This window comes from Benincasa hispida, chromosome 7 (genome assembly GCF_027475165.1).
Source record: "Benincasa hispida cultivar pf3 chromosome 7, pf3_genome.v1.1, whole genome shotgun sequence".
NCBI classification, from domain to species: domain Eukaryota; kingdom Viridiplantae; phylum Streptophyta; class Magnoliopsida; order Cucurbitales; family Cucurbitaceae; genus Benincasa; species Benincasa hispida.
Genome location: NC_143484.1, coordinates 9,170,281 through 9,314,459, shown reverse-complemented (window position 1 = coordinate 9,314,459; position 144,179 = coordinate 9,170,281). Strand labels below are relative to the sequence as shown.

Sequence of the window (144,179 nt, the reverse complement as noted above, 5' to 3'; positions counted from 1 at the left end):
TTGATGTCGAATGATTGAATAGTTTTTTACTACATTTTCTAAATCCAATTTGGAATTGAATATCATCCCCTTAAGCAGTGAATCAAACCCCATATTACTGTCTTCCCCCGTTGTCGAATCGGGTTCAATATTCATCTCGTTCAGGTCTACCTCAGTAAATGTTTCGGGAACTTCATGAACGCCATAAAATTGACCAAGTAGTTGATCTAGATCGATATCATCATCGTCTATTTCAACTTCTTCGTCGATTGTGGCAATAGTTGGATCACAGTACTCATCCTCCACATCATGATTTTCCAACTCAATAGTAGTTTCAACTTCTTTTGGAGGGTATGGAGCGTTTCTCATCATGAACCATATATCAGCCTCATTTCGTAATGAGATGGGGATATAGAAAGTAGATCCCGCTACATAACTACCATATCTAAATATTACCTCTACCCCATCATCTCTATTTATGGATAATGCATCACATAATCCATCGATTAATGTGTTGAAGTCAACTTGACGATGCATGTTTATACGAAGAGATGGTTGCCTATTATATTCTATCTCTTTTAGCATCCCATGTAAAAAAAATCTGTCATTTTACATGGGATGCTAAAAGATATGGAAAATGTGATTTCTATTATTTTCTATTACGTATGGTGCTAAAAAATAAGAGAAAAATAAATTATTAATGATTTCAAATGTAAAATTTTTCTTTTTCAAAGCTAATCATTTCAATATAAATAAAAATAATATCTTATTTATCTAGTTTTAAAAGTGTCTTTTTGTTTAATTATCTTACCTTTGTCTAAAATTTTTCTTTTGTAAATTACCTTTTTGTCTAATTATCTTTGACTATTAACTTTAAATTTTTATTTAAATGTCTATTTTTAGATTTCATTTTCTTTCTTTAATTCGTTTTAGTTTTTTTTTTTTCTTTTCTCCACAAAATAAAGGAATATCACTATTTTTTCCATCAGAAACATATTCTTAATTTTACATTTAAAACTACTAATAAATTTTAAAATTTTGGCAAAATGAAAAAATATTTAAATATAAATTTTATATTTAAAAAGATTTATTTTTTTCTATTAGGAACATAAATACCTATTTTTAGATTTCGTTAAATTTTCTTTGAGCATGAATTAAAGATATTTTTTTTATTTTTAAAAATTTGATGTGAATTAAAGATTACTAAAAGTATGGAGAAAAATTTTCAATATAAACAAAAACAATACCCTATTAATGAATTCAAATGTAAAATTTTTCTTTAAATATGCTAATCATTTTAATATAAACAAAAATAATACCCTATTATGTTATTAAAAAATCTAGAATCATTTGGAATTCTAATAAAATATTTTTAATACTTAACCCGAACATATATAACACAATGTTAATCACATGTAATTCTCTCTTATGATAATCTATGAAATTAAACCAATATAAAAAAAAATTATGAGAATCAATACAAAAGCAATTAACTCACTATAAAAAAATATATCAACTTATTAAAGAAAAATATTACACCTTACAAAAAAAAAAAACTTTGAATAATGGTTTGTATAACTTTTCTTCAATATAATATCCACGGTAAACAAAATAAACATTAAAAAAATTAGTAAAGATTATAAAAAAACTTAATTTTTTGTTAAATAATAAAAATATATGAACTTACCAAATAAAATACTACACTGAAACAAATTAATAATATGAAGGTGGAAATGAAGGCAGAAAATGATCGGTATTTAAAAATAAAGGAAGAATGTGGAAGAAATGAATGGAATTTTCGGGTGTTTGTTGTCTGTAAAGGAAGATGAAATTTTCTTTTGGGTGAAGATGAAATGAAAATTCGGTAATAAAAGGGAAGATGAATTCGGTCTGGGTGAAGATGAAAAAATGAAGGGGAAGACAATTGTTTTAAGGCAGAATGAGGTGGAAGAAGATGTAATTGGGGTCTAACAGACGTATTCTAACTCGCGTCAAGTGTGAATTTTTTAATGCACGAAAAAAAGCATTCGAATGGGGATAAAAAATCGTCCCATTTCTCCCGAATAACTTCAAATCACCCCTTCTTCTCTAATTAAATTTAAAAAGCACCCAAAAATCTAATTAACCCGATAATTTTTCTAACTCGCGTTGCTGTTTTTCGACGTTGATTTGCCCATGATGGCTCTGTAATTCTTTTCACGGTTTTTTCCTAAAAAAAAGTACTACTCATTGCTTGTAATTTTTTTTTTTTCCTAAAAGATAAAGAAAAAAAGCGGTAAAATGGTAGAAAGAATTTATAACCCAAAGGAGAAGCGCGCGAAGGTAGTGAAGGGATCATTTCTTGTTGTTCCGCGGCGAATACCGCCATGACTGCTGCAACAGCAAGCATCAATTCAAACCTCACCCCTCCATCGTCTTCTTCGTATCCCGATGATTTGTTTTCTCAATTCGCCTTTCGAGGTAGTTCTCGTTCCAGATGCCCCTCCAAATCATCTCAACAAAACCCTACGTCCCAGGATTTTACCCAAAACACGACGATTCTCATACCCCAACACTCTCCAATTGCAACTCGTGAGGATCTCCAAGCTTCAGAACCCAAGAATCATCAGAACAAATCCTTATCCCGCGAGATTCCGATTTGCCCTTTTCAGGAGATTCCGATATCATCCCCATCTTCTGATGTGTACGAGCCTCCTATATTAACACTAGAGGATCTTCAGAATGCAAAACCAGCCCTTCAACCGCCAAAAAAGCCTCCACTAGCTCGTAGGATCTTAAATTTTTACCGAGAGTTCGGATTTGATCAAAAAATAGCGCAACCAACTTCGCATTCTGTCCTAAATTCAGAACCAGTTCAAGAAGGGGCCCGTATGGCTTCGCGTTATTTCCAAAACTCAAAATCAACCCAACAAGGAGAACGATTTGTCTCACGATACTTTCAGAAATCGGTGAAGAAACGAGTAGCACATAATGAGGATGAGGATGAGGATGTCAATCTCACAGAGCAGCCAAGTAAAAGATCAAGCAAAAGGAGGAGGAAAGACGTAGACCCCAGCTCCGATAACTCAAAAACAAATCAACATTCAATGGGAAAAGCTTCACGCTCTATTCAGAAGTCAGGAACAGATAAACGAGTGCGGATTGTTTCGCGCTATTTCCAAAATTCAGAAAAGAATATTGAAGTGGATCGAGAGGCTACGAAGCAGATAAATCAGCGTGCCAAATCTGGGAAAAGGGTCCGTAAACCAGTCAATGAAAGGAAACAAAGGGATAAAACAAGTTCTTCGAAACCTCGGACAACTCTTACTGCTGCAGAGTTGTCTTTGGAAGCTTATAGAAGGAAATCGTCAGACGATACATGGAAGCCTCCTCCCTCTGGAATTCGCCTTCTCCAACAGGATCATGCGTACGACCCTTGGCGGGTTCTAGTCATATGTATGCTCCTTAACCGGACATCTGGGCAACAGGTATTTATCAATCCGCTATCCATTTACTTGATCTTGTATGCAATTTCTAATTTCACATTGTATTATATTTCATAATAGCACATGAACTCAATTTGCTTTCATTACAGTTTTGCTACTCCACGACATAAATGAAGTTCAACTATATCTTTGAACCAAATAAACAGGGAAAAACGGATAAGCATCATCTCATTTTAACCTGCTCCGCAACATACTTATGGAGTAAAGCCGACTCTCTCATATACTCATTTCCCTTTCCAAATCACAACATACCGTCAGCTACCTAACTAACTCACATTTCCTGGGTCCAGCGATAATACACGCGCAACACCAAGTAGTAGACCCACCCCTCACTTTGGGAACTGGGTGTCTATCAGTTTATAAAGATTTTTTTTTTCTTTTGCAGAATTTGGAGGGACAGAAACCAAGGATTAATTGAAGAGGATAATAGGCTGAAACTAAATTAGGTCAAACCGCAATTATGTGTGCTACTTCTAGTGAATCTTTGTTATCATTCTTCAAGTGTGATTAACTGAACTGTGATTAACTGAACTCTTATTCTCCTGCTTTCTTGTAAACTCTTAAAGGGAATTCTTTATATTAGTGTTGACTGTTCAAATATCAATGAAAACTTTGTCTTGTGTTTAAAAGGAAATCTGAAAAATTTTGGTCCTACTTCTATGTGAGTAGAAGGTAAAAGTTTTTTATATATATAAATGATACATATGTAAAAATCTGTAATATCATCGTTGATGCACATCTTTGTTCCCTAAAGAGTGAGGTTCCTATACCTGGTATTTGGTCCATGGTTGTGCAAGTCTGTTGGATCTATCATTTTGTTGGTCCTACATGTATTTATGAATGGTGGGGGAACTAAACTCAAATGATATTATTACAACCAAAACTTGGAGCAATGTGATTGCTACATTAACTTTTTGCCATTGCTGGTTTCTTTGCCAACTTGTTAACTCATAATTGATAATTTCATCTCTTTGTTTCCTGATTATGCACCCTTGGTCCTATAGGTTTTGCTTCTTCTTTTTTTTTTTTTTTCCTGAAAACTTCCAATTTGACTCTAAGTGTGATCTGTCATTTTGAAAATTGCAGGCAAAAGAAGTGATACCTAAACTCTTTAAGTTGTGTCCCAATCCAAAGGCTACTTTGGACGTATCACAAGAGCAGATAGAAGATATCATTCGACCTCTTGGTTTACAAAGAAAAAGATCACGAACAATGCAACTTTTATCTGAGATGTATTTAAAAGAAACTTGGAGCCATGTCACCCAGCTTCCTGGTGTTGGCAAGTAATTTAGCTTATCCTTGTACACTTTCTTGTTGATTATTCTATTTCAGTTTTCAGTGCTTATTTTAGTCATGTCCCAAAACTCAAATGAGGAACTTGTCCATCATTAAAGGCTTATGATGGTGGTGAATCACAAACGTCTTCTCACTGACCATGTTTCGCTACTTGTAAATATCTATGCTTATGCTCAATATGTCATGGAAGGGGGAGAGTGTAGTGGTCTCAGATGGCATTAAGTGTTGTTTCCTTTCCTTTTTGTCTCGCAAAATGACTTTTTTTCCACATCTTGACAGACTAACATAGACATTCTTCAAAAACCAAACTAGCCATTTGCACCATCATAATTTTAGCTTTGCTTCTTTGGGAAACATTTTAGTCAACCTTATATTGTTGGAATTAACCACACAAGCATATTGTGGAAGAACTTGCTGTTAAGCCACCCTTTGTAAGAGTGTATAAAGGGCAAGGAAAAAGCGGGAACTCGGCCCCAGAAATAGCCTTAGGAAATTAGTTTGGGCCTAGGGGAGGACACATGCTAATTTAAATTTATGAAATATACAAGTGAATGGTGGGTTAGATTTTGTGTGTGGGTGGGAGGGAAGTTAGCACTCTTTATCAGACTAGCCTAGTGAATGTATCCTGTACTTGTTATCAGTATAAATATTACATTGAAATTGTTTTGTTTCATTCGTTCCAATTTGGCATTCTGAGTATGTTACTATCAAGGAGGAGGAGAATGGTGCAGTAATGGAGAAGGAATTGAGGGAAAGATAGGAATGGTATTAGGATATGATTGGGAATATGATTAGGATTGTAAGGGTAGATTAATAGTTGACAAGAGAATTGGTTATGCTAGTTCGTTATAGATAGTAGGGTGTATAAGAGAGGGTTCAAGTTCTCTAAATTACTTTGTTTATCTTGAAAATTCATCTTTTAGATTTCAATATAGTTTGGTTTTGTTTTGCATTCTGTCAAATTGGTATCAAAACCGTTGGATTCTGATCATGAAGTTAGATGAAAAATATTTTTGAAGAGATTGTGATATTTTTACGTGAAGAAATTAAGGGGGTTCAAAGATCAATTGATGGAGCCAATGTATTCGATGTTTCAATCTATCCAAGATGCTATGCGAGATGCAATTGCACAAACATTCATGGAAATTTGAGAGGACATTGCAGAGGTAAAGGAGGAAAAAGTAGAGACTAAACAAATTGTGGAGGAAGAACATTATGAAAGTCCACGCAGGAACAAAGGAAGAAAAGGAACAAACAAGATGATTGAGTCTAAGAATACGAACTCCTGTCAGATCGTCGGAGGCTATGGAGATGGAGAATCGTGAAACATCGAGGTTGTAAAATGAAGCTAATGCAGAAAACGATAATGAATGAGATCAAACAAAGGAGATGAGACACCAACCTAAACTTTATTGAAGTTTGAAAGCTGTATGTCACAATAAAGGTCGAATGTCTGAAGAGAGATTGACCATTGATGATTTTGAGGGGAAAGGTGAAGTTGTGGAGAGAGTGACACTTCAACTGCCACAAAGTTTGATAGAAATGGCAGACCATCATAACAAAATGGAGAAAATTAAAGAAGAAAAGATTGATAGAAGTCATGGCCAAAGGGGAAGCTTGTTATGGTCGGATAAAATGAGTTATGGTGGAGACATTGATATAAGTTTCAAGAAGAGGCATGCCAAGGGATCAGAATGGGACAGGCATGAATAAATCGTTGACGTAAGTTGTGTAGATTTAAAGTTTGTCGTTTGTTGTGGCATCCATTCTGAGAAGAAAGAAGGTTCATGAATTGATAGGGTTCACTTGCTTGGGCTGAATTCAAAAAAGATTGGTAAGGCACCTTTTATGTCAAAGACAAAAGAAGGGGCTGGTGTTTGGAGTTGGGATACATGTGGAAGATCCTTGGTCAAATCGTTATTCAAACACTTGGCTGCATCCAAAGTCATGGATAAAGAAGTTTATAAAGGACTGTGAAAGTCAAATAGCCCCATGAGAATCAATGTACTCTCTGGGGCTATGATCTTTGAAACTTTAAATTGTTCCTCTATCCTCCAAAGGAAGCTTCCATCTCACTATCTATCTCCTTTTATTTGTCCACTTTGTATGACTGCAAGTGAAGGCCTTGTGCACTTGTTTTTTTTATTGTTATTTTTCGTCGGCGGTTGAAAGAAATGCTTTCAATTTTTATCTTCATCGGGCCTTTGGAGTCTTTCAAAGAAAATTTTACTCAAGTTCTTGTTGGACCTTCAGTGAAGCCTAAGTCTCAATTGCTATGGTCTAATGCTATCAAAGCTTTACTCGCTGAAATTTGGTTTGAGAGAAATCAAAGAGTTTTTCATGATAAATCCCTCCACTGGCTTGATTGTTTTGAAGTTGCAAGGATCAATGCTTTTTCTTGGTGTTCTCTTTCTAAGTTATTTTTCTGTTCAAGGTATATGTTTGAATTGGGGTGCTTTAATTTCTCTGATTAGTTATTGTTCTAGTGCAAGTTAATCTTGAGATTGTACTGTTAATGCTTTCTGTTTGATCTTTTTGTTTCCTTGTATTTTGAGTGTTGGACTCTTTTTCATTATATTAATGAAAAGTTGTATTTCCTTTCAAAAAAGACAAAATAAGGGGTGGTTATACAAAATTGAGCTTTGGGCCAGGTTTGTCTGTTTTACCCAAGAAGAAACTCTAACCACAATAGTACTTGTCCAAAGCCATCTATAACTCTTTGCCAACTGTTGTCCTCTGTGTTTTCATCCTGATCGATGCAGCTTGCCATCGTCTGTCGTATCCTCCACCCCATCGTCAATTGGTAGGACAGTTGGCTTATTGTCGTCCACCACCATCCATTGCTGCCCATCAACACACTACCTTAGCTAGGTTTTATATTTGCAGGGCTAAGTTTCAATAGGATGCCAACCAACCAATTTTGAATATTCTCTTTGTATAGTGACACCTCGAACGAAGACAAGGTGTGTTTTAGGGGCGGGTAATGTGTTAGGTATCTTCTCCTTCTTGCATTCAGAAATGTTCACCAAGTTCCTACAGTCAACAAGTGAACGAAATAGTAAAATATAAAGGAAACTTGAAAGCAGGACAACTCCCGATTCATTTGAGATGTTTCTAGGGACTCCTACAATTTTGATAATCAGCTCCCCTTCACAAAAACCCTACATAAACCCCTTCCCAACCCCATACAACTCTTAACAAATTCATACATTCCACTAACCCGTTGTCGGGGATGAATTCCCCTTTTCTGCTCTTCCTAATAAGTATGCAGAATAGGAGGTCTCACAAGAAAGATACCTTGGATCCTCCCTCTCTTGAAATTTCTCTCAAGCCCTAAATTACTCACCAAAATAATATCTACCCTCCATTCACAATCATGATATTTATGACCAAACTTCTTAACTAATTACTAACATGCCCTTAATACATACTAGCATCCCTATTTCTATCCTAATAGCATTCCTATGAGAGTGATCTCAAGAAAGGAAGTTTTATTTCAATATAGTTGGGTTTTATTTTGATTTCTATAAAAGTGGAACACCTCACATAAACTGCAACGTGAATGCTTGTAGTAGTAGACAGTATTTATAATATTGTGGCAAAGATCGTTTTGTTTTGGTTCACGTTGAGGATACTTTGGGCTTAAATTAGTAGCTTGAGGTAGAAAGGAAGTTCTTGAATGTTAAGTTCTTAATTTAGTAGCTCGAGGTAGACATTTAGCTACTTGAATTACTTATATTATTCTTCTTGTATTACTCATTATTCTATAAATATTATGATATTGGTTTGTTTCTTACGTTTTATTATTGAGCTTAGGATGTTATTTGAGACAGGTATGGAGCTGATGCACATGCGATATTCTGCACCGGATATTGGAATGAAGTAGATCCTAAAGATCACATGCTTAATTATTACTGGGAGTTTCTCCACAGCATCAGACACCTGCTCTGATCTTTTGTGACCGTAGATGGTTTCGTTCGTACGGGAGCGGAAGTTGTGAATTTCAGGGAGTACTTCCCCGTCCTACATATATTTTGGAACGTTCTGACAGTAAGAAATTCTTTTGGGCTATCGGTTTTGTAAATGTTGTTTTATTTTGTTGGGTTGGGACTTGGGAGGTTGGTTGGGAACTATTTAAACTTGTATCGATAACATATATACTAGGAAGGGAAGAAATGGAAATTCTCCTCCAATAGCTAGTTAGGTTAAGACTGTAGCTGAAGCTGTGTACTGTTCGTGGGGGAGCAGCAGGGGATTATGTTACGTCTTGGCTAATCACCATGGGTAAGCTTACCCTTGACTAAGTATTTTGTAACATGACTATATGGCTGTAACCTCACTTTTTAATCAACCAGTTTATGCATATGATGCACGTGGTTCGAAGTTCAACTAGTTTCTGCATGTATTCCATGTGGTTTAAATAGTTTTAAAATATGATTTAGTTATGAACGTAATTCATTGTGTTTGAAGATTTTGAACACCTCATGAAACTTTATATTATTGATATGTATATCTTGAAAGTGAACTATTTATAATGATAATTTTCTTTATCATCACTCAGATTTCTGCAGCATTCTTATTTTTCCGAACTGTGCACCTAATTCACATGGGAATCCAAGATTTTTATAGAGTGAACATCTAAATTATCACATTTATTTTGGTATAATGTAATATGTCTGAAGATATCTGGAGATTCTTGGACATCCTAAGATTCTCATACAAAGAGCATCTCTAGAGCTTTGGATGCCTTTTTGAGATATAAGTTTTATAGATTTTTGTGTTTATCACTGCCATGAGTTCTATCATTGATAGAGAGTGATAGTTTTTCTATATTTGATAATATTTTTAGTTGTCATTTAAAACAATTATCCAATAGTCAAAATTATATTAATTAAAAAAAAATTCAAACTAATCAAAACAATTAGTTATATAAGTTCAAACCATATTAAATTAATTATAAATTACTGATGTTAAGGACATTCTTAGAATATTATATTAATCTAAGACATTCCTGAGTATAAATGTTCAAAAGAAACACAGTCATCAAAGCATTTTTAGATATCTTTAAAAATATTTCAAACATGATTATCTAAATATATAGATTTAAGTATATATAAATTTCGGATATTTATATTCTCAAGAAACAAATGGCAAATGTGGATTTTTTCAAAAAGAAGAAGAAGAAGAAGAAGAAAATCTATGGAATGTGAAGAAAGATGTCAGTTGCTTGCATGCTTATGCTCTTCAATATAGTGTTGATATTTTTTAGTTCTCGAGTTTGTTCTTGGATTTTTTATATACATTTTTTTAGTCCTTAAATTTTTTTAAATTAGGTTGTCTACTAGTCTTGGAGCCTTTAAAAATATGTTTAAAAGGTCCTTTAAGTAATTTTAAAAAATACTTACGTTTTAAAAATATTTTAGAGAGAAGATATAATTTTTTAAAAATTGTTTTCTAGTTTAAAATGTGATATAATTATCGTCAAATCGAGCATAGCTTAATTGACATTCGAATATGTTAAAATCACAAGTGATTTGAATCCAAATATTACATGCATCTCAAATTATTTCACGATCTTGTATCTTAAAATATTTTCACGCACGATTTTTTTTTTTATTTAAAAAATAGATCACAAGCATTGAAGAATTGACAATCGATCAGAAGCATTGACGCTCAATTTGACTCAATCTTCTTTATGATTTTCTGATTACATATCTTTGATCATCTTCACAATTTCGAATAATCGATCAATTAGCGGTTGGATCAACGATTTTCATCAATCATTGACAATTGGACAATCGGTCAACGTCCATCATTCAATGTTTGTTTTTTTATCACAAGCATATTTAAATAAGCTCACAACAGGGAGGCGAGGTGAAGCATCTTCTAAGCGATTTCAGGGACAAAAATAGGGAGATGAGGTGAAACATCTTTTTGAGTGAACTTGGTCTATATTTTCCCTGTTTATGTGTTTAATCTCTTTTTTTTTTTCCTGGTTTTTGTTCTGAATTGAGATGTAGGAATATGCAGAGAAAATGACATGAATTGAGATTGATCTAAATCATTGTCTATTAGGTATAGATTTCTAATACCAATATACATTGATAGAGTTCTATCAACGTCTATATTAGTACTAGTTGTCGATACATTTTTTTTCTTGCTTTTTTTTTCAGCAATTTAAAACCATATTTAATCTTGCTATAGTTTTTTTTATTTATGTTGAAAAATGGAATCATAAATAATTATTATGAGAATGACAAGATTACTGGAGTTTTGGTGAATGAAATGATGGATTGTTGGTGAAAATTTATTTTTTTTAATGAAGGAAAAGGGAAGTATGGTGGTTATTGAGGTTTGGAAGGGATGAGGGGTAGGCAAATGTGGATATGGTGGTCATTCCATATGTGTGTGGCATGACGAGGTGTGTGTGGGGAATATTTTTTATTAAAAAAATGTTTTATTTATTTTATTTTTACTTTATCTTTATTTAAAAAAATTAAAAAATCATCATCCGTTTCGTTCGGTTGTCTGAACTTACCGTGGTCATCCGTTTTTGTCCTACTCTTCCGTGCCATTTGTTCCGTGTTGGATTTGGTATCTTAAATCTCATTTATGTTGTAGTTTGTAAATACAAATCATATATTTAATAAAATAAGAGGTATTTCATTAACATTTAGACTACATTAACTCGATCCAATAAACTAAGATCCAAGGTTATTTCACGTAACTTAAAACATATATGTGGTTGACATATGGATCGATCATGTTTAAGTAATAACCTAAATGGTTTGTAGTGGATAGATAAAACTGGGTACCTTATCCTGGTGACACTACAAATACGGTCTGCTTTGTAATTGTTACAGTTGATGTAAAGTGCTACAAATGATCTGATCCTAATCATTCATGTGGAGACATGTGAGTGGAGGTATTCTATATAAAGAGTTTGTATAAGACCGGACCACGAAATGAATAGTCTCTTTATATAACACCGTTACTAGAAGAGACTTACATTTCACTAGGATGACCATATGTGACTTGACCTTAATCCTGAGTGAGTTGTGAACTTTTGTTTATGAGGAAAATCCTTTAATCTGTATGGGTGAGAGTGGCTATGTTAGCTTACTCCTACCATTTTGGGGATTTGTTCGAGTAAGAAGCTAGGAACATAACTACACAAGATGGAATTACTTCCTTCCTAATCTTAGGGAAAGTAGAAAATTACTCACTTAATAGCTGATTTTGGGTCTTGAACAATGATGTCTCAACCTCTCATTGGTCCGAGAGGTGTTAGTTTATAGTTCGACTATAAATTGTTTGTTCATTAGAAGTATCAATGGCATTTAAGGAGTTAGATGTAACTATAGAGGTAAAATAGTAATTAGACCTAGCTGTTAGTTATGAGTGATTTGTGAAGGGTCGACTCATTGTTGATTGATTATATCCATGGACACAGAAATATATCTGCAATGTAAAGAGTACAATTATCGGTCTTTAGTGGAGTGATCGATAGTTAATGAATATTGATTAATTTAATTAAAGAGTTTAATTAATTAATTTCGCGTCATTGGAGCTTCTAATCTATAGGTCCATAAGGTTTTTTTTGTTAGCTTGCTAAAGGATAGTAAAAATGAATTATTTGAATTGTTAAAATCAATTGAGAGAATTTTATATTAATGAGATTAATATATAATGGTTAATTATAGTTGTGATCTATAATCCAAATTATGTAAAATAAAAAAATATTTGAATGAGATTCAAAATTAAATTGAAATGAATTAAATTCATGAATAATTAATTAATTGTAATGTTAGAGAGGTAGATACATATAAATATGTGATGTTTATATGTTAATTAATTAACTATATATTAAATATGATCTAATATATGATTATTTAATTAGTGTGCCAATTAATTAAATAAGAGTAATTTAATTAATTAGCACTAAAGGTAGAAAAGGAAATGCTACCCTTCTCCATATAAATAAATCCTTATAGCTCATTTAGGATAAAGATTTCATTGTACAAAATAAATACCTAGCCTCCACCAAATTCCTCTCTACTCTCTCTTGACAAATTCTCTCTACCTCTTCCTTTTCCATGTGTTAAAGACCACTCATCTAACCCTTAGACTCCTAGAAAACAACAAGGTTATTCTTATAGTGGTGTCCAAGATCGTTGAGGAGGTGTTCGTGAGACAAACAAGAGGAATTTATGAGAAGATCATGATTCAACAAAGGTGAGTTTCGTTTTCCCTTTTCTCCATCTTCTATAGCATGTTGAATATGATGTTTATCCCCCATTGTTTTTGTGTGGACTACTGTGATTTTGTTTCTATTAAATGGAAAAGCAAAATGCTAGACAATCTCAGGCTTCCACTGGAATTCGATTCCCTTCAATTGGTATTAGAGCCAATACTTGCATTTTTATTTTTTCGTATTTTTTAAACAAAAATCAGTGTGGGACGGTGGGTTTTAATCTGCATTTTGAATGTGAGGTTTGCAATATTTGATATTTACATTTTTTGGCACTTAGCTTTACATTTTAATGTGATTAAAATGTAAGAGCCTGTTGTTTTTTGGGCATTTAGATTTTTCTATTGAGTCTATAAGTTCGTGTCGATCGAGGAGCAAGAGTTGCTGAAGAAATTGGGGAAACAACGAAGGTTTTTGGACAAAGTTCGAAGCAAAATGCTAAAGAAAGAAGGTTTCTGGACTGCAACATCATGACTCTTCGACGTGGACAATATCTATAGCATTGCGACACTACTCCCCCAGTGTTGCAACGCTCCGAGCTTCACAGGCGCACGCGAAGAGCCCGGCAGTCGTGAGATCGAGTCCTCTCTCCGGTGTTTGCAGCATATTTCCCTTGTTTTTTTTTTTTTGTAATTTCATTTATTTTTATTAATTAGATTAATATAAATTAGTTACATTAATTTAATTAATTTTTAGGGTGTCAAAATTTGGTCCAATATTTGCTGTTTAATTTATTATGCATTTGATGTATATATAAATTATTGGATGAATTTATATTGCATAATGTATGTCATATAGATTTAAAATCTCATATTAGGACAAAATTTTTCATGCATCATATTTAATATAAGTGTTATATTTTTAATAATTGCATGATTTTATTAGCATGCTCATGCATCATAATATAAGTATTATATTATTTTGATGTATGTTTTAATTAAGCATATTTATGCATCATATAATGTTTTAAATGTTATAATGTATGTGAAATGATGAATATGTATGTTTAATTTTCATGGATGACAAATATAAGCGTTATACTTTTTTTTAATAAAAATGAACTTTGCATTGAGCACGATACTATTTAGATAAATATAATTGTTATATTTGATCAACGTCATTAGATGCAAATTATAGGTTTTAATATGACATTAAAATATAATTGTTATATGTTTAATGGAATAGATTTAAATCTATAATAAATAGTTGCATGCAAACATTGTTGGGGATGATGCCCTAAACTCTCGTTGGGTCCTGTAGTTTGTAAACACAATATTAAACAAACACTTGTGTTGTAATAATATATGAATTTTTCTTCACTATTGTCTATGGAATATTGAATATTTTAACTGCTTTACCACAAACTAATAAACTAAGATCCCTGGTTGTCGTTGTAATATAAGCATGTATATGGTGACATACAGGTGGATCATGCCTTAAGTGATAACCAAAATGATCTATAGTACATGGATATAGGAGGGAAATCTTATCCTGGTAACAATACGGATACGACCCACTTTCTAGAATGGTTACAAATGTTGTGACTTACTACAAATAGTCTGATCCTGATCATTCAAGTGGAGACATGCAAGCGGAAGCGTCCTATAGAAAGGATTTTGTATAAGACCGGACCACGAAATGTTATAATCTCGTTATATAACATCGTTCATGACAGAGACTTCACTTCACTAGGATGACCATAGGTAACATGACCTCAATCCTGAGTGAGTTGGAAACTCCTGCCTTTGAGGGCAGTCCTTTGATTTGAAGGAAATCTAACACAAGGATTTCCATGAGCAGCGGAAGGATCTTTCCAAATTTCAATCGTATATGAACTTAACAATTACAATCACAAACGGAAACAAACGGTTATGCAAAAAATAGAAATTACAGCATGCTTTACTACAGATCAAGGGAAGAATCAACAAACCTTTGTAGGCTCATCTTCAAGTTCCTTGATCAGGAACGCTCAATCACAATAACACAGCAACATATGAACGTTTGTCCAACACGACCGCTCTACTGCACGACCACCGCACACTCGAACTAAGCGATTGCCAAGGTCACGAACACCCCGAACACCGCGAATGGCCTCCACAAAACCTCGACAATGTCGAGTTGAGTATGACACCACCAAGAAGGTTACCTTGGTATTCTCGGTGTGAGAATCCAGAGGGTGGGCTCTGTGTGAACTTGGTTTAAGGTAGAAAACCGGAGGAATCACAATCGTGTAAACAATTGAGCAAGTGGGAGATGGAACAACCTATCGTATAGGTCGATGCCTAATCGTTTAGGAAAATTTATGTGATCGTCTAGCAAAAGCTATGTGGTCATTTAGCTCATCGCTTAGCTGAGTGTTTATCGTGTAAGAATACTCTACGATCGTTTAGCTAACTCCAAGTTGTTTGCTTAGTAAATCTAATTTACTTGACAACTATCCGTGATTATTTTCCGAGATTGGAATTCACAAATCAACATCTTTGCAAATCTTTTCTCTTACAAAAAATAGGAAAACATTTTTCCTTCTATCTCACGGTTACCATGAAACTACCAACAACCTCCTATTCAATTGGTTATTAGAGAAAAAGAGTTAATTATCCAATAATTAATATTATTATAAATATAAATGATAACTAACTTACCATAATATATTTATAACCTATAGTTTTAATATTTCATCTCATAAAACATATAAACCATAGCTCTTTTTATATTCCATGGCACTTAATGTAAATCTCATTTACATTAATCTTCCAATTGATGTATCTCATATACCACACCGATCATATCATATATAATTGAATTACCTCTTGTCAATTTGAACATTTCAAATCAACACCAAGAACTGATACTCAACTTGAATCCATTGAGCTACCAAGGGGACCTTATAACCTGAAGCTCAAAGCTCCAACGGTAAGTGAATAACTGACTAAACTCTTTAGTCACGGGATCAACCATCTGTTAACTGCCAGGCACTCCACTAAAGACCGACAACTGAACTCTCCTTACCACATATATCTTCTGTGTCCATCTTAACCAATCGACAGTGCGACAATCCTTCACAAATCGCTTATAAGTACAGCTCGGCCAATAACCATTATGCCCATATAGTTACATCTAACTTCTTAAGTACCACTGAATCTTCTAATGAACATAAGTCATAGTCCTACTATGACTGAGTCCTCTCTTCTAAAGAGAAACTGTGGCCACTATGTTCAAGCCCCGGAATCAGCCCTTAAGGGAGCAATCTATCTACTTAAGGAGTGAATTCCATTTTGTGTAATTGAGTTCCCAGCGCTCAGATCTGATAAGTCCCCAAAAAGGTAGACATGTTGAGTTGGCAATCTGACCACTCTCACCCATACTAATCAAAGGACTGCTTCAAAGGCAGGAGTTCTCACAACACTCAGGATTGAGGTTGTGTCACCTATGGTCGTTTAGGTGAGATGTAAGTCTCTAGTATCGATGACATTATATATAGAGTCTAGTCATCTTGTGGTCCGATCTTATACAAACTCTTTGTATAGGACACCCCCGCTCACATGTCTCCACATGAATGGTCAGGATCTATCATCTGTAGTAGTTTACAACATTTTCAAACCTCTACAAAGCAGGTCGTATCCGTAGTGTCACCAAGATCAAGTATCCCACCTTAATCCTTATACTACAGACCTATTTAGGTTACCACTTAAGGCATGATCCACTTGTATATCTCATATACATGCTTAAGTTTTCATAAGATAACCATGGAGCTCTGTTTATTGGATATGAGTAAATGCCAAAATGAAATAACAGTTATTTTATTCATAAAACAATGTGAATAATTACAAACAATGAGACTCCAGGAGAATTAGGACACAAATCCCAACATGATTTGAATGGGTGCGAGTGGCCAGATTGCCGACTCAAACCTACCATTTTAGGGATTCGTCTGATTTGGAAGTTGGGAAATCAGCTACATAAGATGGAATTCACACATTTCTCGAAGTAGGGGTAAGTAGATACATTGCTCCCTAAAGGGTTGATTCCGAGGCTTGAATGATGTGGCGCCACACACCTTCTCATGGCCTGAGAGGTGTCCACACATTGTAAGACTATGTTGTATTATTCATTAGAGGGATTAGTGGTACTTAAGAAGTTAGATGTAACTATAGGGACAAAACGGTAAATTGGCTCATCTATACTTACGAGCATCTGTGAAGGGTTATCGTACTGTTGATTGATTATATCCGATGGACACAGAAATATATCTGTGGTGAGAAGAGTGTAACTGTCGGTCTTTAGTGGAATTCCTAGCAGTTAACGGATGGTGGATCTTGTGGCTAAAGAGTTTAGTCCGCTATTCACGTATTGTTGGAGCTTCGAGCCATAAGTCCACAAGGTCCCCTTGGTAGCTCAATGGATTCAAGTTGAGAATTAATTTTTGGGTCAGTTTGAAGTGTTCAAATTGACAAGAAGGAGTTTGATTATACATGATATAATTAAACGGGTCAATTATATATAATATAGTTGACATGATGTTTGAGATACATTAAGTGGAGGAAAAGGATATAAATATGATTTATATCTAGTGGAGGACTATGGTTTATATGTTGCATTTGATGTGATATTAAACTATAAATTATAAATATAATATGATTATATTTATTTTTTAATTAAACAATTATGGGATGATTGTTGGCGGTTTTTTCTCCGTAACTAAATGAGATAGTGGGAGGTTGCATTCAATTTTCGTGACTGAAGGATAAAATGAAAATGGTTTTAATTTTGCAAAGGTATCAGATATTTTGCTCCCCGATTGAGTACATTGCCCATCGCTTAGCAAACCGAGAGCATACGTGATAGCTCAACGTTTACTAAACGATCGTGTACACATGCGCATTTCCTAAACGATCGCATAGAATTACCTAAACTATAGTCTAGCTTTTTCAAAACGATCGCACGCCCGAGCATTTTACTAAACGATCATCTATACGATTAGCCCCAATTTACTACACGATTGTGTACCTTTATCTAAGCGATCAAGCAGTCGTCCATATGATAGACTTCTGGTATCTCTCACTTGCTTGGTCATGGTAAACGATCATTCCTTCTTCCTTCCCTCTACTAAATTCAATAGAGCCCACACCTTCTAGATTCTCACTCTAAGAATACCGAGGTTTCCGAGTGGTTGTGTCCTCCATTGTTGCCTTGTTCGTGAGGAGTCCGTTCGTGGGTAGACAACAGCGGGATTTGGTGGACGATAGGCTTGACGATCTCAGCAACGGCGAGATTGGCCGGATTGATGAGAGCGAGATCTAAAGCAAAGAAGAGTTCTTTAACTGGTATGTATCTCGTTCCTTTGTTGTTTAAAGTTCAAAGTATGCCGTAATTTATTGTTAATTGCATAACTAGTATGTTTGATTGTGAATACAGTATTTCTGCCACAATGAGTTTGGAACGATCTTACTTCCTCTCAGAGGTACTCTTTGATAAGAGTTCCTTTAATTAGTATTAGAGCCAGGTTCTGATATTCCAAATTCAATGATGCAAAACATAACATTTACTTTCTCGATTGGTAAAGCATGTCTGCACTCTATTTTATTGTTAAATAGTTTGTAGATGTGGATTAATGGAGTTTTTTTGGGATGAAGCCTCTGGATATTCTTTTACATTTGAAGTTAATTGTAAGGGCCCCTGTGTTTTTAGGGGTTTAACTTGTTATCGAGTCTGTAAATTCAAAGTGTTTGAGTCTCTGTTGAGTCGTTCGTAATGAGGCTTCAAGGCAAGGAGTTGTTGTTCTTCGAGGATGAAGATGACCAAGCGTTGGTCAAGTCGTGTAAACGATGGGGTAAGCAATCGTTGAGTATTGGATACTCAGAAGCAAGTTGACGCGTGCGCACTAGACGATCATGTAGCTCAACAAGTTTATCGCTTAGTTCCTGATTACATGATCGCGAAGTAAAGTTGTTAATTAAGCGCTTGTTATGTGATCGTCTAGACGATTGTGCTTCACAGCAACGTCTTCATCTAAACGATTGTTTAGACTTGCGCATGTAATGTCTAGTGCGCTAAACGACCGAGTGCCTCATGCTTCATCGCATTGTAAATGGTACTCAATCGTAGCTAAACGATTGTGTATACCTGGCCACGTTTACTAAACGATCGAGGGAGCTTCGCCCGGACGGTTCAAAACCTAGTTCACTTGTGAATCGGTTTGCTCGATGGAAAATGTAATAGATAGAATTTTAATTTCTATTTTTGAGGTGGTTCATCCCGATCCATTAATCTTTTGTGAATGTACATTGGATTTATGTTTATTTATATGTCATATGGTATGCCATATAGAAGAAATCCTACCTTAGGTTATGCATTGGTCATGCATTATCTCTTTATTGTAAGTGTTATGATTTAGAGAAACATGATTTAAATTACATAAGAGCATGCTCATGCATAATTAATATAAGAGTTATATTTATGCATGCATTAAGCATAGACATGCATCATCTTTATATTATAAGTGTTATAGTATGAAGGTGTATGGAAGCATGTTTGTTTGGTTCGTTACATGTATATAAAAGTTATATATAGTAATGAATGAACATTGCATGAAGCATGACACATAGGTTAAATTTATAAGTGTTATAAGTACCTCGTTGTATGGCAATGTGTATGGTTTTAGTTGTTTCTTTTATAAGAGTTATAAAGAAATTAGAACTAAAATCAATAAGAAAGACATGTAAGCGAACTTAGACTTGAATCATGGTTTTAAAAGTGTTTTAAAACTTGGTGGAGATAGACCTAAGATCACGATTCTAATAAGATTAGCAACCTAGGCTTTAATCTTTTAATCAGTTTAATGGGATTAAATTGACTAATAAAAGATTAAAAGTGTAGCAAATCTATCTATAAGGGACCTTTTGTCTAAGGTGGGTTTTGTCTAGACTAGGGTATTTAAGGTGACGGAAATTGAACACCCTTACCTGGGAACCTACCTGGAAAGGTGAATTAGATAGATTGGATGCATGCATGCAAATTTGAGGACAGTCCATTAAAGACTTTAATGTGACTACTTGAACTTGTTTAATTTCAAAGACAGAGTTGTTCTTAATAAAACTGACTTAGATTAAAATCAGTAGCCAGATGGTCTAAGTTAATGAACCTTAAGGTAGAACATTCAGTGGGAGGTACTTGGGGTATCTGATACTTCATTTAAACCTCTTCGCGTTTCTCCCTTTTTTTTTCCACACTGTGAGATCTATCCTCGGCCTCATGGCATCCTGGGAGTGTCCCCCTAAAGGATGGTTTTTAGGTAGGTCAATATCAAGGTGGATGGAGAGAATGTTCATAGTAAGTGGGAGCGGGACGTACGACAGTATATCCGACGGTCTCTCTCGTTAGGTTGGATAATGTTTCTGTGCATCTCCTCGAGGCACCCTGGGAGTGTCCCCCTATAGGATGGCACTGTATAGGATAAGGTCACTTTAGTGTCCTATCCTAATCTACTTTTTCCCTATGATGGGCGCATTAGGGTGGGACTCTAGGGCCAAAAATGAAGGGTTACACTTACGTGAAATTGTTAAGGGTTAACAGTTCTAGACTGAAAAAATGGTGACTGTTAGGTACAGTTACAAAAGTTGTTTTTGCCTAATGATTGAGAGTGTCTCATCCCAGTGAAAGGGCATCTGATCACCCCACCAGTGACATTTGTCCTGCCTCACTGGGGCATCATTGCGAAATAGAAGTCTTTTTCATTTAGGATACTTGGAAACTATTTTGCTAAAACTAAAATTGGTGTTAAAATGTGGTTTTGCATAGACTTATTAAGTTTGTTCTATTTTCAGCAACGAAATTATGGCTACCGCCACATTAGCTCTACTTAGCGCCGATAAGCTGACTGGCGAGAATTACGCTAGTTGGAAACACACAATCACAATAATATTAATCATTGATGATCTCATGTTCGTCCTTACGGAGGAGTGTCCTCCTATTCTACCTTCTAACGCCACTCGAAATGTTCGGAAGGCCTGTGAGCGTTGGACACGGGCGAATGAGAAGGCCCGAGCCTATATCTTGGCCAGTCTTGATGATGTTTTGGCCAAGAAGCATGAGCCCATGGTCTTAGCGCTTGAGATCATGGAGTCCCTACGGGGAATGTTCGGACAACCGTCTGGATAGCTCAAGCATGAGGCTCTAAAATGCATCTTCAACTCCAAAATGGAGGAAGGCACCTCTATTCGAGAACATATGCTTAATATGATGGTCCACTTCAATGTGGCGGAGATGAATGGGTCTCGGATCGATGAGGGCAGCCAGCTTAGCATGATCCTACATTCGTTGCCAGATAGCTTCCTGCACTTTGTTAGCAATGCAATTCTTAACAAAGTAGACTATACCCTTACAACTCTCCTCAACGAGTTGCAGACATTCCAATCCTTACTGAAAAAGTAAGGAGAAGAAGGTAGATGAGGCAAATGTTGCTTCATCTTCTAAGAAGTTCTATCAAGGTTCGACCTCAAGAACAAAGTCTACACCTTCTACTTCTAACACTATTAAGTGGAAGAAGAAAAAGGGTGCTAAGGGGAAAGGGAAGGCACCTGCTAACCCATCGCCTGTCGCCCAGCGGGGAAGGCGAACAATGTCCGGAGACAAAGGAAAGTGTTTCCATTGTAACCAGGATGGGCACTAGAAGAGGAATTATCCTCGCTGGATCAAGGAGAAGAACAAGGCTAAGGCTAAAGCCAAGGCAAAATAAGGTAAATATGATTTACTGGTGTTAGAAACTTGTTTATTGGAGAATGATGATTCTGCCTAGATTATTGATTCTGAGGCCACTAATCATGTTTATTCTTCTTTTCAGGAGATTAGATCCTAGCGGCAGCTGGAGGCTGGTGAGATGACGATGCGAGTAGGCACCGAGCACGTCGTCTTAGTTGTGGCAGTGGGAGGAGTCTAGTCGACTTTACAGAAAAATTTCTCGTTTTAGATAATATTTATGTAGTTCCTGAGTTGAAAAGAAACTTAATTTCTGTAAAGTGCTTGATACAGTGAAAATATACTCTTAATTTTGAATTGAATAAAGTGTTTATTCATAAAGATGGAGTTGAAATCTGTACAACATATCTGGAAAATTACTTGTATGTGCTAAAACTGTTAGAACTGAGTTCCCTCCATAACATAGAGATGTTTAAAACTGTCGTAACTTAAAATAAACGACAAAAGGTTTCTCCAAAAGAAAATGCCCAACTTTGGCACCTTCGATTAGAGCACATTAATCTCAATAGGATTGAAAAGTTGGTGAAGAATGGACTTCTAAGCGAGCTAGAGCAAAATTCTTTGTCGGTGTGTGAATCTTGCCTTGAGGGTAAGATGACTAAAAGATCTTTTCCTGGAAAAGGTTATCGAGCCAAAGAGCCTCTAGAGTTAGTTCATTTTGACCTCTGTGGTCTGATGAATATGCGAGCCAGGGGAGGCTATGAGTATTTCATCACTTTAACTGATGATTACTCTCAGTATGGGTATGTTTATTTGATGCAACAGAAGTCTAAATCCTTTGAAAAGTTCAGAGAGTTCAAGGCTAAAGTTGAAAATGTATTGGATAGACAGATTAAGACACTTCGATCGGATCGAGGTAGAGAGTTTTTGGATTTGGGGTTCCAGGACTATTTGATAGAACATGGAATCGTTTCCCGACTCTCAACGCCAGGTACACCTCAGCAGAATGGTGTAGCAGAGAGGAGAAACAGAACCTTGTTGGACATGGTTCAATTGATGATGAGTTATGCTTCCTTACCGGACTCGTTTTGGGGTTTTGCAGTGGAGAGTGTAGTGCATATACTCAACTGTGTTCCTTCCAAGAGTGTTGCGAGAACACCATTGGAGTTGTGAAACAGGCGTAAAACGAGTTTGCGTCACTTTTGCATATGGGGTTGCCCGACATATGTGCTTGAGATTAATCCAAAGAAATTGGAACCACGGTCGAGGTTGTGCCTCTTTGTAGGCTGCCCCAAAGGTACACGAGGGGGTTACTTTTATGATCCAACGGAAAACATAGTGTTTGTTTCTACGAACGCTACCTTCCTGGAGGAGGATCATACTAGGAAGCACAGTCCACGTAGTAAGATCGGGTTATGTGAGCTTTCCAATGAAACTACTTAAACTTTAACAAGAGTTGTTGAAGGGTCTGCTTCATCAATAAGAGTTGTTGATGATAGTTCATCTGGTAGGTTGGTTCCACCTCAAGAGTTGAGGGAACCTCGATGCAGTAGGAAGGTTGCGAACCCACCTATTCGCTATCTGGATTTCACAGAAATCCAGGCTATGGTAGTCGATGGCGGCGTTGAGTATCCATTGTCTTATCAGAAGGAAATGGAGGATGTTGACCAAGATGAATGGGTCAAAGCCATGGATCTCGAGATGGAGTCCATGTACTTCAATTCAATGTGGGATCTTGTAGATCAGCCTGATGGGATAAGACCTATAGGTTGCAAATGGATCTACAAGAGGAAACGAGGTACCGATGGGAAGGTGCAAACCTTCAAGGCTAGACTCGTGGCAAAGGGTTATACCCAGGTGGAGGGAGTCAACTATGAGAAGACTTTCTCGCCTGTTGCCATGTTGAAGTCTATCCGCATCATCCTATTCATTGCCACTTATTATGATTATGAGATTTGGCAAATGGACGTCAAGACTACCTTTCTCAATGGTAATCTTGAAGAGACAATTTATATAGTGTAGCCTGAGGTATTCATAGCCCAAGGTCAAGAGTAAAAAGTATGCAAACTAAATCAGTCCATTTATGGGTTGAAACAGGCGTCTTGATCTTGGAATATTTGGTTTGATATTACAATCAAATCGTATAGCTTTGACCAAAACGTTGATGAGCCTTGTGTCTACAAGAAAATCATCAACAGTTCAATAGTTTTCCTAGTGTTGTATGTAGACAATATCTTACTCATTGGGAATGATGTAGGACTGCTGACTGCAGTTAAGAACTGGCTAGCGACCCAATTCCAAATGAAAGATTTGGGAGAGGCTCAGTTTGTTCTTAGTATTAAGATCTTTCGGGATCGGAAGAACAAAGTGCTAGCATTGTCTCAGACATCGTACATTGACAAGATGTTGCTCAAGTACTCGATGCAGAACTTCAAAAGAGGCCTACTATCGTTCAGGCATGGAGTTACATTGTCTAAGAAAATGTGTCCTAAGAAGAGCTTAAGAAGATGAGACGAGTCCCATATGCATCTGTCATTGGCAGTTTGAAATATTCGATGCTCTGTACTAGAACAGACATCTGCTATGCTGTGGGAATAATCAGTAGGTATCAGTCTAACCTAGGATATGGTCACTGAACCGCAATAAAAAACATCTTCAAGTATCTTCGGAGAACGAGGGACTATATGATCGTGTATGGAACTAGGGATTTTATCCTTACTAGATACACAGATTTTGATTTTTAGACTGATAAGGATTCTAGGAAATCAACTTTAGGGTCAGTTTTTACACTTAAGGAAGTAGTAGTAGTAGTGTGCCGAAGCACTAAGCAAGGGTGCATCACCGACTCCATGATGAAGGCCGAGTATGTAGCGGCTTGTGAAGCTGCTAAGGAGGTCGTTTGGCTCAGAAAGTTCCTAACAGATCTGGAAGTTGTTCCAGACATGTCTAGGCCCATCACCCTCTATTGTGACAATAGTGGTGCTGTGGCGAACTCCAGAGAGCTCAAGAGTCACAAGCGCAGCAAACATATAGAGCAGAAGTATCATCTCATCCGCGAGATAGTGCATCGAGGGGACATGATAGTCACGAAGATCGCTTCGGAGTACAACGTTGCTGACCCGTTTATGAAGGCTCTCATAGCTACAGTTTTTAGGGTCACCTTCAGAGCATGGGTCTATGAGACCGCCCGCGGCTGGATTAGGGCAAGTGGGAGATTTTTGTATTGGGCCTTAGTGCCCTAGTTGTTTTGTACTAGTTATTTGTATACCTTACTTGCTTTAGGACAAGTGGGAGATTGTTGAGGATGATCCCTTAACTCTCGTTGGGTCCTATAGTTTGTAAATGCAGTATTGAATAAACGTTTGTGTTATAATAATATATGATATTTTTCTTCACTATTGTCTATGGGACATTGGATGTTTTAATTACTTTACCACAAACCAATAAACTAAGATCCCTAGTTGTCGTTGTAACTTAAGCATGTGGATCATGCCTTAAGTGAAGTTTTGGCCAAAAAGCATGAGCCCATGTTCTCTGCCCTAGAGATTATGAAATCACTACACGGGATGTTTGGCCAACCGCCACACATCTCAAGCATGATGCTCTAAAGGCCTGACATTTGATATATAGTAGGGATTATCAGTAGATATCAATCCAATCCAGGATTAGAGCACTGGACAACGGTCAAAACAATCCTCAAGTATATATGGAGAATGAGAGGCTATATGCTTACAGCATACGGTGACTAATTTTCAGTTTGATAAGGATTCTAGGAAATCCACATCAGGATTAGTGTTCACTCTGAATGGAAGGGCTATAGTATGACGTAGCATTAAGCAAGGATGTATTGCAGATTCCACTATGAAGGCAGAACATATAGCTACTTGTGAAGTTGCTAAAGAAGATGTCTAGCTTAGAAGTTTTATCATGGATTTGGAAGTCGTTCCAAACATGACCCTGCCCATCACCCTTTATTATAATAATAGTGGTGCAGTGGCAAACTCCAATGATCCTCGAAATCACAAACGAAGAAAACATATTGAGCATAAGTATTATCTCATTAGAGAGATTGTGCAATAAGGAAATGTGATCGTTACACAGATTGCCTCAGGGCACAATGTTGCTTATCCATTTACAAAGGCTCTCACGACTAAAGTTTTTTAGGGTCACCTAGAGAGCCTTGGTCTACGAGATATGAGTCATCTAATCTATGGCAAGGGGGAGATTTTGTTGGGTATATTGTATGTCCTAGTTTATTGTATTGTATTTGATACTATACATCCCACTCACTATAGGACAAGTGACAGATTGTTGGATTTAGTGTCTTAAATATCATATATCTTGTAGTTTGTAAAAACAAATTATATATTTAATAAAATAAGAGGTATTTTATTAATATTTAGATTGCATTGATTCAATCCAATAAACTAAAATCGAATGTTATTTTATGAAACTTAAAACATATATGTGGTTGATATACAGGTCGATCATGTTTAAGTAATAACCTAAATGGTTTGTAGTAGATGGATAAGGTTGGGTATCTTATCTTAGTAACACTACGAATGCGACCCGTTTTATAATTGTTACAATTGTTGTAAAGTGCTACAAATGATCTGATCTTGATCATTCATATGGAGACATGTGAGCGAGTTTATTCTATACAAAAAGTTTGTATAAGATTAGACCAAGAAATAAATAGTCGCTTTATATAACATCGTTGCTAGAAGAGACTCCCATTTCACGAGGATGACCATAGTGTTGGGTTTTATGCCCCAAAACTCATAGATAGTAAATGTGAATAATTGACTATCGTCAATAAAGAGTTACCAATGTTATTTCTATTGGGATTGGTGTCTTAAATCTCCTGGTAGTCTCGTAGTTTGTAAACATTTTGTAAACATATTGTTATTAATAAAATAAGTGTTATTTTATAAGCAATTACTCAATCTAATAAACTAAGATTCGTGATTATTTTATGTAACTTAAGCATGTATGTGGAGACATACAAGTGGATCATGTCTTAAGTAATAACCTAAATGGTCTGTAGTAGATGGATAAAGGAGGGATACCTTATCTTGGTGACACTACAGATACGGCCCGCTTTATAGACGTTACAAGTGTTGTAAAGTGCTACAAATGGTCTGATCCTGACCATTCATGTGGAGACATACGAGCAGAGCTATCCTATACAAAGAGTTTGTATGAGACCGGACCATGAAATGATTAGTCTCTTTATATAACACCATTGATAATTGAGATTTACATTTCACGAGAATGACCATAAGTGACATGACCTGAATTCTGAGTGAGTTGGGAACTCCTGCTCATAAGGGCAGTCTTTTGATTTGAAAGGGTGAGAGTGGCCAGATTGCCAACTCAACAAGCCTACCATTTTAAAGATTCATCTGATTAAGGAGCTGGGAACTCAGCTACACAAGATGAAATTCACTTCTTCCCTGAAGCAGAGGTAAGTAGATAAATTGCTCCCTTAAGGGCTAATTCCAGGTCTTGAACATAGTGGTCACACCCTTTCTTAAGAATGGAGGACTCAGTAATAGTGGGACTATGACTTATTATTCATTAGAGGAATCAGTGGTACTTAAGGAGTTAGATGTAATTACAGGGGCAGAATGGTAAATTAGCCCAGTTGTACTGACGAGCGATTTGTGAAGGGTCATTGCATTGTTGATTGGTTATATGGACACAGAAATATATATGTAGTGCAAATAGTGCACCTGTCAGCCTTTAGTGGAGTGACCGACAGTTAACGGATGGTGGATATCGTGATTAAAGAGTTTAGTTAGTTATTCACGTACCGTTGGAGCTTCAAGCTATAGGTTCATAAGGTCCCTTTAGTAGCTCAATAGGTTCAAGTTGAGAATCATATTTTAGGTTAGTTTGAAATGTTCAAATTAACAAAGGAAAATTTGATTATATATGATATAATTTAATTAATTCAATTATATGTGATATAATTGATATGATGTATTTGATACATTATTTGATTGGAGGAATTAATATAAATATGATTTATATTAAATGCCATAAAATAAAAAAAGAACTATAGTTTATATGTTGCATATGATGCACTATTAAAACTATATGGTATAAATATAATATGATAAGTTAGTTATTATATTTATTTATAATATATTAATTATGTGATAATTAATATTCTTTTTCTTAATAAATGACTTAAGTGGGAGGTTATTTGCAGCTTATGGTAACTGTGAGATAAAAAGGAAAATGGTTTTCCAAATCATTTGATGATTCATTCATATTGTTTCACAAAAGAAAAATGATCGAGCAAAAGAGTTTTACTAAACGATATTATTACACAGCCTAAACGATCAAGTGTCGAGTATTCTATACAATAGTTACTTGTTGTTACACGATCGAGTAACAAGTCTATATGATAGGCTTCTTCTTCTACACGATCGAGTATCAAATCTAAACGATAGACTTCCATCTTTTGTTGTATACTCAATCGTTCACTTCCTTCATTCCTCTATCTAACGTCATACAGAACCCACAACTCCTAGATTCTCACATCGAGAATACCAAGATAACTTTTGTGGTGGTGTCTTTGTTATGTTCGAGGGTCGAGGATCGAGTTGTACTTAATTGTGATTGAGGTTCATCCAGTTGCTTGTTGAGATCGAGTTCTGATCGTTGCATTCGAGTTTGTGCTGTTGGACGCGTTGCTGAACAATCGAGGGATACTTGAAGAAAGGGTTCTTTAAAGGTATTGTATACTCGATCCCTTGTTTGTTCTTTAAGAAACATGTTGTAATTTACTCGTTATGCATAATCTGTTCTTCTTGACTGTAAATGTTTGTGTTCTTTCTCAATAGACTTTGGAACGATCTGCTTTCGCTCATTGGTTTTCTATTTAGAGTTCCTTCAATAAGATTGTTGGGATTGGTGTTCTAAATCTCATCGTAGTCTCGAAGTTTGTAAACATTCTGTAAACATATTGTTGTTAATAAAATAAATGTTATTTTATAAGCATTTACTCAATCCAATAAACTAAGATCCGTGGTTATTTTATGTAACTTAAACATGTATGTGGAGACATACAAGTGGATCATGCCTTAGGTAATAACCTAAATGGTTTGTAGTAGATGGATAAAGAAGGGATACCTTATCCTGGTGACACTACGATATGGCTCGCTTTGTAGATATTACAAGTGTTGTAAAGTGCTACAAATGGTTTGATCCTGACCATTCATGTGGAGACATGCGAGCGAAGGTATCCTATACAAAGAGTTTGTATGAGATCGGACCATGAAATGATTAGTCTCTTATATAACGTTGTTGATAATTGAGACTTACATTTCACTAGAATGACCATAGGTGACATAACCTGAATCCTGAGTGAGTTGGGAACTCCTGCTCATAAAGACAGCCCTTTGATTTGAAAGGGCAAGAGTGGCCAGATTGCCAACTCAACAAACATACCATTTTGGGGATTTGTCTGATTGGAGATCTGAGATCTGGGAACTCAATTACCCTGAAGTAGAGGTAAGTAGATAAATTGTTCCTTTAAGGGCTGATTTCGGGTCTCGAGCATAGTGGCCACACCCTCTCTTGGGAAGAGAGGACCCAGTCATAGTGGGACTATGACTTATTATTCGTTAGAGGAATCAGTGGTATTTAAGGAGTTAGATGTAACTACAGAGGGAAAATGGTAAATTGGCCTAGCTGTACTTATGAGTAATTTGTGAAGGGTCATCCCACTGTTGATTGGTTATATGGACACAGAAATATATCTGTAGTGCGAAGAGTGCAACTGTTAGTCTTTAGTGGAGTGATCAATAGTTAACGGATGATGGATATCGTGATTAAAGAGTTTAGTTAGTTATTCACGTACCATTGGAGTTTCAAGCTACAGGTCCATAAGCTCTCCTTGATAGTTCAATGGGTTCAAGTTGAGAATAAGATTTTGGGTTAGTTTGAAGTGTTCAAATTAACAAGAGGAAATTTGACTATATATGATATAATTAAATTTGTTCGATTATATGTAACATAATTGTTATGATGTATTTGATACATTATTTGGTTGGAGGAATTAATATAAATATGATTTATATTAAATGCCATAAAATAGAAAAAGAACTATGGTTTATATGTTGCATATGATGCAATATTAAAACTATAGGTTATAAATATAATATAATAACACACACACATATATATTATTAATTTTATTAAAATTCATATTTATGAAATTTTATTTTTAGAAATTAAAAATGAGGAGGGCGTTGTGACTCCCTCAACCCATTCAAACTCTTAATCTCTCATACTCTCACATAACAATAGTGGGTGGAGAGAGAAAGTGTTCTCTCTCTCTCTGCATTTTCTTTCTTTTCTTTGTGTTCTACAAAAGAGTTGAAATAGAAAAAATTCTCTCAATATTCTCCTTCCCTCTTGCCAAAATTGAGTGCAAGCCCACACCTTTACACGATTGTCATCTCTGAGAATAATGAGGAAGACCCCGTGGTGGTTTCCGGTTGCAGTGTTCATGAGAATGCACGATTGTCATCCCTGAGAATAAAAGATACTTTATCACTTTTATTGATGAATGCTCTGACGTCACATTCATATATCTGCTGAAAATTAAAAGTGATGCTTTTGACATGCTCAAATTGTTTGTGATTGAAATAGAAAACCAGTTTAATAGAAAAATTAGAGACTTCGTAGTGATAGAGGAACTGAATACGATTTAGATGCTTTTAACAATTTCTATAAATCGCGTGGAATAATTCATGAAAAGACAACACCTTATTCTTCTGAAATGAATGGCAAAGCTAAAAGGAAAAATAGAACTCTATCTAAATTCATAGTTGTTATTTTACTTAATTCAAGAGCTGCCTCTTATTGATGGGGTGAAATTATCCTTACTATCTATTATATGCTTAATATAATACCAAAATCTAAACACATAACCTCACCCTATGAAGTCATTAAGAATAAGAAACCGAACTTGTCATATTTCAGAACTTGAGGGTGTAGGCCTATGTAAGAATACCATATACTAAAAGAAGGAAGCTTGCGAGTAAAGCCTATGAATGTGTCTTTATAGGGTATGCAGTAAATAGTAAAGCCTATAGGTTCTATGGCCTACTATATCAAGTGATTATAGAATCCAATGATGTTGACTTCTTTGAGGATAGATTTTCTTTCAAATTAAGGAATAGTAGGGGCTCGAGATCTAGTAGTCTACCACCAATTAGAAATCACCAATGAGGAAGCAGAGCCAGAGCCCAGAAGAAGCAAAAGAACTTGTACTATCCAGAAATTTGGGGATGACTTCCAAACCTTCAACGTAGAATAAGATCCTAAATCCTAAAAGATGTCCTACCCTCAATAGATGCCAATTTATGGTAAGAAGCAATAAATGATGAAATGGACTCTCTTGAGTCAAAGAGGACTTAACATTTGGTAGACCTACCCTCTGGTTGCAAAGCCATATAATGCTAATGGATCCTGAGAAAGAAACGTAAACCTGATGGAACAATTGACAAGTACAAAGCCAGAATTATAGCTAAGGGTTTTAGACAAAGAGAAAACATAGACTTCTTTGGCACTTTCTCCCCTGTGACCAGAATCACCTTAATTCGTGTTGTTTTCTTTAGCTGCCCTAAACAAACTTGTAGTTCATCATATGAATGTAAAGACTACATTCTTGAACGGTGAACTTGAGGAAGAGATTTACATGGAACAACTTGAAATCTTCATAGTCCATGGTAAAGAGAACAAGGTTTGCAACTTAAATAAACTTCTTTATGGCTTGAAACGAGCTCCTAAGCAATGGCATGAGAAATTCGATAATTGATGAACCTTGTGTTTACAAGAAAATCGTTAACAAATTTGTCGCTTTTCTGATGTTATATGTTGATGATATTCTACTCATAGGAAATGAAGTAGAATTTTTGGCTGACGTCAAAAGATGGCTTACTACGCAATTCAAAATGAAAGATTTAGGAGAAGCATAATATGTTCTTGGGATCCAAATAGTTCAGAACTGCAAGAACAGAACTTTAACATTATCTCAGACATCTTATATAGACAAGATATTATCTAGATATAAAATGCAAAATTTCTAGAAAGGAATGTTACCTTTCAGACATGGAATTCATCTGTCTAAGGAACAAAGTCCTAAGATACCTCAAGAGGTTGAGGTTATGAAACGAATTCCATATGCATCAGCAGTAGGGTTTAATGTATGTCATGTTGTGTACTCGTCCCGACATATACTATGCAGTTGAAATTGTCAGCAGATTTCAATCCAATCCAACATATGATCATTGGACTACCATTAAAAATATCCTCAAGTATCTTCGGAGAACGAGGGATTATGTGCTCGTGTATGGAACTAAGGATATGATCCTTACAGGATACACTGATTCTAACTTCCAGATCGATATTGATTCAAGGAAATCAACTTCAAGGTCAGTATTCACTCTAAATGGAGGAGTAGTAGTGTGTAAAAGTATCAAGCAAAGTTGTATTACTGACTCCACAATGGAAGTTGAGTATGTAGCTGTAAGTGAAGGAGCAAAAGAAGCAGTATGGCTCAGAAAAGTTCCTGACTGATTTAGAAGTAGTTCCCAATATGCACCTGTTGATCACCCTATATTGTAATAATAGTGGAACAGTTGCAAACTCAAAGGAACCTAGAAGTCATAAACGTGGAAAGCACATCGAGCGAAAATACCATATCATCAGGGAGATTGTACACAGAGGAGACATGATTATCACGCAGATAGCCTCACAAGACAACTTGGTTGATTCTTTTACAAAGGCCCTCTCGGTTAAAGTGTTCGAGGGTCACCTAGTGGGATTAGGACTACAAAATACTTAGAACTAGGACAAGTGGGTGAAATCATGGGTGTATGATGCCCTAGTTTATTGTATCTATTCTTTTGTATTTTTCTCTCATTGTACTCATCATTATATATTTGTACATATTTATCCACTAGAGTTTTAGTCCAAGTGAGAGTTTGTTAGGTTGTTTGTCCTAAAACTCGTAGTTTATAAAGTTAAACATTTTCTATTATCAATAAAGATGTTATTCAACATTTCTTCAATAAAGTTGTTATTGAACTTGTAAATTGCGCTTGTAAAGACTAAATCCAATAAACTAAGATCTATGGCTATTATATGAATACTTGAACTTTATGTAGAGACATAAAGATGGATCAAGTTCGAGTAAATAGCCAAAATGGTCTATAATATACGAATAAGGTTGGGTGTCTTATTCTGTTAACACTATCGGATACGGCTCACTCTATAGTTGTTATAATTTGTTGTAAGGTGTTACAAACGAAGTTATCTTGATTTGTTCATGTATGGACATGAGGAGTGGGGGTGTCTTATGCGATGAGTTTGCGTAAGATCGAACCAAGAAATAAATCACTCTTACTTTATAACGTTGTTTACTGTTTTAGTCTGACTATTTCGCATAGATCGCCTAGGTAACTCGATCTTAATCCTGAGCTAACTATGAACTCCTGTTTATTCGGGATTATCCTTAGATTTGCATAGGTGAGGGTTGGTTCAACAGTGTTGGCTCAATAAGCCTCCCATTTCAGGGGTAAGATCGGGTAATTAGCTGGGGACATAGGGTACAAGATGAAATTAAAGTCTACCCGATTTAGGGATAGGAGAAAAGTTGTTGACAGGCCCGAAACTTATGTCGTTAATAAGCTTCGAGTCTGGTCAAAAGAAAATTTGTAAAATCACCGAACTACTCCTACTACTACTAAAATGTGGCCCGAAACTTACGTCGTTAATAAGCTTCGAGTCTGGTTAAAAGAAAATTTGTAAAATCGTCGAACTACTCCTATTACTACTAAAATGTAGCAACAGTGGTAAGTGTGGGGTCGAACCACATAGAAGTGAAGAATTAATTTCTTTTGGGTTAGATTTGACCGTGGAAAAGTAGTAAAAATAGGGGTTTTAGTTTTTTGTTTTGAAATAGAACATATGCAAGAAAAGGAAATTGCAAGGGATATACAAAACGACAATGGATTCATCTAGTTCTCGGATCAAGTAGCCATTCAATGTAAATTAAATCACTGTTTTGTTTTCTGTCAACATATCATATATTCAAATTATGCATGCATAGCTACCCAATCAATGTGAATTAACTAATCTCTACAAAGGTCGACAATCAATTAATTCGAACCAATCGAGCGTCCTAATTCATTATTAAGACTGGAAAGACCATGCCTCAACTAACCTACATGTTCCTAGATGCAATTAGGTCCCCAGCGACCATAAAGAACTAGAAACACATGCATTAAGATTCAAGATTCAACTATATTGATTAAGTGTCAGGACAACCATGTTAAAATAATCAATTTATTCTTTAAATCTGGATTAAACGTGTGATGCAAAGATTCAAAACCAGCCCATAAACCTAAGCATGCTCATCTACTCAGTGCTACAAGGGTAAATTCAAAGCATGGACGATTACAAGGATGCGTGCGAGCTTAAATTTAACTAGCAAAGACATGCGATCATGATAGGGGCATCAATCCAACACATAAAAGCAAGTCTAAGTTAAACAAGATTCAAGAAAAACATAATTTTGAATTAAAGCACATAATTGAACAGAAAACTCATCAAATACAAAGAATGTTCGATTCAAGAATTAAACGAAAGATTACCTCATCGATTCATAGACAAACCGATGGGATACAATCCAAAACACGTCCATGATCCGAAAATAAAATAAAAACTAACCTAAAGATAATAAAAATTGAAGGAAAAGAAAGAATGATGAAGTTTTACTTCGGCCTCCATCAATTTGGCCTCCTAAATTCAGCATTCACCTCGAGTAAGAAGTCCAACGCATGGCCAATGCTAACTTGCGCATGTGCCTTGTTGCTTGCCCGTCAATTGTCACAGCATCGCAACGTTGGTGCTTCTATCTTTCAGCTTGAAGTTCAAGCATTGAGATGCATTGGAACATTGGCGATGATTCAACTCCAGAGCATCGTAATGCTTGAGGCAGCATTGCAACACTCCCCTGAACTCCAAGCTACTACTTTCAAGCATTGCACGAGCATCAAGCTTAGGCGAATTATGAGCATTGTGACGTTCCGAGAGGGGCATTTTGATTTTGATTCCTTTGAAACCCTAATGCTCAGATTAACTCCAAATTGCTTCAAATGCTCAGATTAACTCCAAATTGCTTCAAATTAACCTCATTCTTCACCAAATGATTAATTCTACCTCTTGGTTGCTCGATACCTACAAAATAGAGAAATAAACACGTAAAACCTAATAACGAGCCAGAATTAAGCTAGGACTAATAACTCTTTTTTAGAGCTAACAGTTGTTCTCTTAAGTGTTGAATCCAAGTCTTGAACAAGGGGCCTCACCCTCTTAGTGACCCGAGAGGGATCCGGTTTAGTGATTGGATCACAAATCAATTATTCATTAAAGGATCAGTGGAACTTAAGGAGCAAGACGTAATTTCAGGGGTAAAACAGCATATCGACCCAGCCGTTATTATGAACAACTTGTGAAGGGTGGACTTACTAGTTATGGTTAAATCAAGTTGACACAAATATTGTAGCGACCCGACTTTCTAGGACTGGAATTGGACCGTTACTACATGCATGCGTAATCTCAAACGACTCTGTACAAATTATGACTAAAACCAAAAGAATTTCATAAAATAAATTACTTTTACAAAAATTTTAATAACTAAAAATCTTTGATCGGGGTCCTCCTAAAATGTAAAATTCAATTAAGAAACATAATTTAAAACTCAAAACGTTTGACTGTTAACGACTATAACATGAGAAATATCAAAAGACATGTGCAAAAGCTTCTGCCTGGTCCCAATGGCATGGTTACAGATTCTTCTTGTCATTCCTCGGTCTGTCCTTGCTCTTACCTGAAAACATATCATGAGAAAGTGTGAGTATAAAAATACTCAGTAAGTGACCCACTACTAAGCCCACTAGGTGACCGTTAGCCTCCCTACCGAGGCACATGTAAGCATCATGTATCATAAACATAAGCGTAAGGGGCGAACCCGAAGGCATACTTTCATAAATAATGGTCCCAGAGGGTCACAATCATAAGCATAGGTGGTAATCCCCTATGGACATCGAAATATAATCATGAGTTCACAAATATGTGATGTATACAGCTCAATAAGAACACTAACAGCCACCAACAATCTAATCATGCAACATTCAACATTCAGATTTCGCACCATCCATAAACATGATATCTTAACCTTAGTAACATGGTCAAAGGTTTCTAGAACACCACCAACAATCCATCCATCAATCAAATCATAGCAGATCATTCCATCAAAATAAAAGCATGCATTTAGTATACTCAAAGCTTAACATCAACTTGAGAATTCGAAGGCGAACCGATAGTAAATCACTTGCCTTGATAATAAACCCAAATATATTCAAGCAAGCTTATCTCCCATTTATTCAATAAGATCTTGAATCAAGTCCTATGGCATAAACCAAATTTTAAAAAAAATTAACAATTAAGATCAAATTTCAAACACCAAATAATCAAATATGTCTAATAACTTTTTTTCTTACCCAAAGTGTGTTGGTCCAAAAATCACCTCAAATCCTCCAGACCAACGTGTTCCAAATTTCACCAAAATTCAACTTCAACACCTAGTGGACATCAACTTTGACAACCTCCAAAACTCTGATCCAGGTTCGAAACAATATAAGTAAACAAATTTTAGTCCAACAACTTTATGGGTGATCAATCCCAAGCCAATAACTCCACAAACTCATGAAACTCACCTTAATCAACCAATAAATACCTTAAGAATGTTGAACAGTTCGTTTCCAACTTCCAATTTCCTTCGAACCTTGAATCAAGACTCAAACATGTAGGGTAGCCATAATCTTAGATCAACACTTAATGGGTCATAAAAAAAACATTACAAAAGCAATCCAAAACTCAAAATTAGAGACTTACCCAACACCCAACTTGAAATAGGCGGCGACTGAGGACAGAGGCAAGTCAGCAGTAATGGCGACAAGCGACAGCGCATGGCGAGCACGACCTGTAGGAGTTGACGGTGCAAATTCATGTGGCTCAGATTGGCGGCGCACGCGGCAATGTGTTGGTGAGGGAGGCTAACAAACTCCAATAACGTAGCAAAGGTTGACGGGTGGTGATTGAGTAGACGTTGACGAGCAGCGGTAAATGGGCTGGTGGCCGAAGCTCTCTGCAAAAGTTGTGGAGGTTGAAATTTGTGGGTGAGGGAGAGAGAATGGCGTGAAAGAGGAAAGAGGAAGGAAGGAAGAAAGATTTTTTTTTCCTTCCCTTCTTGGGCTGCGTGTAATTGAGCCAAGCCAAAACCCACATACCACATAATAAAATCCATTAAATCCTAATTGACTAATCAGAGCCGATTTGTCCCTTTTTTATATATATTATGTGTCTCCCTTCTTTCTTTTTTTTTTTTTTTTTTTTTTTTTTTTGGATATTAATCTCCTCCCAATTTGAAATCAAACTCCTAACTCCTTTCTCATGGTAAATTTTCCACCAAAAAAAATCAAACTTTATCAACTTAGTTTAATTTCATTATGTTCTCAAAAATAAATCCACAAACTTTAAAATTTCAAATCCACAATAATTTATCCAACTTTTCTTAAATTGAATTCGAATTTTGAAATCTTCACAAATATCTCCTAAATTAATTATCTTACCACCTAAATTTCAAATTTTCGAATTATCAAGTAAATCCAATTAATTTCAAATCTCTTATCAACTCTAATTAAATTCAAAATTTTAAATCCACAATTAACTTCAAATTAACCAATCATCTCCTTCTAAATAATCAAACCCGACCCCATTAAATAAATTAACGCCCAAACAATTCAAGATAATTTTTTTTAATAAAAACGAAATTCCTGAAAATTCGGGATATTACAAATATATCTACAGTGAGGAGAGTGCAACTATCGAACTATAGTGGTGTGACTCGATAGTTAACGAATATTGATTAATTCGGTCTAAAGAGCTTTAGTCAATTAATCTCAAATCGTTGGAGCTCATGATGTATAGGTTCATAAGGTCTCTCTACTGGCTCATAAAACATGAACACCTTGAATTAGTAAATTGAGTGAATTTGGAATGATTTCAATCTGAAGTGTTCAAATTGAATTTCAATGTGAAATGTTCAAATTGAGTTTAGGGTACAGTTTAGATTTAAATTAGGGTTTTTATAATTATATTCGATATAATTAATTAACGTTAATTTATCAAAGTTAAACGGAAATAGAGAGTTTATAATATTTAAATATTGATTTAGATATTAATAACATGAATATGATTTATGTTTAAAATTGAGTGTTTGATTAATTTAATATTTGATATTAAATTATTATTAATTAATTAAATTTGTTTATTGAATTAAAAACAAATTAATTTTCAATTTTTTTTTTTTTTTTGAGAAAATGAATATTGTAATTTTGAATTTAATTAATTTTTGAATTAATTAAAATCAAAAGATTAAAACTGGAAATTAAATACTTAGTGGAGAAATCCAATCTCTTATGAAGTAGGAGGTGGATCTTCATAATTCAAACATCTAAGCCACTTAATCTTGTAATTGCATGTGGCGTTGACTCTCCTCTTCATAGTTTGTATGAACAGAGGGATAAAAACTTCTCAATTTTTTTTGCTGAGAGAGGTAAAACTGATTGCTAGAAATTGGTTTTTGTAGAGTTTTTCTTCTTCACCATCAAACCCACTCCATTCCCTTCACAAATTCAGCTCAATTGTGAGTTCCACCACTCAAATTTAAGGTTGGGAATAGTAGAGAAGATCTTTTGGTGGTTCACTAAAGATTTGGAGTTGAGAATTCGTGAGGAGCAGCTTGGAATTGGAAGAATTCTTCAAAGGTATGTGTTATTTGAAACCCTCTTTTGAAAAATTAGATTTTGCATGCTTTTAGAACTCAAATTAAATGTAATTAGAGTGCTTATTGATTCTGATTACTTACGTTGTTTGCTTATTAATCCCATAAAAAAGGACTAGACAGAGAAAAGGTTTTCAAAACCTCAGAAAGGATGTGACTCATGCCTATAGAAAGATGAATCACTTATGAGGAAAATTCAACCTGTAGACTAGAGATCTTAGAAACAGGTTCAATGGATATAATTGTTCACAAGAGATATGAAGTGAATCATGCTAAAAACAACACAGAGTCCCCTTCCTATGACCTAAAATCTCAACATGATATCTTGAAGTGTAAAAAAGGTTAAACTTAGTTCTTAATGAGATCATACTTCATGTCAAGTGGAGTACCTAGCTATAGAAGAACTGTGATAAACTCACCTACGTGAATGTGGAAGTGAGGGTCGCTTCCTATAGAATATTCACTAAACCGAGATACATGTGCTAAGCCTTAAAGTACAGGCTTTCAAACTGCACCCTAATAATGATGTGTGTGAGTTGTTGTTAGAAATAGAGTTCAAAACCAAGAGTTACTCTAGTATATTCTAAATAATCTTCACTTAAGGTTCAAGTCGTAAGACACCTTTGCTTATGCACAGTATTATATAGACTGATATTGCTAGGCGAAAAATATTTTCTTATGTTTTAAATTTTCAAGTGGAGGATTGTTGGTGAAATTTTATTATTCTTTTAATGAAGAAAAAGGAAAGTAGAGAATCCCTCATTGGTTAATTTTACAAGGAAATGTCTCTTTATTTGTTCCCACCTTTCCTTGTGAGTTTGGGCCCCAAGGGGTACCTAAGTTTTAGAAGGGGTGAGGAGGTAGACAAATATGAGTATGGTGGTCATTCCACACACATGGGTCGTTGCCGTTGTCCGTCAGGTCGGTCGGATGTGGTAAGGTGAGGCACCCGTATGTGTGGAATTATTTTTTATTAAAAAATGTTTTTTATTTTTATTTTTATTTTTAAAAAAAAATTAAAAAATCACCATTTTTTCCTTTCAGACGTCCAAAATTATCGTGGTCATATGTTTTTGTCGTAGTCTTCTGTGCCATTTGTTTCGTTCCCGTACTGTGCATACATATGCACATTACCCTTCTGAAGCACATTCTCAAGGCCTATAAATCGTTTTCAGTGCTTTGGAAGGAGAGCAAAAAAAAAAAAAAATCAACTATCTTCTCATTTTTCCTTCTTGTTTTTCGAGCATAATTAGTCTAAAGGGGTGTATGAATTCTGATCGGCTTCCGGTGCAGTTCCGATCGAGACAGGGTTTTATCTGGGTTGTTTTATCCTGGGGACGACGTGACATCTACTACAAACTGCTTGCACTCCAGGCAGAACCGTGAAACGTCTAAAAAAAAGCGAAATCCACGACTTAGCCTTCTTTCACGAGTTTCTGTTTTGCAGGTTTTTTCCCCAATTCGTTCGCTGGTGCAGATTCCTTTGCCTACGTTACTAACAATGTTTGTCGGATCTTCTGTTCCTATTGTTGTTTGCATAGCTGGCTCAACATGGATTAATTTTAATGTTTTTGTTGCTTTGATATTGGGGAAAGTTCAATTGGATATCTTTATTTTCACTGCACAACTATCAATTTTGTTGGCTTTTGGTAAGAATGACATTCAAACTGTGGTCTAAATTAATGAAGACAATTATGTTAGGTTGTTTTTTTGTTTTAAACAAGGATCAAAGTACTAAACTTCTTTTAATTACTCCTATAATTGATTGTTGTTTGGAAGGATCTTCTAATTTCATTACTAGTTGAGGTGATAGAATGTTAGTTTTAGCTCATTCTTCTTCTTCAAATATAATGATTTACGAGTGATAGCAAATGTTAATTTTGATAGTGATTTGAAGAAAAATGATGTGTTTGGAAGTAAAGAAATCCTCTCAAAGTTTTTCTACATTATAATAGTCAAAAGAGAATTTTGAAATTAGAACTTTAAGATCAAATTCAAAGTCAATTGAGTTCTATTGTGTCAGAGCAGATTGTAAATGGTATGTCAGGCATCTTATTACAAGAAGAGTGAATTGTAAATGCTTAGAAAATATTTTTCCAACCATGACTGTTCAATGAATACAATTCAAACTTCTCATAGGCAAACTTCTTCATCCCTAATAGATGATTGAAAGATGAGTTTATATTTAGCTCTTTTGATTAGTTGATTTCTAAAGATATTATGCATAAAGTGCGTATAAAACTTGGTATTAATGTTAGTTATCAGAAAGTTTGAAGCACAAAATAATACATAATAAAGTCGTTAAAGGTGATGTAGCTGAAATCGTATGGCTTGATTCAAAAGTTATTTATGAAGTTGAACCAAAGTTCTTTATGAAGTTGAAAGAAATGAATCTAGGTTGGTTTACTTTATTTGTTCACAAACATTTTATTTTAATAGTGATAGATTGTTATCACTAACTAAAAGTCTATTTATGATAGATTGTTATCACTAGTAGAAGTCTATCAATGATAATAGTCCATCATTAACATACCTCAACAATCTTTGACTAACATGTTTTCACCAATTTCTACAGGTACTTACACTACTTTTGAAATTGATGTAAATGGACATTTCAAATATTGTTTCATGGTTATTGTTGCATCTATTGAGGGTTGGAAGTATTGTAGATTTACCATATTTGTTGATGACACATTCTTGAAGTGCAAATTTGCTGGCACTCTAGTTAGAGCCTCAACTCTAGATGGAAACAATCAAATATTTCCTTTTGCATTTGGAATTGTAGATTCAAAGAATGATCCATCATGAAAATAGTTTTTTAAAAACATAAAAAGTAGTTTTGAGGATTGATAAAATTTAGTAATTGTTTCCAATAAGCATTTAAGCATTCTAAAAAGTGTCTTTCGGAAATATTGAGTATTGTGTTTACATACAATGTCTTTTGATAAGAAGCTTTCATTTAAGGATTGTTTGATCAACAAGATTTATTTTAATCGTGCTAAAGCTTACACTATTAATGACTTTGAGTTAAATATGAGATGGATGAAGTCAATTTATCATAATATACGAGACTATCTTAGTAATGTTGGATGTGAGAGGTAGTTTCGTACACATTCTTGAAGAAGAAGGTATAGAATGATGACTACGAATAGTTCAGAAAGCCTAAATTTAGTTTTATGATTGAAGTAAAGTTGCTTTATTGATGAAAACCATTTTGACTAGTTAGGTTGAGAGTAAATCCAAAAAACAACACCATAAATCAATAAGTTTGTTGGTAAGAGCTCTTTGTTTTTTGTTCTTTTTTTTTTTTTTTCCAACTATAGATTGATCTATCAATGATAGAAACTGATCAATAATAAATTTCTATTGGTGACAGATATTTAAACTAATTCTGTAATTGTCTATCAATGATAGACTTCAACATTATTTTATCGACTTTTAAATTAATACCAATTACTTTTTTTTTTCTTCGTTTTCTCAGGTCGATCCCGTTAGCAACAGTGAATACAAAAGTAATGGATGGAGACAAACAATTCATGAACTTGGGATCTTTTAGTTGTCGAGTATGGGATTTTGATGAAATTTTATATGCACTTGTTCTTTGCATGTTTAGTGTGGATACTTAATCTTACATGTTTGAGTATTATTTTTTAGAGCATTGACACCAACATATAAAGGCTTTGTTCATCCTATCGGAATCCATTTGATTGAAGTATTGTAGAGGATGACATTAATGCATTACCTCCTACCGTTAAACATCATGTGGGAAGGCCTTGAAAGCAAATGATGCTATCTAAAGGTGAAGCTAGGAGTTTCAAAAAATATAGTAATTGTAATTGCATTGATCATACTTGTAGGACATGTAAATTTGCCCAAATTAAACAATGTTGTAATCATGACAATTGAACTTTTCATGTATATTAACAACTGGAGTGATATATGTTGGTATTTACAGTGAAATACAGTGAAAATTTGGTGAATATTTGAACATAAAATAGATTTAATTATGCAAATTAAATTCATCGTTGGAAACTTTCAAATTGAACTAAAACTTCAAATTAAGATGATGTTTCATGCACAAATTTAATATTTATGAAAGTTAAATTTATAGTTTCTTCAATTTGAATGAGTTATGTTTGATTTTTGTCAAGTAACACATCAATTGAGTTAACTTTCACAAATGTTTTAATTTTTGTATCTATTTAATTTTATTTTGTATTTTGGAGAGTTATAAATTGCAAACCTACAAATAGCAACTTGGTTCTTCATTTGTAGCATCCTTTCCAAATTGAAGAGTTCTCTCCTTTCTTTCTTTTGTTCTTAAATTGAGTTGAGGGCATGTATCCAACCAGAACCGAGTAGTTTGAGGTTGCAGTTCTACCAGAGTTAGTCGTTGTATCCTATTGAGACGATCGCTATAGTCTGCTTGCACCTTGTGTAGAGCGTATAATTGTCTTTAAGACAACGTTTATCAGATGTGTACCTCGAATATGTTTCGAGTCTCCAAAGGTTTCGAGGTTCTTTAAAGTCTTCGATTATTTCCTTATCAAAGCCTTGTTACATTAACTGGCTTACGTTTGAGCTTGAATTTTATAAATTGAGTGTATTGTTTCTCGTTTAGGTGTAATCAGTTTGTTAGTATATTCAGTTCATATATATATATATATATATAAGTTATAAACAAATGGAACAACAATATCATCTTCAGTTATAAACAAATGGAACAAAAATATCTTTCAATTCAATAAAATATTTGAATATCTCTGATTTAGATTCTTCATTTATTGGAACTAGTGGAAGCACACAAAATTACATATACATACACAAATTATCAGTGATAAACAAACAAATCCCAAACAAAAAACTATCAAATGTTAAAGTCTACCATTCTATCACTATCTATCTCTATTAATTTGTGTAACGACTTGACTTGTTCCATGTTTGTTATCATAACAATAACAGTTGAAAGTATAGGATTGATGGAGAATACATGTTGATCTATGAATAAGTTGGAATATATTGAAGTTGCATTCAGTAATCGAGGGAGTAAGTTGGATCACCAGTTGTTAAAGAGGAAGAAGAAATATAGAGAAAAATCATGCATTTAAATTGAGGGAAAAAATGGTATTTCACATCTTAAATAGGTAAAAAGAAACTTTTTTTTTTTTTTTTTCGAAAAGAGGTTTAGAGTTATTTTGGACAATTTTCTGTGGGATGAAGCTTCCAACTCTAAAATTGATAGTACAAATTTATGCCAATTGAACTATCAAACAAAAATGCTAATTGAGCTACCAAACCAATTTATGACATTTATGAGAAGCTTCAATTTCCCCCATTTCTTTATTTTGTATATCTAAATTCTATTTTACAACTAAAATTATAATATATATTATATTGTAAATTTGAAGAATACAACGACGCACAACGAGAACATGGATATGGAGAAAATATAATATAATAATAATATATAATAAAATAAATAAATATAAATATATAAATATATAAAATAAATAAATAACAAAAAAATAATAAAATAACAAAGAATGGATTTCTCCATTTTTTCCAATATTTTTGGATTGATCACCAATATTTGTCTTACAAAACCCACAAAATGCCATTATCTAATTTGACAAATATGAGATATTATATTACATGATAATGTCACTATGTAATTTGACAGATAGGAGGTATATTACATGATAATGATAATACGTAATCTTGAGACATATATACGAAATATAGATAATAAACAACAAATACTAAGAATGAGTACGTTAGACCTAATTTAACATATTTATAATATATTAATAACTTTTGAAGTTGAGTTTTGTGAATACGATGTTAGGATTGAAAGTGAGAACGAGCATTTTATTAGAGTAAAAAAGCTGGAGAGAATTAGCATGTCTGAAAAACCGGTCTTCTTCGGTTAGCAAGAGAACAGACGAGAGAAGTGTGTTGGCCGTAGGAGAGCTTATAAGGACTGTGGAGTTCTCTAGTGGGGAAATCGCGAACAAGTCGACCTCCATGGCTGCCAAGACCGCCCCTCTTGGTTTACCCAAGTCCGGTGCAATTTCCAAGGGCTACAATTTTGCTTCTACTTGGGAGCAGGTACGTTCATCTTTTCCACTTTACTCCTCAATTCTTCTCTTTTTCCATTTTGAATCCTAAAATTTGCTTCTATTTGTTCGATCTCGCTTTCGATGTTACTTAATGCGATGAGATCTGTTTGCGCCACTTCTTCCTTCTCTCTTCCTTTGTCGATGCTTACATTTTGTTTCGTTTTCTCTCTTTTCCTCATCTCCTAATCCATTTTATGTTCAGAATGCTCCTTTAACGGAGCAACAGCAAGCGGCTGTTGCCACACTCTGTCATGCCATTGCTGAGCGACCTTTTCCCGTTGATTTGGTGAGATTTCTGTTCTGTTCTGTTCTTGATTCATTTTCAACTTGTTTCTTCTTCGTGTTCTTTAATTCTTCATTTGAAATCAACTGGTGCTGACTGCCACTTTGTACGTTTGTTTTAGAGACGCAATGCTTATATGTTCTCACCTGAGTAACTACAGTTTCGTGTTGAATATTATTTTAGGCACAAGACAGGATAACAGGTAAAGAAAATGCCTTGTCTATTTCGGTTAAGGATACCGCCAGCGAAGATTCTGACGCTATTGAAGCCGTTTTGGTGAACACCAATCAGGTACCCTACACTGTACTCTGCATTCAATGTCTTCAGCCTTTTTCCTTCTTTTTTCTCTTTTGAATTATTTTTATTACAGTATTTGTGATGGTAACTATCATAATCTTCAAGATGCTAACTCTGGCAAACTAACTTTTGGTACATGGGCAGTGCCTTGTCTCCTTCCCCTTCAGAATGTCTAAAATTCTTTCATGAATGTTGGAGACCTCTCTAGGGGGCCGGGTATAGAATCCCCCCTGCCACAAACACCTAATAGGAAAATGCATTCCCATGAGGATTTAACCAATTAAAATACTGTGGTTTTGTTCACACATTTCACTGTTATCAACGCCATGCTTGTTTCTTATTTATTTATTTATCTTTTAAAATGGATAGAGATCTCAGACTTTATATTTAATAGTTTTCAAGGGATATATACTGATAGATTATGACTTAATTTGTTGATGTCCTGCCTTGTTATCTTCTTTGGCATGATCTATTTTCAATTTATGATCGTCTGGTTTTGTTGAAGTCATGTCACTAAAATTTCTGCTCTTCCTAATGAATTTCATGCAGTTCTACAAATGGTTTTCTGATCTTGAATCAGCCATGAAATCTGAGGTTAGTACAAATTTGGTAGCTTCTCTAATTTTTCTTGCGTTGCAAGCTGAAAATATTCTCTTTGAGCATTCTATCCTTATTGTAGACAGAGGAGAAATACCACCACTACTTGAATTCTTTAACAGATCGCATAAGAACATGTGATGTTATACTTCGTCAGGTAACGTGTTATTACTTTTTCCTTAATCAACGTGAAAGAATTATTTGATTTGTATTTTTAATTAATTAACTAATATATGTCCTTTCGGAGACTTCCGCTAAAATTAATTAACTAACATATTTTTCTAAACATTGAGAATAAGAAAAACTCAATTGATCATGGAAAAGTTTAGACATCTAGCATTCTACATATAGGCAAGATTTTGAATTATTCCTTTTGTTTTATCCATTCTTTATCATCACAAAAATTTATGAAAGATTGAAGATTTTGGAGTTTCTTTCTTTTCAAAGGAGGCAAAAGGAAAGCTATCACTACATAGAGCACAATATCCTAACTTTGTTTCTGAATCAGCAACAACCATTCTATGAGGCTGTTTCCCACCGTATCAAGACTTACCAAGATGGCACCGATATCCTCTGGCACACTTCTACATTAGATGAAACAGATCGAGACCATCAAGTTACCTCCTTGACACCCTGTCCAAGGTGTTAATTTTTTTGGAATGAGAGACAAAACTATGAAAAGTTCTGTTTCCTTAAAAAAAGAAAAAATTGAACCGGGTTTAGCTGTTAGAAGAACTTCAAGCAGAGCTTTAAAATCTGCAATTTCAACTTCTTTAAGCAATCTTCAAAATACATTATTCCAAGTAGGGCAATTTGAATCCCAAAAATCAGAACCCACCCCATTTAGTGTTGAAGAAATGCCGAAAAATTGAGGAAAACCAGCCTTTAACGTTGATGGACCGATCCCATGATGGTGCCAAAACAAGGATTATGGATCCACAACCTAAAGAAAAAGAAGCATACAATTCCATTGATTTCCAAGCCCTAGAAATACTGACCCATAGACTGCAAAGACAATAAAGTTGTTTCCCAAGTGTGTGCCAATTAAAATCATCAGAACTACGAATGCGAGAAACCACCCTCTTTCAAGAGAGTCTGGTTCATTAAAAAATATGCTACCCCACTTTGCAAGCAAAGCCAAATTTTTCTTAGATAAGCCACCATTGCCCAAACCCCCATCGAGTTGGGACTTTGATAGATTAAACCTCTTCCAACAATCGAGTTTCTTGGAGATTTTATCTAAGATTGGCTGCCAAAATGAAGTACACCTTGGATGACCACCCAAAGGCAACACAAGATAAATAACCAATTTACAACTAAAGTTGGTTGAGACTGCCAGTAGCTTGGGAGCTTGGAATCATGAATGTTAATACCACAGAAGATTTCTGCCATTTAACTTTGAGCCTCGAGAATCTTTCAAAAGTCTTTGCTGATTTCATAAGAATATCCCACATTGCATCATCATATTTACAGAACAACAAAATGTCATTAGCAAATTAAAGAATAGGAAGGAACATGAACCTTTGCTGAATCAACCATAAAACCCTCAAAAAGCCCTTTGAGATAAACATGTACCTTTGCTGACCCAACCATAAAACCCTCACATGGTTCTGTACCCGCTTTGCTGTTTAATTTACCATACCACACACCAGACTCCAAGTCACCTTTTCATCAATTGTCTTATCTGGAAGGAGCTATCCCTCTCCTTCGGATGGTCCATTGCTCTCCCCAATGAGCTTATGAGCCTCCTCACTTACACTCTCATGGGCCACCCTTCCAATGACAGAAAGAGGATTTTGTGGATGCATATGATTTGAGCTTTCTTGTAGATTTCATGGAAGGAGAGAAACAACAGTCTTTAGAGAAAAAGGAAGCTCTTTGACAATGTTTTTGAACATACAGTCTATCTTCCTATGTTTTGGTGCAAGTGTACATCTTTCTATAGTTCCTATAACCTTACATCTCTTTTGCCCAATTGGAGAAGTCTCTTGAAACTTCTTTGGCTTGAGCTTGTACCCTTCTTTTGTAAATTTCAAACATTAATGAAATTCGTGGGATAATCTGCCCGACAAAAAACTTAACCTTCTTGGTAATTTCCACCTTCCATGAGGAGGCAAATAGGGAATCACTGAAGGGAGGGCAAACATGATATTGAGTGTTAGGTTATTTTAGTCAGATGATTAGTGTGGTCAGATTGGGCTAATGCATCATTATCCCCCTTTTCTTCACTTCCTACTAGGAGGACGCTGAAAGCTAAGGATGAAATGAGTCAAATTAGATATTAGCTGCTAAATTGTTAAAATCTTTTAATTTGTGGAAGAATAATAAAAAACTAATGTATTGATTTATTTGTATTCTATTTGAATTTTGAAGAACCTTTTTTTTTTGGCATGATAACGAATAGGTTCAATGAAATAATGGTAGTTCCAACTTGTTGTGCTTTATTTCTCATTCAGGTAGATGATACGCTGGACTTATTTAACGAACTTCAATTGCAACATCAGGCTGTGGCAACAAAGACTAGAACGCTTCATGATGCATGTGATAGACTGGTGTGAATTTGATTGATCTCTATTGTTTTATGCTGTACTAGTTTTCAATTGCCTAAACATATTTGCCACTATATTTTAGCATCATGTTTCTAGAGTTTAGACCAAAATGTTGATGAAATAGTTGGCTTTTATTTCATTTATATATATATATATATATATATATATTTTAATTAGTTAAACAGGGGTGGAAGAATGCCTTTGTTCTGTCCTATCAAGTATTTTAGATGAAAGGCTTGTCCTCAAAGGAAGATAACACCTTGAGATACAAGCTACCTATTCAAACTTGGACAATAGCATCTGTATCCTTTTTGAACTCAAGAGTAGCCTAATAAAATGCACTTCAAAGACTTGGGATCTAATGTTCATCCAATTAGGATGAACATTCTGAACAAAATAAGTACAACCAAATATTTTTGGCTTAGTAGGAAACAATGACTTTGTTGGAAAGAGAACATGATAAGGAATGTGACCTTGAGGAACAGACGAAGGCATCCAATTAATAAGAAAACAAGTCGTGGAAATTGCTCAAATGCCATGAAACATGCATTTGAAAGGATAAAGCTCTTGCAGTTTGAAGAAGATGCCTATTCTTTTTTTTGTTTAGCAACCCCATTTTGGGATGAAGTTGCTCAAGATATTTGATGAACAATTCCATGTTTACAGAGGTACGCCTAAGTGCTTTTGGAAAGTACTCACCAGCGTTATTAAGTCTTCAGGTAAACACCAAATTGTTCGAATTTCAACATGAAAATTGAGATGAGAAAGCAACTCAGAATGATTTTTCATAAAATATAACCAAGTCATATGAGAGTGATCGTCAACAAAGGTAACAAAATATCGAAATCAAGTTTTTCCACAACTGGACAAGGACCCTAAATATCATAATGAACTAACTGGAAAGGTAATATCATAATGAACTAACTGGAAAGGAGAATTTGCCTATTTATCAACTCTAGGAATGGAGCTAAGACGATGGAATTTGGCAAACTGACATGAGGCAATTCAATGGGGACACATCATGAAACTAGGGATAGAGCTTTCTTAACCGTGAGAGGGATGGATGACCGAGACGATAATGCACATCAAAAAGAGACATCTTGACCTGAATCCATCCTCGGTAGTTCTTCAAAACTTCTTGATGTGAACGTAGATTTCTAGATCAATGTTTACTTTTGAGATGTAACTCTCAAAATTTCCTCCATTTACCATCAGTTTGCATTTTTTTTTATGGGAAATGATATAATAAATTCAAACAAGGCAAAAAAAGAAGACAACTTAAGGGCAAGGGGTTGAGATGGCCCCCTCCCCAAGGAACTAACGAAGGAGAGCCTTCCAATTGTTAAAAATCATAAAAAGACTGTAATTACAAAAGAATTTGGTGTAATTTGTGTACCACCAAGAGACTGTATGTTGAGCAAAAGCCCAAAAAGAATAAAAAGAAACGGACTTATCTTAAAAAATTGTACTATTTATTTCTTTCCAAATGCACCACAAGAGAGACCGTGTGGCACATCTCCAAAGCACTTTCCCTTTTCGGCAAGGCTATCAAGCCCTTCAAGAAGCCAGTCGTCAACTTTGTAAGGGAGATAGCTCTCCATCGCAAAAATACTAAACAAAAGATACCATCCCTTATAGGCATGCAAGAATAAGTGATCCAGCGTCTCCTCATCTTTCAAGCAAAGGCAACAAATCGAAGGAGACAGAGAATTGCTTCTAAGCTTCCCCTGCAACTTGTTTCGAGTGTTTAAGCTCCTCTAAGCCAAGGACCAGATGAAAAATTTGACATTTTTGGGAATTTTCAGCTCGAAACAAGGATCACCTAAGGAGCTGAAATGAAGAGGACTGCTTAGCCATATGTAAGAAAGTTGCTTTTGTAGTAAACTTCCCTGAGGCATCAATCAATCTTCCATTTGAGGCTGTCACTGCTCCCCTGTGACATCCAAGAGTGAAGGACTAGCAAAAGCTCCGCCATTTGACCCAACTCTATCAAAAAAATTCCTTCTAAAGCCGAGATCCGACGATTGACTAGAGATACACCAGCAATCAGCCACCCTGGCCTCCTTTTTAGAAGAAATGGAGTAGATGTTAGGAAATGTTGTTGCAAAGTAGAAGAATCCTCATTTGAATGAATAATAGCTTTATCATCCATAAATGGATTAATTAAAACTTGTGACGGGAGACAACCTTTTAAAACTTCCTTATGTCCTTTCAAGTATAATCGGCCATTAATCTAGTAATCACAAGGATTGAATCAAACTTCATATCAACTACCTCCTCTCTTTGCAAATCCAAAAAGACGAGCTCCTCTGTTTTCTGAATTAACTAGATTCTGTGTCCTCTTGGGAATCCTTTTTGGTGGAATAAAGGCTTTTTGACTAACCACCTTTGCATAGCTTCTCATTTGAGTCCCAATATTCTTCGACTTTGGTAGAGACCTTTGAACTTTTGGTTTCATGGACAAACTCAAAGAACTTGCACAGGTTTCCTTATCAAAATTCACAAGAAAGTCTTTGATCATTTCCTAGAGCACTAGACGACCTTTCTTATTGAAGTTGGTAGGAATACATAGATTCTTTCTTCCACCAATCACAGGCCATACCACGCACTCAATTGACCATCCCATAGCAGATCGAAATGTTGAAAGATGAACAATTCCAAATTCATTTCTCATCTTTTGCTGAAAAAATGCAATGATAGGGGGATGCATCGACTCTACCAGATTTTCCTCAAGCCAACAAAGAGAAGACAATGATAGAAATAGCTTTCGCTTTTGAGATGAGATTTCCAAGAAGAAACCATTCGCATCATTCCAAATACAATAATAAGATTTTTGGATGCAGCAGCTTTTGATTTCCATTCTACCAAGAAGATCCAAGGAAATAAAATGAAGAAGAAGAAGATGAAGGAAGCTAATCGGAGGAGGCAGACAAAGTTGAAACTGATCATAGAAGGTGGCTGGACCATTGGAGCAAAGACCAATGAGGAGAGAGAGATAGTTACCTTTTCCTTCTCAGTTAATTCCACCTTGTCTGATTTTTTGACCTAATACGAACCATATTATAGCCTTAAATGAACCATGATCTCCTTCGAAGTTATTCAGTTGATTCTCTAAAGGAAGGTCCTTTGCGCCCAAGTTTATATATGTCATCTTTCATTATCAACTCCTTGATAATGACAAATATGTCTCCTTATTCCTAACTATATCTCCAATATTTTCTTATGTTCCTTATAAACCGCTTTGGCTTTATTTATTTATTTTTAATTAGGCAAAGGAGTTCAGGTGTGTGGTACTCTTTGCCTTAGTCCTTAAGCCACATACACCACATCAGCCACCCTCCCTCCCCTCTCGAGATGCAGCAAGGTTTAATACCTCTTTGTGGGCTTCTGTCTCTAGGCCTTTTTATAATTATGATATTGATTTGATTTTTTTTGGATTTGGAGTCTCTTACTGTAGTTAGTTCTTGGGCTCCCATGTTATGTTCGGCTTGCCTTTGTTATTCTTTCATTTTTCTCAATGAAATCTTAGCTTCTTAAAAGAAGAAGATAATTGTTGACTTTCCAAATTCCTTAGATCAAGTCAGAATTTGAAAAGCATAAGAAGATAAAGAGACTTCTTTAATTTCTAGTGAGTTGGCGCCACTCTCATTAACTTCTCCAAGTAAGCAGCTTCAGCCCCAAGACCTCTCTCCAAAAGTCGTGCAAGTTCCTGAGATGAAAGCGCCCCAAGGGTTTTATTAGATAATGAATTTCTCTCTCGTGATGTTAACAAATGTTGTAGCCATCTATGTCCTGTGGTATTAAAGGAGTAGATTTGTTATCAGAATTTAATTCAGTGGCAATAACATTAAAAATTCGTTGGAGGAAGTGGAAAGGTTAGATTCCCTTGTTTTAATAACTCAACATAAAATTGAAAGGCCTGTGTACTTACCCTCTTTTCCAAGATTTTATTCTCGTAAAAGTGAGGCCTCTTTAATATCAAAGGTTGCTAATTTTATTCCAGATGTGATTGAAGAATGTTGCGTTCTTGCGCAAGTACCAATATTAATTTCAAAACACCCTGATAAAAGAGGCATGAAATCTTGCTCAGACTATATTGTCAAAAGAACGATTATTTCACTTCCAAATTCAAAATTCTAACTAATCAAAGAAGTTCTATTAATTCCGCGTTTAGAAAGCCAATCGGTTGAGGAAGAGTCTGATGATGAATCTTCGGTAAGTGTTAGTAGTGAAGAATCGGACATCTTGTTAGTAGTGAAGAATCGGACATCTTGGCTCCAAATTCGGCCTTAGAACAGGAAGGCGATTGTTTGGGGAAGAGGTTGCAAATCTCTTTCAAACTCCATTAGTTAAAAAGTCAACCCAACTGCCTTCATGTAAGTTTTCCTTAATTTTTTTTTTTGAAAAATGGTACAATCTCTTCATTAAGATAATGAAATGAGACAAGCTCAATATATAAAAGGAAATGATGAGCAACAAAAACTAGGGATTAGGTGGTGCACCCGGGCATCTCAACTAGGTTGGCACCCCCTTAGCATCTTCATCATCTCCAAATCATCCTAAATATCAAACAAATACATACGACCAAAAGTCCGACAAAACCAATTACAACTCAGCCAAAATAATAACTAATGACAAACAAAACAAGGCCACAATACTTAATCTGCCAGCAGTACACAAAACAACCAAAAATACTTCTAAAAATCGTGATACAGTGTACTCCTATGAAGCTGTAGAAATGAAAGCCCGCCAATTTAAGCTCAGTTCTTGAATTGAGAAGTCTGCAAAATGTTTGGATAGTGTACACTAGGACGAGGCGTTAAGTTGGGCTATCTCAAAGCGCTCAAACCAAGTCAACCACTTGTCATGGAAGACCTGTTGATTCCTTTCAAATCAAAGATCAACCAGCAAAGATTTCACTGCGTTGAACCATAACAATTTAGCCTTCTTCTTCAAAGGAGGGCGCATCAAGATTTGCAAAATGTTAGAGTGAAAATCGTTTCCAAAGACTCATGTCAAATTAAAAATCCAGGACAATTTCAGCCAACATTGTTCCGCATAGCAACAACCAAAAAAATGATGTAGCAGGTCCTCTGTGTCTGCCATACAAAGAGGGCAAATTTGTGGAGAAAGACAGTGATTAGGCAACTTCTTTTACATCAGAGGAGCAGTTCAACTCTCCAAAAATCATTATCCACACGAAGATGTTAACTCGCTGAGGGCTTTTAGTTTTCCACAGTGCTTTCTCCAGCTGTTTGTCTAAAGGGGAGGCTAGAGATAGGTGCTTCACAAGGGATTTAACAGTGAAGACTCCACTGTTTTCAATGGACCAGATTCTCTTGCCCTGATTATTTGTTAATCTCTTTTTGGTAATGAGTTCGAGGAGATTTTGAAAATCAAAATCTCATCAACCTTCAAATTTCTATGGAAGAAGATGGACCATGATGAGGAGGAATGATCCCAAAATTCTGCTATTGAACCTTTTGCGTTGATAGCAATCTTATATAAGTTAGGAAAATGAACATTCAGCAGTATCTTTTCAATCCAAGAATCCAACCGAAAGCCAATTCGGCATCTGTTACCAAGTTTAGAAGCCGCCAAGGCTTCAATTTTCAGCCAAGATCTAGATATGCTAATCCAAGGACTCCTTAGACTTAGGCCAAACTTGCTTGCTGTATTCCATGCACACTTCTTATTACTTGATGCCAAAGGGAGTTACCTTCTTGTATAAAACACCATCCCTTTTTAGTTAACAAGGCTAAGTTTCTAGTTGTAAGGCCTCCAATGCCAATACCTCCAATCCTCTTGTGCCCTTATGACCAAATCCCATTTGACCAAGTGATTCATCTTTATTGTGCCCCTCCCAAAAATAACTTCTCATAACTTTTTCTGGCATTAAGTATGTGCACATATAGTAGGTGGGGAGATTAGAAAAAACGGATTTACAGAAAGTGACTCTTCCACCATGAGATAAGTTATACCTCCTCCATTTATCAAGCTTATTCTGAACTTTATCAATGACTGGCTGCCAAAAGGAGACCTTTTTGGGTAGCCCCCAAGGGGTAAGTTTTCCTTAATGAAGTCTCATCAAATTCCTTCTAAGTTCTCCTCCCTAAATGAAGCCTGTGGATTGAAACTTGAAGGGCCATTCATCACCAATCAATTTAATTTTGTTGGAGGATAGGAAATTATGAAATTATCTCATGGACCATTAGAGGCCTTGCAGATAAATCACAAAAGAAGGTGGTCTAGATCTGGGTGGCTTAAAGTATTGGAATCTGGCTCTTCTTTATAAATGTGGTTGAAGGTTTTTTCAAGTTCCAGATCTTTTATGGAGTCATCCAAATGTTATTCAAAGTTATCGAGTCTGGATTTGTACTAAAACCTTCCTTTAAACTACTGGAAACTTGCTTTTGAAGCAATTATTCAGAATTTGGGAGGTTTTCTTGCTATTTCATCATCAACCTTGAACTGTTTGGATTGCTCTAGTGCTGTCATTCAAGTGAAAAGCAATTTGTGTGGATTTTTACCGGCAGAAATACCTATTATGGATTCAAATCTTGGGGATTTTTTTTTTTTGTTATGGTGATTTTGCATTCATGGATGATACAAATTTGAAAATTCAAACATGAAGCCTCAGTTCAAAAAGACTTTTCAATTTCTGTTGACTTAAACAGAATTAATCAAGTATTAAAGGATGAGGAATTAGATGTACCCCATGAATGCATTTTTTTTTTTTTTTTTGAAAAGGAAACAACCTTTATTAATCAATAAAATTAGTACAAGAGATGAGTACTTTGATAATAAAGGAAAATACAAGGAAATCAATCAAGAAACCAAAGGATCAGCAGGTGCACCTGGACATCTCAACTAGGTTGACACCCCATAGCACCCTCATCATATCCAACAAATAGAGAATGCCAACAATATCTAATATAAAAGTAGTCTAATGAAGCAATACAAGCTGAATGTTGCAACCAAACAAAATATAGAACTAGGCTATAGAAATCTAAATTACATCAAGAAGCTAAAACAAATAAGAGTACTAAAGAAAGCAAAGCTGCTGTCCCTATTTCTGTTGCTTCGATTAATCTTCCAATTGACAAAAAGACTGCCAATTTAAACTTATGTCTTGCAAGGAGTAGGCTTCAAAGCAATTAGAAATGGAGCACCAAAGTGAGGCATTGAGCTTTGCTGCCTCAAAGCGATTAAACCAAGGAGTTTCATTCCCATTGAACACTCTTTGATTTCTTTCAAACCAGATTTCAACCAGCACTGCTTTTACCCCATTAATCCATAGTAAATTGGAGTATTTTTTCAGAATAGGACCTGAAAGTAGCTGTTGAACATTGCATCTAAAGGAAATATCAAAGACCCAAGTAGTGTTGAAGCACTTAAGGAATTTCTTCCAGCAGTTGAAGGCAAAACAGCAGTCAAAAAATAAATGTTGGAGGTCTTCTTTGGCTGATTTACAAAGGACACACCAATTGGGGGAAATAGAAAAGCAAGGCAGCTTTTTTTTGCAGCACCGAGGAACGATTTAGGGTTCCAAACAGCATTATCCAAACTGTTATATTAACTCTTCGAGGGCTGTTAGACTTCCATAGACTCTTGTGAAGGCTGGTTGATAATGAGGTGGTCTCAGCAAGGCGATTATACAGTGATTTTACTGAGAAAGAGCCATGTTTTTCAAGGGACCAAATGCGAATGTCTTCCTTATTGGATAATTTTTGCTCAGCCAATATTGCTAATAGGGCTTGGAACTCTAAAATCTCATCATCTTTTAGGTCTCTTCTGAAGTTTAGAGTCCAAGAAGAGGTGTGATAGTCCCAAAACTGTGATAATGAACCATTTGGAAGCGATGTTAATCTGAAAAGAGTCCAGCCAAGGGTCATGCCAAAATGCAATTCTGGTTCCATTCCCTACTTTAAAGACTGCCAACTTCTCAATATTCAACCAAGATCTTGAAATATTTATCCAAGGGCTTCGAAGACTACAATGAACCTTGCCGGAAGTGTGCCAACCAAAAAGACTGCTACCATGTATACTCAAAATACCTCGACTCCAAAGGGAAGGTTGCTCTTTTAGGAATCTCCAACCCCATTTGGCTAATAAGGCCACGTTTTTAGCTTTTAAACCTCCAATTCCGAGTCCCCCATCAGCTTGATTCTTAGAAACTAGCTCCCATTTTGCTAGATGATTTATCTTTCCCCCTTTAAAACCTTCCCAAAAGAAGTTTCTGATGATTTTTTCAATGGCTGAAATCACTTTTTTAGGCATCAAGAAGGAGGACATATAGTAAGTTGGGAGGTTGGCAAGGACTGAGTTGCATAAGGTAGCTCTTCCCCCTCTTGATAAGTTGTATCTGTCATGTTTTTTGTGAACTTTATCAATGACTGGTTGCCAAAACAATAATTTCTTTGGGTGCCCCCCAAGAGGAAGGCCCAAATATATGAAAGGTAGGTGTGTTAATTGGCAACACATTCTTGAAGCTACTGCCCTTAACTTAGAATCTTCAATATTTATCCCACAAATGGTAGATTTTTCCCAATTAACTTTCTGCCCCGAGCACCACTCAAACAAAGTAATAGCTTTTTTGAGATTGTCTAGCATGTCATCATCATACTTGCAAAAGAGTAAAGTGTCATCAGCAAACTGGAGAATAGAGAGATGAACCTTGTTTTTTCCAACCACAAAGCCTTCAAACAACCCTTTTTCTTGAATTCTGTCAACTAAAACACTAAGCAAGTCACTTACCAAGAGGAAGAGGAAAGGGGATAGGGGGTCCCGCCTAATTCCCCTTGTAGCCTTAATCCTTCTTATTGGCCTTCCATTAATGAAGATGGAGAACATTGGATTAGTGATGCAGCCCAAAATCCAAGTTATCCACTTGGGGTGGAAGTTCCTTTCCTTAAGGGTTTTTTCAAGAAAATCCCAATCCACTCTATCAAAAGCCTTTTCAAGATCAAGCTTTAAAATCCAACCCTTTTTCTTCTTAATTTTGTAGTGTTCTACGACCTCATTAGCTATTAAGACCGGATCAAGGATTTGTCTCCCTTCAATGAAAGCACTTTGAGTTGGACTTACAAGGCTAGGCATTACTTTCTTGAGCCTTTCTGCAAGTACTTTAGTTATAATCTTATAGATTATAGTAGATAGGCTAATGGGTCTGAAATCTTTCACTAACACTACCTCTGATTTCTTCTGAATTAAGCAAATAAAATTTTCTTTGATGCAAGAATTGAGCTTCCCATTTCGGTAGAAATCATCAAAGATACTCTTTATATTGTCCTTTAGTAGCTCCCAAAATTTTAGTATAAATTTAATGGTGAAGCCATCCGGTCCGGGAACTTTGTTTCTTCCCAACATCTTTACTGCTTCTTTAATTTTTGTCAAATTAAATATGGAAATCAGCTCCAAATTCTGATATGAACAGACTCTTGGCCAGCTTAGATTCTGAGGTATATATCTCAATCCTTGACTTTTTGAGTATAGATTGCTGTAAAAATCAATAATTAGGGATTCCACTTCTCTGAAATTCTTTGTAGCTTCCCCTTGGTCATTGATTAACTCCGTTATTAGGTTTTTCCTTTTCTTGGCAGCAAGAAAACGGTGGAAGAAGGCTGTATTTTCATCACCCAATTGTAACCAATTCAGTTTGCTTTTTTGAATAAGGTTTCTTTCCTCTGTTTGGTAGATGGAAACTAAATCTGCTTTTAAGGAGATTCTTAAATCTTCCTCAAGAGAGGGTTCCTCTTGAGTCTCCATAATTAAATCTCTTCTTCGAATTCTTCTAGTAGTGTCTCTTCATTAGCTTTCAGCTGCTTGGTTTTTTCAGCATACCATCTTTTGAGGGCTTGTTTCAACTTTCTTAATCTGATTGAGAAATTAAAACCAGTCCACCCTTGCTGAATTTCTAGACTTAGAGATCGTTCAATAATTCTGCAACACTCCTTATCAAGTAGCCAACTATTACAAAATCTAAATGGGGAGGGGCCCCATTCAATAGCTCTAGCTTCAAACAAGAGAGGAAAGTGATCAAAAATTGGTCTAGTTTGTCTTGAGACTCTCGAGTTTTCGAACAAATCATCCCAACTACTTGTGATGAAGAATTTGTCAATGAGTGATCTTGATACTGTTTCTCCTTCTTGTGACCAAGAGAATCTTCCACTTGACATGGGGATTTCAAGTAGGTTTGTATTTCTAATGAAATTATTAAATTGTCTGATTTCTCTAGTTGCTCTTCCTACTGGAAATCTTTCTTGTCTTCTTCGAATACAGTTAAAATCCCCACCGATACACCAAGCACTATCACATCTTTCTGCGAATGATGTTAATTCAACCTACAAATTTCTTCTTTCACTAGGGTTGTTTGGTCCGTATACATTGGAAATCCAGCATAATTTCTTACAAATGGTACTGCACTTTAATGTTAATGAGAATTCTGCCTTGAAGACCTCCAAAACTACAATTTTGCTTTCATCCCAAAGAGAAAGAATACCCCCTGATCTGCCTTATGTTTCTACAAATGCCCAGCCCAACTCTTTAGAACTCCAAATGATTTTTATGAAAGGGAGATCAAAGCTGTCCTTTTTTGATTTTTGAAGTAGAACAACATCTGGATTTATTTTCCTCAGGAGCTTTTTTATAACTAGTCTTTTAGTTTTATCTCCAAGGCCCTTAATATTCCATGAGATAATCTTCATTTGCTGATTGTGCCAGGACAATGTCACAAATATTTAAGAAAGAATTGAGCTCTTGAGGTAATTCGATGTGGGTTGGAGGGATTAAGGCTTTTGAATCTTGTACCTCCTCATCATGGAAAAGCAAATTCAAGTTTAGTATGGCATCTTCTTGATCTTCTAGGCCTTTGAATTTCAAGTTATGATCCTCAAAGTCTAAGTCTTCACTGCTGACACTAGCTATTGAGGCTTCATCATACTCTTGTGGTAGCTTTTTAGAGTCGGAGACAGAAATGGAAGCCCCTTGCACATAAAGGAAAGATGGATCTAAGTTTTTACCCGACTGAGGAGTGGTTGAAGAAGGAAAAGGGGGAGGAATTACTGACCTTTCTGCCTTATCAATAGGTATTTGTACCCGAGCGCAACAATCTTCCAACAAGTCTGAGTTTACAAGTAAGGACCACGTTTTAACAGTGGAACTTTTCCTTCTTTCAAAGTATTTAGGGAATGGCTTGAGAAGATGAGAGCTTCGGCTAAAGAGGGACACTGAATTTTCTTCTAGAGATTTCAATGAATTATCAAATGCCGGAGGGGTAGACAGGGGATTGAACAGGGGAGGACTCTTCCTCTTCAGCATTTAATGTATGTGTCTCCTCGGTATCCTCGGGCCAGCCTCTGCTTTTTAATCGAATATGATGCTTCAACTTCCTCGTCTCTTCATTTGGGAGTTCATCTACTGCCGAGCAGCAGGGTAATTGGTCTTTCTCCCGAGATGTTGATGGTTTATTCACTGTGGGGCCATGTAAAACTGAAGGAAGGGTTTATCTCTTTCAAAATAATTGGCTGACCTTCCAAGGAATCAGAAACGTCAGTTCTTTGGTTTTTTTTCCGGAAGAGATATTTTATTAGGGCTTATAAAAGAGGTGTTTTTAGTATTAAATAGAGTGGTGACTGTTGGAGTTCTTGAAGGAGTGGCTGTTGGGCTTCTCTTGACTTCCTTCTCTCTTCTTAATGAGATCTCTTCATTCTCTTTCCACATGTTCACACCTAACCGGTTCTGGACTTCGGGTAGAGTGATTTCTGATTGGCCAACCATTTGCTCCGGCAAGCTACCTTCCTCTTTTTCCAGCAAAGATGTCCCCTGTTCTGATTTTTCCGGCGAGCTAACATTGACTTCTTTTGAAAACAGAGGATTTCTTGCAAAATTATTTTGATTTACTGCTGTATCAAGAAAGGACCACTCTTCAATTGAATTTGGATGGCTTAATCCTTCATCAATCTTAACCTGATTTAGTCTAGCTATGTCAACTGGATTGTGGAGTTCATTTCCCTCCAAATTTCTCATATCTTTTCTTGGAGGATCCAAGAACTCTATGTCCCCAAAAGTGTAGAAATAAATTTCCTCTGTTTTCTTCTGTTATTTCTATGGTTGCTGGCAAAAAACCACAGATGTTCTTCTTTACCTTAATCCTTGCTTCAGCCACATTGAGTAGATTTATTGTTTCAATTGCAATGGCTTCTAGCCCTCCAAAGTAAGCACCTATTGCTTCAAATGTTTTCTTGCACCAGTAGTTCAAGGGCAGGTTTTTAATGGATATCCACCCTCCATATCCTTTTATTGATCTTGGTCGGCTGTGTAGAGAATTGTTCCATCTTTCAAATTTCAGGTGTAAATGCCCTATCTTTTGCCATCTTCCCGGTTGTTCTACTAAGGCTTCCAGCTTTCCTTCTTCCAGTTTTAGTAGAGCATACTCTGTTGATAAGGGGTTAATTAAAACATTAGAATTGGACCATACTTTAATTACCTTTGAAACTTCCAGCCATTGATTGGATTCAAACAGCCTTGAGACTATCCATAGGTTACTGAACTCTTCTTTAAGTACTTCTTGATTTTTCTTTGTCCAATACTTTGTCTTGCTCTGTTTTCTGGGAGCCAGAGCTTGTAGAGTGCTCTGTTTTGAGTTTTTTTTTATCAAGCTAGCAAGTTGAGGTAGGGTTGGTGATGATGAAGGATGTGCCTTGGGTTTTAAACCTCTTACTATATCCGCAAAACTCATAGAAGGCTTTGGTTGATCTTTCAAAGAATCACTTTCTTTTTTTAAAATCAGGGATCCTCTCAACATGTTAACAAAAGAAAGCCACCCCGAATTAAAGTTACCTGATAGAACATGAATAAAGAGCCGTCCTCCAGTCGCCGACCAAACCACACATCTTATCAACCACCTTGAAGAAATACGAATTTTTAAGAGCTTCATTACTCCATAAATGTCTTGACCGTTCTTGACAAAAAAGCTGGCATGACAAAAAAGCTGGAAGTTGGGAGTTTCACAAGGGTAGATATGTTATCCACAAACCACAAGAGCTGTGATGTAGATAGAGATAAATACTTCTTGGCTTCTACATTTTCGATGATGAACTTTTTCTTCTTGTAAGTAAGCACAGAAGTGGGTTTCATTTATCTTGCAGCTAAGGACTTCCAAAGAATCTATGGGAGTGGAGTTAAGGGTCTTGGGTAAGGAGGTTGGGAGGGGGTTGAATTTGGCCATGAGGATCGGGTGTGGAGGAAGGCTTGAAGACAGAAGGGGAGTGGTCAGAGGCTGATCGGAAGGATGAGCAGGCCGTGGTTTGAAGGGGATGGGGAGAGAGAGAGGAGAGAGCATTATGTTATTGTTACGCCATGAATGCATTCACTTGGTGTTCTCGTTCCAAGCTGTTTTCTAGTTTTTTGGTGCAAGATTTTTGTTTGATTTGGAGTGCTTTTATCTTCTTCAGTTCTTTGAATAGTTCAATTTTTTTATCTATTAAGATTGTCATTGCTTGTTTTCTTCTAGTTCAAGTTTTGATTTTATGTTTCACTCTAAGTTGAGCATTAGAATCTTTTCATTTTATCTTCTTGTTTTTTTTTTTTTTTTTTTTTTTTTTTAAAAAAAATTAATAAAAAAAAAAACACATTGATAAAGAGGAAAATTAAAGAAGCAGGAGAGAGATTAAAATGCTCTTGATAACGTTACTTTCCTTGTATGGTGCTAGGTGGAGAGTGACATTTGTTTGGTATATGTAGTACTATAATGTGGTTGAATTTGTTAAAAAAACCTATCACGTGTTTGAATAATCAGAAACTTTGGGATCTGAAACTTATGATGAATTTTTCTTTGTTTGTTAAATCTTCTTCATTATAGGTAATGGAAAAGCAAAGACTAATTGAATTTGCCGAAGCACTTCGCACTAAGCTCAACTACTTCGATGAGTTGGAGAATGTAAGGTTTGGCTTTTGACATAAAAATTTCAATATGAATGTTGCACTCTTATTTAGATAATTAACTGCACCTGTCAATTTGTAAGATATCTTCTTTCAGGAAATTGTATCTTTGAGCACTTAATGAAAAGTGTCATATATTTGTTAAAAAATGTAAGGTATCTTACTTACTATTTGAGCACTTAGTGAAACACCTGTTAATTTGTTTACTGTTATTTAGAGAATAACTCCAACCTATCAGAGAGGGCTGGTAATTTCTCCCTTTTCCTTGAAACACGATCTGCCCTCGCATCACAAACTCCCCTTCCCTTTATACACATTCCATTAACGAACTCGTGTACTACTTGTCCCCACCGTACAAGGTAATTCCCATAACTAAGTTGTCGAAGATGTATTTCCTTTCCTGCCCCTCCTTGTATATTAAATGGTAATTGGGGGCCTCACATTACTCCCGAGGTCAGGGAAACCTTGACCTCAAGGTTGTAATTAGCAAAACGACGATGAATTGTCATCCAATTTTATATGTCAACAAATGAAATTGATTGATTTGACTCACTCTCTTATTGATAGACTTGTAATCTTCAAGGATTGGGATAAGTTGTTTCCTAATTCTAGAGTTTCAAGACAGTCTCAGACTATTTCGGATCACTTTCCCTTGTTGTTAGAAGCTGGGCTTTTCAGTGGGTCCTACTCCTTTTAGATTTTGTAACAGGCTGGTTGAAGTTAAAAGATTGTCAGAATTTGATTGAAGCTGCAGTTATTGGGTCACATACTGAAAGTTGTGCTGGTTTTGTAATTTGTTCCAAATTCAGAAAGTTGAAAGAAGCCTTGAATCTTGGTTTGCTGCTTTTGAAGAAAGTAGAAAAAGGAAGAAAAAAGTCTTCTAGTTGAACTTGACTTTTTTGATGCTAAAGCAGAAGTCAATGCTATTTCCTCTCTTGAACTTGATATAAGAGCAGCTGTTAAAGGGGAAATAATTGAATTGTATTTATTGGAAGAAAGAAATTTGTTACAAAAGAGCAAACTCAACTGGCTAAGATTGGGAGATAAAAATACCAGCTTTCTTCACGGATTCCTGGCAGCAAAGAAAAAGAAAAGCTTGATTACAGAGTTGGTTTCCACGAATGGCAGCACGTTCAGGGAGATAGTGCAGGAAATATTGGGTTTTTTCCCCTTCTTTATACCAAAAAGTGATGGCTCTCGTTCTATTCCAGCAAACCTCGTCTGAGGAAAAGTATCAGTGGTACAAAATTCAGCACTTTTAGCTCCATTCTCCTTGGATGAAGGGAGAAGGGCAGCATGCTCACTTGGCAAAAATAAAGCGCCTGGTCTTGATGGTTTTACAGTGGAGTTTTTGAATTTTTGAGACTTGTTTATGATTTTCAGAAGTTATTTGAGGAATTTTATGGTAATGGAAGACTAAATGCTTGCATTAAGGAGAATTTCATTTGCTTGATCCAGAATAAAGAGTTTGCTGTTTTGTTTAAAGATTTTTGACCAATCAGTCTCACTACATCAGTTTATAGAATCATTGCCAAGGTTTTGGCTGAGAGACTTAAAAGATTATGCCATCTATCATTTCTTGTAGGAGACACACACTTGATCCTGCCCTCATTGCTAATGAATGAGGTTGTGGAGGAATATCATTCAAAAAAAGAAAAAAGGTTGGATAATCAAGCTTGATTTGAAAGAGGTTGGAATATCATTCAAAAAAGAAAAAAGGTTGGATGATCAAGCTTGGTTTGAAAGAGGTTGGAATATCATTCAAAAAAGAAAAAAGGTTGGATAATCAAGCTTGAATTAGAAAAGGCATATGATCGGGTTGTTTGGGAGTTCCTTGAAAATGTGCTTGTTCTTAAAGGATTTGATGATAGGTGGATAAAGTGGATTAATGATTGCATTAGAAACCCATAAGAAATTGGATCATTGGAAGCATTTTAGCTTGTCTCGTGGTGGAAGACTCACTTTGAACAAAGCGTTACTCTCAAATCTTCCTACTTATTAAATGTCTTTATTTGCTATGCTAGTAAATGTAAATTTTGAAAATAGAGAAAATTATGAGATCTTTCTTTTGGGAAGGGAATAATGGTAGTAAAGTCAATCATTTGGTTAAGTGGGATGTCGTTTCTAAATCCCAATCAAATGAAGGTCTCGGGTTTGGTGGTTTGAAGAATAAGAATATGCCATTGTTGGCCAAATGGTGCCAAGTTGTAACAAGTATTCATGGCAGTGGTTCTTATAATTGGCATACAAAGGATCTCTATCCTTTGAAGATTCTATTAATTTTCTCGTACACAATCCCCAAAAATTACCAGAGAGCTCTCCTACTGAGGTCTTATATGGAGTGGCTGTGGCTGATCATATTGGAGGAAGTTGCTTACCAAATGGGAAAGGGATCAGGGATCTCTTGAGCTAACTTAGGTTCTATAAGCTGTTAAGAAAAGAATATGGAATACTACACTAGTTGATTTTCACTCCAAGTATCTTCCTCTATACGTTCAACTGCTTTAATGGAAGTAGAAAGCTGCAAAGTTCTAAATTCTTTCGATTGCATTTGGTTCGGGAGCGGGTTTTTTCAGATTGAAGATATAGAAGCTTTAAGACACTGAAGCTAACGAAAATTGGACTAGGGTGGTTCACGGAAGCTACCACAGAATTAACTCGAGGGTCAGAGAATGGTTTTTTTCTAAAAAATGGAAAGGATGAACAAGGAAGGACAAGGATTTCAAAATTCAGAGCTGAATCAGGATGGATGATGAGATGTATTGTATGTTCGGCAACAGATGGGCGGTCTTTCATACATGTCCTTTCAGGGGATTCACAACAGGGTTGGCTTTCCTTTCTTAAAATGACGAGGATTTCAGATGAAACACGATTACATAACATGGCAAATGAGTCATACTTCGTACCAAAATCCACTCAAACAGCATTCGCAAGACAATGAAGAGCTTACCGTCAAGCCAACAAAGTTAAAGTTATGCTGAAATGGTGAAGACAAGACGTCATTTGCACCTCTCTGTTCCAGAGCTGAGCAAACAGAGCATTGGTGGCATTAAGTTGGTGAGAACGATGGACTCCTCTATTTCGATTATTGAAAAACAGAGCTCAAATCAATATTGGGTACGCAAAAATAAGGAAGTATTTAAAGAAGATTTGATAATCTATGGATTATTTCAAGGCTGTTTGTATTTGATGATTGGAGAAAGATAAAAAAAGTCCTGGAGGTTTTTTTCCAAACCAAAATTATCTTCAACCCATTGTTTGCAGAGAATGCATTAATCAAGCTGGACCAAGGAGCAATAGAAGATTTCATTAAGTACCCAAAAAAGTGGTAGGAAATAGGGTCTTTTCACTTAACCTTCGAAAAATGGAATAAGTTTAAACACAGCCGGCCAATGTTGATAAAAGGATTTGGAGGATGGATTAAAATAAAGAACCTCCCTCTGGACTATTGGAGCATAAAGACGTTCAAAGCGATAGGGGATCACTTTGGAGGATTAGAAAACATTGCTACAGAAATGCTCAATTTAACCAATTGTTCTGAAGCTAAAATACAAGTTAAAAGGAACCTTTGTGGTTTTATGCCATCCACAATAGAAATTATTGATTTTAACAAAGTCAACATCTTTTTAAACTTCGGAGATGTTGACGGCCTTGAACCCCCTGCTATTACTAAAGGCTGATTATTAGTTAATAATTTCTCCAATCCGATTGATCTTCAGAGATTAAAACAGGTTATGGCTGACAAAGAAGTAGACGAGTTGCTCAACTATGAGGGTGTGGAGTTTTTAAATTCAATTCAAATAGCTCCAAGTTATTCAAGAAATCCATTTGAAGCACTAAAGAACAAATTTAACCCTCCGACTGCCCCTCTGGCGTCGGAGAAGAAACGTTGAAACCAGACAATTCCAGTTCATAATGTGAACATGTCTAGATATCCCAAAGAGACATTTAAGGAAGGGAGAGAAGAAGAGCGTGGACAACAGTCAAAATTCAAAAGAAGTAACCCACACGTCGCGAATCAGTAGTTGTAAAGAGATGTTGCTAAATGATCAGCCGCAAGACACGCCCCATGGGAATCATCAAACATTAGGGACCTCAAGCAACCTCTTTCTCTCTTCAGAAGGCAAAAACGAATTGTCAAAGGAAAGAAGTCATTCTATTAAAATTCCTACTAGGCACTTCATCAAATCCTCTGCCTCCTCTATCTCCTGAAAGGGTCAGACAACTTGCTGTGAGGAGGAGTAACTCAAGGACTGTGTCAGGTGGCATGGATGTGCCGACATTGTGCCTTCTCGGGAAGAGTAGAGGTTGGTTTATATGCTTGGGTAGCGGCATGGTATCCTCAAGCGACACGGTATCGTCGCAAGTGTCGTCATGCCACGATGATGTTTGTATTGATGATTGTCCCATTGGTCCCGGTAAATGTGAATGACTTGAGAATCGGTTCTCGATAGATGTGTCCATGTGCGAAGTGAAGCTTTATGTCATCCTAAGGTTCAAGATGGCATTGTTGAATATCGGTGGCCGGTGAGCGTTGGAAAGTTAGTTTTGACTCGGTTAGAAGCTAAGACTTATCCTGGTTGGTAAGTTAAGCTAGTTCCAGACCCAAGATGAAGCAGGAAGCTTACAGTGAGTTTAATAAAGGAGGACTGACCCCGTGATAGGACAGGACTCATGTTGGTAAGATCCCAACTCGTTATGAAGAGTTGGATGACCAAATGGTCGAGAACCAAAGTGAAAGAGAGATGGAAAAATGTACGAAGGGGCGACGTACACTGCCTAGATAAGCTAAGTTACAAGCGTCAAGTTGAGAATATTCAGTTAAGACAATGTCATTGGCGAGCAAAAGAGTGCTCTTAGTTATGACTAGTCGAACAGATGTTTGATGCAAGTCGTGAGATAAGGATTACTTAAGCTCGGTTGAGGATGAAAGAACCTTGCCTGACGATTCAACCGAGTAAGATGACTTGAGAAAAAGGATGTATTGGCTGAGAATTAGCCTATAGGCTAGCCATGGTCGAGAAAAGATCATGGCGCCGCACGGTTGAAGAAGTATGACCGTGACATTTGGTACCAGAGCTACCCTTTGTGTTGAGTCGGACCTCGAAGACAACCCAATTGTTATCAGAGTGACTTCACAAGTGCGTCAAGAGTGTTAGTTTGGCAGGGCAGTTGTGTTAGTTCGTATCAGAGACATAAAAGGGTTGAAGCTTGACTCTTTGAATCTTGACGAATGCCAAAAGTAGGTTACTTAGTTGAGAGAAGTCAAACCCGTCAGAAAGTAAGAACCAAGCTCTATTGCCTAGGAGTTTGGCGGCCCGGTGTTCCATCCTAGAAATGATAGAATAAAATAAATAATCAAACAAATCAAATTCAAATTAGGTAAAATTGGCCAATGCCCCAAAAAGCGAAGTTGCACGTTAGTGGCCCATTGATGTGAAGTGGTCCAATACTGAGTGCTAGAAGACAAGGGTAAGAGGAAGAAAGGTGGTAAGATCTTGTGGAACGTTGGATTGGGGGCAACGTTAGAGGAGAGAGAATCTGTCTGTCTGCTTGCCTTGAGTCCACATAAGCTAGGAAGTGCAATAAGGCAGTGACAAAAGCAAAGTTCAAAAGGGAAGTCGTGGAAGTGACATTCACTTGCCTCAGTTCCTTTATAAGCCAGAAGTTGTGTGTTCAAGTATGTTCGTTGTTGTTTACAGTAGAAGCGAAGTTAAAAGGAGATGGGTTGGGTGAGACCTAGACCTTAATCCCCTTCAAGACAAGTCAGATGGTCACTATCGAGGTATAGAAAGGCCTGGGTGACATTTGTACAAGTCAAGAGGAAGTAGAGTTGTGACTGTTGGGTTAGCGTTGGCAGTGTCTACGTTGACTCCTTCGGGAATCTGTAAGCAAAAGATGAGATGATCAAGGCAAGAGTACCAATCAGCAAGATGGCCTCCAGGCCGTCGAAGAGAAAAGAGCAAGGGGGCAAGTCATAGCCAGAGAAGTGCTATAGGGCATAAGAAAAGAAAAGAAAGGAAAGAAATAGAAGATGAGTCAAGTATGGTGCCTTCGGAAGAACCATTGCTGTCTAGAGGGACAGTGTCAGTGGTTGCAAGCAGATAAGTTGAGAATCAAGAGAGATGTCATCGGCAAAAGTGCAAAAGCAAGAAGGAAAAGGAAGAGAAGCATCCTGAGAGTGGACATTGTGGCTAAGAAAGAGCCGTCAAAGGGGGAAGTAACTCGAGAATGTGGGTTGCTTACCCCATAAGGGTGCTCCGAGAGGCATGAGCACATGTGTCCTGTTAGCCAGTCCATGAGAGATAGATGGTGGCTTCGCAAGAGGAAGGTAAAGTAGCCAGAAAAAGCTCATGTGAAGGAGTGTCAATCTGGCGAACCAAGTGAGTAAAGAAGAGAAAGCGTGCATGAGTTTCAATTCAAGCGACCTTGCAGCTTATTTTGCCACAGTAGGTGCCTTGGTAACTAAGATTGGCTCAAGGTGGAGGAGTCATCTTTGAAGAATGGAAGGAGAAGAGTTGTTCTTTTTTTTTTTTCCGAAAAGGAAACAAGTCTCTTTATTCATTAAGAAAATGAAGTGAGACTAATGCTCAAATTACAAGGAAATCAAAAGGATCAGCAGGTGCACCTGGACATCTCAACTAGGTTGACACCCCCTTAGCACCCATCATCACATCCGAACACTAGAAAATCCTCTAAATTAAAGCAATACAAAGGGATACAAATCTAAAAGCGAGAAAGAAAAAGCGAGCTGGAAAATTAAGGAAGAAAAAGAAAAAACACAACCTAAGAGTTGATTGTCACAGCATGAAATTCGTTTGTCAGTTGCTTAAGGAACAGGAAAGTTGAAGCCAGATCTGCTTGAAGTGAGGGCAAGAGTGCCCAAGTGTAGCTCAATGTCTTGATGAGATGTTTCGGGCCAAGTCCTCGAGTGGCTCGCAAGTAGGTCTACAAAGGAGCAGTCTCATAAGCATTGTGCCAAGTTAATGATGTCTGAAGCACGGCAAAAGGGAAGAGCAGAGTCTGTTAGCTTGTCTAAAGAAAGAAGACGTCATTGAGGATGATGACGAGAATAAGTGGGGGAGAATTTTTTGGCCCGATTATAAGGCAGAACGTCATAGAGGACGATGACGAGATTAAGTAGGGCAGGATGTCTCGACCTTACTATAAGGGCGAGCCATCAAGAACGATGACGTGAATAAGTGGGGAGAATGTGTCGACCTAGAAATAGCGTCATTGAGGATGATGACAATGTTAAGTGGGGGAGAGTGTCTCAACCCTACTATGATAATAGTGGGTTGAGACTCCCACGAAGTGAACAAGACAAGAAACAAGCATGATGACATCTAAAAGGGTGTTATCCATTAGGCCAAGGAAAGGGCAAGAGAAGTGAAGTGCCATGATACGACCGAGGAGGATGATGCATCATTAAACACATAAAGAAGAGTGAGCAAACATGTCAGGTTGAACATCAAATAAGTAGACAAGCACCAGTGTCATTGGTGGGGTCAGTGACAAGCTTATGAGGGCTAGATGGGGTCCAGGGCCATAACCTTGGAAGTCAGGGTCTCTTCACAAGTTTGGACGAACAACTCTGGAATTAGATGCACATTGAGGAAATATGCAAGCACATCGAATTTCATGTCAATCTGAGTTCAGACGAAAGCTCTACGCTGGCGAGTGACAGCTTGCCATAATCCATATGCATGGGTGGCAGATTTGGAAATGTTCAGAAAGCACTATAGGGGGGAGGTATGGTGTTGGCTCTCCACTACCCTTGGGCCTTGGTGCCTAAGTGAGCTATGTGTGTCATGGCGTGGGCGAGTGTTGCGAGATGAGTGTCTCGGACAACTTCCTGTGAGGAGGAGTAACTCGAGGACAGGGTCGGGTGGCATGGATGTGCTGACATTGCGCCTTCTCGGGAAGAGTAAAGGTTGGTATATATGCTCGGGTAGCAGCACAGTATCCTCAAAGGACACGGTATGGTCGCAAGTGTCGTCATGCCACGATGATGTTTGTATTGATGATTATCCCATTGGTCCCGATAAATGTGAATGATCCGAGAGTCGGTTCTCGATAGATGTGTTCATGTGCGAAGTGAAGCTTTATGTCATCCTAAGGTTCGGGATGGCATCGTTGAATATCAGTGGTTGTGCTGTGAGCGTTGGAAAGTTAGTCTTGGCTCGGTTAGAAGCAAGACTTATCTCGATTGGTAAGTTAAGCTAGTTTCTAACTCAAGATGAAGTAGGAAGCTTACAGTGAGTTTAATAAAGGAGGACTGGCCTCGTGATAGGTCAGGATTCATGCTGGTAAGATCCCAACTCGTTATGAAGAGTGGGATGACCGAATGGTCGAGAACTAAGGTGAAAGAGAGATGGCGAAGGGTACGAAGTGGCGACAACATTGCTAAGATAAACTAAGTTACAAGCGTCAAGTTGAGAATATTCAGTTAAGACAATGTCACTACCGAACGAAAGAGTGCTCTTAGGTATGACTAGTTGAATGGATGTTCGGTGCAAGTTGTGAGATAAGGATTACTTAACCGGTTGAGGATGAAAGAACCTCGCCTGATGGTCCGACAGAGTAAGATGACTCGAGAAGAAGGATATATTGGTTGAGAATTAGCCTTTAGGCTGGCCATGGTCGAGAAAAGATCATGGCGCCTCACGGTTGAAGAAGTATGACCGTGTCACTACGGAGGTGTCAATCTTTTGGTCTAGATTATTCCTTCTATTGGTCAGTGGCCTCAAGTCCCGAATGCTCAAAATATTGCTATCCCTTCACGGACATCCGATAAAAGTGGAATGCTTAAAATACTGCTCTTGTTCTTGGAAGAGATAAGATCATGGTTTCATGATTTTGACACTCAAAGGAAGAAGGAGACAAGTCTTTTTGGAACAATATTCTAGAGCTCTTGATGGGCCCCTCTTTTGGCAAATTCTTCTCAAATCTTGTGGTCCAATGCAGTGAAAACTCTATTGTCTGTGATATGGTTTGAAAGAAATCAACGGGTTTGATGTAGGTTAAAGAGATCAAAGGAGAATTCTCTCCAAGAATCTAAAGTAGTCTTTATTTTGAATTAAAAGTTGCCAATACAAGAAGACAATCTCTCTATTTATAGAGAATTGGAAAGCAGATTAATCCTAATCCTAATTAATCAAAGAAACTAATCCTAATCCTAATAAACCAAGGAAACTAATCCTAATTCTAATCAATCATGGAAACTAATCCTATCCTAATCAATTAAGGAATTGACCATGATACCCTAATTTACTCTAATCCTACTACACCCATTCTATCCCTAAAAAACAGCTCGTCCTCGAGTTTTAAAAAGAAAATGATAATTACAAAAATTAAAATAAAATAAAAATAAGCATCCTTGACATCAAAATATGTTGAAAAATGTAAAATAAATTCATCTTCCAAGTCGATTGAATGCAAATATTAGCATGGCTTGAGGGAAAAACTGTCTAGTCGAATAACGTTGAAAATGAGTTTTAATTTTGTAAAAAGTTTGGGCTTGGTAGGTTTGGATTTGGGCATGGTTGGATTAAGGAAAAAAGAATGAAGATAGTCAAAGTTTTGGTTAGGTTGTGTGGATTGTGGGACCAAAATGAAGGGAACTGGTTACAGATCAAGTTATGGGGAGTTTGGGCAAAAAGACTAATCACACTAGTGAGATTAGAGGCTCCAGTTTCTTCATTCTCAATTTTTGTCTATGCACGCAACAACACACGTTTCTTTGTTTTTTCTTTCTCGGTAACGTTGGTGAATTCACATGGGAAACTTAAAATCTTTGGTTCAGGTCGAGGAAGTAATGGGTTGAAAATAATCGCACAACTTTTCCCTATGAACGTGTTTTCATCCTTCTTGTTACATGCAATAACACAAAAGGTTTTGTCAATTGATTCTTCCCCCTCCCAGACTCCTGTAACTTTATTTAACAATGGGTTTGATTCACCTTTGTCTTCGATCCTGTCATATTCATCTTTGTTTTCGCTTGAATTTGTTTCATTTGTCTCTTCTTCTTCTTATCCTTCATCGCATGTCTTTTCTTCTTCTTCGTGTGCAATTGGTCTTCTCTTCCCATTTGGCTCGCTTGAATTTCAATTGCGAGCTTCAACTGTGGTTCATTGGATTTTTCTTGTGCAAATTTATAGCTTCGAGTGATTTCTAGCCTTTCTTGAATTTTTCCCAAAAGACCCTAAATTTCATCCATTCCCTTTCGAAAGTCTTCTTGATAGATGTTCTTATTTGAATACTTCTGTTTTCTTAAAAATGTTTCGACCTCCAAATTGGTGTTGGGATGATTTATGGGTGTTCAATGATGGTGGTCATAATAATTTCTTTCACACTTTGAGTCATTTTCCGAATCATCTTTCACACTCTGATCTTGGTCATAATAATTACGTCGATTTCTTGAGAAACTGGTTTGATTGGATTGTCGAGCTCTTTGTTGATAATGTTGCCTTATTCCGTGCCAAACTGCATTAGAATCTTCATTGAAATCGTGAGAATCACTATAATCAAATTTCCAATGTGGATAGTGATAGGTTCTTTGAGAAAATTGAGCACGAGCGAAATTATTTTATTGGAATTCTTCTTCTGAATCACTTGAGTCAAAATTCCAACACTACTTTTGGGAGTAAATTTGATTTTCTTGCCTATAGCAACCGCTATATTTTTTCTTCAGCGTCTTTCTTGATTGGTAATAGTCAATTCTTGCAAAATCTTAAAAAAAATTTTTGGATGTTCTTTCTTTTCTAGAATTTAAAGGGTTCCCCTTATATAGATGTGGACTGTTCAACAACACGAGCATAGCTTTACGAAGCTCCCTCTTGCGATTAGCATCGCCAAGAGTTTCCCAATCTTCCATTGGTGGCAGTCAATGTTGGCATAGACGGCTGCTCTAATACCAAATTTATTTAAGACTATGTCGCAACTGAATGCATTTATTTATCCTAAGGCTGTTTTATTTTCTGTTTATTTGTTTTTATGTACTTTTGAGAATTGGCCTCTTTTCATTATTTAAATGATTTAAAAAATTCTTCCATCCTTTATAGTAGATAATGCATAGTGATTATTTTATTTCTTTTGCAAATTGTTTGCAGATTACTGCCATCTTTTATTCCCCAAACATGAGTGTTGGAAATGAGAACTTTCTCCCCATGCTGAAAAGGCTTGATGATTGCATATTGTAAGTGCTTAATGAGGTATTTGTTACTCAAGTTAATAGTGTATGTGACATTTTAAAGTTTTCTTTTGTTTTCTTCAGATTTTCTGAAAGTAATCCCCAATATGCTGAATCCAGCGTTTATTTGCTCAAATTTCGACAACTCCAGGTATTTTAACGTAGGCCCTATTGATTTGATTTATTTTTCATTTCCCTTCTTCCTGTAATTCACTATGGATGGTAGCTAGAATTGGAGATGAGAGTGAAGGATATAGATTTGTAACAAGTAATCAGCTTTGCTTATTCAAGTTTGATAAATAACAAATGTGAAGAATATTGTTAGTGGGATGCAAGGAAGAACGATTGGAGGTAAAAAAGAAGGTGAACTTGTTTTGCTCATGCGCCATCTTTCAACCCTCACGCCAATTGATATCCTTAGCAAATAAATTATGCTTCCCAAAAAAAAGAGAACTTGATTTTGAGTCTTAGCTTTATTGACACATTTTATATCCGTTTACTTGTAAACAAGTCACATTTGTCCATCTTTTGCCGCTCTTATGACAGCCATGTACATCTTTCTAACCCTATATTTTTATCTTTAAACAGTCTCGGGCACTTGGTATGATTCGGTTTCATGTTGTTTCTGTTCTCAAAAGTGCTTCTTCTCAGGTGAAGAAAAATAACTCTTGTTCACTAATTATCTATAGTGCATATCTGATTGATACCTATACCTGCATGATTAGGCACAATCCTTGTATCAACTCGATGTTTGATCTCTCCATCTCTCTACCTTTTCTTTTTTTTTCTTTTTCTAAGAATTTTTAAGAAAACACAAGAACGAAATATCTTGTTAACTCTTTGTTAGATCTCTTAATTGTACTAGGTTCAGGCAGCTATGCGTAGTAGTAGTGGCAACAATTCTGCTGTTTCTGAGGGTGTAGAAGCATCGTTTATCTATGTGCGATTTGAGGCAGCTGCAGATGAGGTAACGGTTCTGTTTACATTTACAATGAGATATTTTGTCACTATTATTCTAAAACAAGCTGTCAGCTTTCCATATAAGGAGCAGGTGTGCTGTAGTTATGTAGCTCTTGTAGTATAGTTGGAAGACTTCTTGTAGTATACATGACTAAATATTGTAGTTGCGTAGCTCAAACCTGTGCTGGAAGAAATCGAGAGCAGATCAACAAGGAAAGAATATATTGAGATCCTTGCAGAATGCCATAGACTGTACTGTGAGCAACGACTTTCCCTGGTGAGCTCTTTGTTGTTCACCTACATTATAGCCTTCGGATGGATGGTTATGTGGCAATACCTTATTCTCACATTTTGAATATTTTGTAGATAAAAAACATAGTGCATCAACGGATATCTGAGTTTTCCAAGAAGGAGGCTCTCCCATCATTGACTAGATCTGGATGTGGATATCTGATGCAGGTACTATTTTCTTACATTTAAATGGTATTTAGAAAATAAAAGTTAGGATGCCTCTTTTCCAGTAATTTGATTACTTTTTTGAACATTATTTATGAAAAGGAAAAACGTGTAAGGTATCATCATATTTCGTTCTACGAAAAAGAACAAAAGTGCTAGGTATCCGTTTCATCCTATTTAGTTCTATAAAAGTTGAGCTGTAACATCAATGAACAATTCTTTTGTATTTGGAGAGAACAATATGGCTTCTTTGTGGAAGATTTGAGCAGCAAGAAGCATAAGATCTTATTTCCGATGTCAATGGTAAAATGGCTAGAAGATTTGAATAGGCTGCTCAAGAGCCCGGTTAATGCCTTCTTTTGTAAGAAAGATAGACTCGACTATGGAGTAATTCGTCTTTTGAAGTTTCGTTCTCAGGATGGATGGTCTATGGAATGTGTGGTTTGGCCGGAGACGGGAGGAAGAAAGGTTATATACACGTTCCATTAGTAGCTAACAAGAAGGGCTGGTTGGCATTCAAAGGTATCATCACTGACTGTATTGCTTCATCCCCTGCTTCTCCGTCTGTTCGAATTAAAAGCACACGAGAAGTTGAAGTTTATAACGAATCAGGTGCGAAGAATTTTGGCTTTGGTCCTTTGAGATCTTATGTTGATGTGGTTCGTTCTAAGCCATTTTCTCAAAGGAAGCATCTTCTGAAAATGTCCCTGCAGAAATAAGTATTATAGCAATTAATTAGACATTATATATATATATATATATATATATATATATATATAACATATCTTCAACGTATCCGTATCTTAGCTTTTTAGAAATTAACATATCGCCATATCGTATCGTATCCCTATCATATATCCGTATTTGTGTTTGTGCTTCTTAGCCAGCATATAACCGCATAAAATTTGTCTAACCTTAATCTTAGCTTCCGAGTAGTTGATCATGTTCAAAGTATGTAATGCTTTCAAGCCCTCCAAAATAAGCTCTCCTGTTCTTAACGCTATTGCTCCATTAATCAAGAGGCAATTTTTTTATGATCCAACCACCAAAACCTTTTACTATTTCTGGCCTACTATGCTTGAAGCTATCCCATTTTTCGAAAAGAAGATGAAAAGGCCCAAACATCTGCCACTTACCCGGATTCTCAACCATCTCTTCCAGATTTCCTGAAGGTATTCTAAATAAATGCCTTGTCTGCAAACAGAGGATTGATGATTTACCTTGGTTTGAAAATAGTCCTTTAGGAGTTTTGAAATGTCCTTCCAATCATTAAACAAAAACAGCCTTGATATAACCCACAGACTACTAAAATCTTCCTTGAACACAACATTATTTTTATGTACCCAATAGGAGGATATGCATTCCTTTTATCGAAAAAGGAATGCTCTCTTTTACTGATGCAGAAACGGGGCCTGCTGCTCCTTAGAAGTTGGGTGATTACTTTGAAGAAAAGCTTTCTTATCCTTATTCAGATATTCCATCACATTCACCTTAGCGTTTTTTGGAGGCAATGCCGACAATTCAACCAATTCCACCCTTGTCAATTTCCCAGCCGTTTCACCTTCTTACCTGGTTAAAAAACCTCTCAACATACCAGAGAATGACATCCAACCCTGAAGTTGCGGACCCATTGACACAGGAATAAATGATCGACCACCGGAAGCAGGCAAAACGACACATCTCATCACCCACCCTGAGATATCTTTAAATTTTGAGAGTTTTACGACCCCCATGTCATCTTTAGATTTTCGAATAAAGAAGTTATCGACTTTTTTTTTTTTTAAAGGAAACAAGACTTTTTATTAATGAATAAAAAGAAAGTACAAGAGATGTGTGCTTGAAACAAAGCGATATATAAAAAAGGATCTCAACTAGGTTGACACCCCCTTAGCGCCCTCATCATATCCAAACCAAACTAACTCAAATATCAATGTTAAGAGTAACTCTGACAAATCGACCAAAAAGCAAAAGAGGTGTTGAAAACATCCTTCAAAGAACTTAATACAAAGCGAGTGAAAAACAAAAACAAGAATCTAAGCTGCTAGACCACTCTTGGCTGGAAAAGGGACCCTTCACTTTATGTGTCTGTCATTCCGAATGGATGAAAGCTTGCCACTTTAAACATATATCTTGGAGAGAGTATGCTACAAATACTTTAGATAGAGAGCACCATTGTAAAGCGTTACATTTGGCAGCTTCAAATCGAACGAACCAAGGAATTTCTTTGTCTTGGAAAACTCTTTGATTTCTTTCAAACCATAATTCAATGAGCAAGGCTTTTATTGCATTAATCCATAACAGATTTGAAGATTTCTTGAGAAAAGGTCCAATAAGAATCTACTGCACATTGCTTCTATGTCGAATATCCAACAAATATTGAAGCTTTTAAAAAGAGATCTCCAATAGTTTCTGGAATAAATACAGTCGAAGAATATGTGTTGTAGATCTTCCCCTTCTGATTTGCATAAAGCACATTGATTGGGAGAAAGAAAATGGGAGGGTAGTTTTTGTTGCAAGACTGGAGAGCAGTTTAGGGCTCCAAAAAGCATGATCCATATTGTAATGTTCACTCTTCGAGGGCTATTGGACTTCCATATAGCTTTTTTGAAGACAAATGTCAAGAGGTAAGGCCAAAGAAAGATGTTTAATTAATGATTTTATTGTGAAGGAACCACAGGCTTCTAGGGACCATGTACGAGAATCTGGGCTGTTTAAAGGCTCCTTCTTGGACACCAAGGATAGCAGATTTTGGAATTCTGAAATTTCTTTTTCCTTTAAAAGTCTTCTGAAATATAAAGACCATGAAAGAGTTTGAGGATCCCAATGATTCAAGACAGAACCATTTTGGTTGGTGGCAATTCCGAACAAGGAAGGAAATATGTTTTTAAGGGGAGTAGACCATGAAAGAGTTTGAGGATCCCAATGATTCAAGATAGAATCATGTTTTTCTTTGTTCCATCTTTCAAAGAGTAGGTGATAAGGCCCAATTGACTGCCATTTGCCTGTTTCTTCAATCAATTCTTCCAGATCTCCTTGGTCTACTTTGATTAAGGCTTTGTCTGCAAACAGGGGATTGAGAATGACAGTCGTATGAAAGGCTTGTTTCAACATTTTTGCTATCTCCTTCCATTCATTGAATGCAAAAAGTTTCGAGATGATCCATAAATTATTAAAATCTTCTTTGTAAACTTCATGGTTCTTCTGCACCCAAAAAGACTTCTTGATTTGCTTTACTACCAATGGCTGTGGGTCTGAGGTAGGTCGATTGATGATTCCTTTTCCTTTCACTACATCCACGAAACTTGTTCTAAATGAACTTTGTGAGTTTGATACTAGGGAGTCCTTGGTGAGAAAATTGAGATCTGATAGAGGCTTCTTTGGTAACTGACTTGCATTCTCACTTTTCTTTAAAAAGTTTTTAAGCATTCCAAAGAAGGAAAGCCATCCTTTTTGCTCAGGGCCTTCTTGGATATGGATGTAGGAGCGTCCACCAGTAGAAGAAGGCCATACTACAAGTCTTAAAACCCATCTGGAGAGATCCCTGAATTTGGAAATTTTTTTGACTCCATCACATCCTTTGTCTTTTTTAAGAAGGAATAGTTTGCTCGAGGAGTCTAAAGTTCTAAGACTTGTACCACAAACCAACTCAGCTACACCTTTGAGAGAGGAAGAACCCTGCGAGTTTCCAAATCCTTGATGTAGAACCAACCAGATTTGGACCACATACAGAAGAAATAACCATTCACTTTGCAACTTTCGACTTCCATTGAGGGACAGGTTGACTAGTTAACCTCCGGAGACGGAAAATGAAGGCTGAGGAGAGTAACTAATGTCGGAATGTGGCCGTAGAATGGAGGGAAGGGAGGAGAGAGGAGAGGGAAGAGGGAAGAGAGGAGAGAGAAGAGAGAACTTACCTCACACTTTTTCTATATAAAGAAGTTATTGACTTGCTCCTGAAGTAGTTCCGAAATTCGATCCAATTTTGACTGGAGTGCTGATGAATGTTTAGATTTTTATTTGTTGGAGAAGAGAAGATGACTGGAGATGAAGGGGAGGGGAAAGAGAGGAGAGAGGTGAGCAACCTATAATTGACATTGATAGTAAGCACCTTTAATCAGTACTTTGGTGAATCTGTCAAACCATGCTCGCGAAGATTGTTTTAAACCATACAAAGACTTTCTCAACTTACAGACTAGATTGCCATTAGATTTGTCTTCCATTCCAGGAGGATTTTCCAATTAGATGTCTTCCATTCCAGTAGTCATTTTGTTGGATTCTTGAATATGTTTCAATCTTGTAGTGGGTATAGGACTCATCTATTGATTTTCTTGAATCAACCTTTCGTGATCATGTTTCATAACCAAAAGAGGAATTTCGAGTCTTGAACGTTCTTCTTGGGTTGTAAACATCTATTCTTGATGATTTTGGATGATTCTTTAATTCATCTAACTCTCAATTTTTACGTCAATTTCTTGAAAAATGAGTTTGATTGGATCGTTAGGCCCTTTTTCGATATTGTTGCTTTCTTATTCCATTCCAAACTGCCTTAGAAACATTATCGGAATCATTAAAATCACTAGAATCAAATTTCCAATGTAGATGATGATATGTTCTTTGAGAAAATCGGGCATGGGCAAAATTAGTAGGTTGGAATTCTTCTAAATCACTTGAGATAGAATTTCAGCATTGTTTTTGGAAGTAAATTTGATTTTCTTGCGCATTCCATTTGCTGTAATTTTTCTTAGACATCTTCTTTGATCAACAATAGTCCATTCTTGCAAAATCTTGAAAAATCTTTGGTTTCTTCTTTCTTTCTTGGAATTTCAAGGGGTTCCTCCCTAATTAGATGGACCTTGGTTAGTAACAAGCACAACTCACGAAGCTCTCTCTTGTGATCGGCATTACGAAGAGCTTCTTGGTCTTCATTTGGTGGTAGTCAACGTTGGTCCCAGATGGTTGCTCCGATATCATATTGATGTAGCCTAAAGAGATAAAAGGAGAATTCTCTCCAAGAATCCAAAGAAGTCTTTATTAGAATGATAATGTGTTTCATACAAGAAGGGAATGTTGCTATTTATAGAGTTTTATTACAAGTGGTGGTAAAAAGGAAATTAACCTAGAATATTGCTTAATTACCGAATTAACTCCTATTCTTCTTACATTAGATTCCCATAACAAAATTCTCTTGAAAAACGAAAGTTGGACTATACCTTTTCAAATTCCATTAATCTTGAGGGGACTTTTCAAGTGTTGAAAGATCAAGAGGCGTCTAAAAAACTAGAATTTGAAGAGTCAAAATGTCTCACAATACAGATGTTTCCCACCAGCTATTTGAGAGAGTTGGTTCTCTCCACTACAAGACAATATTGATGTACAAAATTACCATACCATCCCGACAGATACACAAAAAGGTATTATAAACAGTAAAAACTTCCTCCACAAGCTTTGAGGCCCTTACACTATTCCCTTGTATGTTTACGGCTGTAATGCCAGGATTACCCCTCCTGCAGTAAGTACGGACTATTGAGGGCCTTACGGTACCTCTCTCTTTTTTTGCCAGATCTACAATAACAGAAGAAATGCATGCATCTCACCCATCTGGGGATTCCTTTTCCTCGATTTTTGGATAGTGCTTCTCTTAAATTGCCAATTGATCCAAAAGTTTAAGCTGATGGGTGAAGGAAAATTTAATTATATCATCTAATAATCCTCACTTGTGGGTTTCAAATATGAAGAAAATCCAACAAGTAGAAATCAATATTAATTGGGAAGGAAATAACAATGTAGGGGTTTGAATACAAAACCTCCTGAACCAACCTGCTCTGATATAATTTTAAATTGCTAATTGACCCAAAAGGTTATGTTGATGGGTGAAGACAAATTTAATTACATAGATGAAAGCTTCCAATGGGCTGAGGGATTCAAAGACAACAATTGAGTGGGAAAATATAACTTTGAATCTGCTTTGGTCCATTGGGAAAAAGGTCAAAATGAGACCTATCTTTTTTTCTAGAAGTCCTTCCCTACTTCTCTGGGAAAAGCCCTGATGAACGTCAATGATATTCAAGCAAGGATCCATTCCAGGACTCATGCATTGGATCCCAACAGAACGTTCAATGTAGTTGATTGTAGTGTTGAAGTTTGTATTGAGTGAAAACTACTGCTACTTTTTTTAGGAGTGAACTGATGTTTGACTGGCTATATTTTTTTTCTTCTCATTTAATCTTGTAACTAATCATTTTGTCTGAAGTTGTGTTTTCAAAATGTAAATTGATGATCTATGGTTTAAATACTGATTTCAAGTGTTTCCTTATTAATGCCAATTGTAGGTGTGTCAGCTTGAGCACCAGCTCTTTCATCATTTTTTTCCGTCTTCCTCAGATAATGTTTCAAGTTTGGCACCTTTAATAGATCCATTGTAAGTAAACTGTCTACTATTTATTTTATTTTTTAATCGTCAAGGGGCTGGTTGGGGCCACAGTTGGTAATAATAGTTTGTGATTATTATAATCTCTGAGGTTACAATAGTTTGTGAAGTTGGGTAGTCCGTGTTTGGAGTGCAAACTATTTTAGTCTTTGGTTTAGATAGTTTTTGCTTGGGTGCATACTATCTTAGTTTGGGTCTAGTTTGGGTTTAGGAGTCTATGTATCGGGCGTAAGTTATTTGTAGATGTTTAGGGTTTATGTGTTTGAGGAGTTGATTTGTTTAACATGAAGTTCTTAAGTATGGGTTTAGGGTTGTTTCCGGGGTTTTTTTGGGTATTGTATTATACAAGTATTAGACTACTAGTACCTTCAATATCATAATTTTGTTTTACTAGTACCTTCAATATCATAATTTTGTAAATGAAAACAGAAAGATTCATTCTACCAATTTTAAAAATTTGTTGAATTTTAAGTTACGTTATTCTCTGTCTATTTGGTCATTTTGGGGATGTGCCAATATTGTTGAACATACACAAAATACTGAGACGAAGGTAAAAATTCATTTAATTTATTAAGTAAGAGAACCCTATATTTGTAGGAGTATAAAAGCTACTAATTCTCTAATTTCCCAATATTGCATGAAAACATATATCTAGGAGTGATAATTGCCAACTATAGGCCATCATCACGGTGACAAAAAATATTGTCAACTTAGATACGTGATTTTAAAAAAATGACGGTAGTTATCATTCTGAAGAAAGGTTGATCAACATATTTTTTGAGGAGATTGCAATACTAAAATAAGTTATTGTATTATATGAATAGAATTAAAATGTATAAATTGTTGTAAATGATAATTTGGGAGATTTCTCATCCTATTCTCTTCACTTTTATGGATGACTTTTTTTTCTTCCATATATACATAGTTTTCTTGTTTTAAACTTTGATGGAATCCATGAAACAAGCCCTATATTAGGGCATGTTTGGATTGACTAAGAAAAAATGTTGTTCAAATAGTCATTTTCATTCCTTTTTGGAAAGGAAATGCAACTTTTTATTGATAAAATGAAAAGAGACTAACACTCGAAATAAAAGGATTCAATTTTTTTTATTTATTTAAACACTTTATAAAAATGATTTAAAATAAAAACACTCGTGGGTTTGGTAACATTTTCTCAAAAAACGTTTTTATATGCAAGTTTGTTTAGTTTGCTATACACTTAAAGTGTTCTCATTAATGTCAAATTACCGTAAGAGAAGACTATTAAACACTATAGACTGGTTGCCGAAGTATCCATCAGAGGTGGTGGTTGTCGAAATTGGGCATGGAAGATGGTCTTTGTTGGAGTGGACCACCAGTGTGATTGCTGGAGTTAGCCTCAGGAGGTGGTCATTGACGGGTGGAGTGCTACTATAGCAAAACGAGGGTTAAGCTAACCCTTACCCCCTTCTTCTTAACACACGCTGCTCTTTTTTTTTTTTGGGGGGGGGGATTGTAAAGGAAGCGGAACTTTTCATTGAAGAAATGAAAATAGGCTAATGTTCAAATTACAAAGACATGATAACAAAATAAAATTAAAAGGATAATTAAGTTAGATTAAAGCAATCTAATTCAGACAAAGATTGTGAATAGAAATAATTTAAAAAATGCCTGGAAGAACAACACCACAAGGAAGCCTTGAGATGACTAGACTTCCAACGAACTAACCATGTGAGAGCCTTATTGTAAAGTTCCTCTAAATCCTTTCAGACAATAATTGTCAAAAGAATTAGTTAAGGCATATATTAACCCATTCCAAATTGAGCTCTGTACTTTGAGCAATAGTCTCTTTTCATTATATCAATGAAAAGTTTGTTTCCATTTTTTTAAAAAAGGCATATATCCTCGACCAAAATGTTAGAGGTTCAAAATTCCACTCACACACATATTTTTTTAAAAATTAATGACTTAGGTCTTGAAGAATTAGGGTAATTGCATCTTTGAGGATTAGTCTCTTTTCATTTTTTTTTCCTCTCCTGGAGATAGAAACATTTCATTGATGAATTTCAATAAAGGGATAAACTCAACACCAATAGGTGTCTACAATAAAAGTCTCCAATTAGAGCATCAATAAGATAAGCTGAAATCCCCTCTCCCCCCTCCCATCCTCCTTCCTCACCGATTTTGACCTTCCTCCCCAGCTGAAACTTCTCCAACCAGTCGGATTTGCCTCCCCTCACCCCACATTTCATCACTTCTCTGGTGCCATTCAGTTATCGGTCAGACTCAGAATTCATGGAGGTGAAGAGTTGCAAAATTGGTGTTCATTTCTTTTGTATGTGGAGAGTAACGGGTTTTTCATAGAAGATATGGAAAAAGGGCAAAAAGTTCTTTTCTCAACATCAATGGCGCAATGGTTAGATAGTAGCCTGAAGAGATTGTTGTATGGTCCATCTTTTGAATTTTTCCTTCTTAAGGAAAGAGTAGATCAGTGTGTCATCCGCCTATCAAAATTCCGAGATAGCACAGGTTGGTTTGTAGAATGTGCGGTCTGGCCCTCAACGGGTGGAAGAAAAAATATCCACATCCCTTTTGGTGATGGTACTTCCGGTTGGCAAGAGTTCAACGATATGGTCAGCGGCTGCCTCAAGGATTCCTCGTCCTATATTCTTCCTTCTAAGACTACCCTCCCCCCTTCAAAAGCTGGCAGGTCACCCTTGAGCATCTCTCATTCAGATAACCCCCCTTTTAAACAGCCACAGAGATCCTCAAGGAACCTGAGATTCCCTGTTTCGTTGTTCAGAAAACAGAGTAGGCATCACCAATGGATTATCAAGCATTCTGATGTGCTCCAACTTGACTTTAACAACTTATGGATTGTCTCACGCCTCTTTGAGTTTGACAATTGGCTCGATATTAGTAAAACACTCAAAGACCACTTCCAATCTAATGTTATTATCAATCCTTTATTTGCAGAACATTTTCTGGTGACAATGGAACGAGCCTCTTTGGATGAGCTGATTGAAAACCTAGGCAAATGGCAGAAGTTCGGCTCCTTCCACCTGAAGTTCGAAAGATGGAACAAATCCATCCATGGTAGACCATCGTACGCCAAAGGGTATGGTGGTTGGATTTCAATTAAGAACTTACCCCTTGACTACTGGTGCAAGCAAACCTTCGAGCATAGCAATGGATACACTAAATTTGATCAATGTCTCAGAGGCCAAAATCAAAGTCGAGGAGAATCTTTGCGGTTTTGTCCCAGCAACAATAAAAGTCTCAGATGAAAGAAGGGGCTCCATCTATTTGAATTTTGGTGATATTTTGTCATCCAACCCTCCAAACAAGGTTAGAGGTGAATTATTTGAGTCCGACTCTACAAATCCCATTGATTTAATTCGCCTGAATGAAGTTATGAGAGATGAGGGCATTTTATGTGATCCATTAAGTCTAAATTTAAATTTCCTCCCCTCCAACCGCAAAATTAAATTCTCCAGAAGTCTAGGAGTTTTTGTTGATGGAAAAGAGACCAGGAAGAGAGGGAGCCTGTTCAAGGCCAAAAAGTCAAGGGGCCGTTCGTCTTCTGAGCCGCCCCCCCGACCCTGCCTCTGCCCTCTGTCGGTTGAGTTTCCCCAGTTACCCTCTTCAGATCCTCTTTTAGCGAAGAAAGAGTTTAATAGTGAAAGGAAGACTAAGGATCATGACTCTTCAACTTCTCAAAAAGGCGCCAAAGTTGGTTTGCAAAAAATAAGAAAAGCCGGTCCGGCTTTTTCTTTTCAGGAAGTCAGTTCGTCTCCAAACAATAATGAGAAGTTTGGTGTCCAAGTTAATCTCACGAAGAAGGGGGAGGCCTCGGTTACTAACCCAATCTCTCACAAACGGCTCCAAAATTTGAAAAGGAACTAGTCATTCAAGTCCTTTACTACAGCAAAAAGAAAGTCATATGGGCTTCGGCCTTTTCCCAGACATTTTATCAGAAATCACACGTCCTTTCAAAATCCTTGGTCAGCCATCTCCAATCCGGATCTTCTTGAAGTAAGTTAAGCTAACCTCCAAGCAAATCCTCAAACCTCGGGCCTAGGTAGGGAGAGTTCTATGCTCTTACCTTTTCTACACTACATCCGAAGTGAAAAATCTTCCCCAGAAGGTCAAGATCCGAGCTGTAACAAGTTTATATCTCCTTCTCCAATCTCATAAGACTCGGAAGATGATTTGTTGTCTAGTGTGAGCAGTGAGGAACTGGACCTTAAAGATGTTGAGGACAACAAGGACCTCGAAGATTGCCAAGTGGGCCTTGATTTCTCCCTGAGTCAGCTTTTCCTTCCTCCAGACGATCCTACACAAGTTAGTGAAAACAACCTCCTCATCCCCCCTCTAAAAATGTCAGATGTTCCCCAGTCCTTACACTCCATCATAAAAGAGTGTGACTTCGTCTTGGCCTGATCAAAGGGGGAAGAATTTAAGAATCCTCTGTGGTCCTGAATGAAGATAGTTACTTGGAACACAAGAGGCTTAGGGGATTCTTCAAAAAGACTACTTCTGAAAAAAGTCAATCCGGATATCGTCCTTGTTTAAGAAACAAAAAAAGACAGTTTTGAGGGCTCCTTTATCAAAAGCCTTTGGAGCTCAAAAGAGGCAGGGTGGGCCTTTGTTGAAGCTAAAGGAAAATCGAATGGATTACTCACAATGTGGGATGAAAGCAAAATTCTAGTTTCCAGCATCTCTAAAAATGAATTCTCTCTTTCAATCAAGTGTCAAACAATAAATAAAAAGCTTTGTTGGATTACAAATGTTTATGGCCCTTGTGATTATCGAGAAAGGAGAAGATTGTGGGCTGAATTATCCTCCCTGGCTGAGAAATTTGATGATCCCTGGTGTATTGGTGGGGATTTCAACAGCATTCGAAGAAGACATGAGAGATACCCAGTAGGAAGAGCAACGAGGGATATGAATAACTTCAACAAGTTCATCAGGTTAAACAATCTGCTGGAAATTCCACTCTCAAATGGTCAATTCACATGGTCTAGGGAAGGAGATGTAGTTTCCAAATCTCTCTTAGACCGTTTTCTTGTATCAAGTACATGGGAAGATGTTTTTGATAATTCAAGGGTTGCAAGACAAGCTAGAACCATGTCAGATCACTTTCCTCTTATCTTAGAAGCAGGAGCATTTGAGTGGGGGCCCTCACCGTTTCGCTTTTGTAATAGCTGGTTGAGCAATAAGGAGTGCTGCAAATTGATTGAAAAAACTCTAAGGGGGAAAAACATCATTGGACAGGTATTGCTCTCTCCACAAACTTGAGAAAAACTAAATCAGCTCTTAAGAAATGGTTTCATGAATATTGAAAAGAGTTGAAGTCGAAGGAGGAAAGCTTACTAAATGGACTTCAAAGAAAAGATTCACTGATAGATGAGGTTTTTTCACAGAACAGGGTTGAAGAAGCATCCTTTTCCTTGAAAGCAGAGCTGTTGGCCTTATATCCACAGGAAGAAAGAAGTCTCATTCAAAAATGTAAGTTAAAGTGGTTAAAAGAAGAAGACGAGAATACCTCTTTCTTCCCTAGATTCCTTTTTGCTAGAAAAAGGAAAAATCTGATTGTAGAATTGCTCAACGACCAAGATTTTTCAACCAGATCCACCTAGGACATTGAAGACCTCATTTTGGGCTTTTACTCCTCATTGTACTCAAAAAGTGATGGTCCTCGAGCCATTCCCCTTAACCTTGACTGGTCTAGAGTCTCAAGAAGCCAAAATGAGCAGCTTGTGATAAGATTTTCTGCACTAGAAATCAAGCTGGCAGTGAAAGGGTTGGGAAGAAACAAGGCACAAGGACCGGATGGCTTCACACCAGAATTCTTCATCCAATTTTGGTCTCATCCGAAAGATAACCTTACAAAAACGTTTGATGATTTCTATAGCAATGGTAAACTCAATTCTTGTATTAAAGAGAACTTTATTTGCCTAATTCCAAAAAAGTCCGATGTAGTGAAAGTCAAAGATTTCAGACCAATCAGCTTCACAACCCTCTTGTATAAAATAGTTGCAAAAGTTTTAGCTGAGAGACTAAAAAGAATCATGCCAAGCATAGTAGCCCTTACTCAAAGTGTCTTTATTGAGGGAAGACAGATCCTAGACCCCATCCGGATAGCAAATGAAGCAGTTGAGGATTATAGATCGAAAGGGAAGAAATGTTGGATTCTAAAGCTTGATTTGGAGAAAGCCTTTGATAGAGTGGACTGGTCCTTCCTAGTAAAGGTACTATATGGTAAGAATTTCAACTCAAAATGGATCTCTTGGATAATGGGCTGCATCACCAATCCAAAGTTCTCAATTTTTATCAATGGAAGGCCTTGTGGAAGGATAGTTGCAACTAGAGTAATTAGGCAAGGAGACCCCCTTTCTCCTTTCCTTTTCATCCTTGTAGGAGAAGTGTTAAATGCCTTAATCAACCGGTTACATGAGAAAGGAAGTTTTGAAGGCTTCTTGGTAGGAAAGGACAAAGTCCATGTCTCAATTTTGCAATTTGCTGATGACACTCTTATCTTTTGCAAATATGATGATGCTATGCTAGATTCTCTTCGAGCCACCCTTGATCTTTTTGAATGGTGCTCTAGTCAGAAAATTAATTAGGAGAAATCATCTCTATGTGGTGTAAATATAGACCTAGGCATGCTGAATAAGATGGCAGCCAAGTTCAATTGTAAAGCAGAAGCTTCCCCTAGTCTATCTCGGTCTTCCATTGGGGGGTTATCCGAAAAAGACAGTTTTCTGGCAGCCAGTTATTGATAAACTTCATGGCACTCTTGACAAATGGAGAAGATACAATATTTCAAGAGGAGGAAGAGCAACTCTTTGTAAGTCAGTTCTTTCAAACCTCCCCACTTACTATATGTCTTCCTTCTTGATACAAAAAAAAAGTGTTATCCATCCTAAAAAGAATTTTGAGGAATTTCTTTTAGGAAGGCCACAAAGGGAGGAAACTAAATCATTTAGCCAAATGGGAGCATGTGCCTAAATCTCAAGAAGAAGGAGGCCTTGGTTTGGGAGGCTTGAAAGAGAAAAATCTGGCTCTTTTAGCAAAATGGGGCTGGAGATTCCCGCATGAAGGCTCTTCCCTTTGGTGCAGAGTGGTCACAAGTTATTGAAATAGAAGAGAAAGAAAACGACACAAGGAGTTTAGGTGGAAAACCCTAATTCAGGGAAGAAAAACCATGATAGAAAAGGACTTATTATTTTAATGTCATACATACAATAGACCCCAACCTCAAATATAAATAGAATGAGGTGAAACCCTAATTTAGCAAATATAGTATAAATTACAAAAATGCCCTTAGGGCTAATTCAACGTATTTCAACACAAGTATTCATGGTAGTAACAGATTTGGGAGTCATACATCCGGTAAGGTAGGGAGCAGTCTTAAAAGCCCCTGGGTCAGCATTTCAAGGGCTTGGTTGAAAGTGGAAAATCTGTCGGTTTTTTTTATTAGGCAATGGACTTAAAATTGCTTTATGGTTAGATGCTTGGCTAGGCAATCCCCCCCTATTGTCCAGATTCTCCAGCTTATTCAGATTGTCCATTCAACCAAATGGTTCTGTGTTGGAGCATTGGGATCACAACACCAACTCTTGGAGCATTTCTTTTAGAAGACTTTTGAAAGATGAAGAGATTACTGAATTTCAAGATTTGTTAAGTCTCATCTCTCACCTAAAGGTGCAAGATTGCCCTGACTCAGAGGTTTGGTGTTTGGAATTCAATGGAATTTTCTCAGTTAAATCCTTAACCAAATGCATTCGCAAAGCCCCTCGAATTGATCGCCTCCTAAGTCAAGCTCTTTGGAAATTCAAAAGTCCGAGGAGAATAAATATAGTCCTTTGGATAATGGTTTTTGGAACCCTAAACTGCTCAAACGTGCTGCAAAAGAAGCTTGTCTCCCACTACATCTCTCCCAATATATGTGCTTTGTGTAAAAAGGATGGGGAAGACCTCCAACACCTTTTTTTCAACTGCCTTTATGCACAAAGCTGCTGGTTTTCACTCTTCAATGTCTTTAACTTGAGCTGGGCCTTCGGAGTAGACTTTAGTCTAAATGTACAGCAGCTGTTGATAGGTCCGGTTCTCAAGAAAACTCGTCAAATTCTGTGGGTCAATGCTGTAAAGGATGTGTTAGCTGAATTGTAGTTTGAGCGGAATCAAAGAGTCTTCCAAGACAAGGAAACTCCATGGTTCTCAAGATATGAAGCAGCCAAGTTGAAAGCCTCTCTTTGGTGCTCCCTCTCAAGCTCCTTCGCAACATACTCTAGTCAGGAAATTAGTCTAAATTGGCATTCATTTCTTTCTCCGGCATTCTGAAGTTCAAACTTCTTAGAAATTTTAGTTCTCAATGCTGTGTTTTTTCTTTTTCTCCCTTAATTGTCCAGCCGGTTTTTTTTTCTCTCGCTTTTAGAATTGTATCCCTTTGTATTGCTTTAATTTAGAGGATTTTCTAGTGTTAGGATGTGATGGGTGCTAAGGGGGTGTCAACCTAGTTGAGATGCCCGGGTGTACCTGCTGATCCTTTTGATTTCCTTGTAATTTGAGCATTAGTCTCACTTCATTTTCTTAATGAATAAATAAACTTGTTTCCTTTTCAAAAAAAAATAAGTTAAGCTGAAGTGAGAAAAAGGATGCTTAGTTTTGCATCAAAGAAAAACAGTAGATAACACTAATTCTATAAAACGATCAAAAGACGAAAAGCGTCTTTGGAAAGACGTCTGTTACACTGCCCCAAAGGTTCCGAAAGAAAGACTGCACGAAGGCCAACCAAAGCGTCTTCTTTGTACCACCAAAAGGATGATCAACCAGAAGTGAAGCGAGAAAATAAAAAAATATTGTTTGGTGAAGGAATTGACCACCCCAAAAGCTTCAAGAATAAGCTGCCAGAGTGAGATGCAAAGGAACCATGCATAAATAGGTGAACTGGAGTTTCGGTGTTCCATTGACACATGGCACTAAGATAGGAAAGGTGCATAAAAGGCATACGACATTTCATAATTAGTCTCTTTTCATTATATCAATCTAAAATTTTGTTTTCTTTCCAAAAAAACAAAAAATAATAAAATAAAATAAAATAATCACTTAGGTCTTCAAGAAAAGAATCTTTAGCCTCAATATTGTCAATTTTGTTTCTATTTTGAGAAACAAAAATCTTCAATATCAACACCATTATTTTCCATAGGCTGATAGATAGAATCCACACCACTTAAACTGACTTTAGATTTAGCATCTATTTCATCATCGCTAGTATGAGAATATGTGGGAGCTTTTGTCAAATGATTAATACCTTTGGAGAGGCCACTCCAAAATCTATTGGAGAGGACACTTTGTAGTGTGCAAGACCCGGAAAGAAGAGGTCGAGAAGGATCAAGTGTTGAAATATTTGGAAAGGGTGCTTGCTTATCGAAAGAGACCAAAAAACTTGAGACAATGTCTTCAACAATATCTGGGTTCAATGTATTTGACTGAGAGGTTGGAAGAAAAGAAGGAAGTGATTCTTTCTTTTTTTCGAGTATCGAGCAGAAGATAGGCTGCAATAAAACAATTTTTTAATATTTAACACTTGAAGACTTTGAAGACTCAAGAACCCCAATGGAATCACCAAACAGCATAATAGTGGCCTCAAGGCCTCTTAGGATACCACATTGAAACTTGTTTCCTTGATTTGAAATATTTTTTCAGATTTTCTTTGTTTTTAATACTCTCGGAAACTTGTTTCCAAATAGCTATAATCCTTATTCTTTGATTTCCTATTATCAACTTCTTTCTAAGATGGTCTTATCTCGTCTTTTTACATTATTGTGTCTCTATGTGATCTGAGAGCATTAGACTCTTTTCATTATATCAATGAAAAGTTTTTGTCTCCTTTAAAAAGAAAAACTCATTTCTTTTTAGCTTTTTGCATAATTTGGATGTGGCTTACCTTTTCCTATGTTGCACAAACATATTAAATGTTTAGAACTGTTTGTGCAGGTCTACTTACCTGTATGATACATTGCGTCCTAGACTTGTTCATGAAACAAGTTTGGACTTTCTGTGTGAACTAGTCGATATTCTTAAAGTTGAAGTTTTGGGAGAACAACTCATTCAACAGGGGGAGTCGTTAGTTGGATTACGTCCCACACTTCAAAGGATTCTTGCTGACGTTCATGAACGACTAACATTTCGTGCTCGAACACACATCCGTGATGAGGTAATTTTAATTCTAGTATTTGCACTTGTCCTTTGGTCTGTTATACTCTCCAATGGCTATATAACTTATTGTAGGAATGTTATTTGATCTTTTATTTTTGTCCTAAGACTTCAGAATATATTATTTTAATCTCTTACTAAACTAAATATTTTTAAATGATCCTGATCATCCCTTATTATCAATAATGTGACTCTAAGTGGTCAACATGAACATAATTCAACTAATAAAGACATTACACCCTTGACCAAAAGGTTAGAGAGGTTTAGATTCATTCTCCAATATGTTTTTTTTTTTTTAAAAGAAAACAGTCTCTTCATTAAGGCATTAAGGTAATGAAATGAGACAGCTCATAGTACAAGATTAACAACTTTCAAGATTTGACAAAAAGATTAGGAGGTGCACTTGAGCATCTCAACTAGGTTGACACTCCCATAGCACCATCATCATTTTCAAAATAAATAGAAAAAGAATAACATAGACAAGCTGAAAACCAACAAAAGCATATTACAACCCGAGCAATGGTTACAAACGAAGCATAATAAACTATTCCAATAATAATGATCATTACACCGTGCAATCAACATGAATAGTAGTACTCTGAAGAGACTCTAATAATCTGGAAAAATGAATGCCCTCCAATTCAGGCTTAACTCTTGAATTGAGTATTCAGCAAAAAGTTTAGAAAGTGAGCACCAAGAAGATGCATTCAGTTGGGCTGTCTCAAACCGATCGAACCAGGCCAATCTCTTGTCATGGAAGACACGTTGATTTCTCTCAAACCAAAGATCCGCGAGCAACAACTTCACAGCATTGGTCTAAAGTAATTTAGCCTTCTTCCTCATAGTGGTGCCCAGCAGAATCTGCATTACATTAGAACGAAAATTGTTTCCAAACACCCAATTTAATTCAAAAATCGAGAATAGTCTTATCCAACAATTGCTCGCATAACAGCAGTCAAAAAACAGATATTGCAAGTCCTCTTAAGCAGCCATACAAAGGGGGCATATTTGTGGGGAAAGACAATGAGAAGACAGCTTCTTTTGCATCACATCAGAGCAATTCAATTCCCCAAATAACATAATCCACACTGTGATATTCACAAGACGAGGACTGTTCGACTTCCATAGTGCTTTCTCCAATTGTTTATCAAGTGGGGAGGCTTCTGAAAGATATTTCACAAGGAACTTGACATTGAAAAGAAAGAAAAATAAAACTAAAACTAATTGACTGACAGTTCTTACTCTTAATACATCTCCTCTCCATGTGGACTCTTGTATTACTTGGACCATGCACCCATAACCTATATTTTGAATTAAGGAGAAATAAATTGCTTATGAATTTCAGCTTAAAATAGATGAACAACTATCGTGCAATTCTATTTTTCATTGCAATATGAAAGAGAATATGAGTCAAAGAAATAAGAATTAGTGATACGATTAGAGGTCTATAATAGATAATCCAGGGAGAAGAATTATGACTAGAGAAGGCATGAGGATAATTACCTGTTTGTGCCAAGGAAATACAGAAGTTATTGGTTGGTAGCAAATTTTAAAATTGGATGAATGTTTCCTTTGACATGGTAGTAATGATTGAGTAAAGAAAATAGTAATGTTTGACCCACCTGTGAGATGTTGAATCGAGCTGACTGGATATATAAGGGCCTGTTTGGTAGACAATTTGAAAACATAAATTTGAAAACAAAGAATTAAATAAAAATAGAATTGTATTTCATGTTTTCAGATGTGTTTGGTAGCAAAATTCAGAAAACTATATTTTAATTTAAACAATTGCAAACTAGTTGTAATTACCCACTAAATATTAGTTGATAATAAACTATTATTAATTTATTTATGAACATGTTTTGTTCTTAAAAAAATTGTAAATTATTATTTTGTAATAATATAAAATTTATAGGATAAATTGAAATTTTTGTCCCTACAGTTTGGAAGAACTTAAAATTTAGGTCTTATGATTAATTAGAATTTACCGCCAATGGTTTGATAAAAGCTTCATAAATAGTCCCTATGGTAGGGATTATTTAAAAGGATTTAACAAATCATAGAGACTATGTATGAAGTTATATCAAACCATAAGAACTAAAATCTAAATTTTAAAACCATGTGAATTAATTTTTAACTTTATCCAAACCATAGGGACCCAATTTGGAATTTAACATAATTTGTAATATATTACATAATAAATATTTTAATTTTTTAAAAGTTGAATTGAGTTTATAACATGACATATACTATATTTCTAAATGTTTTTAACTTTATTTAATATAATTCTGCATTTTAAATTTTAAAATTCAAATTTTGGGTATAACGAAAACATAAAAATGTTGTTTTCAAAATTTACACTATTTGGATCACAGAATCTGAAAATAGTTTTCAGAAACAGAATTTAGGTTGTCTGCTAAACACATATTCATTGAATCAAGTGAATCTGAAAACATAAAACATAATCTGGATTGCGAACCAAACAGGCCCTAAGCCAACTAAATGAGATTTTGAAACCATTGAGGATTGTAGTGAAGTAGATTTTGATTCAAATTAATATTGGCTCGAACTGAATAGCAAACCCAAATTGGACTAGGTATTGAATTGAATTGGATATTGCCAAACAAGACTGTGAATTGAACCCAACTACAACTTGAGCCAAGTAGATCTTAAACTATTCGAAGGTCTGGAGCAATTGTGTGACAAGTGCAATGAATAGACAAAAAAAAATTGTGCTAGGTCTGATAGGACGAAAATGTGGGATGAACCAGAGGTTTACTAGATGGAGAGGTCAGACGTTCATGACTCAGAGGGCAGTGAAGTCTTGGTTCAATCATGGTTGAACGCACCATTTTAGTTTGGAATAAATCCAAAGAATTTAAATTGACACTAAAGTTAATTTCCTTTTTAAATCGGTGTGGAGGAGATTGAGCGACTGAAGTAATGTCCCCAAAACTGAGAAAACTATTTTACCTTCTATATTAAATTTTTAATTTTAGCTGAAAGAAAGCCACACACAAGTTCCTTCCACACACAAGTTCCTTTTCACTTCTATGTAGTATGAGCTGCAATTCAACATTTTAAGGTTCATGATTTTAATTTATCCTCCGAGAAATCTGCTTTACTATGCTTTTCATGAAACCATTTCTCAAATTTCAAATGTAACTTACCAATTTTAGCCATTCTCCATTTGAACCAAGGCCGCATAGAATAAATTTTCATTCGATGAAGTACTTTAATTCCTATCTATTAAAAGTAAATTCATGACTTGAATCTACTTTGAGCAATGGACTCATTTCATTAATTCAATGAAGAGGCTTGTTTTCATTTAAAAGGAAAAATGATTCTCAATTCAAGACATTTATCGTTGTTAGATTGTTTTTTTTAGAGCATCCTTTAGCAGAAGGATTCTCAATTCAAGACATTTATCATTGTTGGATTGGTTTTTTAGAGCATCCTTAAGCTTTATTTTTTTTTTAGATATTTATCGAAGTCGAAACCCAAAGAAAAACATGGAATCTAATAAGGGTCCAAATGTCGCTAGGCTCCTTGTCCAACTCTAAACACTCGGTTGTTCCTTTCTCTTCAAAGATTCCTAATGATAGCACACACCCCAAAGTTCAGACCTTTGTTGAAAGTCCTCCTCTTAGCAGTTCTTTTCGCAACATTTATGAAGTTTGTCTGTTGGGATCTTTTTTGTCTCTTGGAGTTTTGAAGTGGACTTCTATTCTCAGATAATTCTGTAGTCTTGTTCTCTCTTGGCTGCCTTGGCTGCTCTGCTCCAGTTGCTATCATAATTTCTTATGGGGGCTCGTTATCTTAGTTTTTATTTATTCACTTTAGGGTGCATACTTCTTATGTATTTTTTCTATATTGCATTCTTTATTTCTCTCTGTTTTGAAGCTTCTCTGCATTGAGCATTAGTTTCTTGTCATTTATTCAAAGAAAATGTTTGTTTCTTATTCATAAAAAAGATCAAATAAACACAAAACTAGAGCATAACGCTGCTACGACTCCACCTCTAATGCAGCATCAGTAGTGGTCCAAGTAATACACTGGTTTAACATGCTATAGTATTAAGGATTTTCTTCTAATACAGTTTTAACTTTTATTGGGGGTAGGTTTCTTTTCCTTTTGTAATTTATTTATTTGTAATTATTTTTATTAATATACACTACAGCACCAGCGATATTTTTGAAGTTTAAAAATGGAAAATAATTTTTCATTACTTTCTTTTGTAGATTGCAAATTATTTTCCTTCCGATGAAGACTTGGAGTATCCAGAAAAGCTTGAGAAAACTGCAGTGGAAATGACTGAAAATAGTTCTGTAAATCTTCTTACCCTAATTTTGAACTCCTTTTTCTTGTACACTCCTGTTGAATGCTCGTTGGAGTTTATGCTATTTTCAGATGACTCTGTTCTCTGCTGGCTTTAATACCTACGCAATCAAGACATCATAAATTCTAATTTATGCTTTATCATTTTTCATTATTTAAAAAAAATTTAACGAGATGATGCATACTAAAAAGAACGATATATGATATTCTTATATCTTTTAAGTTTTATGTACTTGATATGGGTACTGTTATATATATTCATATGAGTCAATAGTTAATATGATTTTTAGACATCCTTTGTTTTAGTTCAAGAGTCAAAGGAGGAAGTGGCTGGTTTTCTCATCTAATCTTTTTGGAGTCCTAAAGAATTTAGCCGGGCCTTTTTGATACATTGGAAAATCTGGAGGCAGGTTATCTTAATGGGTTGTGAATTAGCTGTCTGCCTTGGAATTTCCCAAAGGGGGGATATTCTTTCTGGAGATTCAAAGGAATTAGCAAATGAAGAGTTGTGGTTACATTTTTCCCTCAGACCTGATTGGTATTTGAAAAGCTCGCCTTTTATGGGCTTTGGCCGTTTTTTATGCTTCAGCTCGAAAAGATTTTCTTGTCTTGAATGCTTCATCTGCAGTCATAATTCTTAAACTGTTAAGTTACAAGTTTTGCCCTTTGCTGGAAGTCTCTTCGGTTGGAAGGATCTTTGCCTCATGGAATATTAATTAGTTTTTGAAGTCTTGGACTCTATTCTTTATTTTTTGCGTTGTACTTGTTGCTCTCATTTCCCCAAGGTATTTTCTCCTTTTCCTTTTTTTGTTTCCTTGTATTTGGAGCATTAAACTTTTTCATTTTTCAATAAAAAGTTTCATAGCTTTACACACACACACACACAAAAAAAAAAAAAAAAAAAAGAAAAAGAAAAAGAAAAAGAAATCCTTGGCACTGTGATGGAAATGATGTCCAGACAATTGAAAAAGAAAGAAACAAAGTCTTGTAGATGGGTAAGGTGGTGGACTTACTACCTATTATTAAGTGTAACATCAACCTTCTGGAATCAGAGAATTCTTGAATTGGAGAGAAGAAAAAAACGAGGAACAGAAGAGCTAAAAGTAACAAGAATTACGATTCTTTATGCTAGCTAACGTTTACATCAGACAAAAGAATAAAACTGCTAGAAACTTCATCAAAACAAAAATTGAAAACCAGGCTCGAACCAGAGAAGCATCACCAACTGCAACACAACAACAAATAAATTCTGAAGAATCAACAGAACCACCAAGCTGGAGATAAAGCTGAGAACATTTCTCGAAAGCCAACACAGAACCAGAGAACATGAAAGTTTAACAGCAAAAGTAAGAAAAAAAACAATAATTGATCTTTTATGGACTTTGGACCAAGATATGCAAGAGGAGCCAGCATGAACGAAGCGAGAATCCAGCATGTAGAAACAACAAAGCCTCTTCCAACTAAACATCAACAGCAAATACATAAGCCGCTTCCAACATTTGAGCTCCCTATTGACTTCAACAAAGAAGTGAACAAAATAGCAGAACTTTTTGACAAGTTCATAACCCAATAATTTTTCATCTCTTTCATATCCTGACCACAAAAAGGATAACATTAGAATGGATGACTTCAGACAACCAAAACTTCAACGGCCTTGGTATTAATCTTATAAATCTCAGTTCAACATTTTTTCTAGTGTTAGAAGTATTTATGTAATTAAATTTACCACAGTATCAAAATGTTAAAGTATCTATTAAGCCTACAAGTAAGAAGAATTGTTGAAGTACTGATATAATTATATCTACCACAAACTATTAGCTTAAGTTTTTTCAGTTGATTGATGATTTAACATTTTTCTGCTGAACTGTGGTCTGAGGATTTGAATCTCCAACCCCAAGGGATGGAGGACGTGCTAACTACCGAGCTATGCTTATCAAACCGTGAGGCTATTTTGTGAGGAACAAAGTGGTTTCTGTAAACCCAAAGTTTGAGTGTAGCTCCTCTTCGTGGTGGAGCACCTCTTCTCAGGTGAATGGGAAGGGTATTGTTTTATGGTAAAGCTGACATTTTTAAAAGGACCGATCTAGTCTTGGAATAGGGGTTTTTTTTGGAGATAATTGTCTGAAGAAAAAAGAGATTTTTGGTCAAATAAATTTACTGGATTTGGAAGAGTTGGAAGGTCGTTTGGATGCTTCTTGAAGGCAGTTAGGGAGCCTCTTAAGATGGATTTTGCTGAGGTGGTTAGGAAGGAAATTTGTAGTTGGAGGCAAATTATTCCATTTAGGACATTTGTTTTGAATTGGAATGCTTTCATTTCTTCGGTTTAACTTATGTATTATTTGCATGGTACTTTTTGTTGTTTTTGGTATCTTGTATTTTTGCGCATTAGACTTTTTTTATTATATCAATGACAAGTATTGATCTGTTTATAAAAATCCTTAAACCTTTTGCCTCTGGCATTTTCTCTTAGAATGGAACTCTGGGATTATCTAAGACAATGAAAATTCTCCACAATAAGTCCTTGATTCATCTGTTTTTATGGCTCTTTATTAGTGTACAAAATTAGCTCTATCCAACAATTATAGTTTAAATTATCTCCCTTCTAGTTTGAGAAGTATCTCATAATCTTTTTGGATTAAATATCTATTGTATCATTTCATTTAATCGATGAAATTGATATTGAAAAAAACTTGGTAATGCTATAAGGGGATTAGGTAGACTCCTTAAATTGGTTTCTTTGCCCTTTTAATTTATTTTTCAATCAAAAAGTTCAGTTTACCAGACAGATTATATCATAATAAAAAACTGGGGTTTATTCTATTGTAGGTTGGCATGAATCAAGGTGCACCTAAGGCTTGGTATCCACCTCTAGAGAAAACTTTATCATACCTTTCAAAGTTGTATCGTTGCCTAGAACCAGTTGTATTCACTGGTTTAGCCCAGGTACTCAAGTAATCAGTCTCAACTTCCTACGGTATCCTGGCAGGTTTGATTTACTGTTTGTCTGATATGTTCCAGGAAGCTGTGGAAGTTTGTTCTACATCTATTCAAGTAAGACAGCCAATTAAATTTTTTCAAAGGTCGAATTAGATATTCAAAATCTTATAATAGAAGAGATTTGATCCATTTTTGTTACGATCTGATTTCACTGATGTTGTTCATGATTTCTACTCTTTGGTCTCCCCCAAGTTCTCCAGCGAATTTTATGCCTTCTTTGTAATGTGCTTCCTTTTATCTTCTCCAGAAAGCAAGTAAACTTATTGCAAAAAGATCGTCACCTATGGATGGGCAACTTTTCTTGATAAAGCACTTCCTCATTCTAAGGGAGCAGGTACCTTCTAGTTCTAGTCCTATCCTCTTCTTCTACCTGACTTATTTGATTTTTCACTCTTTTATTTTGCTTTTCAGATTGCGAGTTTTGATGTAGAATTTTCTGCAACTCACAAGGAACTTGATTTCTCTCATGTCCTGGTTGGTAACTTGGAGTCCATCTTTCCTCTACGTTTGATGACTCTTCACCTTATTAAAAACTTATTGTTCATCCTTGTTTTCAGAAAACTCTCTGTCTGCATTTTTTTTTTTTCACAAGTCGAGGAAATCTCTTTTTGTGTGTATGGCTAAAGTCCCATTAGGTTAAATCACCAATCAAGTTAAATGTTTAAGTAAATTTAATTATATGAATATCTTAACACTTCCATCTCTTGTGGTCTTGAAAATTTGTACACAACTATACCATACAAGAAGCCATGCCACCCATAGAAGAGCAAGGGAGGAGGTGTTTGACCATACAATGCCTGGAAAGGAGTTATACCAATTGACCCATGAAAAGTACTGTTGTACCAATACTTCACCCAATGAAGCCATGCCATGCCACCCACTGCTTCGGCTTCTCATTACGAAAACATCTCAGATACGTTTCAACACTTTGATACCCACCTCTGTTTGTCCATCTGATTGTGGATAATACACCATACTCCTATGCAATCTTGTTCCAGCCATTTTGAACATTTCATTCCAAACCCCGCTCATGAACACCTTATCTCGATCAGACACATTGGATTTGGGAAATCCATATAAGTGTATAATCTCCTTAACAAACACCTTGACTACAGATTTAGCATTGTAAAAATGTTTCAATTCCAAGAAATGAGCATATTTACTCAATCTATCAACGACGACAAAAATCACCTAAAACCCTTGAGCTTTCGGTAGGCCCTCAATAAAGTCCATTGAGATGTCATTCCATTCTCATTCAGGAACCTCTAGAGGCATTAATAACCCTGCAGGAGATGTAGCCAATGTTTTATTTCATTGGCACACAGTACATTCCTAAACATATTGTCTAACATCCAACTTCATTCCTTTCCAATACAATTCCCCCATCAATCTCTTGTAGGTTCGTAAGAATCCTGAGTGGCCCTCAAGCATAGAGTCATGATAAGTATGTAACATAGTTGGCAACAAGGAAGAAGTTTTCATTGTCACCATTCTTCCTTTATACAACAGTCGCCCTTGATGAACCCCGTTGATACACTGTTATATTCATCAAGTACACTATCAATAGATGAACCCCATTGAGTCAGCTCATCCAATTCTGCTACAATGCTGCTTGAAATTTCCACAAGTTCTTCAATCAACTTTACACTTATCGCCCTATATTCAATCAAATACCCTTGATCGCTTCCATCCCAAGACTTCACAATTCGCTTCAGACATCCCCTTTCAATTCAACTTGTCTACCCTCGTGCATAACCTTCATTGAAAGCACGCGCCAATTTATGTCAGTAATGCCTAACTTATACAACCACTACATCCCCAAGATAACATCCACCCTTTCGAGCTCCAATGGCAGAAAGCTCTCAATTTTTCTTATGTCTCCTATCATTAATTCCACCTCATTGCATACACCTTTTCCCTTCACAGCAATTCCCGTTCCCATAATGACTCCATAATTGGCGGTCTCTACTAGGGTTGTCCATTGAAACCATAAAAACCGAACCATTTACAAAACCAAATTCACTGAAATCGAATTTTGCGGTCCAATTCAGTTTAGTATAATTTTAAAACCAAATTATGTGGTTCGGTTTGGTTTCAAAACCAAAAACCGAGTTAAAACCGAACCGAACTGCATTAATTTAAAAAATAACAAAATGAAGTACATATATATATAATTAGGTCAATCTCCTTCATTGTCTTACCGTAGCCACCGCCCCCCCTCTCACTCTCAATACTCGCAGCTGGTGCCCGTCTCTCTCATTCTCATAGTCATCGTTGGCTCATCTCTCTCTCAGCTCTCACTCTTGCCATCTGTCAAGTTCATACTCAAAGGTATTGGATTGTCGTCCGTCCGTCTGTCTCAGTGTCTCACTTTTGCCATTCGGCAAAGTGGGCCTTTTTCTAAAAAAAAAAGATCGAAGTTAAGAGCTTTGACATCAATCAACAACTTCTTCTGTAAGATCCCTTTCACCTTTTCCATCACCCATTTTGAAAACTAAGTTTGAGTAGCTTTAGTGCTACATGAATGAAATAGATCCTTTCTCCTTACATCGATGTCCTGGGGAATATCATTCGTTCCTTTTGAGACTGAAACCTAGCGCCAAACAGCCTTTTCGTCGATCAGCGAACTCCCTCGCTACGTGATCATTCGAATTGGCATTGCCTCGTTCGATTTCATTATCTCTTTTCCAGAATTAGGCATAACATTTTTAATAGTAGGAGTTGGGATCATACCTGTCTTTGGGCTCTTCATACCAGCCTCGATTCGAGTTAGCTCCCGGTTCTCTACGAATTGGGCTATCTGCATCATACTAGCCTGACCAACTGGTTCCTAAACACTCTACTTTAGCTTTGATCCACAGTTCAAACCCATTGATGAACGTATTCTCGAATACTACCTTTGATAAATGTGGCAGCGGTGTGACCAGTTTATTGAACAGATTTCGATAGGCTTCGATAGTCGTTTCTTGTTTGATCGCCAAAAATTGGCCACACACCATCCCTTTCTGCAATGAACGAAATCACTTCAACAATCTCATCTTAAGGTTGTTCCAATTCTTGAACACACGCTCCTCCTTGGATCTATACCAATCTAATGCCACATAACTGTTAATTTCTCAGAATCGGTGAGCTTATGGATCTGAAAATACCGATCCACACGAAACAATCACGAATCCGGATCCACTCCATTGAAGACCGGCATTTCTACCTTCTTGAATTTACTCCGATCTTCCTTCCTGCCGCTTTGTTCATTCGTCGTTTGAGGAATTCTTCGGTTCTACTCTCTCATTCCCTCCGTCAATCGGTTCTTGCAAATTCGAAGAATCGAGTAATCGTTCCAAAACAGTTTTCGAAATCATTTTCTGCTGATTATGTGCTTGAACGCTCAATTTCTCAATACTCTTCACTAACAATGCAAGTGTATCTTCGATTCTTGGCAATCACATCAATTCTATTTTCATTGCTCCAATCACCTGATCCATTGCTTCCAGACATTCTTCAGTATTTCGCTACGCTAGCTCTGATACCAATTTATGAGGTTTCTCTTACTTTGATATTCAATTGAAAGAAAGCAAGCCCGAAGGCAGTGCAAACGTCCCCTTCTCACTCTCGAGAAGTAACTAAACTCTCATGGTCCCCGCACAAATTCTGTTGTTTATTTACATTCCCTCCCTTACAACTCTCATGGTCCCCTTTACCCCTCAATTACATTTTTACCCTTTCGTTGCTATTGAAACAATATCGGTGGCCTAACATTACTAAAATCATTTAAATCTAACAAACCAAAAACAAACCTTTTTTCCACTGCTAAAGATCACAAGAACTTTAAAGCCAATTCTGAACAAAAGACTAGTAGCAACTGAAAACGATAATCCTCGAGTATGTCGGAGAAACCAATAGATTGCAAATGAGATGGACCAAGATCACAAAAAGAAACCCAGAGGGTGAAGACCAAACCAATGTGCACGGTAGAGATCTTGAATAAATGCAGAAGTCATACCAAAAACACTAGTCACGAGACTTCTGCAGTTAGCTATTCTATTGATTATAGTGTGAATTCGCTGTTTAGTAAGTATTGGTTTCTTAGTTTCTTTTTAGTTATAACTTTGTAGCTGACTTAAAATTGTTGATTGGATACAACATTAATGGACTATCATTTTCCAGGAGCATCTTAGAAGAATTCTTAGAGGTCAAGCCTCTCTGTTTGACTGGACTAAATCAACTTCATTGGCAAGGACGTTATCCCCCCGAGTTTTGGAGAGTCAAATTGATGCCAAGAAGGTAATCTATTTCTTTTCAAATGGGACTTGTTTCGTGCCATCAAATCTGATGCAAGAAGCACGGGGGTTGTATTGACAACTTTGTGATTCATAATAAAGACTTTGATTTAATTCTTGGAGATATCTCTTCTTTTATCTCTTTAGGCTACATCAAAATCTCACATGTGGAGCTTAGCAAAATGTATATTTCTTATTAACATTCAATTTGCTAGCAATGTCCTTTCTTACTAGCAATCTTGTAGTTACCATGTCCATTGCATTGAGGAAAAAAAGGGCATGGTTGATATAATTTTCTTCAACGGTGCATTAATAATGTTTAAGCTATGGTTATATTTTGGTGATTAAATATTAGCACAATGCTAGCTTCATTTATGTCCCATGCAATGAACTTTTTCTATTTATTTACTCTGCAGGATCTAGAGAAGAACTTAAAGGCGACTTGTGAAGAGTTTATTATGTCTGTCACTAAGCTGGTTGTGGATCCCATGCTCTCGTTCGTGACCAAGGTTTGTCTTTTTTCCCAAATGCTGAAACTCGCCTAACTGCTGGTTTAGGCTGGACCTCTGGATTTGGTTATGGATACTAATGGGGGAAGCTTTAAGATAGTTGACCGTGTTTGATTGATATTGATTTGTGCTATTATAGATGCCTTTTTTCTTTTCTTCTTTTTTTCCTTTGTTTGTGAATAGTAACGGGTTAAGAAATTTCTTCAAATTAATAATAATAATGATGATGATGATGATGATGGGATAAGAAATAGTTGTACTTGTACTGAATAAAAAATGGTTAAATAGAGGGGGAACTTGCCCTACCCATTCATAGTCTTCTTCTAGGAAAGAAAAGATGTCCAATTAGTTCTAATGAGAAGATGAGAATAACAATTTTTTGTTATTGGAAGACTAGAAGATGTCTAGCATTCTCTCATGCTCATTGATCTTCCTTCTAAATCCTGAAATTATTTCTTCTGCCCAACTATTTGAATCTTCCATTTGATAGTAAGGATACATTTTAACCAATCAGTTGGAGGTTAGAGACGTGGTAATTAATTTTGAGAAATATGTTAGGCCACCAATTATACATCAATATCACAGGAGGGGGAAGATGGTAAAGAAGGGGAGGCAAGTTCGTTACTTGCGTGATAGCTGAGTGAGGTTGGGAATTATCTGAGTGGGGACCATGTAGTGAGGGAGAGTTTGTACTGAGTTTGTTATGGAGAGAGTCTATAAATAAGGAGAGGGAACGTTTTTTCAGTTTCAGGCTTTTATCTTGGGAAATCCTGTGGAGGGAGAAGGGAGAGTACCAGCACCTTAAGGTTGGGGAATTTTGTTTGCCCTAAAGAAGGAGAGCACGAACACAAGTACCAGTACCTTAAAACTTTTCATTGATGACATGAAAGAATGAATGCTCAAAGTACATAATTCTCGTAAGAAAAAGAAAAAGAAAAAAATGAAGAGAACGTCGATAGAAGAAAAGTAAACATCCTAAATGATACATAAACGTGAATAAAGGAGCCTGCAAAATGATGGTAAAGAGTGGATAGGATGAGGCTTTGAGATGCTCCAACATCAGACGAGCAAAACATGTGAGATCATGAGAAATCTTCCATATTATAAAAAACAAGGCCTATCAAACTAAAATATCAAGTACAGGCCTAAAAAGGAAAATGTAATATATCAGCAACTTTGCAACAAAACCAACTTTAACTTTCATATTTGCGATAATTGCTTTAGTGCTACATGAATGAAATAGATCCTTTCTCTATTTCTTTCTGGTTAGTTTTCTCAGTCGGAATCATGGTTTTCTTGGTTTGGAATTGTTTCTTTGTTGTCTCCTGTTTGAAAATTCTTTGGAGCATTTGGCAGAGAAGTTGTCGTTTTTCCATTTGCTTACAGAGAATGTCTTCTCCTTTGAGTGAGTTTGGTTGTCTTTACTGTGTTTGGGTTAAAAATGGCTTTGGCAGTTTATTGTACTTTTGGTTCTTGGGTTTCCGTTCCATTATTGCAAGTTTTTCCACCGTTCTTTGTTATTTTTCACTTTACCAATACTTCTCAAGATGATTTTCTGTTGACATGGGTTTGACGAGTTTATCTCCTTTTTTTCCTTTTCTTTCTAACTTCCAAGAGGTTTGGTTTCCTTTATATATATATATATATATATATGAAGAGGTTTGGTTTCTTGAAAATCCAATTCTGAAGGTCAAAAGCTCTCAAATGAGTTTTTTTTCCCCCTTTTTTCATTTCTTTTTCTTTTAAAGGAAACATAGATTTCCAGTGAAGTAACTTTTTTATGAGAGATTTTCATTTGATATAATGAAAAAACAGCCCAAAAAGTACAAGAGATAGAAAACAAAAATTGGTGCAATCAAATTACAAAGGAATAATAAAAGAGTTCCGGTAATGAGTTTTTCTTCTTTATGTTTTATTTACCTACGGATCATAAAGTTATATTTATGACTTTTAATTCTGTTAGCTTGTTCTTTTTAGGTGACTGCTGTCAAAGTGACATTATCTTCAGGCAATCAGAACCAAAAGTTAGAACCGGTCTTGGAGAAACCATTAAGGGACCAGGCTTTTGCCACTCCAGATAAGGTGGCCGAATTAATTCAAAAGGTATGTTGTATAACTTAAAGAATGTGGAAGAATCAGTAGTATTAAAGGAAGAATCTCTTAGAAAAATTATATACAATAGGTCTCTTCTGTTAAATTTTATGTGCAGTCTTTAAGGTGCTGCCAGAATGCAAATCTCTGAAAATTACTAGTGTAGTTTTTGGATTGGTCACGTGCAATTAAGATGACATAATATGTTCCTGTCTATTTTTTCCGTCCCAGGACCATATTGTTGTGACGTTTAATTGATAGTGCCCTATAGCTATGAAAAATTAGAATGACTTGAAAAAATATTTATTGCCGTTTAGCTTCTCTGATTGTGTTCTTTTCTTCTCAAACAGGTTAATACTGCTATTCAGCAACAGTTGCCTATGGTTATGGAAAAAATGAAACTTTATCTGCAGAACCCTACCACAAGGATGATTCTTTTCAATCCTATAAAGTAAGTTGATATAATTTGTGAAATTTTGAAATTATAATTTGTGACCATAGAGCAGACAGACTTGATTAGAAATATCACGTGTTGAGCTCTGAATGCTTGTCTGAATTTGAAACCATGTATTAAACCTGACAATGACCCTTTAGAATATTGTATCAGCGTAATCGTAGATGAATTTTCTTACTTCACTTTTTCAAAATTCCACCTTCTGGAAGAGCCAAGTTAGGTCATGTTGGTTATTCCTTTGGTGTTAATCGATACTTTTGTATTGATTGTATTATATTTGCTAGAATTTTATCTCCTTTCCTTATTTGTAATGGGTTTTTTCTTCTATCTAAGAAATCTAATCCTTCTCAAAGAGAGAAAGTGAGACCAAAAATAAATATATTATTTTTGGCACTCCCAGTGCGCACAGTTATTTGAGAGCTAAAGATGGACTACTAAGGCAGCTAGGTAAAAGTTGCAGTTTTCTATGGGATGGGGTAACGTTATGAGCTCCATAGGATATTGAAATAAGAACCCTTGGAATCAAGAACCTTTAGGTTACAAATCCCTTGAGAATCGATCTTAAGGTTTGGGTTAGATGGCAGATTGCCTTGAACACCACCTGAGATAAACTACAAGTTTCTTAACTTGAAGTTTAAATCCACATAATAGGATGATCATATATTCTACCAGAATTGCAAAGGTTGCAAAGGTTTGGTTTTTGTTTTTGTTTTTTGTTTTTTTTTTTTTTTTTTTTTTTTTTTTTTTTTAAGATAAGAAACAGTATTTACTACCAAAGTTTAATGAGTAAACTCAACTCAAATATGAGATATTAATTCATACTATGTGATCGTTGAATAGCTTGTGCTATCCAAGCTATGACTTAGTATAAAGAGGGGGCATGACCTTGATAAAGGGCTAAGAGATCTTGGTTTCAATCCATTTTGAGGCCACCTACCTAGGATTTAATATTTTATGGGTTTCTTTGATATCTAGATGTTGTAGAGTCAGATAGGTTTTCCTATGAGATTTGTCGAGGTTTGCGTAAATTGGCCCAAACACTCACAGGTTAGGTTAGTATTATAGGTGATTCAACACCATATATTTTATATCAACAATATCCTCAGCCCTGTTCTTGATTTGTTTTTTTACTCCTGTTGCGGTAATTATAGGACTTCGAAAATTAATGTTTGATGTGCATGAATTAGTTCCATCCCTTGATCTCTCTCTCCCTTACTAAGCAATCAGCTAAGACTTTTGCTCGGAATTCTTGCAGAGTCAACATTGTGGAAGCTCATCTACAAGTACAAAATTTGATAAAGGCAGAGTACTCTTCTGAAGCAATCAATATGACTCCCATACATGTTTTGCAAACTCAACTTGATAATCTCCTCTAGATTCCTGGCCAAATTTGAACAGCGGCATCCATCGGCAGAGTTCATCTTCGCAAATGTTTATTTTTTTGTATGAAGGTGTAGTTTTATTTGGGATCAAACAGGGTTTTGCAATTCTATGTCTAGCCTTCATGCTCTTACATTTGATGAACATATCTGATTCACTTACACTTGCACTACTTGCCTTTTCGTTTTCGAAACATTGCTTGGGAAGTCAAAATGCCATTTTCTCATCATATTTACAGAAATAACTTTGTTTCAAGTATTTTCTCCAGAATAATTGATTTTTTACCCTTCACAGTACAGTTTGCTCATTGTTGAAATCATTTATATGCTTAGTCCTTAAACCAATGGTCTACTACTATTTAGGAACGTAATCTTTTATATTTTCTCGGGAATAATTCATTATTTACCATTGATTTTTGAGTTTTGTTGTGTTTTTGAATGGTGCAGTGAATGATAACCTTATATCGTGCTTTGCAAATGAGATGAATAGTTTACTTTAAGCACAATGTTTAGACCAAAGTGCAAGTCTAAATACTGAGGTTTGAGGCTGAACACAAAGACATATGACTAAAGTGTGATGAAGCGATTGATCTTAATGCAGTGGGTTTTCAATTATACGATGAAAATGTTATTTTCTAATTAATGAACCACTTATAAGTATAGTGGAGTGGTTGATGATAAGTGTGAATGGTGATGTGTCAAATGATGGCGAATGTGATGACAATTACAATCATTATATTGCAGTATGTGTTGAAAATGGAAAAAGTATCAATAACTAGATAGGATTTGAGAAAGATTCACTAACAATTTTTTAAGTAGTGCATAAGTCATGCATTCATGTTATAAACTTATAAAGTAACGGACTTTACCTCTCAATGTTTTTAGTCACAATGTTCTATCTCTAGGATACATGCGATGAGTTTTGATTGTAACATGTTAACTTTATCTCTAAAGTTACTTCTTTTATGGTTTAACGAGTTTCGTAATCACACTCTCTAAAGCAATTGATTGTTTCTACTTAGACCAATCCCTCGATTTGATTTTGGCAACTGACTACGTATGTATTAAATAAGATGAATGCCTACTTATACACAATTTAGTGAATATGCTAGTTTATCTTCCTCAACCGATTAAGAATTTAGTTGTTCATGCTTATGAAAAGAGATGTAAATGGATAGAATATGGAAGAAATTGCATTCATATTAAGAATAAAGAGTTTTTCAATCTCTACAACTTGATACATAATGAAGATACCAAGAAAAATGTAATGAAAAAACAAGAAATGAAAATGTCAAGCCACATGTTATAGTTTCTTGTTCCCTTTGGCTTTAATGTTGTTGCAACGGTAATGGTGGTCTCTCTTCTCTTTTTTCATAGAAGAAAACTTAGCTCTCACTTGAAATTCTTCAAAAAAAAAAAAAAAAAAAAAAAAAAAAAATCATGGAGTGGTGGCAATGATGGGCTTTAGGTGGAAAATGAACAGAGCTCTGACTAATTTCTTGGCAAGAAGTTTGAGTTGATCTCATACTTACAAATCTTCAATGGACTGTTTATAGATGTAAAAAAAGAAGTTTCTTCGCCTATCTCTAATGATACACAGACACCTTACATTTAATTTCATGTCCTGTTGCGTCGGCTACTTGCTTCATAGATTCATTGGTTTTGTTGTGAATGTCTCAATTCAGATACCAACTTGCATCTTGATGTGACATCAACCGCTTACACATTTATCGTTTTCTCTCTTCATGATTCATCTCATCGCGTGGTTTTTTGCGTTGCAAAATTGGCGCCAAATTGATCTCTTGTATGTGTTCAAAGCTGCAACTCTTACTTCCTTGGCCATTTTTACTTCATTTCATTCAAATCACGTGTTCAACAATGAACAATTTTGTAATTTCTGAGATTATGCGTTTTGTAAATGCATGAACGTAGAGTAGGATTATTTGTTATGAATTTCATATCAACTTAACACATTTTTCTCTACAATTTTCTAATTATTCTAAAGAATGAGATACAATCACTTGTAATTCTACAAGTTATCACACCCCCAAATTTAAAACAATGTTTGTCCTCAATCTGTATTTAAAGTCTTAGTATAAATATGGCACTTAATTCAATGCGTTAACTAGACCTCTCAACATGCTTCCTTGCATAGGATTTATTTGACCAGTAGCTCTCCTCAAAGCTTTATTCACCTCCCTACAGAAATATTTCCTAACTTTAGATGTGGCAAACTTATTCCTCAAAATTTCCTTAATCATTTCCAAAATTTCTTATTCTCTTTTCAGAAATGTGCTCATAATTCAAAAATATAAAATCACTCTTTATTACCTTCTTATTTTACAATCTTTTAACTCATGTGTTGATCCGGGCTTCTCATCTTCATTTTGGCTTGCCCATACAGGTATCATGCGAACATCCAACTACGAGTAAGTGCCCTTCTCAACTTTTCTCTTGCCTTAGTTATATTTTCTTTTCATTTTGATCTAGGTATTGGAATTCGTGTTGATCATGGTTACTCACTTTTGTTTTGGTTTGTCCATACGGGTGTCATATGAACATCCAACTACGAGTAGGTGCTAATCTCAATTCAACTCTTATTAGCTAAGGTTTTTTTTTTTTTTTTTTTTTTTTGTAAGAAATAAAAAGAATTTTACAAGTTTGAATTGATTAGCTCAAACCTCTCTCACTCCCAAATTTTGAAGGCAAAAAGTCCTCATTACTGAAATCGAGTTGTGAGATATCCTTAGAAAACTTTTACAAAAGAGGTTTGAGGTAAAACTTGCGCACATACTAAGTTTAAGAAATGTTTCCTCAGGCAAAGTTCCTAAAACTTAGTCCTAAGCGCTTATCTTAACAAATCTAAATATTGGAGAGCATAGATATTATCATCAAGATCATACGCAAACACTAAAAATGGGGAGAAGTATCAAGGCCGTAAATACACACAAGAAATGATTTACCTTAAACCTCTTTTGTAATTTGTAAACAGTTTGTACGAATACTTGTGATATATAATATATGATATTTACTTCACTTCTTGACTTTGCGTATTTGGATGTTTTATTTGCTTTACCACAAACCAATAAACTAAAATCCCTAGTTGTCTTTATGTAACTTAAGCATGTATGGGTGACATACAAGTGGATTATGCCTTAAGTGATAACCAAAATGATCTGTAGTATATGGATATAGGAGAGAACCTTATTCTGATAATGCTATGGATGCGGCCCGCTTTGTGGAATGGTTACAAGTATTGTGACTTGTCACAGATGGTTTGATCTTGATCATTCGTGTAGGGGACATGCAAGCGGGGGCGTTCTATACAAAGAGTTTGTATAAGACCTGACCATGAAGTTTTAACGTCTAGTTATATAACACCATTCATGACAGAGACTTCATTTCACTAGGATGACCATAGGTAACATGACCTCAATCTTGAGTGAATTGGGAACTCCTGCCATTGAGAGCAGACCTTTGATTTGCATGGGTGCGAGTGGCCAGGTCACTGACATAAACCTACCACTTTGAGGATTTATTTGATTTGGAAGCTGGGAACTCAGCTACACAAGATGGAATTCACTCCTTCCCCAAAGCAGGGGTAAGTAGATAGATAGCTACCTTAAGAGCTGATCTTAGGGCTTGAACGATGTGGCGCCACACACCTCGAGAGATGTTCACATATAGTTGGACTATGTTGTATTGTTCATTAGAGGGATCAGTGGTACTTGAGGAGTGAGATGTAACTACAGGGGCAAAACGGTAAATTGACCTAGTTGTACTTACGAGCATCTGTGAAGGTTATCGTACTCATGATTGGTTATATCTGATGAACACAGAAATATATCTGTGTTAAGAAGAGTTTAGCTATCGATCTTTAGTGGAATGCCTGACAGTTAACGGATGGTGGATCTCATGGCTAAAGAGTTTAGTCAGCTATTCACGTACCGTTGGAGCTTCGAGCCATAGGTTCATAAGGTCCCCTTGGTAGCTTGGATTCAAGTTGAGAATTAGTTTCTGAATCAGTTTGAAATGTTCAAATTGACAAGAGGGAGTTCGATTATTTATGATATAATTGAACTGGTTAATTAAATATGATATGATTAACTTTATGTATGAGATACATTAATTGGAGAAAAATGAATATAAATATGATTTATATCTAGTGGAGGAGAAAACACTATGGTTGATATATGATATTAAACTATAGGTTAATGAATATAATATGATTATATTTATTATTTATTAATTTGGAAATTATGGGATAATTGGTTGCCATTTTCTCTGTAACTGTGAGTTAGTGGGAAATTCCATTCGATTTTTGTAACTGAAAAATAAAACAAAAATTATTTTCATTTTGCAAAGGACACGGTTAATTGCTCACGGTGTGTTTGTTGCCCATCGCTTAGTGAATTGAGAGCCTATACCGTAGCTCGAGTTTACAAGACGATCGCCTACACATGCACTTCTTTTTAAATGATCACTTATCTTTTCCTAAATGACCGCTTAGTGTCGAGCTTTTACAAAATGATCATATAGATGATCGCTTACCTTTTCCTACACGATCGTGTACCTCACCTAAACGATCAAGCACTTTGTCTATATGATAAACGCACCTTTCTCCCACTTGCTTGATCATTGTATACGATTTCTTTTCCTCCTCCCCTCTACCAAATTGTTGATATAATTTTAGGGACGCATTTTGTTTTATTTTATTATTGTTAAGGACGGATGGGTTTGAACATGCAATCATGCATTAGACATAACTGATGCGTTTACTCCCATGCGTCTGAGGTCATGCGTCAGAATGATGATGTGTTAATCTCAGCATGCAATGACCACACGTTCCTATCACATGTTTTCTTACGCTTGCGCCAAGTATAACACAAATGCAAGTTTCTTGGGTAATCCGAGGTTGAACACGGGAACTTGTCACTCAGTAATATTTGTGAGGTGATGCGTTTGAGGCGATGAATAAGAATAAAAATAAAGCGAAGAAGGTTTAAATGTTTTATATACTACTCCTACTCCTAACTAAACAGATTGAGCAATAGAAGACTTGTAATGAGAATAGGTAGAAACACAAAAACCATTAACGCATAGTAATGTTTACTGTCTTAAATCGCTCGAGTAATCCCAGCTCGTTGCACTAACGCATCACACCACTAGGTGGTCAGCCGTATGACTATATCTCTATAGTGCATGGTTGCGTGGAGCATAAGATTGTGCCTATCTCTAGGAACAATACGAACCTTGCTTAGTGCGTTCCATCCCTTACCTTCTTAGGCAGTTAGACGCGGCTTCTTAACTTATAGACAAGCAATGCAGCATCTCATAGACAGGCGTTGCCACAGCCTTTCACCAAGAAAAGAGGATTAACTCACTATACTCGCACAACACACACCTCTCGGTGGGTTGCTACATGCATCCTATCTCTAGGCTACATGATTAAGCATGCGATTGACTTTGATAAATAAAGCTGAAGATAAACTATGATATAGAGATGAAGATGATGAAGAAAATGGTAATGAAGGAATTAAGATTTGCATTGATCACAAAATATCTTAATATCTCAAGCTAAAATGTAATACAATACAAAGATTAGAAGGGAGATGAAGGACTCTGCGTCAAGGTTGCCGGTGGTGCCATGGTTGAATGGTGAAGATGTCTCTCTCGAGCTCTATCACCGACGAATGATCCGATCGTCACTCAGTCTGGATTGTGGAGATGAAGAATTCTCACTAGAAATCTCTTTCAAGCTCTCATATGTGATCACAAACTTCTGCCTTGAGGCAGAAGCTCGAATGTCTTAAAATGAAGGTCTCAAGGGCTATTTATAGAATTTGGACGCCGACGGCTATAATGATGAAGGTACCGCTCACTGCTGCTTTTTTCGCGGTATGGGCGTTGTCACATCACCTTATCTTGTTGATATCCCTAGGTATGCGTCCGAGCTTAATTTAGTTATCAATGCATTATACCCATCTTGTGATCTTCTATTATGGCTGTCACTCCGTGGCCGCAATCTCTATTTGTTCACCACGTTCTCCATGTGTTGGACGCATGCATTTACCGTAACTTCCATGCGTTGGACGCATGGAGTTGCCATCTGCGTTTGTCTTTTGCGGTCGCCTGACTTTAGTTCATGCGTTTGTCTGTGATTGCTTATTACAAACGCATGCGTTTGATTCCTGTGATAGCTACAAAAATAGACATTTTGACACGAAATAATGCATAATATTGGGTCAGTGAGGTTTTATGTGCTTATCGACGCAAAACTCAATTTGTCACAAATTCTAAGTATTATCACTGCGTTTTCTACCTGTTAGCCCTTATAATTCTAAATAAAATGCTTATAATAACTGACATTTCTATCAGTTATCACAAATCCGAATAGAGCTCACTCTTTGGATTCTCACTCTGAGATTACTAAGGGTTCCAAGTGGTGGTGTCGTCCCCATTCTTCGTCTGTTCGTGTGGTGGCCGTTCGTGGTAAACGACCAGAGTTGTGTTGAATGATATCTTATCATTCCAGTGAGAGCGAGAGCATCCATTCGTGGAGAGAGCAAGATTTCTACTGAAGAGAGACTTCATTTGGTAAGTTTACTCGTTCTCTTGTTTATTTATCTTTAAGCATATTGGTAATTTAGTAGTTTGATGCATATCTATTTGTTTGAATGTAAATGTGGTAATTCTGTCACAATGCGTTTGGAAAGATCCGCTTCCACTCAAAGGTACTCTTGTATAAGAGTTCCATCAATAAATAACCTCAAAAGCTGTATTTTCAAAGGTTGCAACTATTTTTTAGTAGGTTGAAGTGGGTAAGTCAAGTTATTTAATTTGAGGATATTTAAGACCGAAATAAAATTATTTAAGGAATTTTGGGCTAATTTTGGATTTCCTTTAAATAAGTAGAATTCGAGGAAACAGGACCAGGAGCTGCTTGAGAAAGATTGTAGCAAATCTCAACAAAAGGACGTGAGTGGTTTTCTACTTTCATATGTTTTTGGATTATATATATATATATATATATATAAGGATTTGGAAAGTTGACATGACTAGGAAATGTGTCTTCCTGGATTTTATTTATTGATTTGATTCTTATTGTTTTGCATAACATGAATTGCATTGGAAATTGGAATTGTACCATAGTAAATTGTTAGCGTGTCTCAAGCACGTCTAACAGGAAATTATCGACATGTGCACATTCGGCGGGCTATAAGGGTACTGGGATTGTTTCCTCAACATTCATATTGGGGAATTCATCGGAATACCTGAAAAATACATGATCATGTCAGGAGTAGCCAGTTATCAGGTTGGAAGAGTTACATTTTTATGTATTATGATTGGTTGATTGTGAAATTGGCTTCCAAAAATGAATTTCTAGAACAAACGTATTTTGTTATAAAATATACTACTCACTGGGCTTTTAGTTAACATTTACCAATGTTTTATTCCCTTCCTCCTAGGTAACAGACTAGAAGGACGTTCTGGAAAAGCCATTCAAGGTCTGGATTGCCACTCTCTCACGGAGCGAAACCTCAGATCTGGTTACTATTGAAAGTCATTAAGGTTAACTAGAAATGGAAATGTATTTAGAATGAACATTTGTAATTTCTTTAAAGGTTAATTAAAATATGCGTGTTAGTTATCTGATGTGTTGGTTATGGTTGGACAGTTGATATCACAAGGGTGGTGTCAGCTGTCTTCACATCTTCTTTCGGGTTTGGGGAATAGAACTTGGGAGGGGATGTGACATAAGGGCCTTCCCTTTCTTCTTAAAGGATGGCGCCAATGATTGGCTAGACTATCTTTTGCTTGGCTTAATAACTACTTAGAATGCTTTCAAGAAGAAGTTCCTAGAAAAGTTCCTATGGCTTCAAGAGCCCATAACATACGAAAGGAGATCTACGGGATAAGGAAGCAGTGGGGGATATCTTATTTGAGTATTGGGAGCGCTACAAACAACTATGTGCAAGCTTCCCCCATCACCAAATTTTGGATCAATGCCTCATCCAATACTTTTATTCCGGTTTACTTACTTTAGAATGGAGTACAATCGATGCGGTGCCCGGAGGAGCTCTAGTCAATAAAACCCCATTAGAGGCTAGTCTATTGATCTCCACCATGGTGGAGAACTCCCAAAATTTTGGAACACGAGCCACAGACTTAGACCCTTCGAACTGCAAGGAGGTAAGTGAATTGAGAGCAAAATTATCTAATTTGACTACTCTTATGACACAGATGGCCCAAGGCAGAACTCCTCAAATCAAGACATGCGGAGATTGCGGACTAAGTGGACATTCCTCTGAAGCTTATCCACAAGCTAAGTAAGAGGTGAATGCAATGGTAGGATTCCAAAGGAAGTACGACCCCATTCTAACACATATAACTCCGGGTGGCGTGACCATACCAACTTCAAATGGGGAGGTCAAGGCAATCATCTTCTTCATCCCCAAGTATGTTAGTAAAGGATATAGTTAAGACTTTTGCTGACCACTCTCTCAAATTTCAACAAGATATTCATCAAATGCAAAAGGATTTGATTCAACTCTCACAAGAAACAAAGTCTCTTCTACAAGAAACAAAAGCTAGATTTAGAAACCTGGGAACCCAAATTACACAACTGGCGACGACAATAAGTAGACTTGAGAGCAAGGCATCGGGAAAATTGCCTGCTCAGCTAAGTGCAACCACATTGAGAAGTGCTAAGGAGATCTCTTTTACCTCTTCCATGCCAGTTACCAACCCTGTTCAATCTTTTGTCACAACACAAGAAGAGGTAAGACAAGGGAAAGAAAATGAAACAAAAGCATCATCAAGTCCTAAGATAAAAACATCACCCTCACCTTTAATTGAGACTTAAGTAGCTAAAGCACCTTTCCCCCAGTAAGTTGGTTAGACCTAAGCAAGAAGATAGAGGCAAGAAGCTCATTGAAATGTTTCAAATAGTGCATATCAACATACCACTCCTGAATGGAAAATTTTCTCAAGTAGTTCTGCATAAAGAAGAAGAGAGGTAAGGATAAGGAAAGAGTTGTGTGAGTAACAATGTAACTGCTATGCTTAAAAAGAACATGCCTAAGAAATGCCAAGGTCTTGGTATGTTCACTCTTCCATGTGTTATAGGAGAGAAATTTTTTTGCATGCTATGCTTGATTTAGGTGCCTCCATAAACATAATGCCTTTTCATATTTACGAGGACATTAAATTGAATGATTTACAAAAGACCACCATTTGTATATAACTAACCGACAAATCCTTTATCCAACCACTAGGGGTAGTAAAAGACAGGCTAGTTAAAGTAGATGACTTAATATTCCTAGTTGATTTTTACATTCTAAAAATAGATGAGTCAGCTTCCCCATCGACCCCTACCATTCTTCTAGGGAGACCGTTTATGAAAACCGTGAAAACCAAAATAGATGAGATAAAGGTTCTCTCTATTGAATTTGATGGTGATATAGTTTTTGTTCAATATCCATGATGCTATGAAATTTCCAGGGGAACACTTGTCCTTGTGTTTTGTTGAAACCCATGGTGTGATTGATGAGATTATAATGTCTGTTGATGACTATTCTAATAAACTGATGACTTCGTTTATTGACTTCGATTTTGATGTATCTTTCAAAAATGTTTCACCCTCTTCTATGAATTTTTTCAATAAAGATAATTCTTGTAAAGTTGTTTCAAATTCTTCAAATGTTTTTTGCAATAATGAAAATCCTTTAAAAGAAGTTTCAAATTCTTCACTTGATTTTAGCAAAAGCAAAAATAAATCTTCTCATTCTTTTGTTCCTCAGGTAACAAGGGTTGAGCTCAAGGCACTCCCTACTTGTTTGAAGAGCAATTTATTGGGTTCATGCTTCAAAAGTCTGAAGAAGAAAGGTCCTAAGAAGAATGAGAACTTCCATGTCCCTTGATGAGAAAGAGGAGTTCAAGGTTAATGAACATAGGCCCAAAATTTTCAATGAAGGGTAAGTTTTCTTTGCTCACTTGAGCTTAGCTTTAACTTAACCCTCTTACAAATGAGCTTGTAATCACCAATGTCGAGCAACCAACGATAAAAATTTACGCTTTCTGGAGGCACCCGCACGTCAAATTTAATAGCTTTTTTTTAATCCTTTCAGATTTTTAGTTTTCATCATTATTTTTCAAAGAATGAAAGAACTAAGAGAACTTTGAATGACTTTCTTTCTCTTGACAACATAATCACATACATTGCTAGAAATGCATCATGTTCAACCTTAGCACGCATCTAAATCCAGGGGAGTTTTTTTTGTTCCCTCCCTTTTCTTTTGTCCTTGATCTTTAATTTGTAGCATAACATATTGAGGATAATGTTTGCTCTGAAAATTGGGAGTGGGTGTGGTTAAGCATGATTATTTTGCATGTATACTATCTTTAGTTTTGCTTAGAATTGATGAATAAATTTGTGACTCTGAATTTGGGCTTCTGTGGTACTCCATGATATTTTGGGTATTTTCCCATATTAATTATGATCCATTTTTTTTTTTTTTTTTTTTGCTCCAAATCAATGAATGGTTGTTTGAATGAATGATCAATGCATGACATTTGCCTAGTTTTTCGTTTCTTTTCAATGAGAGTTAATGATACACTTATTTAGTTTATGCTTTCATGATCTTTAAGTGAAAAAATATTTCATGATTTTGAGCCCATTTTAAAAATATTTTCATGCAATTTCATGCATAATAAAAACTTAGCTAAAAAATATTCAAATCTTAGAATCTTAGAAACAGATTATCTTTCTTGGATTTTCAATGTCACTTTGAAAGACCCACCTTTGGCTTTAGAGTAACCTTTGTTATTGTAGAGCAAAACTAGACAAAGTGAATAAAAGAAGCTTAGTGTGTGTTATTAAAAAAAAAAAAAAAAAAAAAAAAAAAAAAAAAAAAAAAAAAAAAAAAAGAAAGAAAGAAGAAAAAAAGAAGCAAAATAGTTCCTATAAAAAAAAAGAGTAAGTTAATCTTAAAAAAATGTTAGCTTGCATTAAAAAAAAAAAAAAAAGTGTGCGTGTGTGCATGGATAAAGGTGAAAAGAGCTACCCTGTTGTGATAAGTGAGGATCTTGTGAGAAAAGAGCGGATTGAATCGCTACAATGGGTGTGTGAAATGTAGCCAGCCCTCTTGGTAAAACAAATGCCCTCTATTTTTTTGTGTGCATGAGTTAGGCACCACTGTCTTAGTGTTGCCTTCTTTTTTGCAAGTTTGGTATGCCTTGGTCCGATAACTGAGACAGAGTAGAGAAAAAATGAAATGGAAGTAGGATAAAAATTTTTTTTTGGGTTTTCTTTGATTTTAAAATTTCAAAGCATTGCTTTCATTCATACATGATCTTACTTGAAAATCCTTTTACAATGAGGTTCAAATGAATACTTGACTTTGGATTATTAAGTGATTGTTTGCATTGCTTAAATGACTATTAAGACTTTAGATTAGATACGTGTAAACTGAGTAAAAAAAAACATGATTAAATGAATTTAACCTTGCTTGGGACGATCAAGAAGTAAGTGTTGGGATTGATATCCTAAATCTAGTATATCTTGTGGTTTGTATTTTTGCTAATACAACTTATTTATCTAATAAAATAAGAGGTATTTTATTGGACATTTAGACAACATTAATTCAATCCAAAAAACTAAGATCCAAGGTTATATGATGTTAGTTGAACAGTATGTTGTGGACATACATGTGGTTCATGTCCAAGTAATAACCTAAAAGGTCTGCAGTAAATAGATGAAGGTTCGGTGCCTTATCCTGGTAACATTATGGATACGACCCACTTTGTAATTATTATATGAGATGTAAGTGTTACAAACAATATGAACCATATTGTTCATGTTGTTGGGTTTTATGTCCTAAAACTCGTGGTTTGTAAACATTAGAACTTATTATGAGAATTCAATACAGTTGTTGTTGAATATATTGTATTTTTTAGAGATCCAATAAACCTAAGTCCCTTGACTATTATATGTGTACTTGAACTTTATGTGGAGACATACAAGTGGATCAGGTTCGAGTAAATTGTCAAAATGATCTATAATATATGAATAAGGTTGGGTACTTATTCTGGTAACACTGTGGTCCACTCTATAGTTGTTACAAAGAGTTGTAAAGTGCTACATACGAAGTGATCCTAATTCGTGCATGTTGAGACATGAGGAGTGGGGGTGTCCTGTGCAAATGAGTTTTGTGCAAGATCGGACCACGAAACCTGTCACTCTTACTTTATAACGTTGTTTACTGTTTAATACTGATTATTTCAAAGCGATGATCTAGGTAACTTAACCTTAAACCTGAGCTAACTATGAACTCCTGTTTGTTCGGGATTATCTTTTAATCTGCAAATAGTGAGAGTAGACCAATTGCCTCTACTCAATAAGCTTACCATTTTGAGGATAAGACCGGATGAATAGCTGGGAACATAGGGTGCAAGAGGGAACTTACTCCTACCCAATTAGGGTTAGTAGAGAGGTTGTTCCCTTCAAGTGTTGATTCTGGGTCTTGAACAAGAGGCCTCACCCTCTCATTGGCCTGAGAGGGATTTGATTTGTTGATTGGATCACAAATTAATTGTTCATTAGGGGATTAGTGGAACTTAAGAAACAAGAGGTAATTTCGAGGGTAAAACAGGGATTCGACCCAGCCATTATTACAAGCAACTTGTGAAAGGCTAACTTACTAATCATGGTTATATCGAGTGGACATAATATATCTACAATGAAGGGAGTTCAGCTATGGGCTTTAGTGGAATCACCCATTAGTTAACGAATTGGGGTTAGATAGTTTAGTCGATTAATCTCGGATCGTTAGAGCCCATGATCTATAGATCCGCGAGGTCCTCCTACTAGCTCATAAATGGATAAGCTTTAGGGTAACTTGAGAAATTAATTTGAAACGTTCAAATTAAACGGAACAAGAGAATAAATACTTAAATATGATTTAAATGTATGAAGATGATTATTGTGCAAAAATTAATTTAATATTTGATATTAAATTAATTAATTATTTTTTTTTAAAATTTTTATGAAATTAATTTAAGAAAATAAAATTTTGAATTTAAATGGTTGAAAATCATTTTTTTAAAAGAAAATGGAAAAACGTTTTGCATGGTTGCACAAAACGTAAAATGAATTTTCTCCATTACCATGTTTATGCTCATACAAAAGCCATTATCCTATCTACTTTGATTCTCCAAGCATGAGCTGCAAGCCATACACTCCATCTCTTTGCATGTTCATCTAATATATATAAAGAAGATTGGAGTTGTTGGAGGAGGAGGAATGCAGAATTTTGAGAGAAAATTTTCTGCAAAGAAGAAACTATCTTCTTCAAATCGGCTTCTATGATCTTCTCTTGCTTCTTCATATCTTCAAGCTGTTCTTGAGTCCCACAACTCTGCCTAAAGCTCCAAGAGCATAGTAGGGAACTCTTTGAGGTGGTTCACGATGATATCAAGTGAAGATAACAGCTATACAAATGTTTTCTTGGAGAGTTCATCAAAGGTATGTTCTAAAAACCCACTTTTTAAGAAGCACATGCTTTAGTTTTTGCCAAAATTAGTGAATTAGAATGCTTATAGATCCTCGATACTTCCGCTGCATATTGTTTAAATCTTACACATGTAAAGATATGTGAATGGGGGTATCCTGTCTAAAGAAGTTTATACATAGACCAGGCCACGAAATAATTAGTTTCTCTTTATAACACCGTAACTTGAAGAAACTAATATTTCACTAGGATGGCCATAGGAGACTTGAACTTAATCCTGTTTATGATAGCAATCCTTTGATCTGTATGGGTGAGAGTAGCCATGATAGCCGACTCAATAAGTCTACCATTTTGAAGATTTTTCTAATTATGGAGCTGGGAACACAGCTACACAAGATGGAATTCACTCATTCACATTCCTTAGAAAAGTAGATAAATTGCTCCCTTAATAGCTGGTTTCAGGTCTTGAACAATAAGGCCTCAACCTCTCACTGGCCCGAGAGGTGTTAGTTTATAGTTGGACTATAAACTGTTTGTTCATTAGAGGAATCAGTGGTACTTAAGGAGTTAGATGTAACTACAAGGGTCAAAATGACCCACCTGTAGTTATGAGCACTTGTGAAGGGTCATCCTTTTGTTGATTTGTTATAACCATGGACACAAAAATATATCTAAAGTGCGAAGAGTGTAATTATCGATCTTTAGTGGAATGATCAGTAGTTAATGAATATTGATTAATTGGATTCAAAGAATTTAATCAATTAATCTCATATCATTAGAGCTTCTAATGTGTAGGTCCATAAGGTCCCTTTGTTAGCTCACTAAAGGATAATAATGAAGAATGATTTAAAGTGTTCAAATAAAATGAGAGAATTTTATATTAATGAGATTAATATATAATGGTTAATTATAGTTATGATCTATAATCCAAATTATGTAAGAGAGATATATTTGAATAAGATAGAAATAAAAGATTTAAATGAATTGGATTCATAAAGAGATGTACACATATAAATATGTGATATATATATATTAATTAACTCCATATTAAATATGATTTAATATAGTTATTTAATTGATTAATTTATGGTTAATTAATTGATTAAAAAACAATGGAGATTGGAGGTTAGTATAAATATGGTATTTATGATAATTAATTAAATTTATATTAAATAAGATTTAATATATGGTCATTTAATTAATGTGCCAATTAATTAAATAAAGATTATTTAATTAATTAGTGCTAAGAGTATAAAGAGAAATACTTGGGGAAGGGGTTAACTCTTCTCCATATAAATATATCCTTATAGCCTATTTAGGACAAGAGTTTTTTAATTACACAAAAAGAAAAAACCTAGCCTCCAAGCCTCCACCTTCTCTCTAACTTCTTTCTAAAAATTCTCTACCATTTTCCTCCTCAAAAGTCCTTGGAGACCACTCTTCCAAGTTTTTTGGAATCGTAGAGAATAGCAAGTTAACTTTGTTGGTTGTGCCCTTCATTGGAGAAGTTTGAGATCGTTGATAATGGTGGAAGAGGAAAGCTAGAAGAATCAACAAAGGTGATTTTTGATTTTTTCTCTTCTTCCTCTTTTCTAGCATGCTTATAGTTTTATTTGAGTGGTTATCCTACAAATGCATGTTTCATTTTACTATTTTTGTTTCCATAAAAATAAAATGTCTAAATGCAAGACGTTCACATGCTTCCACGGGAATTAGATTCCTTCAATTGGTATCAGAGACAGTTTTTCTTGCATGTGGATTTTTTGTTTTTGAAACAAAAATTAGTTCATGAAGTGGGTTATTTTTCTGCATTTTGCTTGAATATGTATGAGGTTCGCTTGATAGATAATTTCATTTATTGGTACCATAAATTGTAAAATATTATGTTGATTTGAAAATTTTAAGGGCCTATTGTTTGGGCATTTTATTTTTGCAATCGAGTCTGTATTTTTGGGTCGTTTAGGGTTAGAAATGAAACTGTCTGGAGCCCAATTTTTTAGAGCAAAATAGAGAATTTGCTTATGTCTCACGGCGCCTAGTATCTTGGCATACAATGATGACTTGCATCAAGATGGCATGCGATGATGGCTTACGGTGGGATGCATTCCATGCAATGGTGTAATGGCCTTGCAAAGCAAAGGAGTTTGAAGGTAAGCGTGTCAATGCATACCATGTGTCGACACTTACAAGGCTGAACGCAAACCCACGTGACAGGTAGCATACAAAGCTTGAAGGTAAGCGCATCAACGCATACCATACGTCGGCACATCCAAGGCTGAAGGCAAACCCATGCAGTAGGTAGCATAGCCATGCGGAGAGTCGATGCCCATGCTGTTGGGGATATTCTTGCCCATGTCATCTTCAATTGGTATCAGAGCCAGGTTCTGATATTCCAATTTCATTATTGCAACGAATTACATATACATTCTTGGTGGGTGCATGTCTACTCTGTTTAATTGTTTTTTTTTATGGATGTGCGGATTAATGGATGTTTTCATGGATGTTAGCCTCGATTTGATTTAATTCTTTTACATTTGTGGTTGTTTGTAAAGGCCCCTACATTTTTGGGCATTAATAATCATTATCGAGTCTGTAATTTAAGGTTTGTATGAGTCTCAAGTCGTTCGTGAAGAAGATCGGAGCAAGCGTTGCAATTCTTCGAGGAAAGAGTCGATCAAGGGTTGATCGCGTCGTGTAGACGATGGGGTAAGCGATCACTGAGTATCGGGTCATGTAGATGATGGGATGCTCGCGAATCGTTTTATGTGCACGTGCACTAGACAATCGTTTAGCTCAACAAGCTTCATTGCTTAGTAACTGACTAGACGATCTCTTAGTAACACAAGGTAAATTGTTTACCTGTCGCCGCATTAAGCGATCGCATAGACGATCATGCTTCACAGTCTCGTAGTCATATGCATGATCGTTTAGTTTTTGCGTCTATCGTCTAGTGCGCATTAGGCGATTGTCTACCTTTGGCGTTTACTACACGATGGAGTCCTCCTGGCGGTTCAAGACCCGGTTCGCTTGTGAACCGATTTGCTCGATTAAAAATGTAATAGATAGGGTTATTTCATTCTGATTTTTGTAAAGGCTCATCCCGGTCCATTAATCCTTAATGTATTACATGCGATGTATGGTTTTTATATGTCATATGGTATGAACATATAGTAAATCCCACCTTAGGTTATGCATTGGTCATGCATTATCTCTCTATTGTAATTGTTATAATTTAGAGAAGCATGATTTAATTATGTAAGAGCATGCTCATGCATCATATAATATAAGAGTTATATTTATGCATGCATAAAAAGCATTGACATGCATCATCTTTATATTATAATTGTTATAGTATACGGGTTAATGATAGCATGTTTGCTTGGTTATTACGCGTTATATAAAAGTTATGTATAGTAATAACCGGACATTGCATGAAGCATGACACATAGGTTTCTTTATAAGTGTTATAAACACCTCATTATGCACAATGGTTTTTTAGTTGTTTCTTTTTAAAAGTTCAAGAGAAATTAGAACTAAAAGAAATAAGAAAGACATGCATGCTTACTTAGGTTTAATTCATGGTTTTAAAATATTAAAAAATTGGATCACATAGACCTAAGATCATAGTTTTAATATGATTAGTAACCCTAAGGCTTTAATCTTTTAATCAGTTTAATAGGATTAAATTGACTAATAAAAGGATAAAGTGTAGCAAATCTATCTATATGGGACCTTTTGTCTAAGGCGGGTTCTGTCTAGGCTGGGGTATTTAGGTTGACGGAAACGTAACACCCCTACCTAGGAACTTACCTGGAAAGGTGAATTAGATAGATTTGATACATGCATGCAAGTTAAGGGTAGTCCATTAAAGTGTTTAAATGTGACTACTTGAACTTTTTTATATTTCATAGACAAATGTTGTCTATGAGCAGAGTTTAAAAAGACGACTTAGACTAAAATTAGTAGCCAGATTGTTTAGGTTAATGAACCCCTAGGTAGAACATTCAATGAGAGGTATTTGGGGCATAAGATGCTTCACTTAAACCTTTCACGTTTCTTTTAAATAGTCCACACCGTGAGATCTACCTTCGACCTCGAGGCACCTTTGGCGTGTCCCCCTAATGGATGGTGTTTAGGTAGGTCAATATCAAGGTGGATGGAGAGAGTGTTCATAGTAAGTAGGAGCGGGAAGTGTGACAGCATATCTCTCAGTCTCACTCGTTAGGTTGAATAAAGTTACTGCGCATCACCTTGAGGCACCGTGGAAGTGTTCCCCTAAAGGATGGCAGAAATTCACGTTATTACAACGCAAATATATAAAACAATGTAGGATTGCGACAGTAAAAATATATAAAATTGCATCCAAAAGCATTAAGTTTATAACATTGCGATCGCATGGGTCCATCGTATTAAAGTAGCTAACTTATGTATTTTGTGCAGGAAAATGCGTTGGCGCAAGGCGGAATTACGATCCAAGGAAATTAGTGTCCGAGCGCATTAAGAGATTGCTACCGCAAGGCAATGTGATAGTTTGCGTTCGGAAAAATCTGCTTAAGAAGGTGGCCACATAGAGCCGACAAATCAAGGTGAAAGCTTAAAAAATCACGATGGGACAGAAAGCTGATGACGGTCGAATCCGAATTTAGTTGACAAGCCGTTAACTACACTATAGCAAGTACATTCAACTTTTCGGTGACAATTATTTGGCGCATTAAACAGAGAATTAATGACATCCCATCAGTGCAATCATTTGAAAGAAAAAGCTCTTCACCCTAAAGCTCTATAAATACCGAAGGCCACCTTCGTTAAATGAGTTCGATTCGGTTCTATTCTACTCGAGCCATATAGAGAGTTCACCATATAGAAGATAGTTAGTCTTTGTTCATAGTTTTCTTATACTTAGAAGGCGGAGACGAGAGAAGAGAGAAGACGCCAGAAGATCGTCCTGGTCAGCTTGAGAGAGTGCTAGGGAGCGTGGAAAATAGAGAAAGGGTCGACTTTTGCGAGAGCAAGAATATTCTTTGAGCAGAGTAGAGAAAAATAGTGTAAAAGCCTTTGGAAGCAAGAAATTGCTACCAGACTCCTTATCTTTATTCCCCGTTGTCATTATGTATTTTGATTTCATTTATAGAATGGAACCTGCATTTCTACATCTGTTCACTCTCTTTACATTACACATGAGTAACTAAACTTTCGAATGGGTTGAGAAGCACTTAGCTAACATGACCTAAGATCTTCATTGCATGCGATCATCTTGTCTTATGTTGCGTCCATCACCCCTTTAGAGCTAATTGAGAGAGAGTCTAAAGAAAGAACCTAAGACTTGAGAGAGCTAGGTTAGAATCTAGACTTGAGAAAGCAAGATTAGATCTGCATAAGCAAGAGATAGAGATTTAGAGATAAGCTCTGTTTGCAAACATGCATCGCATGCAGCCTAGAAATAGGTTATGGTAGTTTGCGGTCGCCTTGTGTATGTATGTGTCATTCATCATCGCATAGACAAGAATAGAGGCTTAGACATAAGTCCTATAGACATCATCACATACATCGCATGCGTTCTAAGACTAGAGTTATAGTATTTGCATTGAGTGATGACTTGCTATTATATATATGTAGCATGATCACATAACATGAATGCAATCTTAGGAAGTGTTAGCTAAATCCTTTCTCAACCCGTTCCCTTACATACTCATTGTACTTTCATATTATTAACTCTTTTCTCAAATCCGCCGTATAGACTTTATACTTAAAACAACATACCAACCAACGTATTGTTTTATTTGTCAATGCAAAGAGATCTGAAATTACCATCGTATACTGTGTCATAGTCCCTACGTTTGACCTTGGGCTTACCAGGCAACTTAGTAGTGTTTATATTTGGATCTTGCTAAGAAAACTTGCATGCACAACGCATACTCCACCATCACATTGCATTAACCACGCATCAAGTTGCGAACCTGCCCGTTCGCTATCTGGGTTTCACGAAAATCCTTGCTATGGTAGCAGATGGTGACGTTGAGGATATGTTGTCTTATCAGAAGGAAATGAAGGATGTTCACCGGGATGAATGGGTTAAGGCCATGGATCTCGAGATGGAGTCGATGTACTTCAACTCAGTATGGGACCTTGTAGATCAACCTGATGGGGTGAGATCTATAGGTTGTAAATGGATCTATAAGTGCAAACGTGGTGCTGATGGGAAGGTACAGACCTTCAAGTTTAACTTGTGGCAAAGGGTTATACCCAGGTAGAGGGAATCGACTATGAGGAGACTTTCTCGCTTGTTTCCATGTTAAAGTTGATCCACATCCACCTGTCCATTGCGGCTTATTATAATTATGAGATTTGGCAAATGGATGTCAAGACGGCCTTTCTAAATGGCAATCTTGAGGAGAGCATTTACATGGTGCAACCTGAGGGATTCATAGCCCAAGGTCAAGAGCAAAAAAATTGCAAATTGAATCGGTCCATTTATAGGTTGAAACAGGTGTCTCGATCTTGGAACATACGGTTTGATATTGCGATCAAGTCGTATGGCTTTGACCAAAACGTTGATGAACCTTGTGTCTACAAGAAGATCATCAACGCTTCAGTATTCTTCTTAGTGTTGTACGTAGACGATATCCTACTCATTGGAAATGATGTAGGTCTACTAACTGCAGTTAAGAACTGGCTAGTGACCCAATTCCAAATGAAATATTTGGGAGAGGCTCAGTTTATTCTAGGTATATAGATCTTTTGGGATCGCAATAACAAAGTGCTAGCACTGTCTCAGACATCGTACATTGACAAGATGTTGCTCAAGTACTCGATGAAAGACTCCAAGAGGGGCTTACTACCATTCAGGCATGGAGTCAATTTGTTTAAGTACATGTGTCCTAAGACGCCTCAAGAGGTTGAGGAGATGAGATGGGTCCCATACGCATCTGCCATTGGCAGTTTGATGTATGTGATGCTCTGTACTCGTCTAGACATCTGCTACACTGTGGGCATAGTTAATAGGTATCAGTCTAACCTTGGCCAGGATCACTGAACCGTAGTGAAGAACATCCCTAAGTATAACGACGGACTACATGTTTGTATATAGTTCTAGGGATTTGATCCTTACTAGATACATGGATTCTAACTTTCAGACTGATAAGGACTCTCGCAAGTCCACATCAGGGTCAGTCTTTACTCTTAATAGAGGAGCTGTAGTATTAAAGCAGGGGTGCATCGCTGACTCCATTATGGAGGAAGAGTACGTAGCGGCTTGTGAAGCTGCTAAGAAGGCCGTCTAGCTCAGGAAGTTCTTGACAGAATTGGAAGTTGTTCCAGATATGTCTAGGCCCATTACCCTCTATTGTGATAATAGTGGGGCAGTGGCAAACTCTAAGGAGTCGAGGAGTCACAGGCGCGGGAAACACATAGAGCGAAAGTATCATCTGATCCGCGAGATAGTGTATCGAGGAGACGTGATCGTCACGAAGATCGCTTCGAAGCCCAATGTTGCTGACCCGTTTACGAAGGCTCTCATGGCTACAGTGTTTAAGGGTCACCTACGGAGCATGGGTCTACAGGATCGTCTGCGGCTGGTCTAGGGCAAGTGGGAGATTTTCTTATACTGGGCTTTTATGCCTTAGTTTATTGTTTTGTATTAGTTTTATGTACACCCCACTTTGCTTTAGAACAAGTGGGAGATTGTTGGGGTTGATGCTCTAAAGTCTCGTGTCCTGTAGTTTGTAAACAGTTTGTACGAACGCTTGTGTTGTATAATATATGATATTTACTTCACATATTCTTTTATGCTCAGTTATGTGTTTTATTTGCTTTACCACAAACCAATAAACATAAAATCCCTGGTTATCTGTATGTAACTTAAGCATGTATGTGGTGACATACAAGTGGATCATGTCTTGAGAGATAACCAAAATGGTCTGTAGTATATAGATATAGGAGGGAAACCTTATCCTGGTAATGCTACGGATGCGGCCCGCTTTGTGGAATGGTCACAAGTGTTGTGACTTGTCACAGATGGTCTGATCCTGATCATTTATGTTGGGGACATATATGATGAAGGGACTTAGGCGCGGTGGATGCAACGCTCATAGTTGCATGCGGAGGGATGATGCCCAAGCGTTGAGCTTCATTGTCCAATGCATGTTGTACTCGAAACCCATGTGACATATAGCATACCCATGCAGCAAGTCGATGCCCATGCGGTGAAGGAACTTAGGGCACAGTCGCATGTGAAAGGATGATGGCCATGCGTTGAGCTTCATTGTTCAACTCTTGTGGTACTTGAAACCTATACATCGAGCACTTCGCTTGCCATGCGTGGAGTTTAGTAGAAATCCCTCGTTCATCTCAGTTTGTGCGTCATGGAAGGTACCTGGTAGATAGTTGATCGCAAGTCTCTACCAACGGAAGAATGGTAGTTGTCCTTTGTAACTTTAATTTTGTTAAAATTAGGGTGTTAATATTTGGTCTATCATAGCTTTTATCTAGTTTTATATGCATGAGATGTATTATTTAACTGTGTGTTTTATATGTTGCATAATGTATGCCATATAGTTTTAAAATCCCACCCCAGGATAAACATGATGATACATCATATAAATGTTATATGGTTACATGATTAATATAAGCATGCTCATGCATTGTAACATAATTGTTATATTATTTGAATGCATGTTTTGAGTAAGCATATTTATGCATTACAAATGTTATAATGTATGATGTAGAGAAATTAATATGTATGTTTATTTTTTCATGTGTGATAATTATAAGCGTTATAATTAGATGAAAAATGAACTTTGCATTGAGCATGACATTATTTAGATTAATATAAATGTTATATTTAATCAAAGTCGTCATAAGGCAAACGAAAAAAGGATTTTAACAAATTCATTGTTTTAATAAAGGTTATAAGTTCAATGAATTAGATTAAAATCAATAATCAAAATTTGCATGTAAACATAAGTACAATTTCTTTTTAAATGGTTTGAAATTGATTCACCTAGAGTTATATTAAGTGCATTTCTAATGAGATTAGAAACAAGTTAATCTTTTAATTCGTTTTGATAGGATTAAAATGAACTTGGTTAAAAGATTAAATTTATAAAATAATTGTTCATAAGGGACCTTTATCTAAGGAACGTCTTGTCTAGACTGAGGTTTTTAAGTTGACGGAAACAAAACACCTCTAGTTGGGAACGAACCTAGAAGGTGAATTAGGCAAATATTTTATAAGCATGCAATAAGTGATTATTTTTCATTAAAAGAGTTTAATGAACAAAAACACATATTATTAAACTATTCAATACTTTATATTCTAAGTCAATAAACCCAAAAGGTAGAACACTTAGTGGAAGGAAAAAGATATATATGATATGTCATTTTTCCACCCACGTTCTACTAAAGAATTCACAGAGTGAGATTCATGTTCGGCCTCGTGGTGCCCTATGCGCACCCTCCCTTAAGAAGGTATTTGCATGGGTTAATATCAAGGTGAATAGAGAAAGTGTATATAGTAAGTGGGAGAAGGACACGTGATGACATATCCTGTGGTCTCTTTCATTAGTTTGTAATTTTTCCCTTCATGCATGGTCTCGTGGTGCCCTAGGTGCACCCTCCCTTAGGAAGGTATTTGCATGGGGAAGGGCATTACAAACTCTAGAAATGGATAAGACCGCTATAACCAATTGCACCAATTATGTTCTTCCCTGAGGCAAATTTGTTGGAGCGAGTTTATATTGGGTTTTATGTACTAAAACTCTTGGTATGTAAACAATAAACTTATTTTGAAAATTCAATAAGCTGTTATTGAATATATGAATTGCCTATTTTGTTTTAGAAATAAATCCAATAAACTAAAAGATCCATAACTATTATATGAGTACTTGAACTTTATGTGGAGATATAAACGTGGATCAGGTTCGAGTAAATAGTCAGAATGATCTATAGTATATGAATAAGGTTGGGTGCCTTATACTAGTAACATTATCGGATGCGACCCACTCTATAGTTGTTGAAAAGAGTTGTAAAGTGCTACAAAAGAAGTGATCCTGATTCGTACATGTAGTGACATGAGAAGTGGGGGCATCCTGTGCAATGAGTTTACATAAGATCAGACCACGAAATAAATCACTCTTACTTTATAACGTTGTTTACTGTTTAAGACTGACTATTTCACAATGATGACTTAGGTAACTTGACCTTAATCCTAAGCTAACTATGAACTCCTGTTTATTCGGGATTATCCTTAGATTTTCATAGGTGAGGGTTAGGTCAACAACGCCGGCTCAATAAGCCTCCCATTTTAGGGGTAGGATCGGGTAGGTAGCTAGGGACATATGGTGAAAGATGGAATTCTCTCCTACCCACTTTCAGGGATAGTAGAGAGGTTGTTCCCTTAAGTGCTGACTCTAGGTCTTGAACAAGGGGCCCCACCCTCTCATTGGCTCGAGAGGGACTCGGTTTGATGATCGGATCACAAACCAATTGTTCATTAGAGGATCAGTGGGACTTAAGGAACAAGAGGTAATATCGGGGGTAAAACAGTGTTTTGACCCAACCGTAATTACGAACAACCTGTGAAGGGTTAACTTACTAATCATGGTTATATCGAGTGGACATAATATATCTACAGTGAGGGGAGTGCAACTCTGAGCTTTAGTGAAGTGACCCAGTAGTTAACAAATGGCGGTTAATTCGGTGTAAAGAGTTTAGCCAATTAATCTTGGATCGTTGGAGCCCATGATTTGTAGGTCCACTAGGTTCCCCTACTAGCTCACAAACGGATTAGCCTTAAAGTAGCGTGATAAATTGATTTGAAACGTTCAATTTAGAATTAAGAGAATAAGTAATTATATGTGATATAATTACACGTTTAATTTTGGAATTAAACGAAATTGGAGAAGTGATTAATATTTAAATATGATTTAAATATTAAATTCATGAATAAAGATTCATGGTAATGGAATTGGTGACGAACTAATTTAATATTTGATATTAAATTAATAAAATTATTCAATTAATTTATTAATTTTATTAGAAAATTAATTATTGAATTAATTTTATAAAATTAATAAAATTTCAATTTTTTTGTTGAAATGATTTTTGATTTTGGAAATCAAAATTAAAAAGAAAAATCAAAGGAAATTTGAAAATGGAAAAAATCTCAAAAGTGGGATTTGTCCACTTTCAAATTGTAGCAGCTCACACGCAATTCTACTTTTCTTTAGCTCAATTATTCAAGCATGAGCTATGATTCATGCAAGGCTATTAGTTCTTTGAAAGTCATGCAATATAAAGCTGAAATTTTGAGTGGAATGGGTAGAGCAATCGTTGCTATGCTGAGAATTTGTGTTTGAAGAAGTGTTCTTCACACTGTGTAAAACCAGTAACCTCATCTTCAATTCCCTTCGATTCAAGCTTGTTTTGAGTCCCACAACTCAATCTAAGATTGCAAGAGAATAGTAGAGAAGATCTTGTGGTGGTTCACATACAAAGAAGAAGGAGATTGTAGCTAAAGATCGTGAATCAACGGTACTTCAAAGGTTAGTGTTGAAACTATATTTGTAGTTTATGAGCATGCTTAGTTTGAAGCCAAAATTAAGGAATTAGAATGCTTAATGATCCTATTTTGCTTCTGTTGCTTGCCTCCTGAATCCAACAAGTTATAAGGTTGAAGGGTCACTCTTACGGTAAAACATTAAGGCAGTTAATGATTTATTGACCAAATGAATGGTAATTAAATACTATATGAATAAGGAGTTATTTTGAGATAATATTTGTTTGAGAATGTTTCACTTCAGTGATAGGAATAACTGTACAACCTGGGGTGGTATTTATTCCAAATCAGTAAATGTATCATTGCAAAATTCAATGATGTTGGGGTTCATTAATTTTTGCCAAATTGATTGCATTAAAATGAAAAATGAATTTTTGCACAAGTGTCTAATATAAGTAATTTGTTTTTATATCAACATGTCTATCTCAATCGTTACTTTGTTTGGCACCAAAAAATTATCTGGAGAAAATTGTACACCTTGAAAAAATACGATGAATACGGTTTTGGTAATTGATGACCTCAAATTCATTCTCATGGAGGAATGTCCTCCAGCCCCTAGGTACAATGCATCACAAAGTGTTCGTGATGCTTATGAGAAGTGGACCAAGGCCAATGATAAAGAAAATGTCTATATTTTGGTAGGCTTATCTGAAGTCTTGGCCAAAAGGCATGAGACCATGATCATTGCACGCCAGATCATGAAATCATTACTTACATGTTTAGAAAAACTTCCTCACAAGCCACGCATGATGCTCTTAAGTTCATCTTTAGTGTGCGGATGGCTGAAGGATCATCTGCTAGGGAACATGTTGAACCATTTCAATACCGCTTAGATGAATGAAAGTTTCAATTTCATAAGACGTTCAACTTCTAGAACTAAATTGGGTCTCCCTCTTAATTTGGTGTGAAGAAGTGGAAAAAGAAGAAGGGTGGAAAAGAGGAATAAAGCCACCACTGTTGCTGTTACCTGAAATGGCAAGAAGGTCAAAGTTATAAAAGGAAACTGTTATCATTGCAACCAAGATGGGCATTGGAAAAGGAAGTGCCCAAAATATTTAACTGAGAAAAAGAAGAAAAAAGAAGGTAAATATGATCGTGTTTGGTGGAAAATGATAACCATACCTGGATACTTGATTCAGGAGCTACTAATCATGTTTTCACTTTTTGTTGGAACTAGTTCTTGGAAATAGTTGGCAACGGGGATACGGATTGGAACAAGGGAGGTTGTCTCAACGATTATAGTTGGGAGTTTGAAGTTGTTTTTTGAATCAAAGTTTATATTGTTAGACAATGTTTACTATGTTCCTAATTTTAAAAGGAAATTGAGTTTAGTTTCATGTTTGTTAGAACACTCCTTTAATGTATCTTTTATTCGGAATAAAGCATTTTTCTTGAAAAATGATATTGATATTTGTTCTACAACAAACGAAAACAACTTATATGTACTAAGGTTGTTAGTATCTAAAATGCTCTATGATATTGAAATGTTCAACACTATAACCACTAAAAGTAAAAAAAAAAAAAAAAAAAAGGAAAAATTTCTCCTAAAGATGCTCATCTTTGGCATCTAAGACTAGGACACATTAATCTCAGAAGAAAATTCTACTTGTATGTGAATCTTGTTTAGAAGGAAAAATGACAAAACGACCTTTTGCTGGAAAAGGTTATAGAGCCAAAGAACCCTTGGAGTTTATACACTTAGACCTTTGTGGTCCGATGAGTGTAAAAGTTAGAGGAGGGTTTGAATATTTTGTCACTTTTACGGATGATTATTCAAGATATAGGCATGTTTACCTAATGCAACATAAGCCTGACACACTTGAAAAATTCAAGGAGCATAAGGCTAAAGTTGAAAATTTGTTAGGTAAAAAGATTAAAACACTTCGATTAGATCGAGGTGGAAAGTACATGGATATTGAATTCCAGAACTATATGAGAGAGTATAGAATCACCAATCTCAACTCTCAACCCTTGGTACACCTCAACAAAACGATGTATCAGAAAGGAGAAATAGAACCCTATTGGAAGGATTCGCTCTATGATGAGTTGTACTTCTCTACCTATCTCGTTATGAGGTTATGTAGCGGAGACTGCAACTTACCTTTTAAACTAAGTTCCATCAAAGATTGTTACTGGAACACCTTTTGAATTATGAAGAGGTCGTAAAAGTAGTTTATGGCATCTTAGGATTTGGGGATGTTCAACACATGTGCTTGTGGCAAATCCAAAGAAATTGGAACCATGTTTAAGATAACGCCTATATGTAAGTTATTCTAAAGAAATAAGAGGTGGTATGTTCTTCGATCAAAAAGAAAACAAAGTATTTGTATCAACAAATGCTACTTTCTTAGTAGAAAACCACATTAGAGAACATAAGCCAAGGAGCCAAATTGTATTAAATGAAATTTCCAGAGAAACTACTGAAACTTCAACAAAAGTTGTTGAAAAGGCGAGCACTTCAACAAGAGTTGTTGATGTTGCTTCATCTAGTCAAACACATCCTTCTCAAATGTTGAAAGAGCCTCGACGTAGTGGGAGGACTGTCATATTAGATGATAAGGTTGAGGATCCATCACTTTACAAGAAGGGATCGGAATGCGGGACTGGTGTTGTCGTAACCGCCCCTGGCCTGAGCAAAGGTAATTTATTTTCACCGATCCAAGACTTGTACTACAAATGCAGTAAATCGGTAAGATCGGGGTCGAATCCATAGAGAGATTGTTGAATCAGCTAGGATAATTTACGAATTCTACGTGAAAAGGGGTTTTGATGGATTTGTGCTTTTGTAAAATAAGCAAACAAACAGAGAGAAAAAAAAATTAGCATAGAAAAGGGTTGAATCAAGTTGATGAGAAAATCTTGGGATTAGTTTGTATGCTTTTTATTTTCTATCATTAGGCACTAGTTAATTTTACCAATCTTGTGAACCCCTCAACCTATTAGAAATTATAATAGTCCAATTATCCAATTTTGATAAAAATTCAAACCAACATTAATTTAGTTTAAAACTTTTCCTTCTCAGCCACATACAAGTTAAAACTGAAAAGAATTAAAAAAAAAAGGTTCAATCGTTCAGACATACTACAAGCTGGAAAAGTCATATCTTATAGCATGATTTATTGGGAAAGATTATACTAGGGCATACATGAGTTTGGCCAGAAAAAGTCTAGACCCTAGACATGCGATCCTAATATGTGCAACATAATCAATCAATAATGCATAGGCTAGAATGATTTTGCTTACAAGAATTTCAATAAATTAATTTATCAGAAAAAATCAAAGAAACTCTATTAATATTAAAACAAATACACCCAAAGGGTTCACAATAATTTATTAAATTTAACTAGTAAACCTTCAAGAATCAAGACATACAAACTATCCCAAGAAAATTACCTAGCCTCTAAAAGACATATCGGGATTACAATGATCAAAAGAGAATCGAGGCTGACTATGGCGACAATTGTTCAACAATTCGACTTCAATGGCTCCTAAAACCGGACTAACTTGTGCATTTTACTCTATCCTGAATTGTATTGAGAGTGTCTTGAAGGTTGGACCCGAACGTCCTATTTATAGGCTTCCCACAACGCTGCAACACTGCAGGGCAAGTTGGAGAGCGTTAAGGAGGCGTCATGGCACTCCCTCTGACGCTAGATTGCGTGCGTGCGGCGTTGGCCTTCCGCCAGTCTTCGTAGCGTCGCAACACTGATTATTTTGTCTCTAAGCAGACATTGTAACTGTTAGAGTTAGAAAACACGTAGCGGAAGAAAAATGGATCATTAAGCATGCTAATTCATTAATTTTGGCTATAAATTAAGCATGCTCATAAATTAATAAGAGAGTTACAAGACACACCTTTGAAGAAACACATGATTCTTGAATCTCAGCTGCAAATCTTCTCCAAATTAGTTTGTGAACCACCTCAAGGCCTTCCCTACTATCCTCTTGGTGCCTTAGATTGAGTTGTAGGACTCAAAATGAGCTTGAATTAAGAAAAAATGGAGAATAGGTTCTGGTTTATCAACTGAAAACTTTTCTTCAACCTTTGAAGAATTTTTAGCTTAATCCATTCTAAATGCATGCCCGATTTCAACTTTAATCTTCAGTATTTTTTGCATGACTTTCATGAAAAGGAATTGTTGCATGAATTGCACCTCATGCTTGGAAGATTGATTGAAAAACATCGGGGAGTGTGTGTGAGCTTCTTGGTTGGAAAGTGGAAAAATCCCACTTTTTGGGATTTTCCATTTTCTATCTCTTTTCAATTTTTTATTTTCTAATTGATTTCTAAAATTAATTTTTATTTTAAAAAATGAAATCTTTATTAATTTTACAAAATTAATTCCATAATTAATTTTCTAATAAAATTAATAATAAATAATCAATTAAACAATTTAATTAATTCTAATTAATTCAATATCAAATATTAAATTAATTTAACACAAATTCTACCATCATGAATCCCTATCCATGAATTTAATATTTAAATCATATTTAAATATTAATTGATTCTCCAATTTTGTTTAATTTCAAAATTAAACGCATAATTATATCACATATAATTACTAATTCCTTTAATTCGAATTTAAACGTTTCAAATTAACTTATCACTCTACTCTAAGTTTAATCCATTTGTGAGCTAGTAGGGGGACCTCGCGGACCTACAGATCATGGGTTCTAACGATTCGAGATTAATTGGCTAAACTATACCAAATCAACCCCCATTCGTTAACTACTGGGTCACTCCACTAAAGCCCATAATTGCACTCTCCTCACTGTAGATATATTATTTCCACTCGATATAACCATAATTGGTAAGTTAACCCTTCACAAGTGTTTCCAAATAACGGCTGGGTTAAATGGTTGTTTTACCCCTGAGATTACCTTTTGTTCCTTAAGTCCCAATGATCCTCTAATGAACAATTGGTTTGCGATCCGATCATCAAACTGAGTCTCTCTTGGGCCAATGAGACGGTGGGGCCCCTTGTTCAAGACCTAGAGTCAGCACTTAAGGGAACAACCTCTCTACTATCTCTAAAAGCGGGTATGAGTGAATTCCATCTTGCACCTTATGTCCCCAGCTATCTACTCGGTCTTACCCCTAAAATGGAGGTTTATTGAGCCGGTGCTATTGAGCCAACCCTCACCTCTGTAAATCTTAGAATAATCCTGAATAAACAGGAATTCATAGTTAGCTCAGGATTAAGGCCAAGTTACCAAGGTCATCGCTTTGAAATAGTCAGTCTTAAACAGTAAACAACATTATAAAGTAAGAGTGACTTATTTCGTTGTCCGATATTGTGCAAACTCATTGCACAGGACGATCCCATTCCTCATGTCATGACATGTACGAATTAGGATCACTTCGTCTGTAGCACTTTACAACTCCTTGTAACAACTACAGTGTAACGCTCGGATCCTTACACCTTATGATCTGACCGCTACGACATGCATACTTAGACTTTTCTATCATTAGATGAGTTTTGGTTGAAATTTCAAAGAACATATCTAAATTTTATTAATTAGGTAGAAAAACTATATAAAAATTTATTTATCAAAACATCAGGATCCATAAAACATTAGCGTGGTGGTACAAAATGCATGTGTCTATAATAGTGAGTTTGATGGTTGGCCATTTGAGCGACGTCCAACTCTGCCCCCTACGCTGTGTTCTTACCTACAAAGTCTGTAAAAATATAGGATGAGTACATAATATACCCAGTAAGTAGTTCTCACGTAGGGTAGTGACCAAATGCACAATCACAAAAAACATGTCATAAAAACATATGTTTGGGACCGAAAACGTATAATAACTTGTGGTGGTCGATTATGCTTCCAACATAAATCTCTCCGCCTTGATAGGAAGATGAGGACCTAAGCGAAACTAACCCATCTGATGATTAGCGGGTCATGCAGTCAGTAGGGCCAGAGTCGCATCCAACATCAACCATTAGCATAAACGTTATGCTTCAAACATAAATCTCTCCGCCCTGATAGAAAGATGAGAACCTAAGCAAAAACTAACCCATCTGATTATTAGCGGGTCATGCAGTCAGTAGGGCCAGAGTCGCATCCAACATCAACCATTAGCATAAACGTTATGCTTCCAAGATAAATCTTTCCGCCCTGATAGGAAGATGAGGACTTAAGCGGAAACTAACCCATCTGATGATTAGCGGGTCATACAGTCAGTAGGGCCAGAGTCGCATCCAACATCAACCATTAGCATAACCATAAGATTAGACTGGAAGCATAACTTACACCTAATTAAAACTTGGTTTTAACGTAATCGTGAACAAACATAATGCATGGGGTCCCTTGTAGAGAAACGTGTTCTAAACATGTAATGCAATATAATAATTAACATAACCATGCAATATAATAAAAGTACACTACCATAGAACATTTAAAGAGAGGGTGAGATAAACTACTTACCTTGACTGTGATCTAATTATTCCTTATTATTCTTTATGATTTTATCAGCAGAGTTTTCCCTTTTTAAATCAAAAGAAGAAATTTGGGCAGCACTTTACCCGAGCTTTTCTCTTTTAATCTCACAGAACTTCCTCACTCACACTTACAATCACACGATTCTTTGTTACTGAGATTTGTTTGAGAATGGGTTAAATCTTCGGCAAAGGGTCCTATTTATAGTAGTTTTCAGCTCTTCTCAATGTGACAAATCATCCTACAGGTGGCTTCTTTAAAATTACTTATGGTTTATGGATTCCTCTCAATAAGTCACCTAATTTTGGCTAACGTTTGCTCTTACGTCATTAGTCTTCGTTTGTATTCAATTTTAGGGTTTTTCCATGTATAATCTATAAGATCGTGGCCAAATTCAACGCATAATTCGCGCTTCTGTCCAAATCTCGCTCACTCTGCTCTTAAAATCTCTCTCTCGCCCGTTTTCTCGCTAGGAATTTACTCTGGAGCTTTCTTGCTGGAAATCCCCCTCTCTCCACTCTCGCTCTCAAATTTTCTCTTCCGTCTCGCTCTCGCTCCCACTCCCGCTCTCTCACTCGCTCCCGCTCTCGCTCCCGCTCTCTCGCTCCCGCTCTTTCCTACTGTCTCGCTAAGAATAACTCTCTTTACTCTCGCTCTCTCCAACTTCCTTTCTACAATTCTCTCTCTCTCCAATTTTCCTTCAATCTCGCTCTCTCCAGGGATCTCGCTTTCTCTACTCTCGCCAGCCTCAATCTCGCTAACATCGCTCGCTGGGTTTCTCGCTCTCCAATTCTTCCTTCGATCACGCAGCTCTCTTCTCAGAATCTCGTTTTCTCCAGTTTTCGCGCTGGTGTGGCTCTCGCTCTTTCCCACTTTCTCGCTCCCGCTCGCTCCCTTATTCATTATCTTTTGGATAATGAATAAATTTCCAATTTCAAATTTATTTATTTATTTTATATTATTATTATTATTACTTTTTTTTTTCCTTCTAAATTTCCACCTCTTAAAATTTCGTCCAGCTTATTATTTGACATTTAATTTTCTGTATGCGTACAAATCTGGGTCGTTACATACAGAGTGGGCCGCATCCGATAATGTTACCAGAATAAGGCACCCAGACTTATTCATATACTATAGACCATTTTGACTATTTACTTGAACCTGATCTACTTTTATGTCTCCACATAAAGTTCAAGTATTCATGTAATAATCGTGGATCTTTTTAGTTTATTGGATTTATTTCTAAAATGAAATAAGTAATTCATATATTCAATAACAACTTATTGATTTTTTAAAATAAGTTTTATTGTTTACAACGCACGAGTTTTAGGACATAAAACCCAATAGCAACGATGGCGATGATCTAACTCCAGAGCATTGTGATGCAACGCTGCCATGCACCTGATACTTCCTTCCAGCATCGAATGAGCGTTGGACTTATGCTTAAAAAGAGTGTTGCAATATTAAAACAGGGCAGAATCGTCCTTTGTCATCTCAACTCGATTTGGTGTGTTTAACTCCTGGTTTTTCCTTGCTTTTTGCTTGATTTTTCATCCTTGCAACCATGGGGCCAATTCTCCTACAAAATAAGACAAATAAAGCACAAGAATTACCCAAATATAGGAAAGTTAAGGCCATAAACTTAGCTCTTTTTTAGAGCTAACAAACACCCTCAACTTAAGAATTGATCATCCCATGCAAGATTATAACACTCAGACATGGAAATTGACAAGAAACCGTTCACTCCATTCATCGAATCCTTTCTCTAATTTCAACAGTCTTTAGGGTCGCACAATAAATCACATATCATAATCAAACAAACACTCAAATGAGATTTGTTATAAAAGGTCATTTTTTAATCAAAACCATGTATAAATGAAACACTAAGATACGAAACTTTTTCATAAATCGAAAAGTACCAGGAAAAGTTTTATCCTTCTCTCATCTTGTTGGAAATGTCCTAAAGCTCGTAGTTCGTAAATTTTGAAATGTTCAAATTAGAATTAAGGGAATTAGTAATTATATACGTTATAATGACGCGTTTAATTTTGGAATCAAACAGAATTGGAGAATCAATTAATATTTAAATATTATTTAAATATTAAATTCATGAATAGGGTTTCATGATGGTGGAATTTGTGTAAAATTAATTAAATTGTTTAATTAATTATTTATTATTAATTTTATTAGAAAATTTTATGAAATTAATTTTGTAAAGTTAATAAAGTTTTTATTTTTGAAAACTAAATTGATTTTAGAAATCAATTTATAAAACCCAAACTTGAAAAAGATTGGAAAATGAAAAGATGGAAAACCCCACTTTCTCAATTGAGTAGCTCACTCAAAAACCACTTCTTCTTTATTCAAACCTCCAAGTATGAGCTGCTCTTCATGCAGCCTTCTCCATTGCATGATAGTTCTGCAATAAATAGAGAAGATTGAAGTGGAAATTGGGCATGCATCAGTTAAGTTTTTGCTGAAAAACTTGAGTTGAAGAAGGTGTTCTTCAAGTAGGTGCAGCAGTGTGTTTCTTCTCCAAATTTCCTTCATTCAAGCTTATTTTGAGTCCCACAACTCAATCTAAAGCTCCAAGAGAATAGTAGAGAAGATCTTGAGGTGATTCACAAGAAGAATTGAAGAAGATTTGCAGCTGAATTTGTGATTCAAAAGGTTCTAGAAAGGTATGACTTGAAACCCTCTTATGATTTTATGAGCATGCTTTATTTATAGCCAAAATTAATGAATTAGAATGCTTATTGATCCTTGTTACTTCCATTGCATGCTTATATACTCCTACAATTGGTATTAGAGCATCATTTAAGCATTCAATTTGGTTTAATTTTGGTGTGGTGGGTGTTTTTTCATGAGATATATGAAAATGGTGAACTAATATGGTTTTTTGAGTTTTGGCATTTAAATTCTCTTTGATTCCTAAGTTAAATTTTGTAACTGGCTCTTGTTTGATGAGCTTATATATGTGCTCAAGAGTCTGTAATTTATTTGGAGTCATTAGAGTTGAAATTAAGTTGTAATTGAAGATAGAAGTGAAGAAGGTCAAGCTGCAGATTTTTAGATCCTGAGCTTTTGTCCAAGCAGCATTGCAATGCGACCCTTGAGCGTTGCAACACTACTTATAATTCCAGCGAGAGCGAGATTTTCATTCGAAGTTCAAGCGAGATTTCTTTCAAAACCAGCGAGATTCGACTGGAGCTAGCGAGAGCGAACGGGAGTTCAACCGATTTTCAGTTAGAGATCGAGTTTGAGTGAGATTTCAACCAACAACGAGATTCTTAAACTTGTTTTGATGAGTTTGACCTGTTGACTGAGTGAGGATTGATCGGTTTGACCGATTTTCTTCAAACTCGACCCGGTTCACCTTCAAAAGTGTTTTGATTTGTCCAATTCAGATGGTTCACATCCAGTTCAAGCTATTTGGATCTGGTTTGGAGCGGTTCGAGCAGTCCGAAAGCCATTTGGAGCTATTTCTTGCTATTCTAGGCCTTTGTTTGCTTGAAAATGCCAAAACTAAAACCATATCAATATGTGTTTAATTACTTATACATGTGATGTATGTTGTAATTAAGTAAATCTTGCATGTGCATACAGTATGCCATGTAATTTAAAATCTCACCATAGGAAGCATGTTACATGCATTGAAAGTATGTTATAAAGTGTTATAATATATAATATGCATGTTTAGGATTTCTTTTATTTAATATAAATGTTATATTAAATATTGAATGCCTTTGATGTATGTTGTGAATGTTTAATATGTCTAAAATTTTGTAAGTTGTTATAAAATTGGGTTGGACATTTAAAATCCATAATAAAGAATAGTTGCATGCTCACGTAGGTTAACCACTCGTTTTAATAGTTAAAATAGGTCGTTAAACTTGTAAAACATAGGTTACAAACTCAACCGGTATATAATCTTGTCGAAGGCTGAGGGTATTTAAGTTGACGGTCTCTAAAACACCTCCTACCTGGGGATTATGGCCGAACTACTAAGCATTGTTAACGGGTTTTATGAGCAATATATGAGCGATGTGAGGTTTTAAAACTAGTTTATCACCTAGACATCGCAAGTTAAATCCAATTATATACATTATACTTGGATAAACACCTAGCTTAGGTTGTTTAATTAGCTGAAATAAACCTAAGAAACATATATCCTATTTAATCGTTAGGACACTTTAGTGGGAGTTTAATAACATATATGATATGCTATTAGAACACTTCAATGAAAATCAAATAACGTATATGATATGTTAGAACACTTCAATGAGAGATTAATAAACATATATGATATGATTATTATTAGCTCTCACGTCCCTAAGAGTTCACGATCGAAATTCATGTGGCACTTTGTGTCACCCTGGGAGTGAGCTCCATTCGAAAATGTTTACATGATCAAGATTTTGGTGAATGGAGGAAGTTGTTCACTTTAAAATCAAATACGATGTTTTGACTTTAAATTTTTCACGTTCTCAAGATGTTCACACCGAAAGGTTCATGTGGCATTTTGTGTCACCTTGGGAGTGACCTCCATTCGGAAAATGTTTGTGTGTATTGATCCTGTGAATGATGGGAAGCTGTTCAATGGAAAATAAAATATATGATATATTGATTTCAATTCTCACGTCCTTAGATAATTCCCACCGTGAGATCCGTGCAACACTTCGTGTCGATTATACCTCGATTGCTCCATTCGGAAAGTGTTTGTCATGAGGTCAAGACCAAAGTGAATGGGGGAAGTAGTACATAGTAAGTGGGTGTAGGATATGTCAACATATCCTACGGTCTCTTTGTTGGTTTAAACTGTGAGATTCCTATATTGCGCCTGCTTATCGTCTTTAAGTCGGCCTCGCTAGTTGTTTGATGACGGCTATCCCCTTGAACGGTTTTAACATTGAATTCGGAACAACTCAAACTCTAGAAATGGATAGGATTTCTAAAGTCGG

General features: G+C 36.1%; 2 protein-coding genes and 1 long non-coding RNA gene across 7 annotated transcripts; 2 read left to right on the top strand and 1 right to left on the bottom strand.

Annotated features, from left to right (window-relative positions):
* Nucleotides 1-2,142: 2,142 nt before the first annotated feature.
* On the top strand, nucleotides 2,143-9,149 carry LOC120081563 (DNA glycosylase superfamily protein). Of its 2 annotated transcripts, XR_016530961.1 has the most exons (4): nucleotides 2,274-3,446; nucleotides 3,850-3,910; nucleotides 4,551-4,747; nucleotides 8,594-9,149. XR_016530961.1 is itself a non-coding variant. In XM_039036562.2 (3 exons), the coding sequence occupies exons 1-3, from the start codon at nucleotides 2,346-2,348 to the stop codon at nucleotides 8,709-8,711; spliced, it is 1,416 nt and encodes a 471-aa protein (XP_038892490.1). In that variant the 5' UTR covers nucleotides 2,143-2,345; the 3' UTR covers nucleotides 8,712-9,149. The 2 variants fall into 2 exon arrangements, 1 of the variants encoding a protein (XP_038892490.1); XM_039036562.2 differs by lacking the exon at nucleotides 3,850-3,910 and having other exon boundaries at nucleotides 2,143-3,446.
* A 25,136-nt stretch (nucleotides 9,150-34,285) lies between these two features.
* On the bottom strand, nucleotides 34,286-37,039 carry LOC150034900 (uncharacterized). 4 transcript variants are annotated; one of them, XR_016530810.1, is made up of 5 exons: nucleotides 36,510-37,039; nucleotides 36,294-36,408; nucleotides 36,129-36,199; nucleotides 35,559-35,620; nucleotides 34,286-34,968 (listed from the first exon to the last, which is right to left on the bottom strand). It is a non-coding gene; the product is annotated as an uncharacterized LOC150034900 (long non-coding RNA). The 4 variants fall into 4 exon arrangements; XR_016530808.1 differs by having other exon boundaries at nucleotides 34,286-35,620; nucleotides 36,510-36,589; nucleotides 36,688-37,039; XR_016530809.1 differs by having other exon boundaries at nucleotides 34,286-35,620; nucleotides 36,510-36,577; nucleotides 36,688-37,039.
* Nucleotides 37,040-44,460: 7,421 nt separating this feature from the next.
* Nucleotides 44,461-108,005, top strand: LOC120081319 (sec34-like family protein). The gene is made up of 25 exons (XM_039036072.2): nucleotides 44,461-44,746; nucleotides 44,960-45,043; nucleotides 45,224-45,331; nucleotides 45,887-45,931; nucleotides 46,017-46,091; nucleotides 48,391-48,486; nucleotides 62,345-62,422; nucleotides 73,536-73,621; nucleotides 73,700-73,766; nucleotides 74,204-74,266; nucleotides 74,481-74,582; nucleotides 74,748-74,852; nucleotides 74,942-75,034; nucleotides 81,361-81,449; nucleotides 91,443-91,662; nucleotides 95,903-95,989; nucleotides 98,826-98,942; nucleotides 99,018-99,050; nucleotides 99,244-99,330; nucleotides 99,408-99,470; nucleotides 103,161-103,277; nucleotides 103,690-103,782; nucleotides 105,760-105,885; nucleotides 106,224-106,324; nucleotides 107,583-108,005. The coding sequence occupies exons 1-25, from the start codon at nucleotides 44,663-44,665 to the stop codon at nucleotides 107,701-107,703; spliced, it is 2,340 nt and encodes a 779-aa protein (XP_038892000.1). The 5' UTR covers nucleotides 44,461-44,662; the 3' UTR covers nucleotides 107,704-108,005.
* Nucleotides 108,006-144,179: the final 36,174 nt, after the last annotated feature.

Bases quoted from the DNA above. Each gene is read 5' to 3' on its own strand.
- LOC120081563 (XM_039036562.2), top strand. From the start codon at position 2,346: ATGACTGCTGCAACAGCAAGCATCAATTCAAACCTCACCCCTCCATCG. The intron at 3,447-4,550 runs GTATTTATCAAT...TGAAAATTGCAG, and splicing joins ACCGGACATCTGGGCAACAG to GCAAAAGAAGTGATACCTAA. The intron at 4,748-8,593 runs GTAATTTAGCTT...TATTTGAGACAG, and splicing joins CAGCTTCCTGGTGTTGGCAA to GTATGGAGCTGATGCACATG.
- LOC120081319 (XM_039036072.2), top strand. From the start codon at position 44,663: ATGGCTGCCAAGACCGCCCCTCTTGGTTTACCCAAGTCCGGTGCAATT. The intron at 45,932-46,016 runs GTTAGTACAAAT...TCCTTATTGTAG, and splicing joins AATCAGCCATGAAATCTGAG to ACAGAGGAGAAATACCACCA. The intron at 48,487-62,344 runs GTGTGAATTTGA...TCTTCATTATAG, and splicing joins ATGATGCATGTGATAGACTG to GTAATGGAAAAGCAAAGACT.